General features: G+C 44.6%; 2 protein-coding genes across 5 annotated transcripts; one reads left to right on the forward strand and one right to left on the reverse strand.

The window, feature by feature from the left end:
* The first annotated feature begins 597 nt into the window (after positions 1 to 597).
* Positions 598 to 43,712, forward strand: ZNF395 (zinc finger protein 395). 2 transcript variants are annotated; one of them, XM_045773978.2, is made up of 10 exons: positions 598 to 701; positions 29,796 to 30,042; positions 31,405 to 31,637; positions 33,470 to 33,579; positions 37,028 to 37,263; positions 37,706 to 37,806; positions 38,544 to 38,823; positions 40,164 to 40,256; positions 41,116 to 41,219; positions 41,497 to 43,712. In XM_045773978.2, exons 2-10 carry the CDS (start codon positions 29,809 to 29,811, stop codon positions 41,606 to 41,608), a joined length of 1,503 nt encoding a protein of 500 aa, XP_045629934.2. In that variant the 5' UTR covers positions 598 to 701; positions 29,796 to 29,808; the 3' UTR covers positions 41,609 to 43,712. The 2 variants fall into 2 exon arrangements, with proteins under 2 accessions (XP_045629934.2, XP_045629933.2); XM_045773977.2 differs by lacking the exon at positions 598 to 701 and adding an exon at positions 710 to 864.
* Positions 43,713 to 46,749: 3,037 nt separating this feature from the next.
* Positions 46,750 to 68,275, reverse strand: PNOC (prepronociceptin). 3 transcript variants are annotated; one of them, XM_087866362.1, is made up of 4 exons: positions 68,205 to 68,275; positions 58,732 to 58,889; positions 49,999 to 50,389; positions 46,750 to 47,168 (listed from the first exon to the last, which is right to left on the reverse strand). In XM_087866362.1, the coding sequence occupies exons 2-4, from the start codon at positions 58,855 to 58,857 to the stop codon at positions 47,083 to 47,085; spliced, it is 603 nt and encodes a 200-aa protein (XP_087722488.1). In that variant the 5' UTR covers positions 58,858 to 58,889; positions 68,205 to 68,275; the 3' UTR covers positions 46,750 to 47,082. The 3 variants fall into 3 exon arrangements, with proteins under 3 accessions (XP_087722488.1, XP_045630028.1, XP_087722489.1); XM_045774072.2 differs by lacking the exon at positions 68,205 to 68,275 and adding an exon at positions 66,026 to 66,224; XM_087866363.1 differs by having other exon boundaries at positions 47,080 to 47,168; positions 49,941 to 50,389.
* Between the last annotated feature and the right edge of the window lie 75,357 nt (positions 68,276 to 143,632).

The raw sequence follows: 143,632 nt of genomic DNA on the forward strand, positions 1-143,632 counted from the left end.
GTCATAAAATGGAGAAAAAAACCCTTAACCCAGAAAGAAAATGGGAAAGGTTGATTCCAACGCTCCCTCCTTCTCGCGCTTTCGCTTGCGCTCGGAGCGGGTGCCGGCTGCGCGGCCTGGGTCTCTATCGCCCCCGCCAAATCCCGTCCTTGGCGCCCAGAGCTCTCTGGCTTCCTTTCCCGCCCTGGGGCGAGCTCGGCCTCTTTCGGAGAAGCCCATCCCAGAGCCAGGCCTGGAAAAACAACAGCAAGAAACTTTGGCTCGGTTTGCGGTTCAGTGAAAAAAGGCAAACACTCAAGTTTGGTTTGGGGCTGCAGGCGCCGGTTCCGATTTTGGGGTGGGGGCGGGGGTGTCACAACTCGGTCAGGTTCAAGTGCGCATGTGCGCGAGGAGTCGCTCGGGCACTTATTGAGCGCCCACTGTCTACGGGCGGCCGGGGGTGTGTATCCCCGGCGCGCGGTGGGTGTGTGGGGATGGCGCGGGCGCGCGTGGCGGGCGGGGGCGCGCAGGCCGCGTGCGCGCGCGGCGCCTGTGGCTGGGGAAGGGGGCGGGCGGGGGGGGTGTGTCCCCGAGGCTCGCTCGTTCGCTCGCTGGCTGGCGCGCTCCTCCGCTCCCTTCCCGGGCGGGGAATCCGGGCCGGGTTGTGGCCGCGGCCGCGTACGTGAGCGCACTGTCCCGGAGAGGGAGGGCAGGCCGGCCAGGTGGGCGCGAACGGAGCCTCGGCGGGCGGGCGGCCGGAGCGGAGCGGGGCGGTGGGCCGCGCCGGGTGGGCGGGCAGGGGCCGCGGCAGCTGCAGCCCCGAGCCAAGCCGAGCTGTCCGAGCGGGAGCTGCCCGGCCCGCGCTGCTGCTCGTGGCTGGGCGAGGTGAGCTGCGCGGGGACCTCGCGGCGCTGCAGCCCGGGGACGGGGGCGGCCCGGGAACTTCCCACGCTCCGCACGCCCGCGGGGGCCGGGCCGTTGGCCTGAGGGCCCGGGAGGCGGGCGCCGCCGGGTTAGCGGCCGGTCGGGGCGCGGGGGCGCTGCGGCAGTGCCAGTGCCCGCGCTGGCTGGGTGGGGGGTGGCCGCCCGCTCTCCCGTGCGCCGCCTTGTTTATTTTGCCCGCCGCGGGCGCTCGCAGAGGAACCCCCTCCCCAACTTTGAGCGCTTGTCCGGAGTCGCCTGTCCGACGGAGACTGACCTGCCCCCTCCCTGACCCTTTCCGGCTGGGCCGCCAGCCCAGCCCTCCCGGCGCCCCGCGCGTTCCTGCCCACTCCACCGAACGAGCGAGCGAGCGAGCGAGTGCCGGGCTCCGGGACGCGCGGCGCGACACACCCTCCACCTCGGGGGCTGCCCCCCACCCTTTCTGTCCCCTTTTGTCCACCCGCACTTCCTTCCAGGCGGTTAAACCCTGCCTCTCCTCACCGGTGGCTCCTGGCCCTCCTTGGAAATGGCACTGTGGGCATGTGGGGTGCTCGGGTGGGGGCCTGGACAGGGAGTTTGTCATGTGCAAACAATTTCAAAGGCAGAATTTTCTTCCTTGCCTGGGAGTTAAGGGCTCAGCGCCTTCACTTGAGGATTGACTCCGAAATGTAAAGAATCCCACCTGCCAGGCGGTGGGGGTGGCACTGCCTCCTTGATTTCAGGCAGTCCTGGGCAGTTCTCGGTGGCTTTGGAACATTTCCACCAGGCAGGCGTTCTCCTGATGTCAGGCCTCCAGGCGCAGGGTTGCCTACAGGCCACCGCTATCTTCTTTACACTCCTCTTTCTAGAAAAGTGGCTCTGGTGCAGTTTGCTTGAAAGTGAGTGATCAACAGGTATTGAAGGCTTTTTTGACACCCTCCTGAGGTGTTGTGTAAACAGAGGTTCCGGGTCTCAAGGAACTTGAAACATAGGGAAACAGCAATTAAGTTCAACTCCACAGGTACTTTTGAGGGGCTGCTGTGTTCTCAGCACCCTGCCAGGCTCTCAGGGAGAGATGATAAGAGGCACACAAGAAATCTAAGGCCTCAGAAATCCTACTGACCAGGTGGGAGTTGATTTGAGAGCTCAAGTTCAAATTAATGTGCTGTGGCTGCTGAAATTACTGTAAATGCTAGGGGTGGGTGGTGGGTGGGAGGACTAATATCAAAGGAAAGGTTAGAGTTGGGGAATGGATTTAGGGTACTAAGTTATGAAATAAGTTAGGCACTTGGAGAGTAACTCACTGGCCAAGACCCAAAGGCAAGAGAGGGAGAAGTAACAGGTGCCAGAGGAGAATAGGTTCAAACAGTTTATCTTGGTGAGGGAGGATGCAAAAGATACATGAGATGATTCCTTCCAGGGTTTATAATCTCTTGGAGGAGACAGAAAGGCTTGAGCATGTGAAATAAGACCGCAAGATAAGGCACAATTAACTGTCAAAATGCGAGGAGTAGAAGAGGTGCTATTGGAGCTCAAGAAGAGGGCTATGGGCAGGAACTGTATTAAAATTCTGTATACAACCGCACTGTATTCCAGGAGGATGGGACCCTTGAGATGGGTCATGAGGTGCCATTGAACATGGCTTTCCTGAGAGACAGGAGATGGGCTTGGCCAGACGAGGGAACGTTTCCTGAGCAGGAGATAAAGATGGAGAGCAACAATGGTTAAGATTGTGAAGTCCTAGAAAGCCAGACTGGGGAATTGCACTTTACCCTGTGTGTACTGGGGAGACATGAAAGGTTTTTGAGCCAGAGAGTGACGTAACGAAAGGGTGTTTGGAAAGGTTTGTAGAAGTAATGTTCGGAGACAAATCAGTAGACTGTTATAGTTGTGGAGTGCTCAGAGTTTGGACTGGGATAACTGGAAATGGAAAAGAGGGTGGGTTTTAGAAGCATTACTGTTGAAATAATCTGTTGACGGGCAGGGTGAAGGAAGGAGATGAATGGAAATTAATTCTTTGTGGAAATTGATTACACGCCAGGGCCTTGGAACTGCTGTAGCTGGTAACTCGAGAAATCAGAAATGTGTGTTTTGGAGAGAAGCAATTGACAGGCTGCAGAGGTTTGTCGTATTTGCCAAGACGTCCAAACATAGGTGTCTTGCAAGCAACTGAGGCTCTGAGATTGGTGGGAAACCGGGCTGCCAAAGCTGGGAGAGGGAAGGCACTCTGAGTAGGATGTTGTCTTGGTCATAGGTTGTAGGTCCTAGCAGTAGAAGATGCTAGTGTGTGGGACTGAGGGTCTGAATTGGAAGACTCTGTTCTGTATTGCCATTCAGATGACATTGCCAGGTCCTGAACCTGAAGTTGGCAAAGCAACTTGAGATTGGAGATGGAAGGGAAGAATGGAATTTGCTAAACACAGAAATTGTTGGGCTTTGAAGCAAGTTGAATACTGCTGTCCACTGAGACCTTCAGGCTAGTCCTGGTGTCCCTTCGTAGGTGTGTGTGGGGGAAGCCACAAGATGGGGGAGGAGCAAGGTGACCAGCAAGGAGCAAGGAGGGAATTTGGGGCCTAGGGAGACTGCTTGTCCCAGGGCCAGGTCTGTCCTAACCTGTGCCATTGCCAGTTCCCAGGAACCACGAAGCGACCTGCAGCGGGGAGCTGGTGCCGTTTTTTTCTGAGCTCTGAATTCCGCTTTCTTGTTGCAAGGGTGACTTAGGATGATTTGCTGAGCAAATTCCCCAGGCCTCAACTTGCAACATCTGAGGGCTGGCGAATTTGGAGGATGATTGCAAAAAGTTGCAGAACGCCGGGGAGAATGTACTTACAGTTCTGGAGCCTCCTTGTTTCTCTGAGATGCAGGATCAGTGAACTAGCAGGGAAAGCTGCTTGCGTGGGCGGAGGCGTCCATCAGCTATTTTTCCTTTATAGGTAATAGATGACTGTCAAAAAGGTTGCATGGAGCAGTGGTTGAGCTAATTTACTCTTTAAAAAGTAGTGTTTTTTTGCACTGTTTTTGTCTGTGACATACATTAAGAAGTAAAATTTACATCACGACCAATGTACACTAAATCATGTATGTAAAAATCTAATTTAAGTTCCTGAAGTACTCCTTTCCTTTGCTTGGTGCAATCTCCTTTGGTACTTTTATTTTCCATTCTTTTCTTTTTCATTTAAAAATGCTTACTGCCTCCTGCTAAGTTGACTTAGCCACTCTGTCATGGATATAACCCCCGGTTTGGAAAACACAGTTATAGAGAGTTTTCACATCTAGAAAGTGTTTATTAACTGCTCGTGTGCAGGGCTCCCCTTACTAGTGCTGTAAGTGGAAGGAAGCATGAGGAAAAGACTGAACATTTACAGGCTAGTTGGAGAGAGAAGGTATACCGATGATTAAATGCCAAAGCGAAAAATAAGTCCCTGTAGGGTTCTTGGCGGGTAGGGTGGGGGAGGCAAGCAGCTTGTGCTGGAGTGGCTTGGGAACACTTTTGGGGATAGGGAAGGAAGTCTGGGATGAACTCATTGGGGTGTCACATGGTGCCGCACAGGTGGGGGTGTGTGTGACATGAACAAGGCTTGGAGTTAGGATGTGCACAGTGTGTGTAAGAGTGGATAAAAGATGGTTCTTATTAGAGAATGGGGAGAAGCCAGCCTGGAAAGGTGGGTTAGGATCAAAGTGTAGGGGTTGTAAACTAGTGACCCAAAGAATGTATTCTGCCTACAGAAGTGTTACGATTTGGAATACACAAAGGTTTTAAGAAATTGGGAAAAATCCAGTACACTTCTGGACTGGGGACTCAAAGAATCAGATTAGGCAGTGAATAGTGGTGGCCCCCTGTGGACGGGAGCCAGGCCCGGTGGTCCCCAGTTATCATAGTCCCAGTACTCCTTTTACGTGAGTGTGGTCGCTTTACATTCCCTCTTTAGTCCTGCAGGCCTTTGGGTTTGTGATCTGATCTTTCGAGAGACCTAAATGCCAACCTAGGGAACTTGAGATGGTTGTCCTGGCTTTGGGTGACCACTGGGGGATTTGGGTGGGAGTGTGACATGATGGAATCGGAGATATTTGTGTACAAGTGATTTGTTTTAGGCAAGTCAGCAGCACTTTCTGAGTTGCTGCTGGCTAGAACTTTGGAATATTTTTCTGGTGATTGGAGTGGTACTAGTTAGAGAGGGCTTTGGGCTGTGTTCTGTATTGTGAGGCCAATTTCTAGTGACCCCAAGATCTCTTAAGCCTTCGCTTTTGCTACTTCTGGCTGGCATGGGTAGATGGTGGCTCCTGGCACGTATCTTCTGAGAATGATGTTGGGGTAATAATTTGGTGAGATGTGAGTCACCACTGTCAAATGCCATATGACATTAGATTCTCAGGATCTTTGGTTATGTGAGTCAGTAATAAAGGAACAGCGAAGAGAGGGGCTGTGTCATTTCTTATTTCCCTATTCCTAGGATACTCCTAGGGGGTAGGCCTCTAGGGTCCAGAGATTCGTAATCCAGGATTCAAAATGACCACAGAATTATTGGTTCAAACCTTGGTGTTAGTGCCAATGACCCCTGAAAACTAGGCTTATTTTGGGACCAGCCAAAGTGAGTAAATTCAGGTCTCTGTGGTCTAGAGACAGTTTGGTTTACCCTGCAGGTCCATAACCACCAGTGAGTCCGAGCATTTCCCCAGGTGAGCTACAGGTGAGAGGGACGGAGCAGTTGTTGCCCTGCTCTATGCAGCTTGACAATCTGATGACTTAAACTATTGCTGTTGTGACATTAACAGAAGTCGAAGGTGAAGCGCTCTCTGCTTCAGGCTGACTTCTGGTTATCCTGACATCCTACTGGTATCAAATTGAACCCATTTCCTGTTTTACAGGGTGGTTCAGTTACTAGAACAGAGGAATGAGGGACCAGCTATGATGCGCTCTGGCTTTCGTAAAGTATTTAACAGTTTCTTCAGATATGATGGTCCATATTAAATAAGCGGTAGAATGTGGGCTGGATGGTGTTATTAATTTGACAGTCATATGCAAAAACTGTTAATTAGTGGCACTGAGTCAGCCTGGAAGGGGGTCTGAAGATGAGTGGCACAGGGTTCTATTCTTGGCCTTGAGTGTTCAGCATTTTCCCAGTGTGGTGGATGGCCGCACAGAGGTGGGTTTGTCAGCGTTGGTGATGGCTCCGAGGTGGGAGGGATTGCTGATTGAGTAGATAGATGAAGGCTCACACTCATCCAGGATGAAGGCCCAAATTAAAAAAGAAATTCGGTAAGGGATAAATACAAAGTCTGATTTAGTTTGTAAAACTTGAATTGTTCACACGTTCTGGTAAGTTAATTCCACTTCTAGAAGTACAGCAAAGACCATATCCAAAATGTAGATGGTGTTTATGCACAGAGATTATTTGAAGGTTTTTTTTTTTTTTTTAAACTCTAGTGAAAAATTAGAAACAGCCTAAATATCCCATAGTGTGACTGGACTGAAAGTCACCTACAAGTGATTCTGATGGATATGTCTTTAAGATAGAATATAATGAAGCCATTAAAACAACGTTTAGGGGGCAGCTGGGTGATGGGTGGCTCAGTTGGTTAAGTGCCCAATTCTTGGTTTTGGCTTCAGGTCGGGATCTCAGGGTTGTGAGATCGAGCCCCACGTTCAGTGCAAAGTCTTCTTGAGATTCCCTCTCCTTCTGCCCCTCCCACTGACACACTGTCTCTGTCACTGTCTGCCCAAGATAAATAAATCTTTAAAAAAATCATGTTTAGGAGTAGCTTTAAAATAACACGGACAAATGTTTCTGCTAAAACTTAAGGTGCCTCTACAATATGATTTCAAATCTTAAAGAAACAAAGTGCATAGAAAGTGGCTGGAAGTAAATATACTAGTAATTCTAATACTAAGTTACAGATACTGGAAGGGTGGATGGAGTTGAGTGACTTTTTTTTACATTTTAAATTTATTTGTATTTTCTATAATGTGTATTTTATAACATAATGGGAAAAGCACTGCTATATATTTTTTAATGTATTTTTTTAGAGCAGTTTTGAGTTTAAGGCAAAATTGAAAAGGTATAGAGATTTCCTGTTTACTCCCTGCCCCCTGCCCCATGCACAGCCTCCCGCCCTATCGACATCCCACCGGAGTAGTACATTTGTTGCAATTGGTGAACCCATATTGACATGTCTAATCACCCAAAGACCATAGTTCACATTAGGGTTTACTGTTGGTGTTGTACATTCTATGAGTTTGGACAAATGTATAATGACACGTATCCATCATTAAGTATCATACAGAGTACTTTTATGCCCTAAAGTCCTCTGTGCTTTGCCTATATATATGTATCTCCCCCAACCCTCAGCAACCACATTTACTTCTTACTGTGGACAGTTTCACTTTTTCCAGGTTGTCATATAGTTGAAATCATACAGCATATAGTCTTTTCAGATTGGCTACTTTTGCTTAGTAATATGCAATTAAACTTCCTCCATGTCTTTTAATGGTTTGAGAGCTCATTTCTTTATAGCACTGAAGAATACTCCATTGTCTGGATGTGCCGCGGTTTATGTATCCATTCACCTCCTGAAGGGCATCTTGGTTGCTTCCAAGTTTCAGGACTTTTTATGAATAAAGCTGTTGTGAACATCGACAGCTGCTGTAGGTTTTCGTGTGGACATAAGTTTTGAACTCCTTTGGATAAATACCAAGGAGTGTGATTGCCAGATCATAATGATAAGGGAATGTTTAGTTTTGTAAGGCACTTCCAAACTGTCTTCCAAAGTGGCAGTACCATTTTGCAATCCCACCAGCAATGAAGGAGAGTTCCTGTTGCTCCACATCCTCACCAGCATTTGGTGGTGTCATGGCTCTGGATTTTGGCCATTCTCATAGGTGTGCAGTGGTATCTTGTTTTAATTTGCATTTACCTAGTGATATGTGATGACATCTTTTCATGTGCTTTTTTTGCCATCTGTGTATCTTCTTTTGTAAGGTATCTGTTAAGATCTTTGGCCCATTTCTTAATCGAATTATTGGTTTTCTTATTGTTGAGTTTTACGAGTTCTTTGTATATTATGGATAACAGTCCTTTATCAGATGTGTCTTTTGCAAATATTTTTTTTTCCTAGTCTGTGGTTTGTCTTTTCATTCTCTTGATCACTGCTATTAAAAAAAAAAAACATTTTATGGTTCAAGGACAGGATAGGGTAAAGGTAGATGGTTTATTCCGACTGATCTTGAGTTCCTCCCTACTATATGTCAAGCCCTGGTTTAGGCACTGGAGTCACAAAATAAGACTCAACCCCGGACCTGGAATTGGTGATCTAATTGAAAGAGGGAGCTTGACAGGTGAATAGACAAGCACACTATAGCCTTCTTGTACTCAGGCATGTGGAGGAGGGGCAAATCATGTGGGGAAAAAAGTTTTGAGATTGTTCTGTTGTTCATGGTTTAATGTGAGCCCTGAGTGGGGTGAAGCTTTTAGAAAATTGAATCTAGTTCATAACTGAATCAGAAATTCATCGATCCAATCACGGGATCTATTTTTAATGACTTCTTCTGGTCATTTGACCTTTGGGCTATGAGGGGGTCGGGGAGGCAGGATTTAAGGGAAACACAAGCAAGCAAGACTTTATCCTTGGGAGGGACACTAGGATGATGTAGGATCAGAAATGACTGGAGTGAGTACACTCATGGGGTGGGTGCACGATAGTGCTTTCATGTATTTTCATGGTTATCAGGCATAGGAAAGAGTACATTTACTCATTTTTACTCCTGGTGTTTGGAATATGATCAGTGGATAGAACAATTGCTCTATCCTCTCTAGTTTCCCATCTCTCATCTGTAGAATGATTATACATTACAGGATTCCTTCCCTGTACAATGATTGCACTGAAGTTGATAACTTTAAATTTCCTTAAGTTTCCTTAAGTCTCCCCTAAATACGTGGAGAACAGACTTCGGTTCACCATGAAAACGGGGTTTGTATCTGGCAGAGCTGTCCAGCAACAGAGATGTCTGCCCATGGAGTAGTGAGCTTCCCACTGTCAGAGGTACTCTGTTTGGGCCGAAAGCTATTGATTAGGGCTGCTGTAGAAGAGGACAGGAATTAGATTGACCTCCAGAGTCCTTTCCAGGTCCTAGGGTTATTATGTGACTTGTCAACGCTGAAAGATAATGTGCAATAGGGGACATAGCTCTAGTTGCGTGGTATTTGAGTCAGCGTCATCACGGAAGCTCTTTTAAAAAATGTTTAATATGTGAGTCCCCACATTTTGAGAGACCCTTCTGGGGTCATTTTAGAGGCTATTTCATGGTTGGTAGGGCTGTGGCCCCAGGGCTGCTGAAAACTGAATTTGGTCTTTCAGAAAAGCAAGAAAGTGGGGGCGGGGTGGAAGTGGCAATAATAAAATTAATGAACACGTCGAAGTGTGTTTATTGGCCAGTTTTATTCAGTATAATGAGTGAATGAAGGTGGGGTCCTTTAATTGAATGATGGATCGTCCTCTGGGCTGTGGAGGACCTGGGAGTACCCTTGCTCATCTCCTTCCTCCTTCATCTCCCACACCATAGATTTATATCCCCAGCTATAGCACATTTAAAACTATCTTGACACCAGGGATAAGACTGAGCCTCGTGATGGCTCTCTAGGTCCAGGGACAAAGAGAACAAGGCACAAATTTAAAGAAACTTTGGAGTGGGGTTTCCCAGGCATGCACATATTTGGTTTATATCAGACAATACGTTTGTGGTTTGAGTTAAAAATGTTTACTTTTTAAATTTATTAATAGCTTACACATAGAAAATAAAATTTCTATTTCTATAAAATTTGATTTAGTTTAGTTTTGCCTAAATTTTACTTAAATATAGGGCCTATTTAGAATCTACTGAGATTATTTAAAATTTTTAGATTTTCTTCCTGATATTTTTGGATTACTTTTTGTTGTTTGACAGGGTGGGGGGGGGTTGTGCAATGCTAGGGTTAAATCCTATAGCCAAAGTTTCTTAGAGAGCTCTGCAGAGAGGGCAGAGGCTTATCTCATCTTTGGAGAATATCACAAGATGATTTCTGTGTCCCCGTGATCTCGCCTCACATTTTGGCACTTGAAAAATCAGTCTTTGGCAAGAAAGTGCTCTCTTTACGTGGAGTAAAGCAATTTGGGGGTGCAGGAAGTAGGGAAGGACAGTTTAGATGTATGGAAAAAACAGAGGCAGAACTTAGTTATTTAGAACTAAAGTTGGCAATGTTTGTGCCCTCAATGATCAAGGGCCCGAGTGTCCTTTAGCTCAGTATCATCTGGGGCCTTGCAGAGTATGGCCCATCAGCTAGCTGGGTTTCTTGAATTGCTCTGAACTGGTTCCTTGGGCCCCATACCAGAGGTATGGGAAACACTTAGACTATCATACGCTTTTTTGTTTCTTAATTTTTATAAAGCAGAGTATGATAAGAAATAACCGTTCACAGCCTTTTTTGTCGTTTGAGTATAGGGAAGCCATAAAACTCTTTTAGTAAAAACAACCACTTTCAGGGGCTGTTTTTTTCAGTGCTGGCAGAATGAAAAACTCCCTCTCCTCTTTCTATTTTTCTTCTGCTGGAAATGAATTGCTCTTGGTGTGCCGTTCTTAAATTCATGTGTCCTCTATCCATTTTAATCTTGTTATCTATTTTTATGGTGACTGTCGCCATGGTACTCGAGCTCTTTACATAGCACAACAGAATTTCAGATGTCTGATAGGACAGCTCAAAGTTCTGCTGCAGCCAGCAGAGAAACAGTGTTTGAGAAGCTTTTTTTTTTTTAATTGAGGTATAATTTGCATACAGTGGAATGCTTAGATCTTAAGTATGCTGTTTAATCAGTTTTGACAAATGTGTTTTGAGACAGAACATTTGTATCACCCCAGACATGTTCCTTGTGACCATTTCCAGATTATCCTCCCCCCACCCCCAACCAGAAGTACTATAGCTCTGATTTCTACCACCCCAGGTTAGTTTTGCCTCCTAGGTTCTTAATATGAAAATGCTGTGTTTCTGAGTAGTACTTTGAAGAGCCGGAAGAGTGTGTGTTTAAAAGTCAGTATTCTATATGGTTAGGTGGCCCTGGTAAGTAAATCATTTTTGGTGCTTGTCTGCTCGTACCTACAGAGTCTTCCTTCTCATTAGTCCATGGGATCCAGATTAATGTTAGGAATTCTGAAAAGAAGAGTCTGAGGCACAGACACGAGGCCTAAGATGGAGTATGTGTGGTTGGGCAAAACTGCCATTATTGGCAAGTGTGTGTTAGCTGGTTGTGTTGGAGAGCTAGAATGCTCAACTAGGAGAACTGCAGTTGCTCCTAGCACGTCCCGGTGGATTTCCCAGAAAGCCCCCTGACATACTTTCTCTCTTTTCCTGCCTCTTCCTTGAACTAGCATATAAATTTAATGATCCAGAGAGTTACCCTGTTGGGCTTGTAATATTGTAACAAGATCTGTGTTGCAAAGCCTGCTCGCTGGCTGCTGAGCTCTCAGCCTCCTGGAAAGCATGTGTCAGATGCAGATAGAAATTGCCCCCAACACATTATTGAAATGTATTAAACTGTGTCAGTTTCTTTTTTCTTTTTTTTCCCTTTCTTTCTTTTTAAAAAACTTCAAACGTTAAATGAAATTTTCATTACTAAAGTAGTGCATGAATACATTCTCTGTAGGAAAAAAAAAAAAACCCCAAAACCCACCCAAACGCAAACTTCCCAGAGGAAACAAAATCTTCCTTGACAACCACTCCTAATCCCAGTCCTTCTCCAGAGGTTAACCTCTGTTAGGAGTTTGTGGGTATTCAGATGCCTTACATACTTGTGTTTATACCTGTAGATCTTTTTTTTTTTTTAAAGATTTTATTTATTTATTCGACAGAGAGAGAGACAGCCAGCGAGAGAGGGAACACAAGCAGGGGGAGTGGGAGAGGAAGAAGCAGGCTCACAGCAGAAGAGCCTGATGTGGGGCTCGATCCCATAACGCCGGGATCACGCCCTGAGCCGAAGGCAGACGCTTAACCGCTGTGCCACCCAGGTGCCCCTATACCTGTAGATCTTAAAAGGAGTTCAGTGCGTTGCGCTGAAAGCACTGTGCTGTTGCTCGCCTGTCCCCCACAACGGGACAACTTGGTGGTTGCTTCCTGTCCGGCTATCTAGGACTTCTTGATTTTGTCTAACTCCTGCTTGGCCTTCCTGAGAACCTTCCCCTAATTGATGGACATTTACGTTGGTTGTAAATCCTCTACTGTTACAAAAGCTGTTACAGTGAACTTGGCTGCACATGCCTCTTTGCAATGCGTGTGTTTCTCTAGGGTAGATACTGAGAAGAAGCAATTGCTGGGTAATAGGCTTCTCTGATTTGAAATCTTAAGAAAGATTCATTACAAGGTCAGTTCCTAGTTTAGACCTGATGTTGGCCAGGGCATACTTGAAGTGTGCTCAGACATGAAGCAGTTGTTCGTTTGTTCCCTCCCTCCCTCCCTCCCTCTCTCCCTCCCTCCCTCTCTCCCTCTCTCTCTCCCTCCCTCCCTCCCTCCCTCCCTCCCTCCCTCCCTCCCTTCCTTCCTTCCTCCCTTGCTCCTCCTCTCCTTCTCTTCCCTTCTTGTTGACACACAATGCTGTATTAGTTTGAGGTATACAACATTGTGATTCAACAACTCTATACGACAAGGGTGGCTACCGTGTCACCATACTATGCCATTACAATAACATCAACTATATTCCCTTTGCCGTACCTTTCATCCCCATGACTTATTCATTCCATAGCTGAAAGCCTGTATCTCTCACTCCCCTTCACTCATTTTGCCTGCCCCCCCATCCCCTCTGGAAACCATCAGTTCTATGTTTTTATGAGTCTGATTCTGCTTTTTGTTTATTTGCTTTGTTTCTTAGATTCCACAGAGGAGTGAAATCAATATGGTATTTGTCTTTCTCTGACTTGTTTCACATAGCATAATACCCTCTAGGTCTGTCCATGTTGTCGCAAATGGCAAGATCTCATTTTTTTTATGGCTGAGTAATATTCCATTGTATGTGTACCCTGTGTCGTCTTGACCTGTCTGTGGACACTTGGGTTGCTTCCATATGTTAACTACTGTAAATATTGCTGCAGTAAACATAGGGATGCATATATCTTTTCAAAGTAGTGTTTTCATTTTCTTTGGGTAAATACCCAGTAGTGGAATCAGATGGTATTTCTATTTTTAATTTCTTGAGGAAACTCCATACTGTTTTCACAGTGGCAGCACCAGTTCGCATTCCTGCCAACAGTGCATGAGAGTTCCTTTTTCTCCACATCCTCACCAACACTTGTGATTCGTATTTTAATTTTTTTTAATTTCTAAAATTTCTTTTTGATTTTAGCCATTCTGACAGGTGTGAGGTGATATCTCATTGTGTTTTGATTTGCATTTCCCTGATGATGAGTGATGTTGAGCATCTTTCATGTGTCTGTTGGCCAGTTGTATGTCTTCTTGGAGAAATATCTATGCAGTTTCTCTACCCAGTTTTAATCAGATTATTTATTTTGGGGGTGTTGAGTTGTATAGATTCTCCATATATTTTGGATACTGGCACCTTATTGGCTATGTCATTTGCAAATATCTTCTCCCATTCAGTAGAGTTGCCTTTTTATTTTGTCCTTGGTTTCCTTTATTGTGCAAAAACATTTATTTTGATGCAGTCCCAATAGTTTTGCTTTTGTTTCCCTTGCCTTAGGAGACAAATCTAGAAAAATGTTGCTAAGGCCAGTGTCAAAGAAATTACTAGCCATGTTCTCTTCTAGGATTTTTATGGCTTCAGGTCTCACATTTAGGTCTTTAATGCATTTTGAATTTCTTTTTGTGTTTGGTGTAAGCAAATGGTCATTCTTTCACATGTAGCTGTCCCTTCTTCCCAGCACCATTAATTGAGAGACTGTCTTTTCCCTATTGTGTATTCTTGCCTCTTTTGTCGTAGGTTAATTGACCATATAAGCGTGGGTTTATTTCTGGACTCTCTTCTGTTCTATTGATCTATGTGTCTGTTTTTGTGTCAGTATCATACTGTTTTGTTTACTGCAGCTTTGTAGCATATCTTTTTTTTTTTTTTTTTAAAGATTTTATTTATTTATTCGACAGAGATAGAGACAGCCAGCGAGAGAGGGAACACAAGCAGGGGGAGTGGGAGAGGAAGAAGCAGGCTCATAGCAGAAGAGCCTGATGTGGGGCTCGATCCCAGATCGCCGGGATCACGCCCTGAGCTGAAGGCAGACGCTTAACCGCTGTGCCACCCAGGCGCCCCCCTGTAGCATATCTTGAAATTTGGGATTATAATAGATCCAACTTTGTTCTTTCTCAGGATTGCTTTGGTGTTCACGGCCTTTTATGGTTCCATACAAATTTTAGTATTGTTTGTTTTAGTTCTGTGAAAAATGCTGTTGGTATTTTGATAGGGTTTGCATCAAATCTGCAGATTGCTTTGGGTGGGTAGTATGGGCGTTTTAACAATATTAATTCTTCCAGTCCATCAGCATGGAATATCTTTCCATTTGTTTGTGTCATCTTCAGTTTCTTTCATTGAGGTTTAATAGTTTTCAGTGTACAGGTCTTTCACGTCCTTGGTTAAGTTTATACTTAGGTTTTTTACTCTTTTTGATGTGGATGTAAATGGAATCATTTTCTTAATTTTTCTCTCTGCTACTTCATTATTAGTGTGTAGAAATACACCTGATTTCTGGGTATTAATTTTGTATCCTGCAGCTATACTGAATTCATTTATAACTTCTAATAGTTTTTTGGTGGAGTTCTAAGGGTTTTCTATGTAGAGTATTATGTCATCTGCAAATAGTGACAGTGTAATCTCTTCCTTACCAATATGGGTGCCTTTTCCCCCTCTCATGTCTGATTGCTGTGGCTCGGATGAAGCAATTGTTTTTTAAGACTAGGGCAGGGTTTACGTTTTGCTAGGTGTGTGCCCCCCCCCATGAGTCAGGGCTCATGGGCTACACGGTTGGTGTTGGGAAGAGCCCCTCTGAGCCCCATTGTTCATTCTGTCTGGTCTCCCCAAGGACTTTGGTCTGCATGTTGGTCACGGTTGTGTGGAGAGGAATGCCAGGATGGTTGAGTAGCACGTTGAGGACTCTGGATGGTGAGTTTTAAATCCAGTTCATTTCCAAACTGGAGACCTTCAGTGCATCTGTAATTCTTCTCTGTGACATCTTTAGAATTCCAAGTGTGGCTTAAATGCTCAAGCCAAGGGTGAGGCACATTTGGAAGCATTTTAGTGTTCTTAAAAAAAAAAAATCTAGAGCTCTGTCATGTTACTTTTATTAACAGTTTCATTTTATTTGGAGAAGGGTGATGTGTGTCTCTCTGTATTTACACTTCTTGCCATCATCTCTGGATTTCCGAGAACTCCTGGAAATCATGAAAATTCGTCGTGTCAGGCCAGATCCATGCTTTTAGGAGCCAGTGTGGTGAGGGAGGACTTGGCTGTGTCTTTCTTGAAGGCACATGCTGGTGCTGCTGTTCACCTCACTGGCGAGAGGCAGGGCACTTTGCAGCCATAATTATTACACATGTATTTGCCTTCAGATCCCTTACGCAGACGTTAAGCAAACGGTTCTGGTTCTGAGCCCAGGGGGGTCCCCCCTGTTGCATTAAATCTCTTGTCCAAACTCAGTGATGCATTTACATAGCCTTCTTTTGGGGGTGTTGAGGCATCTCCTCCTCTGGTCTCCCTTGAGTGTCAACAGAAGGTACCTCTTCTGTCATTTCAGGATTCGGTGACAAAGTTGGCACCCTACCTTATCTCAGGGCCTTGCTGGCCTTGGTCTTTCTGGCCTTCTTAGCATGCCTGCTCCATCGCACAGCCCATTTAGGTAACTGCCCTCTGGTTTTACAAATTGTCTCTCTTGGTGGGTGGCAGCCAGTGCTCTCAGTGTGGACGAATCTCTAGTTTTATTCAGGGGGGTTGTAGGTGGTCAGTGTGTTTGTTTTTAGTACTCTCGCAGTGCTGCTGGACAAGACAGTTTGTCCGTCTGTCTTTTGCCCTTGGTGACCACAGTAGTATGACAGTCTGATCTACAGTGACATCGAAGTCCTTTTATGGGGTTCTGACTGTTGCCCCAGAGCTTTCACATGGTCTTGATTGTTTTTTCCTTAAATGTGTTATATTGCCCTTGTCATTGTTGGAATTTACTGGCTGCTTTTCCTCCTATTTGTTCAAAGTTTCCCTTGTAATCGTCCCATAAGTTTGGCTTATCACTACTCAGTTTAGTGCCTTTTTTCTTTTCTTTTTTTTTTTTTTTTTTTAGGGAGTTTTATTTATTTGAGAGAGAGCGAGCATGAGCAGGGGGAGGGGCAGAGGGAGAGGGAGAAGCAGACTCCCTGCTGAGCAGAGAGCCCAGCTGGACATGGGGCTTGATCCCAGGATCTGGGATCAGGACCTGAGCCGAAGGCAGACGCTTAACCGACTGAGCCACCCAGGTGCCCCTAATGCCTTTTTTCTGTTCTGTTTTTCCTGGCTGTCGTGTATCAGTTACTCTGCAAGGAAGGGATGGTGCTTATTAGTACCTGAGGTGCATTTTTTTCATTTTTTCCCTAGGCTTCTCTGTCAGACCCAGCAAATAAGAATCTCCAGGAAGAGGAGCTTGGGGATCCTTTAAAACCAAGAGACTATTGAAAACAAAGCTGCATTGCTTCCTTAAAGCCCCAGTTTGTCCTTTGAGTAGGAGCCAGTTTTCCTCGTAGGTGAGGAAGCTGAGGCACAGAATGGCGAGGCGATTTGCCCAAGGTCACACATTGGGAGGTTAAGAGTTCGTTTGCAGCCCTGACTCTTTCATTCTGCATTCTCTTGGGGGTATTTATAAAAGTGTTAAATAAGGATAATTTTAGTCCTAACCCTGGGTGAGCCCCACACTTGATACTTTGCTCTCACAATGCCCATTTCATTTCCTCTTCCGTGCCCAAACCACCACCACCACATTAACCTCTCAGTGACTCGAGTTTACTAACAAGGAGCCTCTGTAAGAGGTCACTGAGTCTAGCCTCTTCCTCCTCTTCCTCGATGCATAGGTTTCCTGCATAATACAGTAGAAAGAGCATAGCTTCTGGAATCAGACATAGCTGAGCTCATATCTCCGTTCCCTCGCTTCCTGGCTCTGTGGCCTCGGGCATATGACTGCTCCTCTGTGAGCCTCAGTGTCTTCATCTGTAAAATGGAGAAGATGATGGTCCTTCTCCCGTGGGATTATTGTGAGGGATGAAATGTGATACAGTACATGAAATGCTTAGCAAGTGACTGGCACCTAAGGCTTTGGCAAATAACAGCTATTGGAACCTTCCTGAAGCAACATCAGTCTTTGAAAGGCTGTTTATTACAGAGAAGATCCCCTCTTTTTCTCTTGCTGGTTTATTCTGTAACAGTTCAAATGAAGTAGATGCAGTTTTGTTTCTGGTGCACACGGCAGTGCCTTTTCCCTCAAAAGGTTCTAGTCCTCTGTTGGCCCCGAACTAAGTATAGTCTACCTGCCAGCCTGATAGGGGGTGGCCTCCTTGATTGTCCTTGAGGCAGGCAGGAGCTCCCCGGCCCCGTGTAACCACGGCCTGTGTGTCTTGGCCCACTGAGCTCTGATTTCATCCTTCACTTCTCTCAAAACTCAGGAGCGTGAGCCATCTGGTCTCTGTGATTGTTCCACATTTATTTGTCACTTTGGCTTAGAACCTCCTCACCAGTGAGCACACTCTGCCCAATGCCGTTAGCCTGTCCATTTCAGAGAGCGCATTCAAGAGTGGACACCCCAAGATCCCGGGCCAAGACTGGGGTGACCACTCATTCAGCCAGTTTCTCTGCCTCTGTTTTGTCTTTGAACTCAGCCTCAGCCCTGTAGTTGTTGGGGCGTGAAGATTCCTGAAACGGCCCTCTCCAGGGAATGGTACCCCCTTAGTGGTTGTGCTTTGGGTCAGCCCCTCCCCCATGGTGTTCATTTTTCACTGTGTATTTAAACAGTCTTCCTTTATGGTGTCTCTCGTCCCTTCACTTAGGCTGACTTTCTGTTTTCTGGGGAAATGCGTCTGTCTCTCTCACCCTCCAGTCACCCAGCAGATGATTTTTTTTTTTTTAGATTTATAACATACTTTATCTCGGCTTAATTAACTTATGTCAAACACTTAAAATTTTAACATGCACATTCATTGAACTTTATGAGCTTCATCCTGAAAACCGTCTTTTCATCACGCTTCAGTGTCAGAGTGCTGGATGGTTTTTGCCTTTTCCTGAAAGAAGCAAATTCTGATTCATTCATCTAATTATACAGCATAGATATATGAATGTAGCCCTGGAGGATCTTAAGTGCTTTTAGAAACAAGTGCTGGATGCGTGATCCAGGTGGGCGCTCCATGCGGCCTAATGGTCTTTAAAGGCGGGGGCTGAAGCTTAGGCTTCTTCATTATTCTGCTCCATTTGTCGGTAGGAGCCGGGGCCCCTGTGTTGAACATCAGCAGGTTTTGTTCTGGGTCCCCCTCTCCCTGGGTCTCCGGTGAGTCCCGTGCGGGGCTGCATGGTGTGGGCCTGGTCCAGATCTGGGACAGCTGGAACCCGAGACTGAAGTGTCTGTGGGCGGGGTACAGATTTGGGAGGCCGCCACTGGAGGTTGCTCAGAGAGGCTGGTCGGGTTCCGCCTCAGGGAGCTTTGGCAGCAGGCCTCGAACCACCCTGGGCAGGGCACCAAAAGAGAGTTGGCTTGGGGGAGCAGAGCAGGGGCCAGGTCACGTGGGAGATGGGCAGTGGCCCGGGTCCTGACTTTGAACTGCAGGGGCGAAGCTGTCTGGCTGGGTGTTGAACTCAAAGCACTGATCGCTGGGGTTGATTCATTGTGGCCAATAGGCCTCCAAATGGAATATGGGGGACTTCTCGGTTCCCCCAATCCTGCTGAAATCAGTTTTGTTGTGATTTCCATTAATTAGTGGCTCACCCGTGGTTTACTTTGGAGTCAGTAGTTGTATTACTGGTTCTTGTTGACTGTCCTTTGCTAACTGCGATTCCCAGCTGCCAGCGTGACGGTGGCAGCTGAGCATTCAGTGTGGCCTGTTGACATTACGTAGCTACCTAGCACCCGTCTAGAGTAAGGGACTAGGGCAAGGGAACACATCTGTCGAGTGCCTTCCAGATGCTGGGTATGTTTCTCATTTTTCCCAGGTGAGGCAGGAAATTGAGCCTCCAAGATGGTGGCTGAGTGTCCCAAGTCACACAGGTGGAGGTGACCGGCTCACCTCCCTGTCTACGGTCCGTTCTTTCCCTAGAGAAGTGCCCCTGCAGTGTGTGCCTTGGCTTGGCTTCTCCTGCACAGGCTGGCTGTCCATTTTGATGAGCCAGGTTCAGCCCCGTCGGCATCGTCCAGCCTTTCCCCCTCTCAGCCATGGCATTCTCGGGGGATTGGAAGCACTCCCACTGGTATTGGAGGAATGCTCCCCTCTCGGAGCAGAGTCTCCCAGGAGAAGACGATAGAGGGACAGGGCGAGGGGCTGCCCCCCATCCGGAAACAGAAAACATGAATTGGGGAGGGGGAATAAAGGGAAAAGTTGGATTAAAAGTTGGCCTGTAGAGGTCTGGCTCCCCCCTTCTGGCCAGTCAGCCACTCTGGTCTTAGAGCAAATTCTGGTGTCCAGCTCCTATTTAAAGATTTAAATGCTTTCAGCCACGACAGTATTCTGGCATGCCAGCATCACATGGTTCTTGTGATTTATTATTTCCAAGGTCACAGCTTACTTCCCATTAACGTACATATTAGACGGGTGCCTCCCAGATGAACTATGGATTCCTGAGGGGTATTTGGGTAGCACCCTGGTCCCTGTCCTCACTTGTTTGATTTCTGGGTTAGGTGTCTCTAAGTTGACCAATCTTGTCTGCATGTGCATGGTTTCTTATCTTTAATTTGGGGTCTCACACTGCTGGCCCACCCCCAGACCAGGTGGCACCTTTCTTGGGCACCTGAAGCCCTGTGTGCTCTGATGATCCATGGCAGGAAAGGGCTCCTGCCCTTTATTAACCTGTGCATTCCAGCCAGGCAAGTCAGCAGGGCTCTCAACCTCCTTATGAGCCCCACTGTCTGTTTATTTAGCATTGCCAAGAACTGTGATTATGATTTTTTCCAGTTTTATTGAGAAACAACGGATATATATCACTGTGTAAGTTTAAAGCATACAGCACGATGGGTTGATTTACGTATTTTGTGAAATGATTATCACAACAGGTTCAGCTAACATCTACTCATTCCAATTCAATAAAAAGAAAAGAAAGAAGAAAGGGAGAAAAGTGTTCTTGGGATGAGTGCTCTCAGGATTTTTCTCCTGACACCTTTGCTATAGATCACACAGCAGTGGTAGCTCCAGTCATAGTGTTGGACACCATATCCCGTGTACTTTGTGTCTTATCACTGGAACTTTGTGTCTCTTGACTACCTTCCTCAGATTCCCCGCCCCACCGTCCCCCTGCCTCTGGTAACCACAGGTCTGATCTCTTTTTCTATGAGTTTTTGTTCGCTTGTTTGTTTGTTTTGCTTTGGTTTTTTTAGATTCCACATGTAAGTGAGATCATACAGTATTTGTCTTTCTCTCTCTGACTTATTTCACTTACCAAAATGCCTTCAGGGTCTGTCCGTGTTGTTGTAAATGGTGGGATTTCCTCATTTTTCATGGCCGAATAATATTCCGTGGTATATACATACATCTTTTTTATTCATCCGTCGATGGACACTTAGGTTGTTTCTTAGCTATTATAATGCCGCCGTGACCGTGCGGGTGCAGATATCTGTTTGAGTTAATGTTTTCTTTACCTTTGGATGAATTGCTAGAAGTGGAATTCCTGGATCATAGGGTAGTTCTGTTTCTAATTGGTGAGGAACCTCCACCCTGTCTTCCGCAGCGGCTGCACCAGTTTGCGTTCCCACCAGCAGTGCACGAGGGCTCCCCTTCCTTCCCATCCTTGCCGGCATTTGTTACCTCTTGTCTTTTTGAGGATGGCTCTTCTGACAGGTGTGAGGTGATACCTCACCGTGGTTTTACTTTGCGTTTCCCTGATGAGGAGCGATGCTGACCATCTTTTCATGTGCCCATTGGCCTTCTGTGTATCTTCTTTGGAGAAATGTCTATTTGGGTCCATTGCCCATTTTTAATTGGGTAGTTTGAGGATTTTGTCTGTTTGCTCGCTCTTGAGTTGTATGAGTTCTTTATATGTTTTGGTTACTAACCCCTTATCAGATATATGGTTTGCAAATACTTTTTTTCCTTGTTCTGTAGATTGTCTTTAGGGAATGTGATTATTCATTCAACTGACTGTTGAATTCCAAATAGTTTCTACTTTAACCACTTAAATGGAAAAAAAATATAGAGGGAGTGTATTTCTCTGCCTTCCTAAGCAAGAACATCAGAAAGCCTTTTTTTTTTTTGTCTCGGGATTGGCACCTTGGGCATCATTAGTGCACAAACTTCCCTTTCTGGCAGGTGTGCTACTCAGGGCCTTATGCTAATGGATTGTTAGGCTTTTTAAATTCTCACCTCCATGTTTTATATTTTTGGGGGTGGTGGTTTTCTTGCAGCTCATGCTTTTCATTACCATAAGTGCTTCTAATAGATCCCTTCTTCCCAGTGAAACTCACACTTTCTTCCTCACAGTCCTAGGAGGACCAGACAAGGTTGTGGGAAGGTATGGGGGCCTGTGAACTCCAGAGCCCTCCGCCCTGAGCCCCTGTCCTGCTGCTGGGTCTCCACTTGTGGAGAAGACAGAACTACATCAGGGAAGATCCGGGAAAGCTGCAGACACCACAGCTTGTTAGCTTGGGCAAATAAACGACCTTGAGGAACCTCAGTTTTCTGAGGTGTAAAATGGGGATTGTCCCTCCATATTTTCTTGAGTTGTCGGGAGTGTGCCAAATGTGTGTGTTAAAGTGAGTGGAAACCCAAGAGCCATTCAAACAGTCCTTGGTGGTTTGAGTCAATGAGCAGGTCTGTTGTATGCTTCCTTTAAAAACTGCTGGGGAGAACTCTTAGTTCTCTGGGCTCATTCTCCAGGAGATACTCAGCTCCTGATTTCCTCCCTCCTGCTGGGCTCTGGGTAAAATGCCAAGTCAGCAATCGCTCATCTCCCCGCCTCCTTCTGGAACGCTCACATAGTTTTAGCACAGTTCAGATCAGGTTTAACCACAGTGCATGCACACACGTACACATGTGTGTGTGCGTGCTCTCCCTTCCTCCCATGCATGCACAAACCCGGTGCTACAGCAACTCTCTACCTCACACGGCACATTTGTAAGCATGTTTTACCTCTGCCTGCTTCCTTATATAGAATTCTCTGCCTGTTTTCAAGAAAACACTGCAGTCTCAGAACTGAGTTTGAACACTAAAACTCTACCTTTGCTTTTGATAACCTATCTTCATTTTAGGGCAAGCAGCACGTATTATTCCTTAAAACACATTTTTTTTTTGGGATCTGGGGCTCTCCTCACCCATAGGTATATCATCCATTTAAAATCCTAAGTCTGAAATCAATCAGTCAATCAATCAGTCAGTCTTCAATCTGATGGGATAAGCAAGATTTGGTCTGTATCCTCAAGGTGCTTACCGCCTAAGGGAGATGCAGTCCTACTGGAACAAGTAGAAACAGATTACTGAGCCTACCCATGTGCCAAGCACTGGCCTAAGAATTGTCTTGTTTAATGCAGAGCAGTGTATGCAGGGAAGGGCAATGCACCGAGGGCACCGCGGTGGTTTTGAAAGCGAATGGGGAGCTGGGTGTGAAGGAAGGGGAAGTGCGCTTGTTCCTGGGTAGAACTGTGAAAACAGCTTTCCTTCCCTGCTGGCAGTGCAGACAGAATGGTCTCTTTTACTTGACTGACTGTTGGTTGTGCAGTCAGACCGACAAAAGTGTTGACTGATCAGGGTCATTTAGTATTTGCTGGAGAAAATTCAGTGTAACCAGATCAGATGACCTATTTCTATGGCCCATCTGCTGGAATATGAAAATAGCACTGCTATTTGGGACCTTTATTTTTTCCTTCCATTATCCTATTACATCTATTACTCACAATAATGGGAAGGCTGGGTACTCACTTATAGGGGATGCTGTGGCGAGGATTCCAGCCCTGGATGGGGGTGGGCAACCTTTAAGGTCCCTGTCAATCTTGATAGTCTGTAATTTTAGTTTTACTGATAGTCTGAACCATTATACACGGATGCAGTGTGATCCAGCTTTTAAAAACCTACAGAAAAAGATGATAATTAGAATGCCCTGAGAATCCAAATAGTCATTTTTCGAACAGCTGATTTAGAAATGTTGATATCGAGTCAATCACTAACATGCTCGGTGCTGTATATCTTAAGCTTGTATTGTGAAAATCTAAAATGCACACACCACATTTTGGAATGGTGTCATAGGGCCTGATAAATAACTTGAGGGGTCTAAAAGTTTTAGCTTAGGCCCTTGGCCACTCTTGGAGGGGGTTCTGTCAAAAGCCAGGCTGGGCAGAGGCTTCTGGGAAGAAAGGTCAATGTATGCCCAGTGAAGTGAGTATTTCTTTACTTTTTCTGGGGCAGACATCCCAGAAAAAAAAATAAATAAATAAATAAATAAAGAAAGAAAGAAAGAAAGAAAGAAAGAAAAGAAAGAAAGAAAGCTTGAAAGAAAGCTTGAAAACCGCCAGGCGGTGTTTGGGTGGTGACATGGGTATGGCCACTTGCTTCTGCCAGGGTTCAAATGGTGACCTGCAAACTAAGAGGACCACGGACATATTCGCACACGATCATAAGTATGCTGTAAATGCACAAGGCATCTCCCCACAGAGGTCACCCTGGCATTGCAGAAGAATGAACTGTCTGGGAAGCCTGTACCCCGACGAGATCTGTTATAGAATAGTAGCTGTGGTTCGCTACAACATTTTGACCTTTGGATGAGCTTAGACAATCACACTGAAAAAAATTTTTACGTTTAAACTTTATAGCTTTTAAAGGAAAAAAATTAGCTTTCTGATAAGAGGCTAAGAATCATATGCAAAATATTAGCCAAAGAACTAAAAACTCCAGCTGTTGTTCTGTGTAGTAGTTACCTAGTGGAGATCACAAAATAGAAAGCTGAGGTTCAGTAGGGGACCCGAAACTCGTGGCAGAGGGTTGGTGTCCCTCCCCATGTCCATAAATTGTTCATTAGAGGGGCAGCAAGTACCAAGATTTAACAAATGGGAGTCTTATTCCAAACTTCACTCTCTTTCAACAACACCACCATCCCCCAAGACACCCCATTAGGTGTATGTCGAATCATGTTGACTTATGACCTGCCTCCTGGAGGTGCCACTAGGTGAGGCCCTGGCTTGCTGCAGTGTCCTTGGGTGGGAGGGGAGAGCGGCCATTGTGCATGAGCACGTGAACACACACGCACGCACGTGTGCTGAGACAGGTGTTTGTCCAGCCACAGTCACATGTCCCATAGCAATTTGCAACTCAGAACCACAGAAAGGGGTTGTTTTCCTATTTTGTCTGTTCCAGTTATCTAACTGATGGCAGATGTCCTCATTACGGGCTATTAGTACATCAGAAGATGTTTGCTGAGGTTAACCCCTTTTGGACACTGACCAAAATACAAGGGTGGCCACTCTAACCTTTTAGTGACAACAGCATGGGTGAGAAGCACAAGAAGGTTCAGGATCCCCTTAAAACTGTCAGCTGGGAAGGCTTTTTAAGCATATGTTTATGCCTCGGTCAAGGAATTCCATAAGTAACTTCGTAAAGGGGGGGTTGGGCTACATGTTGAAACACTGTTATTGTTACTTTGAAAGAGAGGTTTCTTGATTTCTCTTTGCTACACTAGAACCCTATAGCAAATTAGGGGATAGCTGTTTATAGGGACCACTGATAGCTCCCAAGAAAGAAACCAAATGGAGAATAAATAGAAGTAGAGATGAGGAAAGAGGGGTTTGAAGGAGGCTATTGTTAGACTGATAGAAGCGTGCTAGGAGGGAGGGTGGACGCTCCACCGGAGATGTAAAGTAACAGGTGATCCTGGCAAGTCACTCTAGGTCTGGAGTTACTCTGGGCCCTTCAGCCACCTGCGTGACAGACCTCTGTAGGTGCTAGGTTCATTTCTGAGTCACTGAAGGACTCTCTTGGTCCTGTTGTGCATAAAGCCATGTCCATAAAATAATGAGTATACTGGCAAACACACGAAAGGCATCGACTCACCCCTGGCAATGCTACCCAGTCTGTATTTAGTCTAGATTGGTATTCTTCGCTTCCATGCTATCAATCCCCAGTATGAACTTAGCTAAAATTTTCCTTAACTTTTGGGATCGTCACATTATCTCTTTGTGCCCTCTGAGAGGCAGGATATGTGTAAAGGTCTTCCTGAACCACTAAATGATTAACAGTGGCTTGGACTGTTAACAGGGTCACACTAAACCTTGACCTTTATTTTGTAGGTAGCAGGCTAAGTGGAGAAGATATTTTCAAGGAAGGAAAGTGCACAAGGAAATGGAAGAGACTTGTAGGATTGGGAGCTAGTTTTTTCTCTTGAGGTTCATTACATAGGAAAAAAAATACCATGTAGATAAAAAGCCTCTTAATTGTTGTATTTTGAGACACCCCACACCTACTAGAGTGCTCGTTCCTATTTATGTAGCCTCCACAAGCTAACCTCCCTGGGGCTCAGTTTCCTCATCAGAAATAGAAGACTGTCGTCACTCTCAAGTCATTTCTGAGGATTTAATTAAGTACAATCTGTGAAAGCTAGTGCCTACTCGGTACTTAATAAAGGCAGTTTCCCTTCCTTTTTTCTCTTCTGCTTTTAAAAATTAAGATGTGGGCATCCTATAAATAAATCAAATACTAAAATGCATTTCAGTGGAATTGAGCCAGTTAAAGGAGAAAGGCCAGAGAATGAAAGCAAATGCACATGGGGGCAAGCTGGGAGTGCACAGGTTCACCAGCTTTGGACGAGTGCAGTAGGCTTTGGAAAGCATGGGGTTCACAAACCAGGGGGAAAGTGTTCTTTACATTTAAAAAGAAAAAAGGCTTATGAAAACATCGTCAGAGGCTGTTAGCCAAATATTTCAGGCCCCATCTGAAGACTGGAAGCCCAGGAATTTTGGAAATACTGTCCTTTCTTCATTTTCAGTGGTAGAAACCTCAAACTTCCTGCTGTGGAAAGTGGGGGTGGCCACTGTGTTTTTTTGGTCAGGAAAAGCGTTGGTTTTTTTCTTTTTTTCTTCTATGGATGGGTGCTGCCATCTGATGTCTCCAAGTGGCATTGCGGCTTTACCTTTAGCTCTTTGGAGCCCCTGAAATTAACCTGAAAGTCACAGGCTCTTGTTTCTGCCCAGAGGCTTCAAGGATGAAGGTGGGGGTGACTGAGTTTCTAAAAGGGAATTAGCTTGAATATACTTTTTTTTTTTTTTAGTGGTAAAGAATTTACTCCTTACATGTTTCTTCCTTTTTAGTGTTACAGCTTCCCAATGGTGTTACTGAATGTAAAGTCACCAGACAGCTAAACAGGAACTCTATAGGCTGCTGTGCAACTCCCACCTTTTCTTATCTGCTCTTTGCTTTCTAAGGAAATTGTGGTGAGGATACCATGCTATCTGATTCCATCTGATTCTGATACTGTGCTGTCTGAAGCTTGGAGTAAAAAATATTTATAAATACTAGCCAAACACTCTCTCTCAATATTTGCAACTTTGAAGATTTTATTTATTTATTTATTTATTTATTTATTTATTTATTTATTTATTTATTTAGAGCACAGTGCGGGGAGGGGCAGAGGGAGAAAGAATCCGAAGCTGACTCTGCTGAGCTGGGTCTCTATCCCACGACCCTGAGATCACAAACTGAGCCAAAATTAAGAATCGGATGTTCAACCGATTGAGCCACCCAGGCGCCCCTCAATATTTGCAGCTTTATTATTATCTTTTAAACTTATTTTCCCTGTTCGTATTTTGTTACTGTAGAGATGTTTGCTTAGCATAATTTGCTGGAATGGTTGGAAAGAGGCCAGGACTGAGAGATGTGGAGATAGCATGGGACTCAAACAAAGCCCTGAGGCACTTTGGGACAAGGGTGAAAAGCAGAGAAGGTTTGTGGAACTGTTCAAAACAGGTCTGAATTCATAGCTGTGGTGATGGTTTTCCTCTGGTGTGAGGGTGGCCTGGGGAAAAGAGGTGGGAGGCAGGAGAAATGAAACTGGAACAGTCTCTTGAAATGCCAAACTTTGTAGACGGGTGGAGTTAGCCTGGGGGGGGGGGCATTCCAGGTAGAGAAATAACATTGGTGTAGAGGTCCATGAAAATCCTTGTATTTTATACTTACCACAGCAGTGGGGAATGTGCTTTTGCACATTTCAATCCCTCAACTAGACATTAACTGAATAAATGAGTAGGAAGGAAGAGAGGACCTGGAACAGGGGAGATTAGGGACGTGCTAGGGCTCCCAAGGAAATGAACCACAGGATGGCTGAAGAGTCATGAGTGCTGTAGACAAGGAGGGCACCTGAGTTTGCGAAGTGCTGGGTCTGAGTCCTCCTCTTCTGCCAAGAGACAGAGGCCTGAGAGTTGCCAGGCCCCCTGGTAGGCACCTGCCCCTCGAGCCCTGCGCAGGAGCAAAGGATTCATATTTGTGGAGATGAAGGGACTGCAGAGGTCTGCCATGTCGTTAGGTCGCCAATGGCAGTTAGTTCTCAGGAGTTGGTGAGAAGGGCAGCTAGTAGGCTGGGGGAACCAAGAAGGAGGGAGTAGTTGGGGGTTGTGAGCACAAAGCTTGCCCCTTTGGAATTGGGCAGTACCTTATGAAGCCAGTTCATGACGTAGGTGGTGGAGATGGAGGTCAGTGGAGTCAAAGGAGATGAGGAATAGGGAGGTAGAAGCTGTAGGTCATGGGTTCTACGCAAAGCGTATTTGGAAACAGGAGTGGGCGAGCATGGTGTACGCCTAAGAAACACAGACTTTGAAGTCAGATTCCGGGGTCCCTGACGTGGCCTTTCACCAGCTTTGACCTTGGTCAAGTCTCAATCTCTCTGAGCCTTTGGGGTTTTTTGAGAGGAGAACAAGGATGACGCAAACGGTACCTGCAGGAAAGAGAACGGCGGCACAGCCTCTGGAATAGGGTCCGGCATGTAGGAAGTGCTCCTAAGCATTAGGTACGAGCATAACGTCTATGTATATACTGGAGGTGTTCAGAGCTGAGCTGTCCAGATCACCCGGGTGTTAGGGCTTGTTACCCAATGGGGAAAAAAGGGAGCACTCGTCATCTTTTTAAGAATAAGAAAGTTCAGTCTGTTACAGAATTATGTAGAAGTCTGTGTCCACAATGTTCATTTCCCTGAATCTGGAACTGGAGTGGACTTCATCCGAACAGTGCCGTTTGTACTTCTGTCACGCTTCGCAGGCCGTGAAGAGCTTCTATGGACATGTTCTCCTGTGCTCCTCCAAGATGCTGGAGAGGGGGTATTAGCGGTGTGATTTGTAGATGAGGAAACAGGCTCTGAGTGGGTACTGCCCATGTGGCCTGAGGCCAGCGCTGTGTTTTCCCTGCATCTCACTTGGCAGGGAGGCTGCAGGTCAGGGGAAGGATTTCCCGTCAGTTTGTTGACTGATTCAGATCGCTGAGGGGTCTGGAAGAGAGAGTTGTTGTTTTCTGGAATGGTCAAGGAGGGGCCCAAAGAACTCCTGAGGGTCCCACCCAGCCCTGGGGCTCGCTGAGTGCCAGGGTGTTTAGAACCCTTCCTCTCACACAGGATTTTGACTTGTGAAACATCAGTTTCAATCTCCTTCCTGCTTTTCCCTCTCTAAAGTGTGGAAGGCCAGTGCTACCCAGTTCCCTGCTTTGTGCAGTATGATAAATGGGGGTACAGGGATGCCTTAGAGTATTCTGAAATAACACACACCATTTCTCACAACAGCTCCTATTTATCGTGGGATGAACCCGCCTAGGCCTGGAATAGTCTTCATCGGTCCTGTCAGGGCTGTGGTCCTGTGGTTCCGTCACCCCTTAGTGCATGAGTAGCCTGACACCAGGTACTGTTGGAGAGAGTGTGCAGGCCACTCTGATTCAGTGAGGAGAACCAGATCTGGAGTCGAGAAACCAGATCTCCTTCAGGCTCTGGCACTGACCACTTTTCTTGCTGCGAACAAGTCACTTAAGCTCTCAGCGTTAGTTTCTTCGAGTGTAAAATGAAGAGAGAAGAGTTAGCTCACTTCTGTGGCTCTTTGCACCTTTGAAGCTGGCTCAGCTGGAGAATCTGCAAGTCTCTGACAAATGTCCTCATGCTCTGACTTAGTGATGTCACGTATAGGAACCTGACCCCAGGAAGCATCCTTGGTATGTGTGTGCAGGGGTTGAGCTCAGAGGATGCTCCCTGCAGGCAGAGCAGATTAAACAGCACCACGAGGGACATAGCTCTCAGGTACAATAATAAAGGATTTGTTAAGTTAGCAGTGATGCATCTGCCTAAGAAAATACTGTGTGGTTTCTAAAAGTGTTTTTATTGTTTTTATTGAATAACGTTTAGTGATAGAGTAAAACCTATGCAAGCTATTAAGCGAGAATTCAGTTTACCTAACTATAATCCCATTTTTGCAGCTATAGAAGGTATATGTGTGTGTGTGTGTGTGTACACACACACACACTGAAGAAAGCATGAAATGTTCTGTAGGAAGATTGGGTATCTCTGGGGGGCAGCATCTTGAGTGATTTGTTTTTCTTAGTGCTTATCAGTATTTTCTAAATGTCCTACTAGGAGTGGCTGTTACTTGTGTAAAAAGAAAAGGAGTTGTAGAAGTTACTTTAAAACGGTTTCATCTACTTTAATGGATACTTACAGACTCCTGCTGCACGCAGGGCGTTGTTCTAAAAGCTTCCTGATTCCTCCAGATAATGAATAAAGGACTCTCTGTCCCTTTGCCTCCCCAGGAAAGGCAGAAGCATGGCCAGCGTACTGTCTCGGCGCCTTGGGAAGCGGTCTCTCCTGGGAGCCCGGGTGTTGGGGCCCCCTGGGGCTGCCCCACCCTCAGAGCCTCAGACTGAGCTGCTGGAAGGGGTGGCTCCCCAGCCCTTCCTCGCCTCCAAGGACACTTCCTGCCAGGAGCAGCCCAAGGAAATCCTCAAGGCTCCTGGCACCTCTGGCCTCCAGCAAGTGGCCTTTCAGCCTGGGCAGAAGGTAGGTTGATCCCCGTGTGGACAGGTATCTGATCTCCCCAGGCTTGGGGCTGGCCGGCCAGCAGTGCCCTGAGTGGCAGACCAGAAACTCTCTGGGCACCAGTTTGTGCACAGACCTTTTACTTGTAGCTGTGTGGGCCCTTGGGCAGCAGGCTTCCCTAGAGAATGGGCCATCATTAGCAGACCCAGGGCTCCTCCATGACAGTGCTGTCTGGCATCTGTTATTTCAGACGCAGGCCTACTTAGCCTCAGTTCAAAGAGTGGCAGGGGCTCAGTTTCTCAATCTGCCTCCATTTCCAACTTGACCAAACAAGAATCTTAGGCTTGTAAGAGACAGAAAATATTGCATCTTTGAATTACCTGTAGACATTTTCAAGAGGCAAAGGTGTTTAGTCAGAATGACATTTGGATTTCCTTTTCCAGTGTTCCCTCCCCTGGTGGGGAGGGCCCAGTCATCCCCTGTACCTGATACAATCACTAGGTCCAAGTGTATTGCCTTCTCAAGGGCCCATAAATAGAGACTCTGCCTTCTGTTTCCTGCTGAGGCTTGTGTTGTCCAGGCCTCTTCCCATGATATAAGGTGACCTGCCAACTGCTAGGCACCCCTTGAGAGTGGTCAGCCTACTTCTCCATGCCTACCATCTGTCCCAAGGTAGACTTAGAATTCTCTGAAGGGAGAAATGCAGGGTTGATCAATTCAAGGTCATAGTTGAAGATATATACAGGCAGCAGATATATAGGACTTCAAAGGCAAGACAGAGCAAGACATTGGGAGGATGGATACAGATTCCAAATTCATTTGGTTAGAGAATTTAATCCATTTACATTTAAAGTAATTATTGATAAGTAAGACTTCCTGTTTTGTTAATTGTTTTCTCACTGTTTTATAGTTCCTTTCTTCCTCTCTTCCTCTCTTGCTGTCTTCCCTTGTGAGTTGTTGATTTTTTTTTTTTTTTTAGTCAAATGCTTTGATTCTTTTCTCTTTATCTTTTGTGTATCTACTAGAGGTTTTCTCTCTCTAGTTACCATGAAGCTTACAGAAAACATCTTATGCTTATAACAGTCTATTTCAAGATATTACCAACTTAAATTGTACACGGATTTCAAGATCAGAAAAAAGTTCCAGAAACTGGCACTTTTGCTCTATCTAGAGAGTTTATAAGGATCTGTTTGGGGAAGAACTGATCCACTGTGGCTAATTTGGGTGCTCAGGAGGAAAGTGGGCACCTGGGAACATCTGCTTGAATGAAAAATGAGTTAGGGACGCTGTCTGTGGCTGGTGGATCCCGGCTCTCAGAACTGGGGGCATATGGTGTAAGAGCTACCACGTCTGACCACTCGTTGCTCTTTTTCTCCCCCTCAGGTTTTTGTGTGGTATGGGGGCCAAGAGTGCACAGGACTGGTGGAGCAGCATAGCTGGGCAGAGGATAAGGTGACTGTCTGGCTTTTGGATCAGAAGTTACAAATCTGCTGTAAAGCAGAGGAAGTGTGGCTGGCTGAGCTGCAGGGCCCCGTGCCCCAGGCACCACCTCTGGAGCAGGGAACTCAGGCACCAGGCTATAGGCCTGTCTCCAGGAACATTGATGTCCCAAAGAGGTTTGTATGGGAGCACCTGGGCTCTGGGCTCTGAAAGTCATGTGGGTGGTGAGGTGTGGGGTTGTGGGATGGCTTGTGATGGAGAAGGAATGTGAAAGTCCTCGGTGTCTAGTTGTCAAGATATTGGACAAATAGAATACAGAGAGGGGGCATCCTCTGAAAAAAACCAAAACCCCAGAATGGCATTTTTCTTCCCTGTAACTCTGTTATGGTGGTGTATCTTTGGTGTGGCTAAGGACTATTTCCCTCCTTCATTCTTAAATTAAAATTAGTAGTTTTTCATGATGACAGGAAAAAATGGCTTAGATCTGGAATGCGCAAACTTGTTCTGAGTGGGCCAGGTAGTAAATCTCGTCGTTTTGTGAGCTAAACAGTTTTCATCCCGGCAACTCAGCTTCGCTGTGGTGGTGTCAGAGAAGCCACAGGCAATACATAAACACGGGGCACGGTCGTGCCCCAATAAAACGTTACTATGGACACTCAGATTGTAATTTTTTATAATTTTTATGTGTCACATATCAAGAGATAATACTTTTGATTTTCAAAACCATATGAAAATTGTGCTGTTCTTTGCTTACAAGCCATATAAAAACAGGCAGCAGAACATGTTAGCCCACAGCCCACAGGTTGCTGACCCCTGGCTCAGATATTCAAAACCATCGGTGAGTGAAGAATGTACATATTGCTTTAGAATTTTATAATACAGTTTTTCCCTGAGAATATATCTGTATCTATATATCTCTCCTAATTTCTATATTATGTATGCTGGTGTACATTGATCTTTTAAGATCTAGAAGGAAAATCTGCTAGTGGAGATTTGGCTTCTATAGCAAGCAGTTAGGTCCCACTCCCCCTCTTCTTCTGTGTGTGCAGTGGGTACTACTGTTACGTTCTATCCAGAGTCTTCAGACCAGACCAGAGCAATAATATTTGATTGTGAATTCAGTGGAATGCTGGCAAAGAAATTGTTTAGCTCTTCTGTAGAAATAAATACTCAAAGATCACACAAAAAAGGGGATGCTAATTTGTTTGATATATTCCCAGTCTTGGTTTAATTGCCCAGCCGCATATTTCAGTGGATCTGAATAGTGAAGAATGAATTAATACAATTCTTTGAAATAAATGAGCCACCTAGAATTTGATTTCAGAATAACTTCATACTTTCACAGTAACTTATAGACAGCTCTAAGTTTACTTCCATATAATGTAACTTTATATGGATTTTTAAAAAATTACATGTAAAATTTTATAGAACTCTGCTGTGGAAAGCATTGAGATTTGCACCAGGAGATTTATTTTAGTGTTTCTGGTTTACTTGCTCATTGGCTTGTGTACTAGGTTCAGAAGCTATCAGAATACCTCATCATTTTTCTCAGGGGAGGGGAAAGAACTGGTTAGTGTAATGGCTCCCTCTTCAATTTAAATAGAAGGCGGGGAAAGGAAGGTAATTTTAGTGCTTTCCGATTCCAGCAGGCATCTTTTATGCCAATGGTTGATTTTATGGCTTCCACCCTTCCTTTCCCCCAAATAAAGTTCTCCACTTTAACCCCCAGTTAGAGGTCTGATGTGAATTTGGGGGAGAATGGCGCTGCCTCCAGGTGTCGGCAGTGGCATGGGGACCGACCTGCTTGCACTCGGGCTGACTGACAGGAGAAACGCAGTTCCGCATGGGTATTTTTCAGGAAGAGTGAGGAGAGACCTTCATGCCTTATTTAGCACGCACACTGGCTGATTGGAGTGGGGGCATGGAGGGGACAGTCCAGAAGTGTGAGCCGATCACGCGCCCCGCTGTGTCAGGAAGTAACCTTTGGCACTCACCCACTTGAATCCAGGAAGTCGGACGCAGTGGAAATGGATGAGATGATGGCGGCCATGGTGCTGACGTCCCTGTCCTGCAGCCCCGTCGTGCAGAGCCCTCCTGGGGCCGAGGCCAACTTCTCCGGTGAGGAAGGGGGCCCCCTGGCGGCTACTGGGTGTGGCGCAGGCCCGCCGCTCACTGCCTCTGCTTTGACTGGCCCATTGCCTGGCAGTAGGATTTCCCGAGTCTCTTCTCACTGGCTCCTTCCTCAGACTCCCTGAGTGACATTGAGTTAGATGCTTCCATTCTTTTTCTTCAGCTTCCTCAGCTGGGGAGGAGTTTCCTGGTGCATTGTGAAGATGAGTGAGCACGAGGCTGAGCCACACTGGCCGCTCGAGTAAGTTCTTCTATGGGAGTAAGTGAGCGAGGCACTTTGGTGGGGGCCTGAACAAGGCCAGTTGAGGACTCTTTAGCTCACGAAGGGGAAGCTTACCAACTGGTCCCCTAGTGGCCTCAGAAGATTCATGCCCCTGTTCCAAGTGCCTACTTCAGCCTCGTAAATCAGTGCGGGCCTACAGGCCAAGGGCCTGGAATGCACGAGCTGAAGTCTAACAAATCGAATTGCTTAATGCAAAGTGATAGTGTGACTTCACAGCAAATTTCTCAATTAAAAGAAAATCCTTCTGGTGCGATGCCCAAAATACATTGTTGGTAGTAACACGGGAGGAAGAAGGGTTGCTGGATGCTAGTAGTTTGACAAGACCGGTAGTGAACCTGAAGTTCTTTTCGAAATTCTTTATCGGACTGGCCTAACTTACTCCCAGGGAATAACTTTGTCTCCATTGGTGACGTCTAACTGAATTGCGAGCTACTTAAAAGCTTAGGGGGAAATATGGCAGGAGGAGGGTGGCCTTTGCAGGTATCCCTCATAAGAAATTGCCCTGGATGGAAGGTAAATTTCAAGGAGCGACGAGGCAGGCTTACTTTCTTCACCCAGACCCTGTGGTCGGTGCCGAGGCTGCTAGAGGGAGTCATGGCAGTCAGGCGGCACGGAGCTCAGCATCACACGCCTGCGGTCCGGGAGCTGCACAAGCAAAACGGGAAGGGAAGGAGTCAGTTTTACGTTTTCAGGAAGTTCTACAAATTGAGGAGATCCAGGAGGTTTGTCAACAGCAGGAAGGTCAGGAAAGTATCATAAAGGGAAAGAAAGTCATTAACTCCAGTTCCCATCAGGCTGCGTGCACGAGTGTGTATGTATCGTACATAAACGTGTGTTCACACACAGCCCGACACCAACATATACACACCTGACTGCTAATACGCCTGATCCTGATATCTTAGGTCCCTGTTTGACAAGCATTGTTAATCATCTATTAAAGATTTTTTTTCCATGACAGTATATTTCCGATCGTATGGTCAAAGTCTGTGGAGAAATAAGGCTTTCTTGGCAGCTTATGATATTGAAGTATTCTGCAAGGTGAGGTCTATACCTTGCTGTAATCATATGCCTTGCTTTGCACAGAAACCACCTATTTTCTTTGTTCTTTGTGTTAGGCTGGCTGTGTGTGTATGTGTGTGTGTACAACAGAGGAAATTATGAATATTTCTTAGAAATTCACTGTCAACTCTTGTAGCTGTGCATTTGCAGTGGGGCACTTTGTTTTCATGGTATAGAATATCTATTAACTTTGCCCTAGAAGATCTTATTGATCAATGGTAGAGTCATTTATGTTTATCTTACAACTTATAGATTAATTTATGTTATTAAATGTTTTGTTTTCTATTTTTCTTCCTTTGTAAGTCAGTTTGCCGGTTTCAGCATTTGAGCCTTTTGACCGGTTCCCCCGGGAAGGCTGCTGTGTTGTAGGGCGGGCCTGCTGTTTGCCCTGCCCTTTTTCTCTAGAGTCCTGGTCGCGCTAGATGTAGCATTCTGCTCCCTGACGCTTCTTTCCCTGATAGGTTTCCTGAGTAGACAAGTGTGGGCCCTGGACCCCTTGGGCTGTTGGTGGCTCCTGAGTTCTTCCCTGAAGGGCTACCCTGGTTTTTTTCTTTCCCTTAAGACTTATTTATTTTAGAGAGCGAGGAAGAGAGCGAGCTTGGGGGTGGGGATGGGGAGAGGGAGAGGGAGAAAGAGAATCTCCAGCAGACTCCCTGTCAAGCTTGGAGCCTGACTTGGGGCTCAATCCCAGGACCCTGAGCTCATGACCTGAGCCAAAATCAAGAGTTCGACGCTTAGCCAACTGAGCCACCCAGGCGCCCCAAAGGGCTACCCTGTTTTAAGCTCTCTGTGTACATGTTGAAACTCTGGGTTAAGAAGTTCTAGCTTTGAGACTTGACAGTGATAATTAGGGAAGGAAGAGTTCCTCCATCCCATTCTGTTTGGTTGGGCTTCTCACATGGAGGAGAAGGAAACATGTAATGCGTTGGAAACGTGTAATGCTGAGAGTCTATTTCAGATGCCTAGATAAGCCCAGAAGCAGTTGGAAATCTGGAGCAGGATGAGAGAACACTGGTAGGATTGTAATCCTTGCCCCAGGGGATGTGGTAGTCATTCTCAGAATCCAGGGTAGGGCAGCTCCACGGAACACCTGCCCGTGTTGGCAGTTGGGGCTTCCAGGGATGTGGCCACCATACCTCCACGTGTCACAGGCTCCCCCCCCTTCTCCTGCTGTTTCCGTGTATAGAATTTCAGATTCTCCTGTACTATCAATCCGGATTTATGGCCTGCGCAGGGAGAGTCTGGGTGGGGCCTAAAGCAGCCTGAAGACAGGCAGTGTGGAAGCTGAGAATTTCACCCGTGTCCCTTTCCAGACGCACTGCTGGGAACAGGGCAGGGGGTTCAGGGCCGTGTCAGGTACGCTCAGAGTTCGTCTTTCCTTCCGCAGCCGTGTGACTTGTGCCTGAGAGTGGGAGTCACCGGGCTGTCGCTAGCTCTGGTGAATGGTCCGCCTCCTGCCGCTGTAAGAGCGGGCAGAAATGTCTTCCACATTCAGATGTTGATGTCCTTGCCCGGGTTTTAATTACCGAAAGGCATTTTTCAAGAAAGCCTGGCCCAGGAGCTCTCAAGTCGGCCTTTCCACCCGACTCCGCTGTTGGGAAAGGGTCCCGAGTGAGACTGTGAACGCTTATCTGTGCGGCGCTCACCTACCCTTCTGGGTGCAGGTGCAGGAGTAGGGGCTTTCCCCTCCCCACTCCCCACACCCTACTCTCCCCCTGCTTTTCCTTTTTTTTTAACATACAAAGTGAGAAATACATTTTCATTAGGTTGTCTTTCTATGAATAATCTATAAAACGAAGTTGCAGTGTGTGTCTCTTGGTTAATGATGATGAGCGTGGCTGTGAAGTGCAGAGCAGGGCTACTTCATGGAAGCTCAGAAAGGAGAGGTTTTGGGGAGGTCCCCCTACCCCCCCTCCCAGAGTGGCCAAGCCAGGCAGAGCCAGAGCCAGGAGTTGGATTTGGGGACCCAGACTCCAGACTCGGATTTCATGGTCTCCGAGGGGGGCTGTTGGTCTGAATCTGGCTTAGCCAGAGCTGGGCCAGAAGCCCTGCCTGGGGATGGCATTGAGCGCCCTCTGTCTTCTCTCCGGTCAGCTTCTCGAGCCACCTGTGACCCGTGGAAGGAGAGCGGTGATGTGTCCGACAGCGGCAGCAGCACCACCAGTGGGCACTGGAGCGCCAGCAGTGGCATTTCCACTCCCTCGCCTCCCCACCCCCAGGCCAGCCCCAAGTATTTGGGGGATGCCTTTGGTTCTCCCCAGACGGATAATGGATTTGAGACAGACCCGGATGCTTTCCTGTTGGATGAACCAGCTCCACGCAAAAGAAAGGTATGTGGTAGGGTGTGGGGCCGACATCAGTTTGGGGCTGGCAGGGGCGGGGCGGAGGCCCCCCAGGCCCTCCGTGTTCTCAGGCTCCACCCCATCTCCGTTTCCCTTTGTTCCTGTGTTCCCTCATGACGTCCGCAGGGGCCCACTCCTCCTCTGCCATGCCCATTCCTTGTCACCCCTGCCGCAATCCCTACCTTCCTTGTGGTGCTCCTATAGGGCCTGTGGGCGAGGGCCTCCCGCGGGGTCTTCCCCACAGCACCAACGCTGCTGCTGACATGAGGACCATCTCCTGGGTCCTGGCTCTCTGCCGCTGCCTGTCCGTTTCTCTGGTCCCAGAGAATCCCTGCCCTAGAGGCTTTTGTTGGGTTTTGTTTGAGGGCCGCTGAAGTCCCTGTGGGGTGAGGATGAGCCTAGCCAACGATCCCATCTCCCTTTCTCCTAGAACTCCGTGAAGGTGATGTACAAGTGCCTGTGGCCAAACTGTGGCAAAGTTCTGCGCTCGATTGTGGGCATCAAACGACACGTCAAAGCCCTCCACCTGGGGTAGGTCAAGGGCCCAGGGCCTGTTTGCCTGGGGACCCACTCGGTGTTCCTCCGCCCTGCCGATTGCCCATGACCCACACCGAGAACGGGTCCAAGAAAATGACTTGCTGAGAACACCACCTGCCACCTACCGCGGCCCCTGTGCCGGCAAAGAGAGCTGTGCTGGGAAAGAGGGGCCCTCCTCTCATGGTGAATGGTGATGCTGTTCCTGGGAAGGGAGCTCCGTCCATCTTGTGCATGTGTCCTCCTGCCTCACCTTAGGAAGCAGAAGGTGTTAGCTCTGGGTAGAAATTGGGTAATTTGGTGAGACCTCACTGTGGGCTCCGTGCCTGCGTCCCCTCAGGGAGCCGGGGCTCCGTTAGCTCTTGACTTGCTGGAGCTGGGCTGCTCGTGGCGGGGACACTGACTCACAGCGCTTTCCCCTGAGGAGAGAGTGTGACCGCAAGCAGGGGGGCCCAGGGAGGGCCTGTGGCAGAGCCAGATGACTGTTGCAGCAGGAGAGGTGTGCACACGTCCTGTGAGAGGAGGAGCCCTAGGTGCGGGGAAGAGCGGTGCCCATTAGCGTGCAAGCACCCACTGCTCCGTGACACCGCATCAGCCGTGGGACTCCTGGGGGAACGTGCTCGTGGGCTCCTTCTGGGACTTGGCTGGGTTGGCCTGAGCAAGTGCTCTTCCCTCCTGGGCCACGGTGTCCCCTGTGTTTGAACTGACCATCACTGCACCTCCCTCCCTCACAGAGACACTGTGGACTCTGACCAGTTCAAGCGGGAGGAGGATTTCTACTACACAGAGGTGCAGATGAAGGAGGAAGCAGCTGCTGCTGGCGCCCCCACAGCTGACCCAGCTCCCGCCCCCAGCATGACCAGCCCGCCCCTTGCTCTCCTTCCACCACCTCCTCCCAAAACCCAGTCCTCAGGCCCAGAACACCGTGGCCTGGACTCTTACCTGCCCTCTGGTGCTCTCAGCAAGTCAGCTCCTGGCTCCTTCTGGCACATTCAGGCCGACCATGCATACCAGGTATGGGGCTGGGGCACCCTGGGAGCTCAGCCATGTGGCCGTGTCTGACCTGTCCCTGGGCAGCCTGATCATAGGCCACTGACCGCCCTTATGGAAGGCTGAAGCCTTTGGCTAAATTGCTAATTCCTAACTTCTACAAAGAAGAAAAGGAAAATGACTTCACATTCAATAAATGTGGGAATTCCAGAGTTCGACGTCAGTGGCTGTCATGAGTAGTTACTGGAAATCTGGCTGAATCCCTGAGCAGCTGGGTCAGTGGATTTGGACTGGGGAATTGTTACATCACTGGTTAGGCAAGGGGATGGAGTCATGTAGTTGGGCTTCCCACAGTAAATCCCTAGCTCTTAAAATTGAGTGACATTAACAAACAGTCCGGCACCCATTTTTTTGAATACCTACTGTGTCAAGCATTGGGCTTAGCTTTTCAAATAGAGTAAGATGTAGTCCCCGACCTTGTGAAATGCATAGTTTAGCTGGAGAGAGAAATGAATATATAAGTCTGATTAGTTATAATAAATAGTCAAAGTATCTTACAAGAGGCGGGAGAAATTGTTGTGGGTACAGGAAGAACCAAGCTATTACTCCTGTATGGCTGGGCACGTTGTCACGGAGGGGGTGATATGTAGGGTGACCTCTACCACACATAGGTGGTAGGGAATGCACAGCTGGCTTTGTGCCATTAAAAAAAAAAAATCCTTTTCTGCCTCCAGCTTGGTTTTATCAGACTCTAGGCTGACTTACAAGTTAGTAGTTAAAAAGCAGTGCTTTCAGTCGGAAAGCCTTTACACAATGAGCCCGCGCTCCTTCTCGTTAGAACGAGTGGCTGCTGGGCTAGTTCACGTGTGGCCAACTTCAGGGGGCCCTTCAGCAGCTGGCTGACCCTCGAGCTGGGACCTAGAGAGGGCGGCTGGTGCTTTTACGAACAGACCTAAAGCCGGACATCCGGGAGGGTGTTGCTGCTTCCCAGTGGCTGCCTGGGGACACCGTAAACTTCGTGCGGCAATACCGCCCGTGCTCAGAAGGCGTGCCGACTTCTTTTGGGCACTGCCTACGCATGTTGGTAGGTGAGCCAGCGGAGACGCTAGCCCACGCTGACGCTTCAGTCTTGAGGCTGGCACAAACACCCGCTCTGAGAGAAGGCATCCAAAGACAGATTGGAGCCTGGGACCAAGAATAGTTCGAACACTTGGGCTTGCTGGTGTCTCTCTCTTTGGCAGAGCGTTCGGGTGCGTCCCGTATCGTCAGCTCGGAGGCCCGTGCTCTGCTGTGGCCTGTGAAGTTACAGGGAGCATGGCGCTGCCCGAGTGGGCCCGAGGCTGACCTGCTCTTGTCTCCAATAGGCCCTGCCGTCCTTCCAGATCCCCGTGTCGCCACACATCTACACCAGTATTAGCTGGGCTGCCGCCCCCTCCACGGCCTCCTCCCTCTCTCCGGTGAGTGTGCCTGTCTCTGAGCCCATGGGCACCCCAACCCCCCCCCACCCCCAGCAAGCCCGAGGCTCTTCCACACATTACCAGTGCTAGAGGCCACCCCCCTCCCCACTTGCCTCCAGGGCCCAAACTTCTTGAAGGCCTCCATGCACCCTCCCTCTTGCCTCACGCTCCCCAGCGGCTCACAGCCCATCTTAGGAGGTGCAAGGCAGGTGTGTGTAGAGGAGAACCCAGATCAAGCAGGTTTAGTGCCAGGGAACGTGACCGGCGAGTCTGGAGTCAGTGCCCCACTGAGCCCTGGATATCTGTGGGTGCTTAAGGTTTCAGTGTGCAGAGGGGAAGAAGGGAGAGAACGTGGGGAAGCTGGAGGATGAGGGTAGGCAAGACAAGATGGGCGCTTCTGGGGGCCCTGCCTGGGGTGGACCGTGGCCTTAGGTTGCTTGCCTCTGAACTAAAATCAATCCCAAGTCCTTCTGAGCCACCCCTCATGGGTCGTAGTCTTCAGTGTTTCCTACAGGAAACTGTCACACATTGTCAAACCCGGGCGCCTGAAGGTGCTACTGACGCAGCGCGGTCCCGCCTTTGTTCTCCATGTAAAGCTGCAGGGAGCAGCCCGTTGGGTGGCCAGGTCAAGAGGCTCCTCTGCCCAAGGCGGTCTGCCCCCCACTCTGTGTCCTCTCCTCCCTCCCTGGCTCCTGCCCACCCCAACCTGGAATAGCTTACCAGAGAAGGCATCCCTCGGGACACCACACCGAGAAGGGCTCGGCAGGTGTGGCTGACTGCCCTGTGGGATGGGTCTCTCCCCTTTCACTCCTGCCCTCCTGTCCGGGCCTGTGCTTATGGCCCCTTTCTCTGGGCCCAGGTCCGGAGCCGGTCGCTGAGCTTCAGCGAGCCCCAGCAGCCACCACCTGCGGTGAAGTCTCACCTGATTGTTACTTCTCCACCCCGGGCCCAGAGCAGTGCCAGGTGAGTGAGGCCATTTGCTCCGGAGGCCTCCCTCCTGGCTTTTGTCCCCGCCCTGCCTGCTGCAAGTGTAGACCCAGAGCCCACGGACCCTAGTCTCCAGGGTTCGTTCCCTGCGGTGGGAGAGGTGACGGAGGGGGGGAGGGGGGACACACTGGATGTGGGGGGAGGCTTTTGCTCCTGTGGCCCCTCGGCTCCCATGTCTCCAGCCTCACGCCCGGCCACGCCCTAGGTCTTAGCCACCAGGGCGTGTCTGTACCTCAAGACTCTCTTGTGACAGGAAAGCCCGCGGGGAAGCTAAGAAGTGCCGAAAAGTGTATGGCATCGAGCACCGGGACCAGTGGTGCACGGCCTGCCGCTGGAAGAAGGCCTGCCAGCGCTTCCTGGACTGAACCTGTCCCACCGGCTCATCCTGTTCGCGCCCCAACCCAACCGACCGGCAGCCAGATGACAAGACAGCCGCGTCACAAGCCCTCTGCAGAAACCTAAAAGATAAAGAGTGGACATTGGGAGTTTGGGCTCTATTGGCTAAGGTTCAATAGTTAAAACATTTTCCCCTCCCTTTTGGGAACATTTTAGTTTTTAAAAGAAGAAAGGAAAATATTTTTTTCCCCCTCTAATAGGAGAGAGCCAATCCTGACCAAGGGTATTCTGCAGTGAACCAGAGACCAAAGAATTAATTACCCTCCCTTTCCCACGTCTCTCTCTAGGGGATTAGTTTGCATGTATCAAAAGATGGCACAGCTCATTCTGTTTCCTGCTGAGTTGGTGAATTCTTTGCTTTCTCAACTCTTCCAGAAGGGACTGTGAGCAAGACGAATTTACTTTCCTGAAAAAAAAAAAAAAAAAAAAAAAAAAGAAAGTTTCTGGCTGATGAGTCCGAGAGCAGGACTTGCCGCGGGTACGGGGGAAGTTGGGGGATCTGTGCACTTTTTAAGGTGCAGCCGGCGCCTCTTCTCCACCCGAAACCAGGAGGAGGGAGAGCCTGTTCTCACCGAGCAGCTTCCATGGAAGTAAAAGGAAAACCCTTTCTTGAGGACAACGATTTGAACCTGGGGTCCCTCAGCTGTTGGGTTGCTTCCCAACAAATACTGTATGGCTTCTTCTCAAAGCCCAGACTAGTAGGTTTTTAAAGACTGTCCCCCAATAGCTGAGCCAAAAGGCTGTATGAATTCACTTTTTGAAAATGTGGCAGTTCAACACTACCTTGCTCGTTTCCCCCTCTTCCCTTGAGGAACAGCTGGAGGGTTTTAGTATCCGTGAAAGCCCTCTGCTGTTACCTGAGTAAAGAAACTCCCTCTTGATGTTCCTCCCTCCAGTTATGGACATGATGTCTCTGAAACACTTTGTGCTCTTTTCCCGTGTATTCAGAAGCCTTTTATCTAATTAAAGTTCCCTTCCACTTGGGTGAGAGCACCCCCCCCCCCCGGGTTGCCCTGCTCAGGTTTCTCTGTCTCTGGCCTTACCAGGGATTGTCCCATTCTCTCCTAGACTGCAGTTAGGGCTGGCGTGGGAGGAGGGAGAGAGGCAAGAAGAGATAGAAAGGTAAGTGGCAGCTTGTCCCTGAGACAGAGAGGGAGTTGGCAGGTTCCGGATTGTTCTTTTGGCCCAGGGGGTCCTGGAGAACCCCATCTTCTTCCTGAGGGGACAGGTAGGACAGGACTCTTCCATCCAGGTCGGCAGCCTCTGGATTTTTGTCTATGTTGGTCCAGTCCCTGTGATGGGAAAGTCAGTTCGATGCCGAATAACCTTCTCAGGTATCTGCTGAGCACCGTTTCTTGCCTGCAGGTGGGAGGGGGAAGGGTGAAGAGCCCGAGGCGCTCCTGTGAGAAGGGGTCCGGATTAGCAGCTGCTGGCGCTTTAGCCCTCCTTGTTTCTGAAGCCTTGGGGGATTGAGGGGAGCCGGGATTGGGGATTGCGTTGCTTGGGAAGTAAATGAGCAAAGCTCTTCTGGTTGCAGAAAAGGGAGATGTGGGGGGGGGGGGGGAGTTTAGTGCCCTGCCCATCTGTGCTTAATTGAGACCAGACAGGCTGAGCCCTCAGGGGAGGGCACGTCTTGTTTTGGAGCTCCCCTTTAAGACTTGCTTTCGACCTCCTCAGGCCTGCAGCAGCGTGGCCAGCTGGTGCCCTCCTGCCCCGGGCGCCAGCGCTGCGCCTATATCCCAGAGGTCAGGGGCTCAGGAATCCCGCCAAGCCCCCATCCTGGGGCTGGGGGCAGCGTCCATCCCCTGGCTGTCACCGAGGCCGTCCTCTTACTCCCAGGTGGAAATCCTGGCTCTCGAGTCTCCTTTGGCCACGTCGCGTGGGAATCGTGCAGGTGCTTGCCATCTGTGACAGCCTGAGTGTTAGAAAACCCGCCCACCTTAGAGGCAGGATGGTGTGACGGGTCGTAGTGCCCCGGGTTTGGTGACGGAGAGAAAGACACCCATGCGTGCGTGTCTTTGGTGGTGATGGGCTATATTTTTATAACTCAGTAAAAAAAAAAAAAAAAAAAAAGTATGTGGAATCTGCCCGTAAAGCTGGAGACCAGGCCAGCAAGAGGTGGCCCAGGGTTCTCCTTCCTGTCCGTGAGTGCGAATGAAAAGCTGAGGGCAGGTTGTTGCTCTTCCAGCTACTCCTTGTCCGTCTTCAGATCTTACCGGTGAGGGGAGGGAGCTTTGGAGATGCGAGGACTCTTCCACTTGCTTCCTCATCGCAGCTCTTGCTGAGTCTCCTCTTTAGAAAAGCTGTTTTCAATTTCCCCTCTCAGTTTGGACCTCGTAGCTATAACTGGCTATAAAGATTTCCTCTAAGTGAGGTAGGCTTCTCATGTCATGGGTACCCAGGGCAGCAAAGGAAGAGAGAAAGAAGAAATGGATGAAACAGTTTAAAAACTGAAGTGGTTGGGGTTTTTTTTTTTTTTTTTTTTTTTGGTTAATGTTTTATTTTGGTGCAGATTTCCCTGTCTGTATCCGCTCCTCTCTCCTTTCCGGTGGTGGTGGCCTCCTCTGGCCGCCATCCTCCCTCTCCTCCTCCTTGTGGCTGTTGTGTTGGTTCTTGACATGTGGTCTGTCCTTGGGGTTGCCCCAGTTGTTTCTTCTTGGAGGGTGGGGGTGGCTTGTGAACTGATCAGCGATTATGCCTCTTTTCTTCATCTCTGTGTCTCTCCCTACTTCCCAGCCCACCTGGGCAGCAGAATCTGACAGGAGGGAAGGTGCCACAGGTGGGCATTGGAAATTAACAGGACTGATTTTGAAAAGAAGTGATTTGGGGAAACCATTTATTCCAGGGGTGTTACCCCTATTTAAAGTATTTCTTGGAATCACCTTTGGAGTCTGCGGTGCCTGCTTTGGACACCCTTAATGATACTAAGTCTGCACCCCTGGTTGTTCTGTGCAGAGTCTGGTGAATGATGTCTGTGGTCAAGTGAGATCACGGGGGCAAAGCTCATGGACTGACTAGCGAGGAAAATAGCTTGGATTTAATTATGTGGCTTTTAAGCTGGCTGTGAAAGCAATTTTGTAATTTCAGAGTGTGTCTTGTGCGATATCCGCATTGTGGTAGTAAGCCTATAGCTTGACTCCTTGGAGGACATTATTAATTTGGATGTGGAAAACTTTCATTTGTTGAAAGAAATCTGTCCTGTTACTTTCTGGTCCTCCCAGGTTCTGATCTTACCAGGGGCCAAAAAAAAAAAAAAAAAAAAAAAGAGAGAGGGAGATAAATCCCATCTGTGATTTTGTCTTATTGGCTCCTTTCCCCCCAGCTGTCTTCCAAGTATTATTTTTACTGTTAAAAAATTTTTTTAAAATGTGAAATGTAATGTTTTTACAGCAACAATATGAAATATATTTTATAAGGAATAAAATGGTACATTGTCTGATTTAATGTGTGCCTGTCCCTCTACCCCTTCCCCCATAAAGGATAAGATTACTGTTGTTGGTGGTGTTAAATGATGGCATTTGGGCAAAGCATACACATTCATTAGCTTATAATGATAGGGACCATTACCAGGGACCAGGCCAAGTGCTTACATGAATAACCAAGTGCTTACGTAAATAACCCAATGAAAGAGTTACTACTATTACTCCCATTTTACAGATGAGAAGAGGGAGGCACGGAGATTAAAGAACTTACCCAAGATCATAGACTGGAAAATAAGGGCACTAAGATTTGTAACCCAGGCAGTAAGCATTTTTCTGCACTGCTTATTTGGACAGTGGGGAGCATGTTCTTGGCTATATTCCTGAGTTTGAGGAGTCAGCAGATGACTTAGGAAAAAGTAAGTCATATTCTGCTTATGGAGAGCAACACGGGGCACTCCCTGAGTTCATTGATTCCATGTCCTGTGATTGCCCAAAGGGCTAGATAAAGCTGGTCCAGGTCGGAAGCAGAAAGCAACATCCCACCCTTGCTGCACTGGGACTGCTGTATGCAACTTTAGCTTCTGGGACCACAGGCATCTCTGGGAGAGGGATCTAGGGAGCCCTAATGGGGCCTGACGGTGAGAGTCATGTGCCCCCAGATTCCAGGGCTGGATTACATCACTCAAGCCCAACAGCTGGTATGGGGATACTCTTGTGGCCTTTTCCCTTACCTTGTGGTAGAGCAGAGGGCTTCTTTGTGCCCCCTTTTCCTTGCCCCCGCCCCCAAGAAAAGTTCCAGTAGAATCCACCGCTAAGCTGCAGTTTCCCCAAGCCCCTCTATGTTGGTTCTGACTTTTGAGTTGCACATTCTCCATTTGCACCTCCCAGGCTCACCTTGGTGGCTGCATGCACGCACTCTTAACTTCCCAGCTTCCAGTTGGCTTTGACGAGCGGGTGAGACCAGACTGGAGTTTGAAGGGCCAGAGGAGAGAGAAATTTGGGATAGTGCATCTCCTGGCCCTTCCTGCACCACATAGTGTCTGAATGGCTATGTTTCCCTCCTGGGGGGTGGGGGCAGAGAGCTACAGTTCTCCCTGGGTTCCAGTAGTAACCCCCTCACCAGGACTCCCAGCTTGCCGGAAGTGTTCCTTACCCTCTCTTACTGATTTCCCATCGCCCGGTCTACACTGTAGATGTTTAACTGTCCTCACGTACCCTGTCTGGGTGCGCCCTCTGTTTCTTCGCCTGACAGTTACATCTTAACATGTTTCATGTTAAATTGGGGATAAAAATGACACCAACAAGTTTGGCTAGGCTCTTGCCCTTTTCGTCGTGTCTCCATCCAGTGGTCCCAAACAAGCAAGATCTGCACCACCTGGAACTTGTTAAAAATGCAAATTCCTTCTGAATCAGAAACTGGGGGTGGAGCCTGGCGAGCTGCCCCAACAGTGACACTGGGAGGTTCTGAGCACCCTGCCCCCCACCCATTCCATTCACGCACTTGGATGGGGAGACGCAGTGCAATCTGGGTGTTTATGCTCATGTATTCTTGCCCCTCAAGCTTTATATCAAGCAGAGCCATGTGTTTTTTGCTTCTGCTTCCCAAGAGAGGCTGCTCTGATGGCGTGTCTGGAGTCTGGGCTCTCAGTTACCTCACTTAAGAACAGCCAACCAGTTTATTAACCATTTGCTCAGTAGAAGTTTAATGGAGAAATATCTGTTTAAAACAATCAGTCCAAAAGAACAGCTCTTTTACAAACAAGTTATGGCAGTGACAAGTCAAAACCCCAGGCTTGATTTCCTGTTCCTTTGACCCACCCCTGGTAGAGGAAGGGGGAGTGAGAAGGAAAGATGGGGCCGTTTTTATGTGAGCTGGAGGAATTACAAAAATACACTCTGATGTAGCAACAAGGTTGTCATGAAACATGCCATGGGGGGGGGTTGCGGGAGTGGGGAGGGAGAGACAATCAGACAGGGAGGGTCTCTGCCCTGGGGGCGGAGACCTGGAGGCAAAGCTTGCCTCAGTGCCTTGGGGAAGAAGGAGTCCCGATTCCCAGCCGGCAGGTCTGGGGCTGGAGACATGCTGTTTTGGGGATCACCCGGACACCTGGGGAGACAGAAATGATTAAAATGGCAAACCCAATAGTTTTTCTGACCTTTTAATCCTATTTGCCTGAGCAATAGTAGGGAGGCATTGAAAACTTATCAACAGAATAAAGAGCTCCCAAAGCAGCAAGTAGGGTTCCCTAAGTTTCTAGACTGTTGAACTTCCTCTATACACCTGCTTTTTCTGGCCTCAAGTCTACTGGGAGGACTCACAAAATAAAGAGGAGGTCTGTCGGCTGGGATTTGAAAGGCATAGCGTAGGCCCCGTGCCCAGAAACAGCTCTCTAATCCTTGGTATTTGGAATCCATGTGCAGTAATTCATTTCTTGAGGCTAAATTGTGTCCTCATTTATGGCTCTTTTATATTGCCAGTGCTCTTTAAACCCGATTTCACCAATTCCTCACCATGAATGAATCCGGTCACTTTCCACTGTCAGGAAGGGTCAAGGCATGGGGCAGAAGACAGAGTAGAGTAGGGACAGGGAAAGGGACCGGAGGAAGACACCCCTTTGCACAGTTCTGTCTAGGACTGGATCTGCACCTCAATGTCCCTCCTTCCTAACACATCATTACACCTTCTAATAGGGTTCTTTATCCCATTTCCATGTTAGGAGGCCCCACTTCCAAGTATAGGTGGGTATTGGGCATCTCAGAACAGCCCCGGAACGAGATCCCCCACGATGGAGACATCTCAGGCATGTAGGGCTGGTTGGGGTGTGTGCAGGCGAGCGAAGACAGGGTTTAAGCTGCCTGGGGTGGATTCGTAAGTACATGTCCCCACTGGAACTCAGCCACCATGAATGGGTGCCACAAAGGACACAGAGAGACGGTTGCAGAAAGAGGAAGGAGAAAAATCAATAATATACCCAAATGAGCTAGTTAACGTTTTCAATGGTTCCGTCCAGAACTTTACATCTTGAGCAAAGCAGCAGACAGAAGCTAGTTACCAGTTACGTTTCAGTGCCTCTCAGCTGGAAGTTTAATAGAAAAGTAGCAAAATCAATTGTCTGAATAGGGGCTCAAATCGTTTTTTTTTTTTTTTAAATAAATTGATTCCTGCTATTGTGACTGATTTTAATCTGTCTATAGGTACAGAAAATAGTTGTGGTTCAGAACTAGACAAGGGCCTCCGTGTCCCTTAAGAGCCACTTTAAGAAGAATAAATGCCTAAGAATTCAATCCAGGCTGCTTCTGAAAGATATACCGTGTTAGGTGCTGTGCAAATATGGCTTAGGAAGAAATAGGATGCTTGTTAAGGATCCGAGAGTATGGCTTCAAAAAACGGTGCGGGTTAATTCAGGGCCTTTGGGGATGAGTCATTCTGCTAAAATACGCATGGCAGCCTTCTCCTCACAACTTAATCCCTATGTCTGTATTTGGCAATGGGCCTTTTGCAAACCAGCTTACCTGCGAAGAGCCACATGGGCTGCCCCATGCTGAAGTGTGGGTGCCAAAGATTAACATTTGTATTAGTACACTTTGCATGAAGATTATTAATGATCGGGCTACCTTTGGCATACGGAAAGTATAATAAAACAGCACATGTAGACTTTTTTTTTTTTTTTTTAAATGCCCCTGAGTCAGGCAAAAGTCCCTCTTAGGGAATGTTTGGGGAATGTTTTTGGCCAACTGATTCATTCTTTCCATTAGGGTAAGTTTCTAGACTGTTGAAGAAAAGGTATGAGGCTCTGGAGATCATCAGACTCCCATATATGAATTCAGGCACATTTGCTTGATGAGAGGGATTTTCTTAGAGTTTCAGAAAATTCCACTGTGTGAGTTTCCTGTGCCACTCGAAGTTCTGTACAGGTGTTGGGCTGAGGAAAGTGGAGTTTTTAACCACTGGGCCGTAAATTAGGGGTTTTGATGTTTATTATCTGATTTGTAATACAGTATGTGCATAAGCATTCCCATGGGAGTAAGGACTGGAGGGAGAGAGGAGTAAAAGCAAGCAAGCAAACAAACAAAAATAAAAATGGCCCCGGCAAGAAGTGGAAGTGAGGAAAGATGACGATCTCTCAGTCACTATTCTAAAACTACTTCGTCAGGTAGGCCAAATTCTCCAAGCCTTGCTCAGTGATGATGCCACTGACCTCAGGGAATCAGTCCATTTCTGGCAAGGCGACAGGATGGACAAACGAGGAGTGGAGGAAAGAAAAGCTGAAAGTGTAACTCCTGGTCCTAACAAGAACTCCTTGACAGGGGGAAAGTGGGAAAGGGCCATGGTTTCCGTGGAATCCAGTCCGCTTGAGATACAGGGGGTAGGGGAGGAGAGCGCTAAGCTGTCTTCGAAGGTGAAATAGCAACATCACAGCCACAGAAATCAGACTGCAAATGGCTAGAGGTAGGTCCAGCTATGGGTTCTTGGAGATAGTCTCTGAGGGAAGGTGAACTGAATGGTTGCTATGACAACTGGATAGGCAGATTGGTCCACTTAACTGTCCCCATAGTAACTGAGCTCCTGGAGAGCTATAGAGGAATTAGTTATCTTAACATGCTACTATTATCCCCATGGTAACCAATCTCTAAATGGCAGTGGTCAGCCTTAAGGAACAATCCTAGGAAAATCTTTGCTCCCTAGACAAAGGGCGGGTAGGAGGTGGGGGAGGTGAACATATATCTCCCCCGCCTCCCAGGAGCTGAACACCTTGAGGTGGTATGGGGTGTGTGTATGTATTTGGGGGCTAACGTGCTTCCAGGTCCCGGAGGGAGGCTAAGACAGTTGGGTATGTAAGGCTTCTTTTTACCCCCAGCTCGTTCGTGCCCAACTCACTCATGGGTTGAAGTGGACGGTGCAGCTGGGAGAGGCTCCCCTTCCGGCTACACATTACCATTCTGATGCAGGGTGCGCCGGCGCTGGCTGGACTGCAAGCTCAGGACCAGGTACTGCCTCATAAACTCACTGAACCGCTTCTGGTTGGCCAACTTCCGGGCCGACTTCCGGGCCCCGGTGAAGCCCCCGAACCTCTTCTGCAGCTGCTTCTGCTCCATCTCTCCAGCCTCATCCACGCCGGGCTCTGTCCCTTTCTGGGCTTGGATTAGGCTCCGGATGCGAGGCATGCGCTTCAGTTGCACCTCGGAGGCGCTCGGCTGGTAAAGGGCGGCTGCCACATGCTCTGGGTCAGCAGGGCTGAGCTGCCAGGAGCCCCTGGCCAAGACCTTGGTGCATGGAGTCCAGAGAGGGCTGCTGAAGACCTTCCCTTCACACTCAAGGATGCACACCTGCAAAGACAGAGGCGGGAGAAAGGAGAAGGATTGGGAATGTCTATTAGTCCAAGGCAAGGAGATAAAGTCCTTCTGGTGGCTACAAAATCCACATGAGTACCAATGCACGTGCTTCCAAAGCATCTCTTTATTAAGGACCATGTAGCAGTTTTACATGTAGTTACTTAGGTTCATAGAATTTCAGAGTTGCGGAGACACAGAAAACTGTCCTTCCCAGCTCCATCATTTCACAAATGAAGAAACTCCGGGCTCAGAGAGGTGAGATTAATTTACCCCAGGTGACACAGAAAGTCAATGCAAAAAGAGTGCTCCAAACTACACCCAGTTAGAGCCCTAGCTGAGTTTTCAGAGCCAAACACAACTCACGAGGGTCACTCAGAAAGAAGAATTTTATTTTGTTCTCTTATCAGGCTTGAGAGAGGTCAGTTGGTTTAAGATGTCAAAGCATGTGCTTAAATCTGCCTGGCTATTTTAAGGTCGCCATGTTAAGACGAACCCTGGCGTTGTTCATTTTTCATCCCACATGTACTAGTTATCACTACCTGTGCGTCAGTTATAGAAAACAAGAGTCAAGGCCCTTCGGATTGTAGGCAGGTTGGCAGTCAGGTTCAGGTGGGGAAGAGGGACCATCAGATGCTATCCAGTGGACCTGCCGGGCCCCAGGGAACTTCTGATGCTGCTCTGTCTCTCCAGGTGTCTCCTACTCCTAATCTAGACCAACAGCCTGGCCACGACGTTTCCACACCCCTCCTGAATGGTCCTTGCATTGGCCCCACCTCCCATATTCCTATCTCTGACTGGGTCTTTTGGAAGCGTCTAACTTCCAACTTTACCTACTATTTGCTGTTTTGGCTTCACCCGGAACCCTTCTTTGTGTTTCTGTCCTCAGCCATATGAAAATCCCACTTCAACTTGACCTTGCCATCATGGTCAGTGGGCAGCTGCGGAGCCCTTCATCAGACCTTGGAGTCTTGCCTGGCTTACAGGGCATCAAGAGTTACTGCTCTGTCTGGACAGCTGCAGGACATCAGAAGACTGGTGTGTGTGCCTGGTACCCCCTATCTGGGGAGCAAAACCCTGTCCCCAGTGTTCAGAGTGGCACAGATGCCAATATGCGCAAAGTCTCCATCCTGACCCCTAGCCAAGGAGTGCAATGTGCCTGCAGCTAAATCACACACCTTGCAGCTGTCCCACCGAACCCCCAAAAATGGCTCCTCCAGTACTACTTCTCCTGCAACCCGTTGCCACTCCTTCCCCTGACCCCCTTTTGTCCCTGCCAAGCTTCTCCAAGATGTGGTCTGCACTCATGCCTCCATCTCAGCATCTTCCATTTTTGCCTCATCTCCTTGAAATCTGCTTCCCACCCTCATCTTCCACTAACTGCCTTCTAGAGGGCCACCAGTGAATTCCCAGTCACCGGATCCAATTAGCCCTCATTCTCACAGACGGTGCTGCATTTGGCAACGCAGACCACACCCTTCTGAAAATTCTCCGACATTGCACTCACCTCTCAGACTGTTGTGCTCCTTCCTCCTGTGTTCCTAAGAGTCTATCTTTAAGATTCTTCTCATCTCTCTTTACAATCTGCCCCCCAGTGACTGTTCATTTCTGTGATTTTGGTCATTTCTTTCAGGGCATCCCAGATCTGGATGTCCAGCACCTGACATCTGTTGAACTCCCGACACTTCTCTGATCCCTGTCTGGTCTCTCTATCAAAATGTCTGACTAGCACTTTAAATGCAATTTGTTAAGAATTCCCTTCTGGGGCAGACACTGCCAGTTGTCCATTCCATCCCCACCTCTCCTCCTCCTTCCTAACAGAACACTTGTTTTCTTCCTGAAGGTCACACGTACGTTTTTCAAACTCCTGTGCAGCCAGAGGTGGCCAATGACATATACACAGAAGTGATCAGGTGTGGCTTCCGGGAAAACAGGAGGCTGACTTATCTGGGGAGAGCATCCTTTTATTCTTCTTCCTTCCTCCAGACTCCTGTTTAGAATGCGGGCATTTTGGCTGGTGCTCAATTGGCTATCTTGAAACCATGAATGACTCAGGGGATGGAAGCCATGTGAGAGTGGCACCCATCTACAGATAAAGTAGAAGGAGAAGGAGCCTGGGACAATGGGGAGGTGGCGGAGCCGCCATACCGGCCCTGTACTATCTACCTCCCAACCTCCTTATGAGGAATCAAACCTCTGTCTTGTTTAAGCCACTGTTACTTTAGGTCTTTCTTACTAGCAGGTGAATTTAATTATCTGATACACTTTCTCCACCTCAAGTCTGTTCTCCTTGGTCTGGGTATGGCTCCAGATCATCTCAGAACTTATTTATTTATTTGAGAGTGAGAGCGAGAGCATGGGGGTTGGGGGGCAGAGGGAGAGGGAGAGAAGCAGAGTCCCTGCTGAGCGAGGAGCCCAAGGTGGGGCTTGATCCCATGGCCCTGAGATCATGACCTGAGACGAAATCAAGAGTCGGACGCTTCATCAACTGAGACACCCAGGCGCCCCTTAGAGCCTTTAAAAAGACAGAATTCAAAAGCCAATTAAATTCCTGTGGAATAGAACCAGGGTTTAAAACTTACTTTTACAAAGCTCGGGTAATTGGGTATCTGCGTTAGGTTTGGAAACTACTGACATAGTCCATGTTCCCATGTTATGATGAGGTTCAGTCATGTGTCCAAAACTACACCATTAGACAAGATATTACCTGAACAAGAACCCAAATGTCTCGAGCTCCAACCCAGGACATCTATTCAATGAGCTCTGTGTGCTTGCAATGCAAATTGGTGCGAATGAGTACAAGACTAAGGATCTTGCGAGACTAAAAGGTAAATTCTGATGGGAAAATTGCTCGTTTTCCTCTGGGCCAGAGAGGAGAAAGAGCCAGTAGCCAATGGGAGTGCCGCTCTTCTTCACCGATAAGGCTTCCAAGGTGCAGCTTTTGCGAGCCCCCCCGGCTAGCCAGAGGTAGTGATGATGGGCCCTGCTCATACATAACTCACGAGCATGTCTTTTCCATTTAGATTTTCCTCAGAGGTGCTGATAGAACTAATATCATCAGTGCCAACTCAGCAGAGATACATAAAGAAATCACTTTTTCACAGCCACAGTGTCACTGGGTATGGAAGCAACTTCCATAGGTGGGGAGGGCAGATTTTAACATGATGGTAGCTGCCAACCTGAGTGCTCTTTAAGAATCACTGCTGGTTTGTTAGAATGCAGATCCTCAGCCTATACTCCCGGAGATGCTGACCTAGTAAGTCCAGGGTGGGGCCCCGGAATCTGCATTTTTAGCAAACCCCCAGGTGATTCTAAGCTGGACTTACTTGGAGAGACCCTGCTTTGGAACTTGCCCTGAGGAGGAAGGTGTCACCACGGAATACAGTGGCGGAGTCTCCCTCAGAGAAAGGGTTACTTGGGTCTATATTTAGCTTGCTCCTGAAATACTTTGAAGAAAACCAACTTGCAGTACATTCGTTCAGATCATAATCCTATTGGGTGATTACTCTATAGCAGTGGGTGTCTAAAGGGGGCAGTTTTGTTCCCAGGGACATATGGCAATGTCTGGAGACATTTTTGGTTGTCACACAGTGGGTAGGGGGGGAGAGACGCTCTTGCTATCCGATGAGTAGAGGCCAAAGATGCTGGTAAATGACGTACAATGCACCAGACAGCCCCCCATGACAAATAATTATCCAGCCTAAAATGTCCACAGTGCTGAGTGTGAGGAATCCGACTCTACGGAGTAAAGGGAAAGGCAGGAGAGTGTAGGTAGTATTGGGAAAGCCAGCAGAAGAGTTAGAGTTTGGAGCTAACATGGCCTTGGAGCAGACTTGGTCCACTCCTCACAGAATAGGAGCCCCAAATGCTTGTTGAACGATTCGGCTCCTTCCATTTACAAGAACAGGTGGAGGTTGTTAAACCTAGAGGCTATTAGATCTTCTGTGAGCCTCTGGGTTCCTAAGCCCAGATGGTAATTAGATGAGGTGTCAATCAGAGAAAATACAATTCTATGATCAAGCCAGATGCATAGGCTGTACAGAGACTCAACATACTGTTAGATGAATTAGATACTAACAAAATCATCTCAACTCTTGATTTAGGAGAAGGTTTTGGGCAAATGTGAGGAATCCAAATTCACAACAGCATTTGCAGCACCAGATGGACAGATGAGCCTAACGCCTAACACTCTGGTCTAAGGGACCCACCGGCCTCTTTCCAGAGATTGGTTAATGGTCTATTAAGTGAGCTGGACACATTTTCACAGCCCACACTGATGACATTGCTCTGTTAAGCTAGAGTGTGGGTGAGTATCTGGAAAGTCTCAGACTGGTGCCAAATTGATCTGTAAAGCTGGGTTTGTGGGGAAACTGAGCAAAGGGCCCTTTGGATATCTGGGATCAAACATCAGGGAAATAGGCACATGAGCCCATTGGGAGGAAAAGAAGAGGCTCATTGAGACTGTTAGGTCTCTGCCACTAAAACATCAAAGCATCTCTGACCAAGAGGCATTGGGAGCTATTTGCTTTAGGAGGTTTTGCTAGAATATCTGAGGGCTAACACTAGTAGGCAAACAGATGAACAGTGCAAGAGAAAACTTGCACTATTAGGAACTCTTACTGCAAATCAGCGAGTAAGAGTTTTCATGTATTGAAGGTAGAAAGCACTAGAACTTAGTTTCCTTTGTTATTAATCAAATTTCAAGAAGTTGTAAATAAATTTCCCCAGACCTTGAGGGTTACCTTCTCGTTTTCCTCTAAAACGACGCGGTGAATCTAGTTTTTTCTACGTAAGCTGATGGAGGAAGTACCATTCATAATTAGGTGGAAGCCCAAGACATTGCAATGGGTTTGGGTGTATGAGTCATTTCCCGACCAGAATGATAGTCTAACAAAAGCCAGCCATACTTGGACCATGGATCTGGAGTGAGAAATACAGAACTTCTTGATAAAGCCAAGGATTTAGGAGGGCCTGGGAATAGTTCAGTATTACATAATTTCGTGGAGGGATTGGGAAGGTGACCCGTGCTGAAATCTCTAAGTTCCCCCAGCCCCCATAATTCACAGAGTTGGAAAAGTGTTGCAAGATTTGGAAATGAGATGTGGTTGTCAACATTCTAGGCATTTCACCAAACTTTTAAAAATAGGTTAAATATGGGGCACCTGGGTGGCTCAGTCGTTGAGCGTCTGCCTTCAGCTCAGGTCATGATCCCAGCGTTCTGGGATCGAGCCCCTCATTGGGCTCCCCGCTCAGCGGGAAGCCTGCTTCTCCCTCTCCCACTCCCCCTGCTTGTGTTCCCTCTCTCACTACCCCTCTCTCTGTCAAATAAACAAAAATTTAAAAAATTTTTTAAAAATAGGTTTAAGTATGAATACAAACTAGAAACAAATCAACCAGGCAATCAGGTCCTCTGAGGGTCAGCAGGCGCTTTGAAGAATTTATCCCTCCCTGTGAAGCTCCAACTGGCCATAACCTAACTTGTTTCAAAGAAGTATCTACTTCTTTGTATCTACTAACAGTGTTGTCTAGACCCCAGAGATGTAAGATGCTAGGGGGGGATGGAAACAGGCTCCAAATTCTTTACTGGCTTGGGAAGACACCACTGTAAAAAGTCTGCAGCATCTGCAGGGGTTGGGCCCGTTAGTGGACTAAGGGTCTTGCACTCTTACAATTTCCATGGAACATGTTCACTGAGCGCTGCTTCGTGCCACGCTCTGTGCTCTGCGCTGGGGATCCCCAGCACAATCAGAAAAGGAGGCTCACACCTTATGCTGAGAGACTAGCAGACACAAGTAACTGTCAGGACACAAAGGAGAGAGGGGCTGGCTCTATTTGGGGCAGGTGGAGAATCAGCAGTGTTCTCATAGGTGAAGTTGAATCTGAGTTTTGAAGGAGGAGTATTGGATGAAGGAGGAGGGAAAGGCATGCACAGAATGGTGGGACGAGTCCCTGAACCCTAGGCAAGGCCAGGAAGGGAAAGCGGGATTTCTTAGGAACTGTGAAAAGTGATTGAGGTGAGGAGAGGACGTTGGGGCACCTGCAGCCTGGGGAGAGCTGAAGGCCTGGGATCCAGGCATGGCATCTCAGAAGGAGAGGGTGTGGCGAGATAATCCCGAATCTTGGTGGTCACTTGTGTTTACGGAGTGGGGAGAGGAACGGGAGTCCAACAGGAAGTAGAAAAAGAGGAGTCGGAATGGGGAAGAGAACCAGGCAAGGTCACCAGGAGAGGACAAGGAGAAGGAAGCCTGCAAACTGGCCCCGGACCTCCGAGAGAGCAGCTAAGGAGTGATGCAGCCTCAAAGCCGCAAGTGTAGATTTCTCCCTGGGTGTACAAATATCGGTTCAGGTCCTAATGCTGTTTTTGAGTGGGAAATAAAGGGTTGCCGTGAAGGCCAGAGATTCCAGAATTGTGCATAACTTCCCGTCTTGTCTAGACTGCAAATGGAGAATTGAGCAGGGTGGCGATTATCAGGCTAACAACTCGTCACTGGTTTACATGTACACTAAGTCGTCTGCCCTGTTTACTAAGGTCAGAGGAAAGTGTTTTGTCGATGAACTTTTAAACCTCTCTGGGCTGCACAGCAAAGGCCTGTGGGCCTTCTGCGTTCCAGCCAAACTCAGTTTTCTCAGTTCCTTAAATGCCACTTCCCTCTGGGCGCCAGGCATTTGCTCCGGTGCTCCCCGTCTCCCTCCACCTCCCCCCCAGCACCCTCCCTGCCTCTTTGCTCCCACTCTTTAGGTCTCCTTAGATACATCTGTTCCTCCCAAAGCCCCAAAAGTCTAGTTTGGGGGCCACTGTTCTGTGCTTCCCCAGCACCCAATAATTAATCCCTCTTGGAGGGATTGTGGGATCTTCTCTCCCACTAGTTGCAAGCTCCGTCCACCTGCTTACCTTCAGATCCCTTGGCCTGACCCTGGGCTCAGCATACAGTAAATGCTCAGAAAAACCGTAACGGATGAATGAGAAGGATGGCTCAACTTTGGATGGGTCATCTGGGGATGCTCTTCACGACGCATTAGTTTTTGTTGTTCAGAAAACAGGCTCAAAAACCACTGAGCAGGTGTGGGAAGAGCTTGGTGTTTGGGTACGTAGGGGCTGCCTCTGCTCATCGTTAGCGAGCTAGCTCAATGTGAATATAGGTTCTGTATTTGCACACTTGCCTTAAGGAGCAGTGGGTACTTTTGGTTGTTTTTAAAGTTTGGGGAGTTTGAGGGGTGCCTGGGTGGCTCAGTTGGTTAAGGGGCTGACTCTTGATTTCAGCTCAGGTCATGATCTCAGGGTCCTGGGATCAAGCCCCGTGTCAGGCTTCACACTAAGGGGGGACTGTTCCAGGATTCTATCTCCCTCTGCCCCTCCCCCCATTCTCTCTCTCTCTCTCTCTCTCTCTCTCTCTCTCTCAAATAAATAAATAAGGTGTGCCTGGGTGGCTCCGTTGGTCAAGTGTCTGCCTTGGGCTCGGGTTGTGATCCCGGCATCCTGAGACTGAACCCTGCATTGGGCTCCCCACTCAGGGGGAGTCTGCTTCTCTTTCTCCTTCTGACCCTCCCCCTGCTCGTGCTCATGCTCTCTCTCTCTCTCAAATGAATAAATAAAAACTGTTAAAAGTAAAAGTAAATAGTAAAATAAATAAATAAATCTTAAAAAAATAAAGGTTGAGGGGTTTGAAATATGACATCTTTTGAAAGAAGTCTGACTACAAAGAAAAAATAATTGAGTCATATTAGATTTAATAGAGGAATAACTATTTAGATTGACATGAATGCAGTGGAGAAAGCAGTTTATTTAACGAAAAGAAATTTACTGCCAGATTTGCACCTCAAGTTCAAAATTTAAAGTATAAGGGTGCATTTAGGTATTCATCGTAGAATTACCTATAATACCCAAAACGGAGGGCAACAGACATGTTCAACAGGAGGGTGATAGTTAAACAAATTATATTGTATTCATAGAAAGAAAGAACTTAAAATAATGTTTAATAACGTGGGGAAATTACGCTGGTATAATATAGCAAGTGAAAAAACTAGGATTCTTTCTCTGACAGGTGGGATTAAAGCTAATTTTCTTTTTTTTAGACTTCTCCAAATTTGCCAAATTCTCCAAAACGAGTATGCATTATTTTAATAATGGGAACAAAATGACAGCCCAGGCAGGCATTTATCTGAATGTGGAAAAGTGGAAAGATGACAGGGTTTGCCCTTAGAAGATGCGAATGCCCTCATCCGTTTCCTGCTGACCACGGGACACCAGGCGAGTCCCTGACCTCCGGGCAAGGCTGTAATTTCTCATTCTGGGTCTGGAGGCAGGAAGGAGGAGAAGACAGGGATGCTCTGGGGCCTACCTCAAGGTTGAAGCTGTCAAGAACTGGGCGGAGCTCCTCTCGGCAGGTCAGACAGTCCTTTTGGCAGCTGCCGGACACGCTGGAGAAGAGGCTGAGCAGCAGGAGGTCACAAAGCAGGATTTTCATGGTGCGGGAGCAGGAAGCAGGGCTCTAAAATGCTAAAACACAAGGGAGGGTGGGCGGCAATTAGAACAGCCATTCTGCGGTGGGCCTCACATGGGGTGGGGGGGGATGCACCAGAGGGAACAGCACCAGAGCTCAGGATTCCCCTCCCAGGAGGGAATGGGTCATCAAGGGTACAAGAGGCCTGCTCCAGTCAGCCAGGCCCACCGTTGGGGCAGGGGCTAGTGTCTGGGCTCCTAGGGGAGCCACCTAGCTGGCCTCAAACTGCATAGGCGCTTCCAGGGAGCTGAAGGCCTCACTTTGCAACTTACCGTGTGACCATAAGGTGATCTCTCCAAGCTTTAGTTCTCATAGCTATAAAAGGGGAACGGCGGTACCTGTCTTGGCACAGGGCCGATGCGAAGAGAGGAGATCCGCAAGGGAAGTTTTGCAAAGTGCCGTGCGAGAGTGAGATTTATGAATGACTTGTGTACCTTGTCTCCTCCCCAGCCTTCCCTGTCTCAGACAGGGATGCCCCGACGAGCCAGAATTTGCTCTTTCCGGAAGCCTCCCCCAGGCTCCTTGTCTGTTTGCCCTGCTGGCGTGAGCTAGCTTCCTGAGCACACAAACTCTAGGTTCACCACGCTAGGCCATGCAAACCCAGGACCAGGTATGTGCAATTCTTTACTGAAAAATGAACAAAGACACGAAGATAATAGCTTCAACTATTATTAGTTAGATTAGTCATTGATATTCTTTACATAGGATTGCCTGAACGATGTGCAGTTTTTCCTGCTCCTCTTTAAATTCATCCTGCGATCAAGCCTCCTGAATCAGAAAGCTATTTCCTTGGACTGCATCAGTTTGCGTCCCTGTAGAAAGATCTTTACTTGGAGGATGAAATGGAAAGGGGAACAAGGGAACTTTCTGGCAACGTTGTGAATGTTCTCGACTGAGGTATAGGTCACAGGGGTGTATACATTTCCTGGAACCCATGGAGTTGTACACTTAAATCCTGTGCATTTCAGTGTATGTAAACTTTATCTCCACAAAGAGTCCGGGATCAAAAATAAAAAATTGTTGCTTTTATTGCTTTTTCATCAGACTCTACTGAGAAAATGTATAAGCCCTGCTCTTCAAAGGCAGCCTACAGACCAGCATCAGCGTCACCTGGGATTTTGTTAGAAATGCAGAACGTCAGGTCCTAACCCAGAACCCCTGAAGCTGGGTCTGCTTTTTTTTCAGCAAGATTGTCAGATGATGCAGACACGTGCTAAAGTCTGAGAAGCCCTGGTAGAAGATGGGTGTGGAGTGGAGCAAGTAGGTAAGAGAAAGAAGGGGATCCTGCCGTTGAATTCACCAGTGGCTGTTTTGGGAGACTCTCCCAGCCCTGCCTGGGTGTCACCCAAGCATCTCATACCAAGAGGATATCCGAGAAAAGACGCTCAGTCAGTGTTTTTTAAGTCAATGAGGGGACGTTTGAGATGGGCTTGGAATGAGTAGCAGTTTGTCAAGAGGACAAAGAAGAGGGCATCTGAAAGTCCCAGGAAACAGCCTTTGGAAAGGCAGAGAGGACTTAGGACCACAGCCTGTGAGAGAGTGGTGAGCCGCCTGGCATCCCAGGGCCACCTGCCCACACGCCCTAAGGGAAGCTCCCTGCGAAAGAGAAGGTCTGCTCTGATGGAACCGGCTCTTGTTTGCCCTCCAAAAGGTTTGGGCTTTACCCTACAGATGATGGGGTGTCCATCCCTATACAAAGAAACTTATCCTATGCATTTTTTATTCTCTATCCCAAGGGCCAGGGCCTTAGTTGAGACTTATGGCCTTGGTTATTGTGATGGGCTCCTAATTCGTCCACCTCATGACCTGGCCTCCCAGCACGGCATCTCCAAGTCTGCTGACGTCACTTCATGCTTAAATCTGTAACCCCAGTGGGACTGCGTACTGCTCCTGCCCGCCTTCTCTAGCTTTCTCTCCCGTCGTGCACCCTGGTGTCCCTTCTGGTCCTAGTGAATCACCTGTCGTTCCCATTTCTATCCTGTACTTAAGGCCTTTGACTCTTTGCACACGCTCTTCCTTCTGCCCAGTATACCCGTCTCCGGGTCACACTTCCTACGCACCTCAAGAATTATCCCCTCCGGGAAGCCAGCTGCAACCCCTGGTCTGAGCTAGATGAATCTCGTCTGCTTCCATGGCATCGTGAAGCAGCACATCACAGTGGGAAGGGCGAGAGCCTCGGGGCCTGTGTGTCAAACAGGCACAGCAGACCTTTGTCACCGAGCTCTGATTCGCGTTTTCTCACCCGCTCATCCCTACAGACCCCATATCGCTAACGCAGCCTCTCAGCTTCTCATCTGTAAAACTTGGACAATCGGAGTACCCGTCTCACAGGGTGATGAATGTATTGATGCTTGTAAGCAGTTAAAATAGCACCTGGCACATACCCAGTACTCCACAAAGGCTTATAAAAGGAAGAGCCCAGCACGTAGCCATCACTTTGTAATACCATCATTCTGCCTCGCGTGGCCCTTACGACATCGGACCGTACGCTTGGACTTCTGTGTCTCTTTGCCCCACTGGACGGTGGCTTCCGAAGGGCAGAGACCATGTTCTGTGGTTCTCTGTATTCCCAGCACCCAGCACGGAGTCAGGAGGCACTGAAGAGGTGCCGAGGGTGTGTGATACGTGGCAGCGCTCTTCCTTCTCCTTAGCTCACGTAGAGCTGGGGACTGTCCAGGAACCTCTGCCTCACTGGGGCCCAAGACGCTGACGGCACAGGAGCCACTTCAGGACTGTGCGACCGACAGCAGGTGTGCTCAGTGCGAGGGGGGAGGGGCGGGAACAGGGTCGTTCCAGAGCGAGGCAAGATGCTCTCCTCAGCTGGAGCCCCATGCGCGCTGCGGTGGAAGGCTGGCTGCAAAGGGCTCTGAGGCACGGGTGGAACAGTGTCATTTAACAGCAGCTCAAGTAGGTGCTAGGACACAAGCCGTAGAAGTTCATCACAGGTTCTTTTGAAGAGAAAACGCGTCTTGAATTCCAAACAGCCGCATATACCTACATGTCTTAAACTGAGGACTGCCCGAATATGTCTTTTGTTTAATTTCAGACTTGCCTTTCCATTTCTTATTCTACTAGATTTTAGTCCTTCCAGTTGGGAGACATTTTTGTAGAATTTGTCCAGAACGGCATGGCTGTGCCCTCCCTGGCCACACGATGGCAGTGCCTGTATGTCACAGAGGAAAGGGAAGGCTGGGAGCCCGGGACGGGTTCCTTCCTAACACACAATTGCAATACAGAATGTTGGCGTAGGCTGAGCTGATAAGTTGTGACAGCTGTTAATGAAACGCTCTCCGGCTGAGGTTTTTCATGAACCTCATTAACCGCGGCTACTTGCACATTCAGGAAATGCCCCGGGGATTGACTGATGTTTGTTATCTCAAATTCTGGGTAAATGGGTTTTTAGGGTGAGGTGAAGAAAGAAGATGAGCTCCTGGGACATTTAGCATGTAAAATGTGTCTGATACCCTTTCCGCATATAAAATGTGAGCTGTCCTTGGTTTGGCACTCGGCAAACCTTCCCGAACCTACTTGGCGTTCGCTTGGCCCTCCTGGTGGGTCCATGGGACACCTCTCTTCCAGGTCCCCACCTCCCTACCCTCTATGTCCCCCCACCTCTAGCTCTGAATGAGTGACTCCACCTATTATTTAAAACCCATCCATACACAAAGCTATTTAGTCTCTGCAATTCCAAGAATCCCTAAAATGGGAGCAACATAGGCCTGTCTCCAAGGTTGTGATATTTCAATGAGACCAATATAAGTGAAAGCTCAGAATAAATGTAATTATCCTTACAAAGGGGACCGCATTTTGTACTTTTTGGTACTCCTCACAGCACCCGGTACCATTGTGTTCGGGGTTAACTTAGATTTTGAACTGTATTGGAAACTCAATAGAGGTTTTTCATTTTTAAGAAATCTCAGCAACATCGATGTAGCTTTTTCTTGTAGCTCTGTGTGTAAGTTAATGCCAAGCAAGGTGAAGGCGGGTAATTAATTAATTCATGGGGTATATTTATATTTAATCCTTACCCTTTGCGTGACTCTGGGCGAGTGATTTTACCCGAGAATGTTTGTCTTCTCAATGGCAAAATGGGGATCATGACAGGTGGTGGTGGTTGTTTATTGAAGGAATCCTGACCCTCAGTAAATAAGACTGCCCAGGGTACGCCTGAATTTTACCTGGCTTGTATTTCACCTGGTGAACCTAGCTCGGTCAGCACTTCCATGTGGTGCTGCTATAATCTGGACATCTCTTATTGAATAAAGAAATGTTTAATTACCTCGTATTTCGGTAATGACACCTTGTAAATTTAATTGTGCCTCGTTGCTTATGAAGATAAAATACCACTGTGTTTTAGCCTTAATCTATTTGCATGTAATCTTCCTTCCCAGGGCAATATAATTAGTTGCTTATCTGTTTGGAGGATTACGTACGAAGCTAAGAAGTTAATTGAGTTTTGTCTTATGGCCTCTGAGAAAGCCTGTAATTTTGGAGCTTTTAGCAGAGAAGGCGGCGGGGGGGGGGGCAGACTTCCTGCTAGAGGCACGTACGTCTCTGTTCCTTCCATCAGCCACACAAGTAGATATTGTTCTTTACAAGTTACAACAAATTTTTATATTCATATCCGACCCTCTATCCGAGGGTTAACCAGATACCTCTTTTTGAGAGGAACAGAAGTTCATAGAGGTTAAGCAACTGGCCTAAGATTATCCAGCTTATCAACAGCAGAGCCAGGACTTCAAGTCCCATGTGTTGACATCAAACTGCGTGTTCTGGGAAAACATAAACTTATATGCTGCTTCTGCTTCGGACGGGTTGGCCAGCTCTGGTGGAATCGCACCGGGCCAGTCTCTGTCTGTGTCCGACAGTCATCACATTACTATTACATTTAGAATACGAGGTGCCAGGCGCTGTGTTAATTGCTTTGCAAGCATGCATCCTATGCCCCCATTTTATAGCTGAGAAGACAGAGACTTGAGGAGAAATGACTTGGAGTGGCAGAGGTGACCCTCACGCCCATCTGATTTCCCCACTCCTGCTCTCGCTGGCCACTCAGCGAACTCTGCAGCCATCTGTCTCTGTGTAGGCGAGCTCATGCTAAGGACTCCCTTTTATCTGGAACTCTGGGCCCCCCCTCTCTGATTGCAACGTCTTATTGTCCCCTCTCCTCCGTAGAGGAATTTTTCATTGCCCACAGGCACAAGGGTTTGTCTTCTACACGCCTCATTTCTTTGGCCCATTGTCCACAGGACTCCTACACCGGATTTTGCTCGTTCACCAGCTATGACCAAGGGAGGCCTCTTTACTGGCTTTTCCTCCTCTCACGAATATGCTTACATTCAAAAAGGTCCTTCTTCTGCCCTAGATTTTCGCCTGGAAGGAGGGAGTGAGCATAGAGGAGGTGGAGGGCAAAGCAAGTCCCCCGCCCTACACAGATCAAGTGTGGCGGGTGCTGGTGAGCAAGGAGTGGGCCAGAGGCCTGTGCTGGAAACGAGAGAGGCCGGGGCTCCAGCCTCGGCTCTGTCATTACCTGTGGGATCTGCAGCAAGCCCCTTTCTTTCTCTGGGCCTCAGTTTCCCCTTCTCCAGAAAGAGGCCGTTGGGTTAGATGGTTAGTAGTTTTTATTTTATAAGTGGCCAGATATTTGTGCTCCCCTGGGGAGGGAAGCAAGGAGGGAGGAGGGAAGGGGGGTGGGGGGCAGAAGAGGGTTTAATGAGGAAGTGGCTTCAGGGCAGCACAGGCCAGGGGCTGAAGGCCCAGCAGGGCTCAGGAGAGGGCCTGGAGAGGGGCAACAGACACATTTCCTGTCAGGGCTGCCTCAAGCTGGAAAGGTATCGCTCTGAACTTTGAACCTCCTGATTCTGGCCCGCAGTTCTGCATAGGCTGTCAAAATAATTTAAATGGATTTTTAAAAGCTTTCATTTGCTTTTATATTAAAATCACTGCATGGTCTTTCAAAAAGGCTAGAAAATACCTAATAGTCAAAGAGCAACGAATCTAGACCAACAAACTTCAAACTGCTTTAGCCTCCAGCCATCAAACAGCTCTGAGCACACATTCCCAATTGACTTATAAGTTACGTACGTTCCCAAACCTGCTAAAGTGCAAATTAAGAAAGATTACAAAAAAAAAAAAAAAACAAAAGACTTCAGTTTCCCAAAGCCCAGTGGGTTGTGGGGGCCCACGCCCCTCTGGGAGACCGCTGGCCTAGCTCGTTAGCATTCAGCTACACGGACGCGCTCCTACGAAGCTGAGGGCTTCTGACAGTCTTGCCCGATACGTTGCCCTGCGAGGCTCCTATCACGAATGTCCCACACGCTCTTGGCTGAACGAATGAAATGATGAATGGGGATGGGGGTGGGAGGGAGCACAGGACGAGTGCGGGACCAGGGGAGCTTGGCTCTGCGCCTTGGCTGTATGGCGATTCACTGACATTCTCACCGAGACTTCGACCCCTCGGGAGCAAGCTTTACGCTTCATCTGCCAAGCCAGGCCCTTCAGAGCCGGCCGCATGTGTTTCTGCAATGCTGACGTAGCAGCGCAAGATCGCAGAACGTCAAGACTGAACGTGACTGGAGCCGATCTAGGGAGATGCCCAGAAAATTGGCTCAGCCCCCAAAATAGATGTGCCCCAAATCTCAAGGTTTGCAGTTAGTAGGAAACCCTCGTGTTAGAGAGTGGGAACACCTATAGGCATTGAAATAAAAGCGTTGAGAAAATCCCCTTTGCTTAATGAGCTCTCAGCCATTGAAGCCACCACAAGATGCTGTTGGGAGGACTCCCGTTTTCTGAGAAGGGCCCACCCCCACCCTACGATGTTTGATGAGTGGCTCCCCCCAGACGCAGTTGCAAAGTTTCTGTCCTGGGCTTCTGGAGCTGTGGGACTACGGGCTGGGGCTCACTGAACCCCGTTGATAAGACCATAGAACACGCACATCCCTAAACCCCACATCCGTACCGCGTGTGTGTGTTGGGGGGTGGGTGTTAGCATGAAATAAGCATGTAGATAAGTTTAGTTCACTTCCTGGCACATAGTAGGTTTCAGTCAAGGTTAATTCCCTTGCCCTCATTTTGTGGCTTTGTCCTGGCTGCCACCTCCCTCCCCCAAAGCCCCCAGCCCAGCCAAATCTACCTCCTTGCCTGCCCAGTTCGAATCTCTGGAATCCCTGGAGCAGGTGCCTCTTCTTCCAAATTCCTCCAGCACTCGCTGTCTGGACCACGCCGTTTAGGACTTCATTACACCCAGCCTTGCATTGTCCTCTAATCGTTTCACTGTGTTTGTGGGGTCCCACCCTTGCCGCCATTAATTGGTGAGCACCCTTGGGCTCAGGGGGTTGGTGTGCAGAAGTCAGGAAGGCTGGACTCTGTCCTGCCAGGGCTCGGTCCAGCTCAGTCCCGGACACGGTATTTAGCTGAGCTCTCAGCTTCAGTTTCACCAACTGCGACGCGGAGACAATGACACCGGCTCACAGGGCCGTTGCCGGGGATAATGGGTGCGAAAGCATGAAGATGTAAATCATTGTATGAAAGTAAAGGGCTGTTATCATCACCTCTGTTGAATCCACCAGAGCCCCCCCCCCACCATCTCCCCTGCCTGCTGGAGTGTAGATGATAAATACCTGATTGATTGAATACAGAATGGCTTTGTGACGGCTCCTGTCATCGGCTCCAGAGAGCATGGGTTTCAGCCTAATCCTGCAATTACTCCCCTCATTGACAAAGCAAAATCTGCATTCTCTGAAACTCCGAGTACCCTCAGCCTTCAGCTGGTAAACCAGGGGCTGCCGCCTTGTGGAGAACGGGACTGCACCCCCAAACTCCAGGCTGCACCACAGTGCCCTCGACGGGGCGGCACCCATGGACCAGTGGAAGCTGCTCCTTTTACTGAGGTGGTGCTCGAGGGCAGTCTTTCCAGGCACCCCTGCCTGCAGGGGTCTCAGCCAGCGCAAAGGAACCCGAATCCTTTCTGTTCAAGGTATCGCAGCATCAGTGGAAGTGCGTTGAATATTTCCCTGCCTCACTTTATAAATGCGAGAAAGGAGTGAGCGCAGCAGCCACCCACAGGCAGCGAAAAGAGCAGCAATTTCTTTGGGAGGTTTTTGATAAGAAGCCAGGCAGTTACTTTCCCCCCATCTATGTTGAAAACTCTGGTTTAGGCTTGCTGGCAAATGCCATGCAAAGCTCATCTTTTGTTAGTCTGCCGAACAATGTTATTGGTTATAATTGGGGCTATTATGGGCTGCTCGAGGAAGCGAAACACAGATGTTTAAGCCCAGGATCAGGGTATTCAAGTCCAAGGCAGCTCGCTTTAAATAGTCCATTTCCCGAAGCATCCTGCTTTACTTGAAATTCCCCCAGAACTTACCCATGTTCCGAGTGAGATGGGGGGAGGAAGGGATGGGTAATGAAGGGAGGGGAAGCGAGACATGCAGAGAGGGAGAGAGAGAGAGTGTGTGTGTGTTTGTGTGTGTGTATGTGAGAGAAATAGAGGGAGAGAGGGAGAGAGACGCACAAAGGAGACAGAAAAGGAGGCTGAGAAAGAGCGAGAGTTTGGATGACTTCTGAACGTCATATTCAGCAGGACTCAGCAGAGACCTTTCAGTGGGAGAGATGGGCAGGAGGAGAAACATGCAAAGAAAGAGAAGAAACCACCACATAATACAGGGTCTGGGAGTCCAAGGTCATCCTTGCAGAAATCTACGTGGGTCTCACACACAGTGGCCGCGTTCAGCACTGCACTGGTCAAGCCCAACGCCCTGGGTCTCACTTTTCCCCATATCATTACCAGCAATTTCTATTCAGTGCATAAGGGAGGAGGGTTCCCTCAGGACGGAAAAACCCAAATCCAAATCAAGTTCAGTGGCATGTTGAAAACCAGCCTGCAAGCACTCCGAGGGAAGGAAAGAAAGGAAGTCAGCCCCAGGGAGAAATCGCTCACAAGGGTGCCCTGAAAGGCAAGCCCCCTGCCCCAGGGTCTGCTCCTCCCCTAATCTCACTCCCGCATCCACCTTTTCTCAACAGATAATGACATAGTAGGGGCCACATCTGGGAAATCAAAACTTTTTCTCATTTCCAAGTTCAGCTCTTTCTTCTTCTGCATCTCTCTTCAGGATAAAAATCTCAGCCCTCCCCTCCCACCCCCTCTCTGAGCCCTGAAAGTAAGACGCAGGGGGAAATAATTTTGCAGGTGGCCAGCAGCATCCACCCCAGACAAAGGAGAGAGGGTGAGGAGAGAGCCCCAGGCAGCTGCGCTCCTTCCTAGGGCTCCCGGCTGTCTGTCTTGGGGCTGGGGTTCGCATGCAGTTGCCTACCTGAGAGCTGTCAGTAGCCTGGCTCCTTCGGATGTGAGGCTTGGTTCCGCTGTTATCAGCCACACCAGCATATATATATCCTCCCCCCCACACACAGCCCTCCCCTTCCCTGCCCACCTCGATGACACATACACACGCTGACCCCCTTAATCAAGCGAGCAGCAGAACCTACAATCCTCCCTGGCTGCTCCCTGCCCCCCCCCCCCCCGGCTCTGTGCTCAGACCTGTGACACCCCAACCCCCCCATGCATCCATTCTCGAGCCTGCTTTACCTGGACTCTGTTCAGCCGGGATCCCACAGCTGCCTTCCCTTTGCTTTCAGAGGCACGGCGAGGACTGATGGGGAGCTCTGGCAAGTCAGTCAGAAAGAAAGGCTCCTGGTGACAGTGACGAGGCAGACCCCAATCCTGGAGTCTCCTTGAACAACCTTTTTGCCTGAGGAGTAAAGAATAGGAAGAGGGCAGAAGGAGGGGAATCTCCTGCCAAGCTCCCACCGGCACAGAGAAGCCCAGAGCTGAGCTGAGCCAAGCCCCCTCTACTGTCACTGGCCCACAGGCAGCAACAACTAGGCCACTCAAGGCAGAGGCTCTTACCTGTCGTGGGTCACGCCACGAGGCATTTTCACAGGTGCCCGTGGCATGACACAATGGGAAACGCTGAGCCTTTACACTCAGAAGAAAGTGTCTGAAATTCTGGCTCTACTGTCAGAGCAAGTCACTCCTCTTGGGGACCCTCAGGTCCTCCTTCTGTAAAATGGGTATGATACTGCCCAGGACCGTTGTGAGTAGAGAAATGAGATTCTGTTTGTATTTGGAACATATAAGATCTTTAATAAATGAGTTCTGCATCCCCTTCACCCTTTTTACATTAAATAATACCCACCGAATCTAAAAATCCCCTGTCAACATCTAGGGTCACCACAGAGTGCTTTCCAAGCTGCTGCTGAACTTTTCGGGTGTCACCCCCCATGTGCCTTGGAGTCTCAGAAGCTGTTGAAGATGCCCCCACCGCTCAGGGTGGACCCTCCTTCCCTTCCCCGTGGGAAGGTAGCTCACGGTCAGCAGAAGCAGGCAATGTTTAGCTCCCCAGCGTCCTTGCGGATCCCTCTTCCTTTGCCCTAGGCAAATTGCAACATGACCTCCTCCTTGGCTCTCCCAAGAAGATGCAAAAATATTCCAGAATCCCAAGATTTGAGCCTACGCTGTGCAAGGAGCTCAAGTGCCCTCTCATGTGGCAAGTCTGGCTCTCTCGTGGACCCGAGAAGGGTGGGGAAGGGTGGAAGAAAGCATCTGCTTTGACTGCTAATGGCATGGTTTTTTTTTTTTTTTCCTTGGAGGGGGAGGTGATGGAAATGTTCTGGAATTAGATAGTGCTGAGGGTTGCACAACGTAGTGGATATACTAAAAAGCACTGAATTATATCCTTTAAAATAGTGAATTTTATGTTATGTAAATTACATCTCAATAAAAAAAAAATAGAAAGCAAGCAAGCAAGCACCTGCCTCAAGGGAAGAGCAACAAGTTCTAAGAATAAAACTTCCCTCCCATCTGTACTCCCAGCAGAAGGGTCCAGGCGACCAATGCACCCACGACTTTCCACTTAGACCTTGATTGCCCAAAGTTACACTTTGTGATTACAGCTCAAAGCCACCACTATGGGCTCAGAAATTAGCATGACATGTGGTCAGTTTTGCATCCTGATGTGTGTGGGGATCCTAGGCCTGGAGCTTGATTTCACACATGCTGGGGCAGATACTCCTGGTTGCCTTCCTGATACTCATTCCTCTGTTCTTCCTCACTCAATGGTATCCTTGATTTTGTTCTAGGTGGCAATGTGCTTTGCTAAAAGCCTCCATTTCTCAGCCTTCCTCGCAGCTGAAGGTAGCCAATGAGCATCAAGGTGCTAGTCATTGGATGGGGCTTCCAACAAAACTCTTTGAAAGGGGGCCAATTCAACTAGAAGAAGCCTCTTCTTTGCCCTCCTTCCTGTCTGCCTGGAACAGGAATGTGATGGCTGGAGCTGTAGCAGCCATCTTGGGTCATGAGACAACTTTGAGGATGAAAGCCATGGACTCAAGATGATGAAGCATAAAGACAGAATGATTCTGGGTCCCTCATAAGTATGCAGATGCCATACCAATCCTGGATTTCCAACCTCCAACTTTTTTTTTTTAGGAGAAAAACCTCAGGTATTTATTTCAAATATCAGTCAGGGTTCAGTTAGCTGTTGCTACATAACAAGCCGCACCAAAGCCAGAGGCTTGAACAACAAATCCTTTATTTGGCTCATGACACTGCAAACTGGCAATTCAGGCTGGGGTCGGGGGGGCGATTCTTCCTCGTGAATCTGCAGTCAGCTGCATGTTGGCTTTAAGAAGTTGGCTGCCAGGGCGCCTGGGTGGCTCAGTTGTTAAGCGTCTGCCTTTGGCTCAGGGCATGATCCCGGCGTTCTAGGATCGAGCCCCACATCAGGCTCCTCTGCTGGGAGCCTGCTTCTTCCTCTCCCACTCCCCCTGCTTGTGTTCCCTCTCTCGCTGGCTGTCTCCCTCTGTCACATAAATAAATAAAATCTTTAAAAAAAAAAAAAAAGAAAGAAGTTGGCTGCTGTCAGCCGGGAGCACCTTGGTTCTCCTCCATGGGTCTTATCCTTCACCTTCAAGTGTCTCTTGTATCCCTTCAACAGGCTGGTCTGACATGGTCTCATAGCAAGTCCAAGGTGCAAGGCCAAGCAAGTACAATCAAGCAAGGAAACAAGGTAGTATCCCTTGAGATGCAAGCTCAGAGCTGGCGCCCCATTGCTTTTGCCCCATTTACTGGCTCGAGACAGTCACAGGGCAGTCCAGAGCCAAGTTGGGCGGAGACCACGAAGTCACAGGACAGAGGCGTGGCTCTACAGGGGGTGTTCACCGGAGCCATTGATAACTATTACTATTTTTAAAGATTTTATTTATTTGAGAGAGAGGGAGAGAGGGAGCACGAGCCAGAGGGAGAGGCAGAAGAAGAGGGAGAAGCAGACTCCCTGCTGAGCAGGGAACCCAACACGGGGCTCCATCCCGGGACCTCGGGATCATGACCTGAGCTGAAGACAGACGCTTAACGGACTGAGGTACCCAGGCACCCCTGAGCCATTGATAACTTTAATCTACCATGTTTTGTTTAAGCCAACTGATTTGGATTTTTTTTGTTACATCCAGTAAGGAAATCATCTTAAATGATATTTCTGCCTTTGAGCACCTAGTCATTCCCAGAACGTTTGGTAGCCAAGTGCTTTTCTCCCTGTGCAGTTGAGGGAAAGAAAAAGCAAGAGCGAAAAGTCACAACCTCTCTGAACTTTTCTTTCCTCATTTACCAAATGACCTGGGAGTTCCCTTTGGGTTAAACGAAGCTCTGTATTCTGATATGTAGGCTGTCTGCTATAACGTATGGAGGGAAAGGGCAGGGATGAATCTAGGAAGGGACTTTACAACCATCGCTGTGTGGGGGTATAAGAACCTTGCCTCTCGGAAAAGCCAGAGCGAATTAGAAAGGGGCAAATTGTGTGGTCCTCACAATCATGTAAAGGCTTTCTCCTGGGCACTTTGCCCCCGAATCACGCCACCTCCAGGTCCATGGGCTTCCCTCAGGTGTGATAGCTGGTCCTAGAGAAGCAAGCTGCCCCTGTTCTTCTGACAGTATACATTAATTAAAATCGTTGGAGAGGAAAGGTCACGCAGCCTATTTCTAGTGATGAGGAGGTAATGGTTGCTCACTTCTGCTTGTATCAGTTTGCTGTCCTCTTGCAATAGAGACACCTAAGCTAAGGGGGCGGCAAGAATTAGACTCCGTTCCGTTCAGATGGGTAAGTTTCAAGGCAGCTTTAGAAGCTTTTAAAACAGCCACCAGAAGATTTTGGTAGACGGAGTATAAGGGGAAGAAGGCAGTTGTAGCTGGGCTCCCACATTGAACTCCTGGAACCTCCACCCACCCACCAATTTTCCCCGCTCAAAGTAAAGAGCTCTCACCATCAGGTATTTGGCTGCTCAGAATTTACTGATTAATTACAGTACCTACAGCCAATCGGTCTCCTTAGTAACCACGGGAGCAGCGTCCCAGCTGCAAAAGCTGCTTCTTATTTCCCTCTTCACATTTTAAAACACCTCCAATCTGAACACAAACAGACTTTTATTTAATTAATTAATGTTTTTTAGAGAAAAATAGTGTCCCCATTGCTACAGAGAACTTTAGAGTATTAAGTCTACGTTTTTCTTCTTTCTTTTTCTTTTTTTTTTTTTTTTTTTAATTAAAGTACAGTTGACACACAATGTGACATTAGTTTCAGGTGTACGACATAGTGATTGGACAACTCTATAGGTTATGCTGTGCTCACCACAAGTGTAGCTCCCATCTGTCAGCACACAACGCTATTACGACCCCACTGACTATATTCCCTGTGCTGTACCTTTCATCCGTGAGGCTTCTTCATTCTGTAATAGGAAGCCTGCACCACCCACCCCCCTTCATCCATTTTGCCCATCCCCCTCCGCCCTCCCCTCTGGCAACCACCAGTTTGTTCCCTGTATTTATAGGTCTGTTTCTAGTTTTTTTTTTGTTTATTCATTTGTTTTTTAGATTCCACTTATAAGTGAAATCATATAGTATTTGTCTTTCTCTGTCTGCCTTACTTCACTTAGCCTAATACCCTCTAGGTCCACCCGTGTTGTTGCAAATACCGAGTAGTGGAATTACTGGATCATAAGGTAATTCTATTTTTAATTTTCTGAGGAAACTCTGTGCTGTTCTCCACAGTGGCTGCACCAGTTTGCGTTTCCACCAATGTGGGTTCCTTTATCTCCACATCCTCACCAACACTTGTTACTTCTCATCTTTTTGATTCTAGTCATTCTGCTAAGTGTAAAGTATTATCTCATTGTGGTTTTGATTTGCATTTCCCTGATGATTAGTGATGTTGAGCATCTTTTCATGTGTCTGTTGGCCATCTATCTTCTTTGGAAAACTGTCTATTCAGGTTTTCTATTTTTAATTGGATTATTATTATTATTTATTTATTTATTTTTTTGGTGTCGAGTGGTATAAGTTCTTTATATACTTTGGATACTAACCCGTTATTGGATATATCGTTTGCAAATACCTTCCTCCATTCAATAGGGTGCCTTTTCATTTGTTGATGATTTCCTTTGTTGTGCAAAAGCTTTGTATTTTGGTGTATTTTTGGGTTTTTTTGGTTTATTTTTGCTTATGTTTCTTTTCCCTTAGGAGACACATCTAGAAAAATGTTGCTATGGACAAACGGATTTTTAAAATATATTTATTTGAGAGAGGGGTGGGAGGAGCAGAGGGAGAGGGAGAGAGAAATTTAAGCAGACTCTGTGCTGAGCCTGGAGCCGGACACAGGGCTCAATCTCATGATCCTGAGATCACGACCTGAGCCCAAACCAAGAGTTGGATGCTTAACCCACTGAGCCACCCAGGTGCTCCTGGACCAACAGATTTTTAAAATAAAGAGGCACTCATATTTCCCTACAACTTTACTTCCAGTCATGAATGGGCTTTTGAGCTATTGAGGGAAAGTTGAATTTTTGTGATCAGTAAGAGATAAGTTGATGAGTTGGCCAAATATAATTTCAAGGCAAACAACCAATTATACCTTTACAAGCTTAGGTGGGACTACTCAGAGTACCCAGCCTAGTGCTGTGCTAGGTGAGGTGAGAATAAGAGAAGGACCTGGATGCAGGTGTCCTTGCCCTCAAGAGCTGTCCTGGGGGACGAGACATATGCTAATGAATGGTGGCCTGGACAGTGTATACTATCGTGGTCCAGACAACTCTGGAATTAGAAAGCACCCAATAAGGTACTAATTGTAGTGCAGACTGGAGGTTAAAGAGAAGTTCAAGTGAGAAGGGAAAGATGCCATGATGTTTATCTTCTTTTTTGAATGAAATGTTAATTAAGATGCTGAGGATCACTCGCAGGATCTGAGTGGGCAGAAAAGTGACAGCAGGGCTTCAATAAGGCTGAGTGCGAGGACTGGGGGGAGAGCAGTCTGCTGGAGTTGCCATAGCAAAGTGCCTCCGCCTGGGGTGGGGGAGGGGCTTCAGCAACAGATACTTTTTCACAGTTCTGGAAGCTGGAAATCTAAAATCAAGATGTTGGCAGGGTTGGTTCCTCCTGAGGCCTGTCTCCTCTGCTTGCAAGTGGCCATTTCCCTCCTGTGTCCCCCATGGTCATCCCTCTGTGTGTGTTTGTGTCCTAATCTCCTCTTCTTTATAAGGACACCAGGCCTGTTGGATTAGGGCCCGTCCTAGTGATTTTATTTAATCTTAATCCCCTCTGGAAAGACCCGATCTCCAAATACAGTCACATTCTGAAATACTGGGGATTAGGACTTCAACATACGAATTTTTCCTTTTGGTGGGGAGAGCCCAATTCAGCCTGTAACAGTGGGAACATAATACTGTGCCCATCAGATAATGGGGATAAAAACCCAGAAAGGGAACTAAAGATCACTACGGGTTGGTGGGTAACTAGTGAGTACCGTGCATTCCTTCCATCCTCTAGCCCCCAGGCCCAGGCACTGGTATCCCCAGGCACCAAGCTGACAATGTCCACCCTGATTTGCCATGTCACACTGTGCTTGGAACACCCAGGCAGTTTTCATGGCTAAGTCTTAAGAGTCTCAGCAGTGCTGGGAGGATGTGGAGAGCAGAGCAACCTCAGAGAAGCCCCGTTCAGTCACTTCAGACACTTCGGATCGTGGTTCCTGAGAAGTCTGTAGGACAGTTGCAGTTTTTCTCTGTGGGGTCAGTATCCGAATGCCAGGGGGTGGCTCCAATAGCCTTGCGTTCCATAACTCCCCATAAATCAGCATGTGTTCTATGTCATGGACACAAATACCCCTCTCCAGCTTGTTTCTCTGTCGGATTGATTAGGCACGAGCTTCATAAATGAGCTCATGTCCCTCCACAGCTCCACTCCGTGGGGGGACTCTTAGGTCCCCCTCCAACCCAAATCTCCCCTTGAGCTGCGGGTGCCATATTTCTGGTACTTTCAGGAGGTTGGTACTCAGATGTCATCTCAGTGCCCCTAAGGATATTATCATATCTCCATTAACTAGCCCCTGCCCAGATTTCCAGGGTAAGCAATAACATTCTCACAGCCACCCAGTGTTAGGACCTGAGTGGTCTTCCTTCTTGCTCTTTCTCCATCCATTGTATTCAGGGTGTTACCGAGTGTAATCATTTCATCTTTACTGCCATTTGTCAGAGCGCCAGCTCTCCCTCTCTCTTCCATCTATCCTATATACAGCAGTTTGCATAATATTTTCTAAATGGCATTTTCATTTTGCTTCGATCCCTTGTTCTAAAATTCTAATTTGAAGGCAGAGAGTGACAGGGTTGGAAGATAGTGGAGGGGCACTGCAGAGCCCTTTGGACTCTAAAGACCTGGGTTTGAGTCCCAGCTTAGCCCCTTTCCTGCCATTATGACTTTGGCCAAGTCACGCCTGCTTCCAAGACCTTGTACTCTTATTTTTTAAAACGGGCAGAGTAATATACCTAACAACAGTGCTGTGAAATTTATACAGTTAATATAAATGAAGGGGCTTTGAAAACTGTTACCTGACAAATACAAAATATAATGATTATCCTTCAAGGTCATCTCAAGTACAACTACCTCTTTAAAAAAAGTTTTATTTATTTATTTGAGTGAGAAAGCGCATGTGAGGAGTGGGGAGGGGTAGAGAGAATCTTCAGACTCCCCGCTGAGTGCAGAGCCTGACTCCTCCCACTCCGGGCTCAATCCCAGGACCCTGAGATCATGAGCTGAGGCAAAATTAAAAGTTGGCCAGTGGACGCTCAACCGACTGAGCCACCCTGATGCCCCTCAAGTACCACTAGCTCTTATAACTAATGAGAAATTGGCCTTTTTCTTTCCTGAACTTCCACAGCACTTTTCTGGACAGTTGCTTGTATTCAGATTTGCAGTTTATGTTGCATTGTGTATATCCCCCCCCCCTTCCCTGTGGGGGTCGGGGTGGTGGGGTGGTGGTTCACATCTTGCCTGTCCAGGAGGACTGTAAACCACCCGAGGGAAGCAATTTATATTTTCTCCTATTTCTCTCTGTTGAGCACAGTGCCCTCTGTGCACTGTGAGCTCAACCAGTCCCACATGCAGTGGTTGAGCACCAGTTATTCGTTGATACAAGGCACATATCAATAGGCAAAAGACCGAATGAAATATAATAAAAATCCCAGCACCCAAAGAGCTCACAGTCTAGCTTGGAAGATGAGCTGCAAGAACTAAAAAGGATGTACAGTTGACCCTCGAACAACGTGGGGGCTGGGGTGCCAACCGTCCCCTTTCATGGAATTGAAATCCACATGTAACTTTCAACTCTCTCAAAACTACTGATAGCCTCCTGTTGACCAGAGGACTTACTGATAGCATAAACAGCACATATTTTATATGTGATACTGATTACATACAGTATTCTTTTCAGTAGAGTAAGCTATAGAAAAAATTTTAAAGAAAATCATAAAGAAGAGAAAAATATATTTATGGTACTTTACTGTAAAAAATCTGCAGGTAAGTAGACCCACGTATGAGTCATCTGCACAATTCAAATCTGTATTGTTCAAGGGTGAACTGTATAAGGCTGTCACAGTGTCGGCAAAAGATACGTGGACATTTAAGGGGGATGGACTCCCCTCTGGCTGGAATGGCATGAAAGCGTTGGCCAACAGGGAAGATTTGAGCTGGGACTTGAAAGATGGCTGATATCGGGATAGGTGGAGATGGGGAAATGTAGGAGACAGTGGACAGACTGAGGGAACAGGAGCAGAGAAGCTTTTGCAGAAGGGAGTGGTAGGAAAAGGGGCTGGACATGCAGAGTGGGCGAAACAGTAGAAGGCCTTGAATGGTGACCAATAATTGGTACCCTGGCAATCAGAAGAGACTGAAGATTTTTGCACAATGGGTGATATGCTCAGGGCAGTCTTTTGGGAGTGTGAAGCTAGGGCTGACACTGAATACTTATTGATTGGAGAAAGCAGGAGAGTATCTCTCTGTGTAGGTGTTCATCCGTCTCTATGTGGCTGGTTCTCTTTGGGTGACTGCAGCCTCAGAATCCGGCTAGAAATACACAAATAAACAACTGCACTGAAAACTTCCTATTTTTTCTACAAATAATACCACATGAACATCTCCTAATCTCTTGACATTTCCAGTTTCTAGACCAACTCACCTCTCTTCACCACCACCATAGAGCCCTAACAGCCAGGCACCATCTGAGGCTGTGCCCACTGGAGAAGGGCCCTTTCTTCTTCCCTCTCTCCAGTTGCTGGCTTCAGGATCGTAGAATGCCATTTCATGAAATTGTGTTGCTGTTCACACAAGATGACTATCTTGCCAAAGCCATTTCATGGTCGAAGGGGAAAATACGAAACAGATTTTTTTTTTTTGAGAAAGAAAATTGTTTTAGTCCTTTGTAAAATAAAATAAGGGATCTCCAAGTCCAATTTTTCTGCATCAATTAAAAGACGTTTCCTAAGAATCTTGTTGTAACCTTCTCCCTCTTGCATGCCCTCTGCTCACCCTGGGTCTCTGCTGGCCACACACACACACACACACACACACACACACACACACACACACACACAGCTGGTACTTCCAGCTCTGTCTATCATTACAATCAAAGAGCTTTTACCAGCACCCACATGAGCTGGTGTCATTAGAATTGCTTGCAAAATATATCTTGTTGAATCACAAGAGCACAGCGCATAAAAAAAAAAAAATCCAAAGCCACTTGGTCTCTTAGGATAATGAAATTGTTTCTCTGGGGGAAAGGTAGGTGATTAACCTCTTGTGTCACATAATAACAAAACTGAGAGCGGACCGCCAGGAGAGGAATTTTTCAGAAGCTAACTGGTGCTTCCCAAACCTTGGCTCTGCATTTTTTTGTCCCCTTGCCCACCGATGTGAAAGAGTTATCCAGGCCTAGGCCCCAGGAGTTCAAGCTCCTATCCTAATGACAGATAAGACTAAATGAGAATGGGACCCCCCCTGAGGTAGCACATCTGTATGCCAGGCTGCCACACAGCCTCCGTGGGGCTGCATCCAGGACCTGAATGTTTTATTGAAGCATTAATAGTGAATTTTCTGCTTGGATTCCTTGCTGCTTGGAGACAAAAGACACCAGAGGGCTCTGAGTCAGGGCTCAGGGTTGGGGTAGAAACATACTTATTTGCATTGCATAGTTTCGTGTGTGTGCACAGTCTAAACACACACAGACCATTTCCGCCCTGCTGACATAACTGTACATATTCCAGTTCATTCATTCAACAAACACAGACTCAGTGGCAGGCACTGTGCTAGGGGCTGGGCACACAGACGAGAATGAGACAGGATCCTGGCTGCAGTGCATCGTAGCCCTTCAAGCTTGAAAAAGGCATTTAGGATGAACGCAAAGCAGTGTATGTGCCAAATATTCATAGATTGCAGAGGGGTTTAACTTAATGAACAGAAGATTCAGAGGAGAGAAGTCAAAGGAAGGCCAGATGATTACAATTGGGTAAATGATATGGATACAGATCGGTGGGAAACAAGAAAGAAAGAATTCATTGAGATGGTGATTTTTCCTTCTTTTCAAAATTTTGTTTCATGTTGTTACAGTAATATTTACATAGTAAAATAGGAAGAAAACACTTAAGGTTAGGTGAGAAGACCTTCAAGATTTATCCAGAGTCCTTGCAGGCAACACAGTATTCTCTCATACTGAAATGTTTGCTAAATCAATGTTTCACCACACAAACAATTATCTCAATCATTTCTAGAGATGGAAAGACAACTTATGGAATAGAAAATGGTATCTTCCCCCAAAATGAACATGGTCATTTTTCTGACTCTATAAGCAATGTGTGCTCAAAAAATAGACTATATCCAAAAAAAGCATAAAAACGAAAGTAAAAATACATCTGGAAACCCACATAGATATAAGTCAACTGATCTTTGACAAAGAAGCAAAGGCAATACAATGGAACAAAGATAGTCTTTTCAACAAATGGTGCTGGAACAACTTGAGATCCACATGCAAAAAATAAATGTAGACATGGACCTTATACCCTTTACAAAAATTAACTCAAAATCCATTGTAGACCTAAATGTAAAAGACCAAACATTGAAACTCCAAGAAAATAACATAGGAGAAAACTTAGATGACCTTCAGTAGGGAGATGACATTTTAGCTATGGTACCAAAGGAGCAGTCCATGAAAGAAAGACTCGATAAGCTGGACTTCCTTAAAATTAAAAGCTTCTTTTCTGCAAAAGACAATGTCAAGAGAACAAGAAGACAAGCAACAGACTGGAAGAAAATATTTGCAAAAGACACATTTGATAAAGGACTATTACCCATAACATACAAAGAACTCTTAAAACTCAACAGTAAGAAAGCAAACAACCTGATTAAAAAATGAGCCAAAGACTTCAATAGATACCTCGCTGAGAAGTTATATAGATGGCAAACAAGCACATGAAAAGATGCTCCACACCGTATGTCATCAATGAAATGCAGATTAAAACAACAATGAGATGCCACTACATACTTACTAGAATGGTCAAAATCCGGAACCCTGACACCACCAAGTGCTGGTGAGGACGTGGAGCCACAGGAACTCTCATTCACTGCTGGCAGGAACGCATAACGGTGCAGGCACTTTGGAAGATGGGTGATGGGTTCTTACAAAACTAAACATGCTCTTACCATATAATGCAGCAATCGTGCTCTTTGGTATTTACCCAGAGAAATAGAAAACTGAAATCCACACAAAAACACAGATGTTTATAGCAGTTATATTCATGATTGCCCAAACCTGGGCCCAAAGCCGCCGAGATGCCCTTCAGAAGGTGAATGAATAAATAAACTGTGGCACAGCCAGACAATGGAACAGTATTCAGCGCTTAAAAAAAAAGAGCTATCAAGCCAGGAAAAGAGAAGGAGAAAACTTCAATGCCTGATACTAAGGGAAGGAAGCCAATCTGAAAAGGGTATTTCCTTTTTGAGTCTGACTACAAGACATTCGGGAAAAGGCAAAACTGTGGGGACAGTGAAAAGATCGGTGGCTGTTGGGGGTTGGGGAGGAGTAGGAGGGACAACTAGATGGAGTGCAGAGGATTTTTAGGACAGTGAAGATACTATGATCACAGATGCATGACATTTACATGTGACTAAGCCCATAGACTATACAACACCAAGAGTGAGACTTAAGTAAACCGTGGACTTTGGACAATTGTGATGTGTCAGTGTAGTAGGTTCATTGATGGTACCAAAGGTACCACTCTGGTGGGGGATGTTGATAATGGGCGAGGCTATGCATGAGGTCAAATTCATGTTATGTATATTTTACCACAATAAAAATATGTTCGATTAAGATAAAACTCTACCACATCCTTCCTACCACATACACACACATACCTTGGTTGCAAGTGATAGAAGAACTCACTCAAATTGGTTTAAGCAAAGAAGAGGACTTCAGATAAGGAACATCTCCCAGAACCTAATGGCAGGCATGCCGCTAGCTTTCTAGGGGACTGGGACCAAGAACCCAAACTTCAGAAACAAGAAGCCACTCTCTCAGGCTCCCTGTCTTTTCTACATTTGGGGTTGCATGGTGTCTCTCTTTTCTGCATCATTCTGGGCATCTGTTTCTTCCATCTTTCAATCTGGGCTGGTTTTCTCTGCTTTTCCAAGCATGTGGTAGAAGGTGGCTGCCCTCAGCTTCTGGATTAACATGTCCTTTAAAATTTTTTTTCTTAAAAAAACAAAAAAATAAACAAACAAACTCAATTTTTAGGTTTGAGTGACCAATCTAGAATGGCTTAGCATTTCTAAATCCCAATCGCAAATTCCCAAGAAAGACATTATTTGTTCACAAGTTAATTATAAAAAAAATCTTAAACCTGTAGAAAAGTTGAAAGAACAGAATAAATCTTCCATCGAATTAATCAATTCTTAGCACTTTTCCATGTTCACGTGCTTTCTCACTCCCCAGACACATACACACTTTTTTTTGGCTGAAACATTTGTGATCAGGTGCATTCAGGGTGGTATGACTATAGAGGTCTGTGGCTGGCTGAACCATTTGAAGGTAAGTTGTAGATATCATGATACTTCTCCCCTGAATCCTTCAGCATGATCTCCTAAGGTAGAGATGGTCTTTTGAACCACTATACCCTTATTGCACCTAAGGAAATTAACCATGATTCAACAACATCATTTAATGCCCAGTATATATTCAAAATTTCCCAAGAGTCCCACATTTCCTTTATAATTTTAAAAAATATTTATTTATTTATTTTAGAGAGGGGAAGAGAGAGCAAGGGGAGGGGCAGAGGGAGAGAGAGAATCCTGAAGCAGGCTCCCCACTGAGCACAGAGCCTGATACAGGGCTCAATCCTAGGACCCCGAGTTCATGACCTGAGTCAAAATTGAGAGTCAGATGCTTAACCGACTGAACCATCCAGGCACGCCTATAATTTTTTTTTTCTTATCAAGGATCCAATCAAAGTTTTTGTATTGCATATCTTTGGTCATTTAAAAATCTAGAACAGTCATCCTGCCTTCTTTTGTGTGTCTTGCTATTGACTGCTTTGAAACCTTCTGGCCAGTTGTCATATAGAATGTCCTTCATTCTGGATTTGACTGGTGATTCTTCATGATTAGATTCAGACTAAACAGATTTTTTGGTAAAACAGTTATCTAGGTGATGTTGTGCACTCCTTATTTCATCACATCAGCAGGCAACTTTTGGTGATACTAAGTTTGATTACCTGGTTTATATAGTAACCACCAAGCCTTTCTATTGTAATGATACATTTTAACTTTCTAATCAATAAGAAATTTGTTGGGTGATAAATTTGAGACTGTGTCCCTACAAGTTTTAGCCAATATTTTCTGATTGTTGTTTGTCTCCAAAATGATTATTTTGAAGGTTTCAAAATAAGAATGTTCTATCATTCCTTCTTTATTTTCAAATGGCATTCTTGTAAAGAAGAGCTTTCCTCCATTTTCCTTCCCCCCCCCACTCTTCTTTAAGAGGGTTATAGAATATAGATCTTAAAAAAACCCAGCCTCAAAGTATCGTAAAAACTTACCATAATTTTTCTTTTTTGATACTCAGATTGCTCCCAAATTTGGCCAGTGAGAGTCCTTCAAGTTTTCTCCTGTGTCCTGAGCTGACGCTGTTAATCTCTGAACACTGTATTGTCTGGCACAATATGTTCCAGCATTATCTTGAAGTTCCTGGCCCCAGATCTGGAATCAACCAAAAGAGAATCTAAATAGCTTAACATGAATCTGTTACCCCTCACCTTTGGCCCCAGGGGCTACAGAAGGCATGAGATATGAGGAAAGGGCTCCACAGAACAAACCTTCCTGTCTGTATGTGTGTGAGGGTGTTGAGTATGTGTGTGTGAGTGTGTGTGAGTGCGTGTGTTTGTGTGGTAGGAGTGGGGATGCCCTTGGGTGCTGGAAAAATCTGAAGGTTTAATGTTTCAGGACACCAAGATTGAGACCAGCGCCTAGCCCAAGCTTTCCTCATGTTACACTTTTGGGACATCTCCGTCCCATCTTTTCACTTCAGATCTACTTCGGATGTTCATTTGAACCAAGTTTTACCTGTTTGAAAATGCTGTTGGGAGCATAACAGTTTTATTTGGGTGCCTCACCTCCCTAGGGATCTGCATTCAAACAGACTCTCATAAATCCAGCTAATATTTACTGATCTCCCGCTGCCTTCCAGGATAGCTGATTTCATAGACATCATCTCATTTAGACTTGAAAGCAACCACACCAAATACATACTATTATTTTCATTTTACACATGAGGAAAGGAGTGTCAGGTTAAGGTCACATGCTAGTAAGTGGCAGAGTCCAAACTTGAACCCATTCTTCAGACCCCAAATGTGGGTGTCTCCTGTTCCTTATAACCTTGTATGTGAAAACAGCGTGGTGCCCTGATGTAGTCAATCACCAAGTATGTCCTGGTATTTACTATGTGTTCACCACTGTATCAGGTATGTTTAAGGATATATCATTTATTAAGCACCGACTGTGCACAGAATGTTAAATTCATTAATGTAGCAAATGAATAGAAGGTGTGATTCCCATTGTTCAGGACTTTATGCTCTCCCTTGGAGTGAGGGGAGACAAACATGGAAAGACTCATATAGAGAAATAAATGCAGGTTAGCTTGCACCATGTGAAAAAGTGTCATAAGTATACCTAATGAATAGTTTCTGTAACAACCATGATATGTTATTTCAATGTGTTTGAAGATTTTATAAAATTTTTTTTAGTATACTTTTTAGTATTGGCCTACAAACTAAAAGACTTTAATGATAATTAGATACTCCTCCTCTTTTTAATTGAAAGATAAATAACATACAATATAATGCTAGCTTCAGGTGCACAACATATTGGTTCGACAATTCTGTACATTACTCAGTGCTCAGCATGGTAAGTGTAGTCATCATGCAATGTGACAATATTATTGACTCTATTTCCTATGCTGTACCTTTTACCTCTGACATATTTATTTTATAAATGGAAATTTATACCTCTTAACCCTCTTTATCTATTTTGCTCATTCCCCCAGTTGCTTCGCTGGCAACCTCCAGTTTGTTTTCTGTATTTGAGTCTGTTTTTTGTTTGTTCATTTTTGTTTTGTTTTTTTTTTAGAGTCAAATTTGAGTGAAATCATGAGGTATTTGTCTTTCTCTGACTTATTTCACTTAGCTTAATGCCCTGCAGATCCCCTGTGTTGTCACAAATGGCAAGATTTCATATTTTTTTTACAGCTGAGTAATATTCCATTATATATATATATATTTTTACCCATTCATGTATAGATGGATACTTGGGTTGCTTCTATATCTTGTCTATTGTAAAGACCCACCCCCAAGTGTCCATCCATAGATGAATGGGTAATGAAGATGTAGTATATAAATTAGATAGTTTATTTATTTACTTATTTATTTTTAGGCACTTTTACATTATTTTAAAAAAAGATTTACTTATTTATTTGACAGAGAGAGAGAGAGAGGAAGAAAGTACCTGGGGCCTGAGGTTCAGCTTTCATTGGTGTCAAGGGTGGGGACTGAGGTTTTCACAGGCTTACTCTCTACTGGTGATTTTAAAATTTAAGAGTAGGAATTTAAAGCGAGAGAAGAGAGAAAAAGTAAGTGGCCCAAATGGTCAGTTATTGAAAGCAGCCTAGATCTCTAAAACAAAGTAGCCTCAGTTGAGGGAGGTGGCCTGGTTCTTCATCTACTCACGTGGCTGGCAATGTGTTTATTCAAGACAGTCCTCTTCTGAAGATGCTTCCAAATTTAAAGCTTAAGTCAGGCACTTGCATCCCAGAAGAGAAAAGCCAACGGTCAGGGTTTACACTACAGCCAAGTATGTTATATATGGCATATACTCTAATCCTCATGGCATCCTGCTCTGGATGGGTTGTTTCTTTCCAGAGTTCATACGGTGAAGCCTTAACCCATAATGTAACTATATTTGGAGGTAGGGCCTTTAAAGAGATAATTAAAGTTAAATGAGTTTGTAAGGGCAGAGCCCCAATCTAACATGACTGGTGTCCCCATAAGAAGAGGATCAGGGATTCATGCCTATGGCGAAGAGGCCATGGGAGGACACAGGGAGAGGGTGGCTGTCTGCAAGCCAAGGAGAGAGGCCTCAGGAGAAACCAACCCTGCTGCCATCTTGCTCTTGCACTTCCAGCCTCCAGAACGGGAGACAATGAATTTCTGTGTTTCAGGGCATCCAGTCTGTGGTATTTGGTTATGGCAGCCCTAGCGATTGAATACAGACCTGGTCAAGGAAGGCAATAGGACCTCCACTTCTCAGACTAAGAGAACAAGGTTCAGAGAGGCAAAAAACTTCCCTAAGTTCCTGCAAATAGGAAGTAGTGATAGCAGAATTCAAAGCAGGTCTGTCTCACCCTGAAGCTATGACTTTTTTCACCGCAGTCTCCTTCGATTGTGTTTGGGCACTGCCACAGCTGAAGGATGTGCCATGAAGAGCAAGGATGATGCCACGTTTGCTACTGTTGCATCCTATGGCCTGCTACAGTGTCAGCCACTGCACTCAAGTGTTTGTGGACCAAATATCCTTGCCCTAAAGAGCTTTATGATTTGGTTTAGATAAGAAATGAAGTAAATACATAACTCATATCAAACTGCTGTTACAGAGGAGCTTCTTGGAACAGTAATTCTGGGGAAGGAAAGTTCAGGGGGGTTTGGAACAGAGGGGAGGTAGATGGCGCTCCAGCTGGACCTGAACTCTCAGGACACAAGGAAACATAGTCATCATCAAGAAAGCTCAATGGCTTATTTATGTTTTATATTTTAAGATATTCTATGAATACGGAAGTGAAAATAAAGGGATAGTGAGAAACAACTTTATTAGATTTTTAATAAGAATCCAAACATAATAAACCTCTTTGTAGCAAGTAAATTTTGAGGCACAAACATCATCGAAAATGAAACAATGCTATCACATGTCCTTTTAGCAAAATGGGATAGGCCAGATTCTTGTCACAAATTATTATGAGGAAGTCCTTCCTTTGACTAACTGGATTAAAAATACTGTATTCCCTACTTGTCCTTAAAAATACTTTGTTCAGCAGTGCCTGGGTGGCTCAGTCGGTTAAGCATTGGACTCTTGATTTTGGCTCAGGTCATGATCTCGGGGTCCTGGGATGAAGCCCCACAGCGGGCTCTGCACTCAGCAGGGAGTCTGCTGGAGATTCTTTCTCTCCCTCTGCCCCTCCCTCTGCTCTCCCTCTCTCAAATAAATAGATCTTAAAAAAATACATTGTTCATATGTTGATTCTTAAATTTGAGAAAGATCATTAGAATACTGTCATCTGAGGACTCACTCTCTGAGATTTCAATAATAGGATAAATTTTACCATCATTATTAGAGTCTAGAGTGCTGCTGTCTGTCTCTTTTCATTTCATCTTCTGGTTGTCTAAAAATTTGAAGTGTCTTCCCCTGTGCATTTTCTTTTCTTTGCCTTTAAGAGTAGAAAATGAAAAATTCTGAATTGTCATTTGTTTCCAGTGAAGGCTAAATGCAGACTACAAAGATCGAATGTTTTGCCTTCTTTTATGCCCCTTGAAAGATAATATATTTCTTTTAGCAGTAAGAAAAACTGAAGGATGGTGATTTCTTCACTACTGGTTCATCTTTCTAGACAATTCCATCATTCTTCCACTTACAAATTATGATTATTTATTTTTAGTATAGTTGGGAACAATTGATGAGTAATGATCAAGGATGATGAGTAACAATAATTCCAGGTAATGGAATAGTAACGTGTTCGAAGATAGAGGAAAAAATAAGATCACTAAGATCCCACATTGGATCTTAGACACATTGCCCTTAGATAAAATGGTTCATGTGGTTATTGCAAGCTAGAACAAGTTTTGTGTAATTAAAAAATGTGTAAATTCCATTCTTATTCTTTGGAAGACCTCTAGGAAAGATGGAAGTCATAAAGTATCAATCCTTATAAATAGTTAGAATTCAGAAAAGAAACACAAAGGAGGACTTCCAGCTGTGTGGGTCAGGGCTAGGAAGCACAACAGGGAGAGACAACACAGCACTGTGTAATGGGAGTCAGTGAGTAGATTGGATTTATCACAGCTGACGTTTTTTTGGAAAGTAGGGGGCTGATGATGGCTACTATCCACTCGAGTAACATGAGCCCTATTCTGTAAGGCATGGCACAGTAATTCTAAAAGTTTTGAGCAGGGGTGGCATGATGCATGCAAGCATTCTCTGGCTGTTTTCTACTTTAATTGGGAAGCTATATTCCCAAGGATAAAAATTAGCTTTTGGCATGTAATAAAAATCATACGTAAGATAAGAATCTTAGTATTCAGTTCAGAGCATTATGTATTTATTTTCTATTCCTTCAATATGTATTTCACTCTTTTAAACAAAGTAAAAACCCACATGCTGTCTTCAAAGCCAATTAAAACCATACACATATTAACAAATAAATTTCTAAATTATACCACATTTCTTTGGGAGTTTGCCTTGACTCCACAGGCCTTGAATGTTTCAGGTGCCAAACTGGTTTGCCAGTAAGAGTTGTGATGAGAGGTTCTAGACTCTTCAGCCTGCAAAGGTGAAGTTTAAGAGTGAATGTGATTTTACGTTCTAAAATGGTAAGAGCAGTAGATAAATTGAACAAGCATTTGTTTTTCCAGGTCTGGAAGAGTTTCCTAGGGAAGAAGCTTATGGAACCATTATCCCAAGAGGTGGTAGTTCCCAACAAAGTAATTTCAAAGATTAAGATAAATGTGGAGATGAGAGTCATAATTGGATATTAAAGAAACCCAAGTGTCTTGAGTGGCACTCCCGTGGAAGCTATTGTCAAGGCCATAATTTCCAGCTGCTTAGGCAGTCACTCCTGCTATGGCCCTTCTTACATTCTTGGGAGGCAGTCTGCACCAAGAGGAGCAACTCAGAACACATGCCCCTTTCTTTCTTCCTTCCTTCTCTCTCTCTCCCTCCCTGCTCCCTACCTCTTTCTTTCTTTCTTCCATCCTCCCTCTACTCCCCTCCATTCCCCCCTTCCTCCTTTCCTTCCTTCTTTCCTTCCTTCCTTCCTTCCTTCCTTCCTTCCTTCCTTCCTTCCTTCCTTCCTTCCTTCCTTCCTTCCTTCCTCCCTCCCTCCCTCCCTCTCTCTTTCTTTCTTTCTTTCTTTCTTTCTTTCTTTCTTTCTTTCTTTCTTTCTTTCTTTCTTTCTTTCTTTCCTTCCTTCCTTCCTTCCTTCCTTCCTTCCTTCCTTCCTTCCTTCCTTCCTTTCCTCTTTCCAAAACAACAATTTATTGTTAACTGGGCTTAGGAGGTGGTTCTCACTTGGGGTACTTCCTGAGGTTGCAATCAGATAGTGACTGGAGCTGGAGTTATCTCAAAAGATGTTAATGCTCTCTGTTAGGATGTAGATTGGGGCTGAGGACTTGACCTCTTCATTTTTGCTTGTGCTTTCTCACATTACAGTGGCTGGGATAGAAGAGCATCCCATGAGAGGAAGAGCCAGGCTAAAGCACCTTTTATGACCTAGCCTTTGAAGTTATACAGTGCCACCTCTGCCCATCTCTTCCTTGGAAGTGAGTCCCTAAGTTCAGCCCAATTCAAGGATAGGGGAAGTAGACTCTACCTCTTTTTTTTTTTTTAAAGATTTTATTCATTTCTTTGACAGAGAGACAGCCAGCGAGAGAGGGAACACAGCAGGGGGAGTGGGAGAGGAAGAAGCAGGCTCCCAGCACAGGAGCCCAATGTGGGGCTCGATCTCCGGTCACGTCCTGAGCCGAAGGCAAACGTTTAACGACTGACCCACCCAGGCACCCCTAGACTCTACCTCTTGACAGAAGGCTCATTGACTTAAAAAATGCTGGTTATCATTACCACATATTGATAATAAGTATACCTAACATCTCTCTCTTGCCATTCAATCAATCATTCATTCAGCAAATATTTATTGTGTTGGTGTTTTGTCCATTCTTGTCATCTCAATGGGGCCTTATTATTTCAAAGCATTATCCATTTTTTTTACTTGATATTCTCAACAGCCATGTGAACATATTTTATTACTTCAGTTTTTTCAGATAAAGCAAGAGACTAAGGAACTCATCCACACTCCCTAGCTGGTACCTGGTCCAGAGGTCATTCAAACCCAAGTCTGTCCTGGGACCGTGTTCCTTCCACTTACCACCCACAGCACCATGATATCCCTTTCTCTCAGCATGTCTAAGATTGGGGAGGGGGACAGACTGCCAGACAGACTTGCTCTGAAGTCACATGTCCTATGTATTGGGTGAGTACATGATCACCAAACAGGGACACTTGAGAGTGAAAGGCAATGCTACTAATAATTATACTGTGGTGATAGGCATAGATCAGAAATGTTCCAGGTCATCAGGACATATGGTCACCCTATCCACATAGTCAAACTTCAATGGGACCCAAGCATCCTGTCTTAATTTTTAAACTTCTCATCTCTTAAAGCAAACCCTACAACTTCTAAGAGAACCATCAGCATATGAGGGATCTACAGCCTCCCAGGATAAGGCACAGGGGCACCTACACACTTACGCGCAGCTGCCTGACCAGCTCCCAGGACCTGGCTCATCCCATGTGAGTGGAGGCCCCCGTATGGGTTTGGGTCAGTGGGCAGAGGCCTGTAGGGAGACTGTCCAGTTGTCCTAGGCTTCTCTTATGTTGTGCTGCATTGTTGGCTGGGGAGGCACAAGGACCACAATCTCGAGAGCTGGAGTTGAGGGTGAAGGGGGTGACATGGGGTAAGGACGAGAAGAGAAAGCCTGCCCTGAATGGGTGGCCTATAGCTCAAGCCTAGGATTAGGGCAGGTCAGGGGTGAACAAAAATCGAGGACAAGGTGGTTGCCAGTTGAGTGTGGGTGTGGCATAGCCCGAAGAGGGAGTGTGGCAGGTTGGCTGCTCCAGAAGCAGATGCTGAGGAGGAATCCTGGGTGTGAGATGTTTGTTAGGAACCAGCATCTGTGAAAGAGAAGGAAGGAAACCAGATTGGACAGAGGAAGAAGTCAAAGTGTGATGCAGGTCTGATAAAACCCTGACTAGCCCTCTGGAAAGCTCTGGAATGAATCCTGCCCACTGCATTGCCCCTTTTAGGCAGAAATGTCTGGGTCTTTATACCCTGCCTCATTTAGCCAATGGATACAGGCTGCCCTGGGAAGGGTGTGACCTTGGGTGGCATGGACTTCTACAGTTGAGGCAGACCCTGAAAACACTGAGAGCTGTAGGCTGTGTGCCAACGACGCTTCCCACAACTGGACTGCAGTCCTTCCTGAAAGGGAGTCTGGGTGGCGCATGTCCATGACCACTCTGTTCTAGGAGGAGCAGAAAAAGAGGGAGAAATTTCTATTTTAAATTAGGTGTGATCTCAGGTTTAAGAGACCCAGATCTGGTGCAGATCCCGGTGCAAACTTGCTGCTAATTAGTTGTGTGACTCCGGGCATGTCTTTGCCTCTCCCCAGACTCATCATTCCCACCCGTAAAAGTGAGGGAGTCCAATAAAAGTTGGAGCCAGCCTCCAAGCAAGGGCACTTCCCAGCTCAAAGTTACCTGGGCTAGGCAGAATTTTCTGCCTCCTGCAGTGGGTTGAATTAAGCATTTTTGCTTTTGGTTGGGGATATTTGTCACTGGCTGTTCAAAGTAAACTAGAATACCCCCTGGAGAACAATGTTTTAAATGGAACTACAGACAATTTATTGTGACTGTTAAGTGGCTAAAGAACAGAGAATCCCTAGGGAGTGATCAGATGCCACTTGTCACACTTGGAAAAGATTTAGCCTTTCCATTAATGGGAAAAAGTGTAGAGTTGTGGTTAATAACTGCAGTGTGCCGTCCTTAGCATTTATGGAGAACGTTTTTGTGTCTTTCCTGTCCTTTGGATTTTACTTCCTTCCTGAAAACCTGTCACTGGCCTCTTTTGTGTCTTGTAAGCACCAGCTTTAAATGGCTTATTTGACGTGGAAGGTTTTTTGAAACAAATGGATTATCTGTAGCTTTCCATTATTCTTATCTCCTGTTCCCAAGGTAATTAAAAGACGGCTGTGCCATTGAGTGATTTCAAGCACTTCATCCAGTTATCTACAGTTTTTATCTTTCTCTGCATGGCTGAATATCCTCTTTCCTCTAGCTGAAGAAACGTTGGCATCTTCACTATTTCTGGCAGATTGCTGGTAGGAAGGATGGTAGGTCATTCTGGGACCTGCGAGTTCTCTGGGCAGTCAGGTCGAAATGAGGTTGAGGTGGGAGCCTTGGCTGGCATCCTAGAACATTCTGTCCCCTGACTTCCCTGAGAACAGGTGGAAAATAAAGGGGAACCAGGGACTTTGGGAAATGGAAGTCTCTGCAGCATGCGGAGTTCTGCTGGGGAGAGATTCAGGGAGCTGTGATACCTGCCAGGTTGGGGAGAGTAGAAAGGGTCCCTTTTGGTGGAAGGGCCACCTCTAGTGCTGCTGGTCTTCAGCGATGGGAGGGGAGATAGGGAGCCAAAAGTGGGGGCATGTCCAGTTGATAATGGTCATTTGTATGCTAATCCTAGGTTTCCTGGAGGCGAGTTGAAGGCTGGATTTTGAAGAAGAGGGATATGATGAATAGAGGGTAGACAGGCAAATGACAAAAAGAAACACCAGCAGCAGGACCCTGTTCTCATATATGTCTGAAAATGGTCCTTCACTAGCAGCAATAGGACAACTGTTAGTAATCAGAAGTCTTTCCACTTTCTGCGAGGAATCTGAGGGATTGAAGTGAGAACCACTTTCGGTTCTTGAGCCAGTGGGAACATACATTCGCAGCATGATTCTAGGAGCCTTTGGGAATAGATCGCCGTGGAAAAGACTGATAGGTAGGGGAGTGGCACTCGAGGGAGACTAGTGGAGCCCAGGTAGGAGAAAACGGAGGGGGAGGTGCTGCACAAATGTGTCCTCTCTTGCTTAATGTCATCAATACCTCCAGAAACCAGGACCTCAAACCCTGGTAATATTCCAAAGAGCTCCATAACGAACTATTTCCAATTTCATTGCCCTGCCTCTAATTGAGTCCATTAATAATGTGATTTGGACTCTTCTATGATCTACCTATCTGGGCTTCCTGCCTCAATTCCTTCTGATTATGACTCCTTCACCGTGTCTGGAGCAGTCTTACTAAAATACGGCTGTGATTTCCCCCTCTGGCTGACAACTTTTTCATATTCCCCCAACCCCTTCGAGTGTGACTGATTTCTTTAGCAAGCCCTAAGCCCTCCAGCTTGCTTTTTTATTCTTATGTCCTATATCCCCTCTCCCCCTGATCTTACAGAAAGTTGCAGTTTTAATTTTGCTGCTCCTGCGTCCTTATTTATAGCTTGTCCTCTGGATTAGAACCTCCTTTTTCCTCCCTCCCCTCAGCCTTAGGTATAGAACTGTTACCATCCCTAAGACCAAGTTCTTTTTTTAAAGATTTTATTTATTTATTCGACAGAGAGAGACAGCCAGCGAGAGAGGGAACACAGCAGGGGGAGTGGGAGAGGAAGAAGCAGGCTCATAGCGGAGGAGCCTGATGTGGGGCTCGATCCCAGAACGCCGGGATCACGCCCTGAGCCGGAGGCAGACGCTTAACCGCTGTGCCACCCAGGCGCCCCCTAAGACCAAGTTCTGATGCCACTTTGTTCAAAAAGCTAACCAACTTTCTGGGCGGAATTCGTCTTCTTTTTTCCTCCTCTGCTGCCATAGCGCACTATTACTGCATGTGACCCAGTTTGTTTATTGGTTCTTTTCTGTCTCGTTGGTGAAGTGCTGGTAATTGAGGGCAGGGATGGTATCTGATTGATCTCTATATGCCTCACAGTACCTGGGGACTCAGGGACAAATCGTTGTAACTTACCACTCTCTCCCTTGAACCTCAGCTATCATTTATTTCCGTCCTACATGCTGTTTCTCTTGGGGACCAAGATCCCCAAGAGTCCTGATTTTGATTCTCCATAAGGCCAATGCTACTGTGCTTCCAGTGTTCCCTTGTATGTGTGATAACAGATTATATCTTCAGCCCCACTCCTGTGGCAGAAGCTGTGATCTCACACAAGATTCGTTTGCACTGTCTTTGAAGCCCAACATGGTAACCCACCAAGGTCAGAAGGGCTGAATTATTGGGCAAGGTCCTTATCCCCATTTTGCAGTTGTGAAAAATGGACATCGTTAACAACTTCTCAAGGGGTATGAAGGATAACAATAAAATTGTGGGCAAACAAACACTTACAAATAAAAGTCTAAGCCTCAAGATAAAACATTTATTTATTTTTTTATTTTTTCCGAGTTTAACTAAAAATTTTTTTAAAATATTTTTTTTATTATGTTATGTTAGTCACCATATAGTACATCCCTGGTTTTTGATGTAAAGTTCGATGATTCATTAGTTGCGTATAACACCCAGTGCACCATGCAATACGTGCCCTCCTTACTACCCATCACCGGTCTATCCCATTCCCCCACCCCCCTCCCCTCTGAAGCCCTCAGTTTGTTTCTCAGAGTCCATAGTCTCTCATGCTTCATTCCCCCTTCTGATTACTCCCCCTTTCTTTCATAAGTCAAGCAGAGAAGGACAATTATCATATGGTTTCTCTCATCTATGGAACATAAGAACTAGGAAGATCGGTAGGAGAAGAAAGGGATAAAGAAAGATAAAACATTTAGATGATCTTTTGCTCATCATTTGATTTTTGGATGCTGTTGAAACTATTAGTTCACCTCCATTTAAGAATTGTCTGACCCCCTGGAGAGTGTGAGGGGTGGACAGAAGTTAGCAGACTGGCCCAAGGTCACATAGCTAGTGGGTATTGCATTATACATGTGACACAGCATTAACCCCAAAATAGAAGGAAGTTCTGAATAAAACTAGCAATGCCAAAGGCAAAATTTCCTTCCTGAATAGTTAGACCTGGCATCTTCTCAACAGGTTATTAAGTTGACTGCTGAGGCCATGGCTAGTGATTAAATGGGTCACCTGACTCATCCGTACCTCTTTCCAAACTGACACAACTATATTAGACTCAGCCTTTGGGGTATCATGCTGCAGCTAGCTTACAAATGCTGCCACTGTGGACAAGAGCAGTGTGAAAAGGCATGCCCAGGAAGATGTAAGCTCTCCTGTTGAGCCAGCTTGAAGAGTTGTTGAAAGGTTAAGAGATAGTGGGTGCGTAGTCTCTCATGGTTCATTCCCCCTTCTGTTTATCCCCCGTTCATTCTTCCCTTTCTTCTCCTACCGATCTTCCTATTTCTTATGTTCCATAAATGAGTGAAACCATATGATAATGAACCATGAGAGACTATGGACTCTGGGAAACAAACTGAGGGCTTCAGAGGGGACAGGGGTGGGGTATTGGGATAGGCTGGTGATGGGTATTAAGGAGGGCACGTATTGCATGGTGCACTGGGTGTTACACACAAATAATGAATCATGGGACATTACATCAAAAACTAGGGATGTACTGTATGGTGATTAACATAACATAATAAAAAATTATTATAAAAAAAAAGAGATAGTGGGTGTGAAATGCACTCGAAGCTCCCAATACAGAGTAAGCATTTAATGAATGTCACCCATTGTTATGTTTATTCACTCCACATTCCAGAACTGTGGTGTGAACTACTTTTCTATCATCTCAGAATATGCAGCTGGAAGAAACTTTTGAGATCTAGTTTAACCTCTTCAAAGAGGAATTCCTGACAGATGGTCTAGACTAGAGTCTTGCTATTCATTGAATCAGACCTATTGCATTTTAATAGGATTTCTAAAAATAGGAGATCCTGTTAAAACAATCTAGATACCCTTAAGTAGGGAAAGGGTCCTAACTATACCCCCATTGGTTGGCTTTGTTAGTTCTTCTTTATGCTAAGTCTAAGTCTTCCTCTAGGGATGTGCACCCCTTGGTTAGGGTTTGGCCTTTTGGTGCCACACAAACATGGTCTTCCCTGCTTTTTCAAGGTCAATCTTTTAGTTATTTGAAGACAACTATCATTTCTCCCCTGAGTCATTTTTCTCCCTAAAGGAACCTGATCCCTTCAGTTGTTCATTATGACCCATGACTTCCCAAGCCTTCACAATCTTGCTTCCCTGACTTTGGACAATTTTTAGGTCCATAATTAATGCAGAATAAAAGGATTAGAGGTGGTTTATGAGGACAACAGTAAAGAATGCAACAAGGTTAGGTTTTATTCCTTAGTATAGAGGGAAAACAGAATAAGGGGAAATGAGGAAAACAATGAGAACTCCAAGGATTAATGCAGTTGATGTAATCTAGCATAGAATTTGGCTTTGAGCATCTGAACAGCAAAAGTAAAAACAAAAGGACAATAAGTTGTGGGTACTTATTGTTAAAAAAAGAAGGAAGCATACACAACTCTCTTGGGAGATTGAGATTTTTTTTTTAACGTAAGCTTCTCACCCAAGCCTTTTCTTTCTAAATAAACTTAATTTTGGAATAATTTTAGATTTACAGAAAAGTTGCAGAGATAGTACAGTGTTCCTGCAGACTCCTCACTCGATTTCTCCTAATGTTAACATTTTATATAATCATGGTACATTTGCTCAAAATAAATAATTAACATTGGCACTGTTGACCTTAAAAGTAAATCAGCCAGTTATTTTACCAGGAAAATGAGTTTATTTGGGAATAGCAGAGGAATTGTAATTTGGGACAAGCAATCTATAGCAAAAGCAGGGAGCTGGGAGGGGCTATTATAAACAAAAAGTCCATTGGCATAAACTAGAACTTTGAAGTGTAGTGACTTTTCATTGGCTGAGTTGTGACAGTTTCCCATTGCCTGGGTTGTTGCTGGGGAAGGAGAAAATCTTCTTTCCTTCAACGGGGGTAGTAAAGTAGCCACTGAATATCAGCTGAAGATTTTGCCCATAAAGAGGATAGTAGCTGATCCAATAGGGACAAATGACCAGTACCTCCAAACTCAGCTATAATGCTGTCAGAGAGGGAGCAAATAAAAGATGTCAAGGGTGATTTAACTCACCTGGTTGGCTATTTTGATTATTACTGTCAAATTTTAAAATTGTTACCTCCTTTTGGGAGAAAGAATTCCAGCATAATATTTTTCTAAGAAATCTGGACCCAATAAATGAATAGTGGCAGAGGAGCTAAGCAGAGCAAAATGGGTATCTCTCAAAGGACCTAAACCAAAGGGAAAAGGTTCAGAGACAGGAACCCGCTGAGGTTTATTAGAGACCTCCAGTATTTGGACCATTTTTTTATTAAAGATTTTATTTATTTATTTGATACAGAGAGAGAACAAGCAGGGGGAGCAGCAGGCAGAGGGAAAGGGAGAAGCAGACTCTCTGCTGAGCAGGGAGCCCGATGTGGGACTTGATCCCAGAACCCTGGGATTATGATCTGAGCGAAGGCTGACGCTTAACCATCTGAGCCACCCAGCCACCCTTTGGACCATTTTAGTACTCCAAGGCAGGGGCTGTTTTGTAGAAGTTGGGTTGAGCACCGAGAGCATAGCCCCAGTGTCAATAAGACACTAAGAGATAAAACAGATTAATTCCCAATCTAGAGAGTTGTTTCTCCACATTGATTAAGAGGGAAGATTGGGAAATCTCCTGTTGGTCCTCAAACCCCATTACTGGGAATTAGGAGGATGTTGGAAAGGCTGGTTAGAGGGCAGAAGGCTCCCGGAGCACTTAAGTTTGTAAAAATCTTTTCCCCGATGTCCTGGCTTTTTGCAATAATGGTGGAGATTATGAGGTTTTTGGTTTTATTTGGGGGCTCCATTTTCCAGAGTTGAAAATTAAGAATTTTGGGGGTCTCCCTTTTACTTGAATCATCTAGGGTATGGGTGTGCTGATTTGCCAAATTAAGTCTGGAGTGGATATAGTTTCCCATTCTATCCTAGTCCTTTTAACTAAAAGACCAAGATCCTGGCTTAGCCTCTTAATAAGCTTAGAGTTAAATTCTACTAGAAGAGATTCAACATTGAAAGGAAGATCAGATTTGTAATAGTCATGAAAGTTTCATCAGGCTTTTGTGTGCAAGTCTGAATTTTGTTTCCTTAGTGGAGATTTCCAGCAAGCGTTCTAGCATCTTGCCAAAAGTTAGGGGTCCTTTTCTCTTAATCCCTTTGAGGATGTTCCCACTGGGGCTAGTTTCATCCAATGTTTGGCATGACCCTTACAAAGAAGCATGTGGAGTAATTAATATACTCTAAGAAACCATGTTGGTAAGTTTGAATGACTATGTTGAATTCTTCAGCAAACCTGTGGGGATCCTCAGTTGCTTTAAGACACTCTTTATGACTTATAGTTCAGCTTTAGTCCAGGGAGCATAAGAAGTTTGGGATTTATTTGGATTCTCAGAAGACTTTAAAGGGACAGGTTTTAGTAGGTTCAGGAAAGAAGGGAGCAGGGAGAGTTTTGGAAGAAAAGGGAAGTTGGGTGAAAGGATTAGAATGAGGGAGTGAGGTTGCAAAAGAAGTGGGACAGAGGGAACAGAGAAAAAGGCACCAGAGGTGGGGCCTGAGTGCAGGATGACTGCTGCAAGGGAAGTGGGGAGGCCTCAAAAGCTATTTTGACTTCTTCTTCTTCTTCTTTTTTTTTAAGGTTTATTTATTTACTTTGGAGAGAGAGGCGAGAGAGCACGCACACGCAGGAGTAGAGGCAGAGAGAGAGGAAGAGAGAGTCTCAAGCAGACTACCCACTGAATATGGAGCCCAACTCAGGGCTTAACGTCAGGCCCCTGAGATCATGACTGGAGCCGAAATCAAGAGTCAGATGCTTAACCAACTGAGCCACCCAGGTCGCCTTGACTTCTTTTGATTGTTTATTTGTCTCAGTTAATTTAGAAATAGTATTTTTGCAAAGAGGCAATTTTAGCATCCTGAAAATATTTGGAAGCCTCAGTGTACCAATTAAAATAGGCATCCCATTCAGTGTGTGTGTGTGTGTGTGTGTGTGTGTGTGTGTGTGTTTTAATTTCGGAGCTAATTTAATTTTGAGAAAAACAAGTTTGGGGAGATCAAAATTTCCCCACAATGGCCATTTAAGTTCTAAATCATCTTTAGCCAAGTTGGTCCATTTAGTTAAGAATGAACATGAGGAGGGACCATAGTTTTCAAACATAAAGCCGACTAATGCCCCTGAAGGGGGATGCCCTCAGAGCATTTAGATGACTGGGATTTTCTCTAGAGTTTCCCAGGGTTTTTCTCTAGAGCAGAAGAAAAACTAAACAGCCTGGTTCCAGGGGAGTGAAGCCAAATATCAGTAAACAGTTCCAGTAGGAACAGCCTGATTCCAAAGCAGTTGGGCCAAATGCTAGCACAGTTTCAGTGGGAACAGTCTGATTCCAAAGGAGTCAGGCCAATGCCAAATGAGTACTCACGAAAAGGACAAAGCCTTTAATCCCCCACCCTCCCCTACCCCCAAAATAGGTCCCAAAATAAAGCCTGGAGAACTCAAGATGCAAAGAAAGCAGGGCTTGAGTCCAGGAGGAAAATTATCCTCAAATTCAAGAGACTGTAAGAAAGAAGTGAGCTCAATGGGCTCAGTGGGTACTGACATCTGTTTGTTCACCAGCCTCAGAATTGTTGGGGGCTCTTCTCTGGAGTCTCTGATACCAAATAATGTTGACCTTAAAAGCAAAACATTCAGTTATTTTACCAGCAAAATGGGTTTATTTGGGAATAGCAGAGGAATTTCAATTCAGGACAAGCAAGCGATAGCAAAATCCATAGGCAAGCCCAGAGAGCAAAAGAGGAATGCCCTTCTATAGAAGAAAGGAGGATGTTGGGAGGGACTGTTATACACAAAAAGTCCATTGGCATAAACTAGGAGCTTGAAATATAGTGGCTTCTCATTGGCTAAGTTGTGAGAGTTCCTCATTGGTGGGGCTGTTGCCATGCAAGGAAAAAATCTTCCTTCCTCCTGCTGGGGTAGTAAAGCACAGACTTCTTCCTGTTGGGTCTGCAAATGGCTGCAACATGTGGAAAGATGCAAAATCTTCCCTTCCTGGCCTCTTGACTCCATTTTATTTTATTTAAAGATTTTATTTATTTATTTGACAGAGATAGAGACAGCCAGCTAGAGAGGGAACACAAGCAGGGCGAGTGGGAGAGGAAGAAGCAGGCTTATAGCAGAGGAGCCTGATGTGGGGCTCGATCCCATAACGCCGGGATCACGCCCTGAGCCAAGGCAGACTCTTAACCGCTGTGCCACCCAGGCGCCCCTTGACTCCATTTTAAATGAGGTTTCCTATATTTATTTTTACAGTACATAACTATTAATTAAACTCCAGAGTTTATTTGGATTTCACCAGTTTTCCCTCTAATATCTTTTTTCTTGTTCTAAGGTTCAATCCTGGATACCGCATTGATTTTGGACATCTGGTTTCTCTAATCTCCTCTGGTTTGTGAATTTCTCAGGCTTTACACAGGGTTTTTATTGTTGTCCTTGTTATAGGAAATATTAAATAATTTCCTTAATAACAAGATTTTAACAAAAGCAGAATCACATTTCTTATGACACCTCTTGTAATGACGCTCAATAAGAGGTGAGGTTAAAACACTTAAGTGCACTTCAGTGAAGATGATTCTGTAGCTCAGGCTAGCGGGTGCCAAGTATAAAGCCTTTTGGTGGTTTGACCTGAACAATAGGTAGATTAAAATTAGCAGTGGATGACTCTAAGCCTTCTTTAAATATCACATTTCTTAACAAGGCTTTCTAAAAGAGCCAGAGTATGTGATTCAAGGTTATATTCTCTGACAGTGGCCTGCAGTGGTGGTGTCTATATTGCTGAATAAGGTGGTGTCTATATTGCTGAATCCTCCCCTTTTAAAAAACCAGGAATAATGTGGTGGCTCTTTGTCATGCTGATATAAAATCTATCCTCTTGGTTAAGTTTTAACATTTACTCTGTGCTGCTTTTCTCTTTCTTTCTCTCCTTCAAACTTAGGAAACGAATATTCTCTTCCAAAGTGCTTTTTTTCTCCAAGTTGCTTTCACCTCAGCATGAGTGAACAATGAGAATTAATGCCAAATCTAATTCTCTATAGGAGATAGGTCATGAAAATTATACGGTGGTGATGTGGCAGTTGTTAATCAGGCTGGGAAAAAAAAAGGGTTTCAAAAATAATGTATTGTAATGAACTGGAAAATTTGGAATATTCAGAGAAACGGTAGTCTGCTTGAAGGAATTCTCTGGCAAAGCAACCAAGTCTTTTGCTAGAGTAAGAATCATTCACTGCTGGTAGCACATATTGGTCTACTTCACATGGTTTGTTACAGAATTTTGTGACATCGACAATGTGAACGAGTTCTTCTGGTCTAGATGAACAAAATGTCAGGTATTGGATATGCACTGTGGTATCATTTTGGCCAAAATATTCATGTGCAGAAACCAGAGTAATATTCCAATCTCAAATGGCTCTTGAAATCCAATATTGCATGTAAAATAATAGAAAATTCTTTATTATCATGTGAGTTGCACATTAAATACTTTAATTCATTAATTAATTGTTTTAGTCCTGTAGGGCTGCTATAACAGAATATCATAGACTAGATGGCTTATAAACAACAGAAATTCATTTTTCACAGTCCTGGAAGCTAGAAGTCCAAGATCAAGGCTCCAGCAGATTCAGTGTCTTGTGAGAACCAGTTTCCTGGTTAATAGGTGACCATCTTCTTGCTGTGTCCTCATATGGCAGAAGGGGCAAGGAAACTCACTGGGATCTCTCTAACAATGGTGCTAATCCCATTCATGAGTACTCCACCTTCTTGACCTAATCCCTTCCCAAAGGCTCCACCTTCTAATGCTATTATTTTGGGGATTGGGGTTCAAATACATGAATTTTTGGGGACACAAACATTCAATCTATAGCAGTACTTATGGGACATTTGTGGAAGGATTGTAAAAAAAAAAAAAAGTAGAGGGGCGCCTGGGTGGCTCAGTTCTTTAAGCATCTGCCTTCGGCTCAGGTCATGATCTCAGGGTCCTGGGATTGAGCCCCACATTGGACTCCCTGCTCAGCAAGGAGTCTGCTTCTCCTTCTCCCTCAGCCTGTCTCCCCCAACTTGTGCTCTCACTCTCTCTCTGAAATAAATAAATAAAATCTTTAAAAAAAAGGCAGAAATTTCAGTTCAGTTGGAAATTGTTTAACTCAATAAATAATATTTTGTGGACACGCCAGGTGGCCAGCATTATGCTAGGCACTGGAAATACATAAATGAATAAGACAAAGTCCTCCACCTTGAGGAGTTAATGGCTTAGAAGGAGACAATGCAACAGAAGTTCAATACAGTGTGTGGGAAACATTATGAGAGAAGCATTCACAAAGTGCTATGAGAGTACTGATGAAGAGTATTCAACCCAACCTGGAGGTTTAGGGACAGCTTCTTAGAGGTGACACCTGAGCTAATCTTGAGATAAAGGAAAACTTGGAAGTGAGATGTAGCAGCATCAGCAACAATACATTGGTGTTGGAACTATAAGCAGTTCCATCCTATTCAGGTGAAATAAGACTGGATGCAGAGGACTCTGGAAAGATGCTGGCTGGCGTGCACTTTTATGACCCCCTGTCCCCTTCTCTCTGCTGGGATCATCAACTAATAAGAAAATCGTGTTTCACTGCTGGAGCCTGGAAGGGAATCCCAAACACATCTGGAGCTCTGAGTATGGGAAAAAGTGTGGGTATAGGCACTGTTATTTGTAATATTGGGGAAAAGCTGAAGGGCTTGGGAGAAAGCCAGACTTTCCAGCCAAGGCTAAGCCTGAGCCCACTGATCCAAAGGGCATGGACTGCTGGTTCTATCAATCCTGTCTTCCTCAAAGGGAACTTCTTTCCTGGTTGAACTGCTTTCTTTCCATGTAGTTGTGAGAGGACTCTTCCTCCTGTAGTTTCCGAGGAATTGGGTCCCTCCTCAGGTGCTTCAATCAAGAGGTGCCTGGGTGGCTCAGTGGGTTAAGCATCTGATTCTTGATTTTGGCTCAGGTCATAATTTCAGGGTGGTGAGATGGAGCCCTGAGTCAGGCTCCATGCTCCACAGGGAGTCTGCTTGAGATTCCCTCCCTGTCCCTCTGCCCCACCCCCATACGCAGGCATACGCACTCTCTTTCTCCCCCACCCATAAAAAAAATCTTTTTTTTTTAAGAGGTCCCAGAATGCCAGGCCATTTGGCTCAGACACACAGAAGGATTGGTTCCTTCCTAAGCAGCCAGCTCCCCACTGCCTGCAAGAGCCCAATATCCTAACCTGCATTAAATGGTGCAAGTAGGTAAAGAAAGCCCCTAAATTACTTAAGGGCCTTGGTAGCTTGAAGACAAATCTAACCAAAACCTGATTTGGTTCTGATTAAAACTCAGGAAGAAACAAGAGATTTAAAAAAAGTATATAAATCTTATGGAGATATTAGACTATATCGCAAAGGAATGATCAAAGAGCCAATATAAAATTTTTCTAAACCAAAAAAAGTGAACCAAATACCTGAAAAAAATGGAAGAAACATGATTGATTTAGTAATCTGGAAGATCAAAAGGGGAACCAGGTCTATAGATTATTGTGATCCCTGCTCAGCTATCATGTGATTAATAGGGATTTTCAAAGGGAAAAACAGTGGGCCATATTATTCATACACCTTTTACAAATTTATAAGCCCAATTATGATTTAAACTGAAATCTTACTGCGTTATTTTTCACCTTCACAAAGATTGTGTATGGGTTGCATTTTGTGATGTCATCTCCTGTAACATTTCAGTGAATAGATTTCAGTTCTTCTAGGTCTATGTATTCACACGTCATTTGTATGTTATTGTATACATTTGTTGAATTTTGCATTCATCATTGTTAATTTGTATTGTAATGTCTGGAAAACCAGTGCAATGAGAACAGGAGAACATTATATATCAAAACCAGTTGGAAATAGTGAAATCAACATTCAAAGGAATATTTGTATTTTAAACTATGTTGTATCTTCCTAGCTTACAAAGAAGGATGGATGGCTTGGAAGAGGTTCAATGAAGCATAAAAATAGAGGTGAAAGCAATAATGTAAACACTACAATTCAAATGTAGAATGTGCTGGAACAAGTGAAATTGCACAATTTGTAAGAAGAGAGGTGCAAATAAGAAGTAAGACAATAAATTAGAAATTGGATTTTGTTGGACAGGTAATCCATTTCCCCCCTGGTCTCTAATACGTTGTCTGCTTTGAAACTTTGTCAAGTAGTGGCACAGAGCCACCAAAGTTCTTGCACATGAAAATCAGAAACCTCTTTAGTAAACCTCCAACTGATTGATTTTGATGCAAAAGGCAGAAGAGAGACCAAATCTAGAGGCATCTTTCAGAATTTCAATCATCATAGCAAAAAAAGGGTATTAGTTACATTATTGATGGGACACTTGTAAAAGCAGCCAAAAGCTGATGATAAATATGTTTGGAAAGAAAACATAACAAGTTATTGAAAAATTCATTGAAAAAATGCTGCTGTTGAAAAAACTGATGCTGTTGGACATCACAGGCAATGTGAAAAAGCAATTACCATCATGTATGGTTGGACGAAACTACTGATGTATAGAGTATGAAATAGCTCTTGCTATAGGTGTGATATACACATAAGGGAGAAGTGCTTTGAGACTTTCTGTCTTTTGAAAAGCACATGCTGCAGAAGAGATTTTTCATTTCATTGCTAATTAGCTCATGAGTGATGGTTCAGATTGGAAATGAAATGTTGAGATCTTCTCTGAACATACTTAACTAGGTATAAAGCAAGAAGGGGCATTCATTGCTTTGCAAAGAAAAGAGTTTCCTTGGTGATGTCAGCCATACATTGCCCTATTGTCTGAGAACAGTTGGTGGCCAGCTGCATCCCGTGTTAAGCATGTCTTTTATTTTCTGTTTGCTGATGCTTTGATATCTGAGGCCTTGCTAACACAGGAGGGACTGCCCCTCCCAGGGCTAGCCAATTTCTGGAGCTAGAAAATGACTCCCCCTTGAGCATGACTTTCATATGCAAAGCAACCAATCCAAAACCCTTACTCCCAACTACCTCCCTTACCAGGCTCTCATACCCTGGGGCCACTATTGACCTGCTAATCTCTCCAGGACGAGATACCACACAACTAGGGACATCCCCTATGCCCCGGAGCCCAATGAAATTATACAAACTAGCCAATCTTTGTCTGGTCCACCCTGCCTCATCTCTTCCTTCCCATGTAAGCCACAATAAAGGCTCTTGCGCACATTTTCCCCCTTCGCCTTTGCCTCATGACCAACTTTGGTGCTTCTGCCCCCGCCAACTTTATAACAGTCTGTCTCTCCAATGGTAATTTTCTCCTGATCTGTTGGCTTCACCATACCTGAATAATCATAAAGCCTACATTTTCAAACACAGTCTGACCTTGATTCAAGGTTAATAGAAATAGTGAAAATGGTAAATCCATCCAAATTATGCCCACTGGCAGCATATCTTTTTAATGTGCTATGTCAAGAAATGGGCTTCTAGTACAAGACTTTTTCCATAGTGAAGTACCCTAGCTGTCAGAGAAAGCAGCTCTCAAGAGGTTTTGAAATCAGGAATAAAATAAAAACATTTCTTTGGGACACGGATAATGTCATAAACTCCATTTCTAAGACTTCAAGTGTTTTGCTCAACTGTGTTTCTCAGCAATGTATTTATTGTCTTTAAAGCCTGCGCCTATTGCCTAAGGGCTGAATGATAATGAATTTTAATATTGAGGATAAGATATCAGAATTTGTCCATGGTACAAATAGCTCAGTTGCAGAAAGTTTGTCTTTTTTCCAGCACTTGCTGATTTTCTTCTCAGGGAGAGAGAAATCAATGATGTATTATTGGGCATATTTTAAAATTACCTCCAAGGGCTGCAATGGAGCATGAAAAGCTACTTTCCAAAGAGTAGATTAGGAATCCATTCAGCACCAATTCCCAAGCTGAGAGTCATCCCTCCAGCTTTTGAGTGTGATGTGCTTATTGACTTAGCATCTGATGGAGGGCTGAAAGACTTCAGTGAGTCATCTCTTCATGATTTCTGTGTCCCTATTCAACCCAAATATCGAGCACTATCTGACAGAGCCAAACTCTTGCTGCCATGCTCAATAACAGCATTGAAACTTAGAATTTTATAATTAGGTGGGAATAGAGAGAAGAAACCAATTAGATGTAGAATCTGGTGGCACCAACTATGTCATCAAACCAAAAAGCGAAAAATTTCAAGTTGTTATCCTTTTCAATTGATATGAATAAACAGTATTGATTTTAAAGGTTTAATTTTTATTACTAAAATTATGATGACTCTCTTTAGAAATGACCTAAAATTTGGCCCATTAAGTGGTGTGTGGATTCCCAAAGTCAGAGAAATCCTGATTTAGTGTAATAGCTCCTGAAGCATTGCCCTTCCATTCCTTACCGGGTTAAGTACATTTCCTTATTCCCCTAGGATCATTTCTCTTTCAAGCAGGTCTGTATTAGGGTTCTCCAGAAAAACAGAACAAATAGAATATTTATTTATTTATTTATTTATTTATTATTTATTTATTTAGGAATTGGCTCACATGATTATGGAGGCCCAGAAGTCCCTAGATGTACAGTCCAAAGGCCTGAGAACCAGAAGAGTCAGCGGTGTAAATTCCAATCTGAGTCCAAAGGTAGGAGAAGGTTGATGTCCCAACATGAAGACCATCAGATATAGAGAAAGCAAATTCTATCCTACTCAGGCTTTTGTTCCATTTAGGCCCTCAGTGGATTAGATGAGACCCACCACATTGCAGAGGGCAATCTGCTTTATTCAGTCTGCTGATTCAGATGCTAATTTTATCCCCATACACCCTGACAGACAAATTTAGAATAATATTTAACCAAATATCAGGGTACCCCATGACTCAGTGAGGTTGACACATAAAATTAAGCATCACAAGGTCCTCAGCACTCCTAACAGAGGATAGAGCTTAAATTTTTTTTCCAAGAGGCACCACAGCCCACATAACTCCGTTACTAATGGGCTTCTGGCATGACTGTGCCATCAACTTCCTAGGTGTGCCTAGAACCTACGTGTTTCTGGATCTCTCCTCCTCAGGAAAGGACTCATACACCAAGGTGCTTAGTTGCAATCAATAGAAATCGATTCTGATTGATATTAATGGCAAAGTCACCTATTAAAATGAAATTGGGAAGGGAATTCTTGTGTACTGTTAATGGGAATGTAAATTGGTGCAGTCACTATGGAAAGCAGTATGGAGTTTTCTCAAAAAATTAAAAATAGATCTACCATATGATTCAGCAATTCTACTTCTGGGTAATTATCCAAAGAAAACAGTCACCAACTCAAAAAGATACCTGCACTTCCATGTTCATCACAGCGTTATTTACAATAGCCAAGACATGGAAACAACCTAAATGTCCATCAATGGATGACTGGATAAAGGAGATGTGATATATATATAGAATGGAATATTATTCAGCCATAAAAAGGAGGTCCTGCCATTTGTGAAACCATGGATGGAACTTGAGGGCATTGTGCTAAGTGAAATAATTCAGACAGAGCCAGACAGTACTATTTGATCTCACTTGTATGTGGAATCTCATAAACAAACCAACCAGAACTTACAGATAGAGAACAGGTGGTAGTTGCCAGAGGCAAAGGGTGGGGTGGGGGTGGGGGAGATGGGTAAAGGTTGTTGAAAGGTAGAAACTTCCAGTTATAAGATAAATAAGTCCTGGGGATGTAATCTACTGCATAGTGACTATAGTTAATAATACTGTATTGTGTATTTGAATATACTGCTAAGATAGTAGATCTTAAAAGTTCTCATCACAAGAAAAAAATTATAATTATGTGTGGTGATGGCTGTTAGCTAAACTTAGTATGGTGATCATTTCGTGGTATGTACACATATCAAATCATTACGTTGTATACCTAAAATTAATATAATGTAATATGCAATTATATCTCAATAAAGAAAGTAAAGAAAATATAAATAATAAGATAATAATTCTAAAAGAAAAAAAAAGATATTGGGTAGCCCACAGAAGCCCTGGGCAAGGAGGGGCTTGGAAAACTAGGCTTGTAGGCTACACAACCAGGAGTCATGATCAAAATTACAGCTTAGATCTATTTGTGACTATCACTGCTGACTCCACCATCAAGCACTCATGAGTAGGTGGCACTATTAACACTTCTGACGTTGGACAGAGCAATAGCGCTGCTGCCATGTGGCTCAGGAACTCAACTGATGCAATGCCGCTGCCTCCAGCCAGAATTCCCCTTGGTTTTTACTTCTTCGCAAAGTGCTCCTGGCTCAAAGTCTGGGGCAGGTGCTTCAGATTGGTAGAGTCTAGATTCTGTGCCCATGAGTACAGGGTGGGAGGGGGGTCCTGGGAAGTAAATTTCTGGAATTTTCAAAATACTCCTAAAATGGCAGTTGGGTTCTGCCTTCCACCAGAAACCACAAGATGGCAAATGTTCTGAATATAGTTAATATAATGAGGACAATATAGAGTAGTTAAGAGTGTGGACTGTGGGGTCAAACCCTCTAGGTACAAATTCAGGGTCTGCCACTTACTAACTGTATGACTTTGGTTAAATTATGTAACATCCCTATGACTGAGTTTCCTTCATCTGTAAAAGGTAGTGAGTAATAGAACCTATCTCATAGGGTTGCCATGAAGATTTTATTAGTTAATATAAGTAAAACATTTGAAACAGTGTCTGACATATGATAAGCACTTAATAAATGTTAGTTGAGTGCAAATGTTGTGTGGACAAAAAGTTGGATGTCCATCAGGGTCCATCAGTTTGGTTGTCCAGTATCACATACACATACCCTTCTTCCTAGATTTATATTTCTAAGTTTAAGAGCTCCAGGCTCACATAATACAGCATTAGTACAATAGAAAATGCATCCATTAAGGAGGATTGACTCAAATACTCATCAGTGATCACATCTGGTTCCATTATAGGATCTTGGGATAAGAGCCATTCTTATAGTCTGCCTACTATTAATCCTATATAGTTGGTGAGGGAAAGGGAGAGGGACACCAGGATAAATTAGTTAAAACACAGTAATGTTTATTTGACATGTCAGAAAAGAAGATATGGAGAGATGTTGTAGTTCTTGTTTCTGAATTGCTCATGAAGCTGTGGGTGATAGTTATGACTATCCTTCTATTGCACCATCCATTCCTTCTCTTTGTTGTCAGCCAGCACCTCAGTTGATTGGGATTTGTCAATCAGCAGACTGACCCAAGCCTTCATTCCTGAGAGCCTAAAGTTCTGGTAGTTCTGTTTAGGGTAGCTCTGGCCCTCCATTAACTTAAAGCACTGTACATGTGTATTAGGATGCTTTTGTCTGCAACTAATAGAAAACCCACTTAAGTGGCTTAAAAGAAAACGACATTCATTCATTCAGTCATTTGAAAAATGTTGATTGGCTGCAAACTGTATACTAGGTACCCATCCAGGTACTGAGGATTTAGCAGTGAACAAAATTTCCTGCCTTCATGAAAAATTCTGGTTGGAGGAGGTGGGAAGGAAGAAAATAAATCAATAAACTATATATAGGTTATTAAGTAGTGGTAAGTGTCAAGGAGAAAAACAAAGCAGTTTAGAGTAACTAAATGAGGTAGGTATTTTTAATGGTTATTTTTATTTGCTATTTTTAATAGTATGGTCAAGGAAAGATTCCTCGATTAGGTGACGTGAGCAGAGACCTGAAGGCAATGAGGGAATGAGTTATGTGAATATGTGGGGGAAGGGTGAGTTAGATTACTCTGACAAACTCTGTTTCTGAAAATAACTAAAAATGTTGAGTTAATTTTTTAAAATAAACTTTTCATTTTAAAATAGTTTTAGGCTTACAGAAAAATTGCCAAGCTAGTCCAGACAGTTCCTGTTTACCCCTCATCCAGTTTCCGTTATTGTTAATATCTTACATAAGAATGGTGCATTTGCCCAAACTAGGAATCCAGCATTGGCACATTACTGTTAAATAAACTCCAGATATTATTCAGATCTCATTAGTCTTAAACTAATATCCCCTTTCTGTTCCAGGATCCAATCCAGGATACCACATTGCATTTTAGTTCTTATGTCTCCTTCTGATCTTGTCTCAGTCTCTTTGGGCTGCTTTGACAGATTAGTATAGACTTGGTAACATATGTAAATAACAGAAATTAATTTTCACAGCTCTGGAGGCTGGAATTTCCAAGGTCAAGGCACTGGCAGATTTGATGTCTGGTTAGGACCCAGTTCCTTGTCCATAGACGGCTGTCTTTTTGCTGTGTCCTCACATGGTGGAAAGACAAGGGAGCTCTGTGGGGTCTCTTTTGTAAGGGTGCTAATCCCATTCATGAGGGCTCCGCTCATGATCTAGTCACCTCCCAAAAACCCCATCCTCTAGGACTGTCTCTATGGGGGTTGAGATTTTAACATATGAATTATGTTGAATTATTAAGGGGGGACATAAACATTTCAGTCTATAGCAGATCTGTAAAGGTCTTTCTTTATTTTTCATCACCTTGAGAGTTTTGAGGAATACTGGTTAGGTATTTTGCACAATGCTGCTCAATTTGATTTTGTCTGATGCTTTTGTTATGATTAGGCTGGGCTATTGGTTTTGTGGAAGAATACCAAAGAAGTAAAACATTCTTGTCACGTCATATCACAGGGTACACAATATCAACACGACTTATCCCTGGTGGTGTTAACCTTGATCAAGGTAATATCTGCAGGTTTCTTCAGTATTGATTTGCCTTTCCCATCCCCCTTTCCATACTCTGATCCTTGGACTCAAGTTTAAATCCAGTCCACAGTGGGGTCCGGGAAGTGGGGGCAAAGATGAAAGTGGCTGATTAAACTTCACCTCCTGAAGGGGATATCATCTAAATAAATTATGTGGAATTCTTCTGTAAGGAAGATTTGCTTCTTCTTCCCCATTTATTTATTTATGAAGTGTCTTTCTTTTCTTTCTTTCTTTCTTTCTTTCTTTCTTTCTTTCTTTCTTTCTTTTGTTTTAAAAAGATTTTATTTATTTATTTGAGACAGAGAGAGACAGAGCTAGTGAGAGCGCACAAGCTGGGAGGAGAGGGAGAAGCAGACTCCCCGCTGAGCAGGGAGCCCAACATGGGGATCAATCCCAGGACCCCTGGATCATGACCTGAGCCGAAAGCAGATGCTTAACTGACTGAGCCACCCAGGTGCCCCTGAAATGATTTATTTTATTTTATTATTTTATTTTATTTATTTATTTTTAAAGATTTTATTTATTTATTTGACAGAGATAGAGACAGCCAGTGAGAGAGGGAACATAAGCAGGGGGAGTGGGAGAGGAAGAAGCAGGCTCATAGAGGAGGAGCCTGATGTGGGGCTCGATCCCAGAACGCTGGGATCACGCCCTGAGCCGAAGGCAGATGCTTAACAACTGTGCCACCCAGGTGACCCCGAAATGATTTATTTTAGATTGTAATCCAGTACTGCGATTGCTCCAGCTTTGGCCATTGAGAGCTCCTTCAGCTTGGCTCCTGTGTCCCTTTGACATGTCCTCTTCTCTTATTTTTTGAACATTTTCTTACTTTTTGGCACTGCAAGATACTCCAGATTCATCTTGTGTTTTCCATGCTTCCTTAGAATAAGCCATTTTACAAGGAATTCTGGTTCCTTTTACTGGAGAATGGTATTTAGGAAACAAGATTTGGGTGCTGGGTGATCTTGTTGCTAGTTGGGTTTACTGCTTTTGGGCTCTTCCACAGACAGAGCCAGGAAATATATGTATATATACTAGCTCATGTGTGCACATATAATTGTTTCTGTATCTGTAATATATATCTGTGTTTGCAATAGGGTTGATGTCAGTTCATACTGATGTCTTCAGCTTTAATCCAGTATCTTTATTCTAGTCTTCCTTTCTTATCTGTAACTTCCTTATGTAACATCCAGAAACCCAGTTCCCAGTGACATGGTCCAGTCCTGCATTTACCGCTTTCCTCTGATGGAGCTGGGCCACCGACGGTCACCACAAGGTGGTTCAGAGAATGTCATAGGCACTTCCTCCGTCGTGGCCTCCTGGGGCCCCGTGTCAGGTGTTCTATTACTCAAAAAGAAGTGTTATGTACTAAAGAGGGGAATATGGCTTTGCCCCGTGACTTTGGGGCTGTTGCTACAATTCTCCGTGTTGGGAGAATAAACATATGGAACACCACTGGATGCCCTGAGTCATGAGTAGGCCAAGTGACATTGCTGCTTCCATGAAGTATGGGGAGCTCTTCCTCTAAATACTGGGGCTCTAGTATTGGGGCAAATATCAGGAGAAAGTCAAGATACTATATCATGTTAGTTTGCATATAGATTTCGGCAAAGTCCTACAAGAGAGGGAATAATATGGAGGAGAGATTGAGAGAAAGAAAATAATGACTCTTTAAAGAGAGATACTCATTTCCAGCAACCTACAGTCTATCTTAACTGAAACTTCCACAATTTGGAGCCTTGAGGGATTGGGAAAGCCAACTTCTCCAGGCCAAGATGAAGCCAGTAGCAGCAGCAGTTAGTGATTAGACTAAAAGTTATTTATCCCCAAATCCATTTTGCCCCTCTCCTTTAGTATTGTGTTGCAGAGCAACTTTTTGGAATAAAAGACTACATTTCTCAGCCCTCTTTATAGTTATGAAGCTAGGATTTAGGTTTTGTCAATGAGATATGAGAATTTCTGCAAAGGCTATTTTAAAGGGAGATGATTCAGTTTTGTAGGTTCTTTTTTGTCTTTCTTCCTCCTTCTTCTGTCTGCACTTAGATGTGATGACTGGCACTGGAGTACCCATTTTGAACTATGAAGTAACTTTGGATTAAGAATCAGGTGTGGTAGAGCAGAATGGTAGGAATTCAGATCCCCAGTGAACATAGTAGAGCTACCATACCATACCTTTGGACTTGTTTTATGTGGTAGAGATATAAACTATCTGGTTTAAGCCATTGTTAATTCTTGGTTTCAGTTATTAGCACCTGCCCTCATTTCTTCATTAATACAAGGCCCCATATTTCAACGGTTATTAGTTAGAGCCTGTGCTATGGCAGTGCTTCTCAAACTTCAGCTTCACTGGAGGGTTTGTCAAAACCCAAATTACTGGGTCTCTCACCCAGAGTTTCAGGTTCAGTAGATCTGGATGGGGCCCGAGAATGTGTATTTCTAAAGTCCCCAGGTGAGGCTGATATTGCTGGTTCGAGGATTAGAGTTTGAGAAGACTTGGGCTAGCGGAATGGGTAGAACATAGAGAGTATTATGTAAAAGGCATGAATTTTCACTCTTATAGGTTCTGTGAAAAACAACATCTCATTAAACCTCCATCCAGTCCCTGGTAACCTCCATTCTACCTTTCTGCCTTTACGAATTTAACTACCCTAGGCACCTTGTGTAAATGGAATCATACAGTAGCTTATTTCACTTAGCATTATGTTCCAAAGATTCACTCATGTTGTAGCTGTGTTAGAATTCCCTTCCTTTTTAACGACGAATAATACCCCATTGTTTGTATATTTCATATATTGTTTATTCATTCATTTGGAAATTTGGGTAATTTCCATTTTTTGGCAACTTGGATAATGCTGCTATAAACATTGGCCTATCAAGTGCTTAATTTAAAATTTTAAATAGCTAATATATTCATATGGCTCAAATACAAAAGAATGGGTATACAGAGAAAAGTCTTGCTCCCCCCCTATGCTTGTAGCTATCCAGTTCCCTTCTCCATTGCAATCTTTGTTATCGGCTTCTTGTGTGTCTTTCCAGAGATAGATAACTTTCTTTCTGACACAAATGACACTTACTACCCTATATGCACTGTTCTGCACCTGTTTTTGAAATTTTGCATTTCTTGGAGTCCTAAATTAAGAGCTTTTTCATTCTTTTTTAATAGTCGCATAAGATATCATTGTATGGGTATATCATACATACTTTATTTAACTAATTTTTATTGATTGTCATTTAGGTCGTTTCCAATCTTGTGCTTTTGAAACACAGCTGCAATGAATAATCTTGTACAAATGACATTTTGTGTATATGAATACATTTGTATGATAAATTCCTAGAAGTGGAATTAGTCAACAGATATTGCATGAGTAATGTATATGTATATAACTGAATGGATATAGATAGATATCTATATATATCTCAAAATTACTCATATCTATATATGAGTAATATATTTAGTCAAATTGCCCTCCAGGGAAGTAGTTCGAGTTTATGCTCCCATCAGCATATATATGAGAGTGCCTGACTGCACAGCCTTGCCACACATTGTGTTATCAAAGTTTTTGATCTCTTCCAATCTGTTGGGTGAAAAATGGTTTCTGATAACCACCGAAAGACTTGTATAAGAATGTACATAGTAGTCTTGCTAATAATAGTAAAAACCACACGTATCAGTTTAAAAAGGCCATTAAAGCCATGCAACTCCCAGAAGGCCATCTTCCTCATTGTCCACCTCAGAGAGGGCTGTGGAGGAGAATGGACAGGAAAGTTTCTCTCAGAGGCCAGGGCAAGGGGTCACAGAGGCCAATGGACAAAGAGGACAATTCTAAGAGCAGAACCAGGGATTTCCAGGTTAGCTGACCAAGGAAGTCACTCTTCTGCCAACGGGTGTCTATTCTACTCATCTTCAGGGGAATACAGCACGTGTGATGGACCTGTGACTGCTTTATGTTTTCCATTCTCCTCTTTTCAGGAAAATGTTATTCACTTATCTTATTCCTTCCTTATCACTCTTTATTGGGTGAATTCAATAATGTGGTTTTTAACTTACAGGTCATTAGACCTTGAGAAGGCACATTTGGGTCTAAGATCCTGGACTTGGAGCCAGTAACTGGATCAGATATTGGGAAGTTGGCTGGTCTCATGTGTAGATTGTGGCAGACATTGTTGGATCCTTGATAAATATTTACCCCACTTTCCTTTGGCCTTTTCTTTCTTGCTTACAGAACTCTAAGTTTGTCGAAGGGGTTGGGAGGATAGGATAGGGATTGCCCAACTATAAATGAGTCATGATGGATTCACCCCAATCCAGAGAGCCTCAGGGAAATGTTTCACTCTTTTAATAAATAGAACAGATGCACTGGTGCTGTCTTTTCCCTCTTTCTCCTACCTTCATGCAGACAAGATGCCTAGAGCTACAATAGCTACCTTGTGACAATGAGGTGGTAAATAAGGACGATGGGGCAGAACATGATAAAGGAGGTTGGGTCTTTGGCCTCACTGGACTTCTACATCAGCCCTGTAATTCTTATTTTCAGATTTTTTATATGATATATTTAAAGCCTTTATTGTTTAACTACTATTGACATGAGCATTCTACAACTTCCAGCTGAAAGCATTCCTAATGGATACATATGGACTTTCAAAGTCCCATTCATTAACAATTGTGGGATTTTGTTTTACTGTCTTAGGTTCTGACCATTTCAGATAACCAACCCTTCAGATCCTTTTCCTGGTTTCCCTGATGGCTTATTGCCCAAACCACCCTACTTCTTGTGTCAATTGTCAAGAACTGTGAAAGGTATGAGATTTTGCCTAATTATAAGCTAGTAAGTCAGCTTGCCCAGTTTAATGGATGCTGGCAGAAGACATGAAATCCCTGGGTCAGAGACAAAGGACTCCTACTCACTGCAATGGCAATATCCAGAATGTCAACATTTACACTCATTCTCTGAGCCTCAATTCTCATAGGGTAATGTAAAGATGTCCAGATGATATCTGCAAGCACAGTGGGGTACACTTCAAGAAAGGAATCCCAACTTTAAGTAAACTAAATCTTTTATAATGGGTGTGAGACTGCCTGACTTTTGCTCTGGAAGGAGGCATTGTCTTTATCTTACCAGACAATAACAAATCTGCCCTGCCCTTTGCTCCTGAGGAAGACACTATGTTTTCCAAGGCTGTCGACTATACAAACGTCCTTGAACAAATAGTCTGAAATAAAGAGTCAGAATCTCTGCTCTAAGACATGCAAAAATATGGGAGACCCATGGATAATTATTTCTTATTATCATTCTACATTCTTGGTTACAAGTTGACTCTGGCTGGTGTCAGCTGCAGAATAAACTTGTTAAAATTATATGAGATGCAGCCACTTTAGAGGACTAGATATATGACAGTATCTAGTAGACTTGGAAATGGTCATATGGTATGACCCAGCAATTTTACTCCTAGAACTATACCCTCTGGGAACCCTTGTACACACACACTAGGAGACATATACAAGAGGGTCTGTAGCAGTATTATTTATATTAGCATAAAATTAGAATAACTTAAATGTCTGCCTATAGGGGAATATATAAATTATGGTATATTCATTCAGTGAAATTCTATAGAGTCACAGCAGTAAAAATGAATGAACTGATAGCCACATATATCATCCTGGTAGAATTCCATAACTGTAACATTGAGTGAAAAAAAAGCCAGTTGCAGAAAGATACATATAGTAAGACACCATTTATATGAAGTTAATATATAAGATGGTCACTATCTAGTGCTTAGGGTTACATACATATGTAGTCAAGTATTAAAGATGCATGAGATTGCTAATACCAACTGAGAGCAGTGTCTTTGCTTCCTTGGGGAAAGCCAAGTGGGATTTAACTGATTTGTTAAAGTTTTACTTTTAAGGTTTATTATCTTTATACCATGTATGCCTTACATTTTGCTCTCTGAATTAAAATTTTATAAGAACTATATTGATTTGTTCACTGGAGTGGTAGAGGGACGCAGGTGGGCTCAGAGGCTGCCAAGGGATAAAACCCCAGTACATCCCAATACAGAGCTCGCCTGAAGAGGGCACCACTGCTGACCTGCTGAGCACAGGACTGTCTGTTGCAACACCAGAACCACTGACGGGACTGGAGGAGATCATGCTAAGTGAAATAAGTCAAGCAGAGAAAGGCAATTATCATATGGTTTCACTCATTTATGGAACATAAGAAATAGGAAGATCGGTAGGAGAAGGAAGGGAAGAATGAAGGGGGACGGTAAACAGAAGGGGGAATGAACCATGAGAGACTGTGGACTCTAGGAAACAAACTGAGGGCTTCAGAGGGAAGGGGAGTGGGGATTGGGATAGGCCAGTGATGGGTATTAAGGAGGGCATATATTGCATGGTGCACTGGGTGTTATATGCAAATAATGAATCATGGAAGATTACATCAAAAACTAAGGATATACTGTATGGTGACTTACATAACGTAATAAAAAATTATTATTAAAAAAAAAAAAGAACCACTGACTCTGGACACAGGCAGCCACCACTAGCCCTGTACCACTTTTACTCTAGAACTTCCGTCTTGTTTAACTTCCAGACAGAATTATCTGTGGTCCTTGAGTCTTTACCTCACTTACCCATGTTTCAAGTCTAGATAGAGTGCGTATACCTGATTGACAGAGCTTGGGCTGTATGGCCATGTTCTAGTTGTATGGGAGGCTAAAAAGCTTACCAGTTGGCACTTTCTGCCTCTATAGTGGGAGGTGGGCTCTGCTTCTCACTAAAATTTCTAAATTTGGGAATTCCCCAAATGTTGGATGAAGGTTCTTTTTTTTTTTTTTTTAAAGATTTTATTTATTTAACACAGATAGAGACAGCCAGCGAGAGAGGGAACACAAGCAGGGGGAGTGGGAGAGGAAGAAGCAGACTCATAGCGGAGGAGCCTGATGTGAGGCTCGATCCCATAATGCCGGGATCACGCCCTGAGCAGAAGGCAGACGCTTAACCGCTGTGCCACCCAGGCGCCCCTGGATGAAGGTTCTGATTCTGGGTGATCCAAAAGTCAAAATGTCCATGAGAAACTTTCAAAACATGTGGTCAGGTAGAGTTAGTAAAAAAAAAAAAAAAAAAAAAAAAAGCATCCTAGAGAGAGGAAATAGAGGAAATGAAAACATTTAAGTGGTGTTTTTCTAGAATGTAGAAAAAATAGGAGGAGGAAAAATTAATAGTCTAAACTTTACCTGGTTATAAGGAGTACTGAAATTTCAACCTCTCTGTGTTTCTTTTCTGTTTAATCATCATCATCATATTTTTTATTAAACCAAAATGATCTCCCCATTAGACCACGATCTTCTCAAAGTCAAGGACCATTCCTTACCTTGGAGAGACACCATGTTTGCTATGGGAACTCCATTGGCATTAAGGTCAGCTGGAACTGAGTTTGAATCCTGGGTCTACTGATTAGCTAATGATAGCAGTTGTGTAAGGCAGCCTCTCTGAGATGTGGCATTCTTGCGAGTAAAAGGGAGATTACACCACTTTTTCTGTTTGGTAAATATTATATCCAATATAAGTAGGATTAGAGAGTAGGCATTCAGGAAGTATTTATTTCCTTCATTACCTTATGTTTAGGCCCTTTCTATTCCTCCTCAGGTCCCGCACTGGGCTTAGAAAGCACTTGACTGATGTTTGAGAAATGAATGAACTTAGCTTCATCACATCTACAGATGTGCTTCTAGCCTTTCCTGCCATATTTGAGCTGATTTCTGTAGCAATTTTGGTAGCTTGGTGTAGTACCCTTTTTTCATGACAGCCTTGAGGAGATTTTTACATGCCCAAAGGACTTCACTTGTGCTACTTTTTCTTCATTCACTTAACAGTTCGTTTGACAAATGGAACACCAGATATGTGCCAGGCTCTAAGGATGAATTACACGAATCTCACCATCGTGGAATGTGCAGTTGTAACAGGAGAGTTGGGCTTGTGAATTGCTATTGTATAACAGGAAGTGCTGCAGTAGAGGTAAGCACAGACATGAGCAGCTCTCATGGCCATCTATCCTAGGAGGTCAACGGATGCCATTTTATTCCATTATTGTGCCTTATAATTCTTACGGTTTTTCCAAAAATATGGGTGATCAGATAATGATGTTTAGTTTAATTGTTTAATCAGAATATTTTTAGAAGATGACATCTCTACACATGCTTTATCAACATGCTCAAGCCACAACTTTCACTTTACTTCTATTTATCTGTCTCCTGGTCTTCTTGAGCAGGAATTAGTCAGGTCCCATCTTAAATTTCCTGCTTCACGTAGTTTCAAAAAGCTCTATTCCCAGAGTTTCATCTCAGCTTCTTCCTACTGAGAAGGATCATGACTGTAACAATTTCCACTGAGAACTAATTATGAAGATGGCAGTGAAATTACTATATCAACAGTCTCATTAATGCAATCACTCGAGATAAACCGGATGGAAATTAGTGAAGGCTGTAATGTAGCAGGGGATTGGCCCACCGGAAGCACAGGAGGGATTGCTGAGCCCATCTGGCTCCAAAATCTGACACTCAGTCCTGAGGAGGAGGGTGGAAAGAAGAAAGAGATTGGACTTTCGGCGAGTCTTTAGCTGTTGAAAAAATGTGAAGCCATGAAATACTAAACAGTTTAAAAGAATGAATTAGAGCTAATACATGGACAAAGCTCAAAACCATTGTGGAAAGGAAAAAAGAAGTTGTGGAATAATGTAAAACATTTTCAAATCTGCAAAACAATGCATTATGATACTTATCTGTGTACCCAAGTAGGGAAACTGTCAAATACCCATGGAAATGACACATTCTGAGTTCAGGACAGTAGTTAATTCTGGGAGGAAGGAAGGATGATGAGATCTAGGTAGGGACTCAAGTATTATCATGCTTTAATTAAAAATAACAAAGATTTGAAGCAAATGGAAGAAAAATGTGTGAGGGTAGAAGCTCTGCCACCCCGTGGATACAGCCAAGGTGACATAGTGAAGAGTGAATGGAACTGGATGGAGTGGACAGTGGTGGGGGGTGGGGAGAGGACGACACAAATCCAAGTTTTGTCTCTGCTGTGGTGAGATTGTGAGACCTCTGGTGAATTTCTTCAATGAATTTCTTCTGGGATTCTTTTTTAGAATAGAGTTCATATTTAGCCATAACGTTTTAAAAGTGTTTCTGTGAACATTCTTTACTCAGTGTATATATGAATACATTATGAAGGCTGTTGAGAGTTCTCCAAATGAAGGATTTTTAGCAACACATTAGAGCTTTACAGTATATTATGGTTAAGCTAGGAAAAGGTGGAGGTTGGCAACCAGGGTATAGAATACAACCTCTGTGTTTATCAGCAATACAGGGTTTAGACACAGGAAACAGAGTGTTTCAAAAAAAAAAAATATGGGGAAAACCTGACAATCACTGAGGAAAAATATCCCTAAACTCCCACCTATATTCCACATTACCACCCACTCACCACCTTTAGGGTTGTCACATCTCTGCCTGCAATAGTGCTCACTGGAACCTTCCAGAGGGTGTTGCGTATACGCTCACTGTGTATATGCTTGCTGTTGTGTATACGTGCACATACACATACATATATATGCTTGGGCATACTCTTGGCTCAAAGGGCAGAGGGTGGGTGGGAAAGAACACCTGAGATTACCTTGGAGTGAAATCATCTGATATTCCCTGTAGCTAATTATCTGCTCTTGCTTAAGAGTATGAATACTTGTGCAAGATTCACTTGGATGCATGAGGCCAAGGGCTCTGAATCCAGGCTTTTCCACTAGGGTAGCTTACTGGAGACACAGAATGGATACAATTATACTTTAGAGACTTTCACCTGCAGTCTTTCCTTGAAAGATGGTCACTTCAATGATATACTTGTCACCAAGGGTTTTGACTAATGATTTTGGGCCAAGACAGAGAACTTCTTTTTTTTTTTTTTAAAGATTTTATTTATTTATTCAACAGAGATAGAGACAGCCAGCGAGAGAGGGAACACAAGCAGGGGAGTGGGAGAGGAAGAAGCAGGCTCATAGCGGAGGAGCCTGATGTGGGGCTCGATCCCACAACGCTGGGATCACGCCCTGAGCTGAAGGCAGACGCTTAACCCCTGTGCCACCCAGGCGCCCCAAGACAGAGAACTTCTGACAGTGGTTTTTGCCTATTAGTTTTTGTGTAGTTTTTGCATGTGTCTCCACATGTGTGTCTCTGTTGGCTGTCTCTGGCTGACCTCTGTTCTTTTTATTTCCTTCCAAGTCTTCCTGTCTACCCCTTATTTCTCCTCTAAGCCATTTGCTGCTGCTGGGCATACTATCTCTTACTTCCTTGGATGCCTGTTCTCTTTTCTCTGTCTTTTTTTCTTGCGTCTGTGGCTCTTTCTCCCTTTTGTCTCCTTATTTTGTGTTTTTTTTTCTAAATGTTATCTGATGCCAATTGGTTGGGGGCCCCAGACTACTCTTTAGACCTGATGGCTTGGAAATCTTTCTCTGCTGAAATGGTTACTCATACTCAAACCAATTCATTCTTTTCCCCTATTGTTCTGCAGGAACACATTTTGTCTTGAGTAGAGTGTGCCAGGAGAAAGCAAACATGAGTCTCCATTCATTTTCTTCTGTACGCACCGTGGTTCTCCTAAGTTTTACAAGACACCGAGCGTGAGAGAAGGCTGTTGCTATACTGAGTATCTTTTCCCTTGAGATTATGCTGAGCCATGGTTGAGAGAGTTGCTTTCAGGGAAGCAGATCCCAAGAAGGAGTTACTGGGTGAGCAATATGACCTTGCTGTTCAGATATGATTATGTTTGTGGGAACTCAGAGAGCAGTTCAGCAAAGAGAAGTATCCTCATTTCAGGCAGTCATAACTTTTCACTGTAGCCTGTCCCTGCAGATGGTATCAGAAAGGAAAAGAAACAACAACAGAAAAAAAAAAAGGTTTCATTTTTCCCGAGGTCCTGTGTGGTCACTTGTTCAGCCCATACTTACTACATTGGAATTGTGAAATGACGATTGCATTTTCTTGGGCTTGTGAACTAATTAATCCTCTAAACTGACAAAATCATGGACAAAGGCACTGGGAGAATGAAACAGAGGCATCTTAAGGCAGCTTTCAATGAGCAGAGTGCGGAATTCAAGGTAACAAGGAAGAACTTCTGCCTCTCAGCTGGGTCTCAAATTTTTTTTGGTTAGTGTTGACAAAGACTTGGCTCAAGGCATAGTAGCTTCAGCAGCCAATTCACACACAGATGTTTTCTAGGTTCTAACATTAGAGTTGTGTCCAAGGCAGTGGCAAAATTTATTCTGATCAGTTCACACCCACACATGTACACACAGTATGGGTCATTTAGCCATGAGCACAGATGCAGCCTTACACGCATACCCTGCGCAGTGTGAAGACAGATTTACCCTCTCTTTGGAAGTGGCCTTGCCCTCCTGCCATGTCCTACGGGCTTTGATTTGGTGCTTGCTGCCTCTTGCCAACATGCCTAACGAGGCCAAGTGTGTACATTGTACCTCCAGATCCATTTACCACCCCTCTTCCCTCCAGCCCCAGTTCTATAGCTTCCAACCCATTCTCCTAGTTCCTTCATTGCTCTTTTGGCTGCTCTTGTCCCACTTAAAAAAAAAAAATTAACTCGCCTCTTCCCACTCAATCAAAGAGCAACTTTATTGTTTCAAACATAGAGATATGAATACAGAATAATATAATGAAAACCCAAATATAATGAAAACCCACATTATCCAGCTTCATCAAATCTTTATATTAAGCTATATTTGCAGGAGAATTCTTTAAAAGGAATTACATGTTATAGATATAATGGAGGCCTCCTGTGTACTCTTCTCAGATCTTTTCCTCTCCCTCCCTCTCTCCCCGGAGGGGATCATACTCATGAACTCAGCCTTTATCATTTCCATCTATGTTTTTATATTTTTGCCACATATGCTATGTACCCATAAAAATTAAAAGCATTGTTTTGCCTGTTGTAAAAGTTTATGTAAATGATATCTTGTTGGAAATGTCGCACTGTATCTTGGTTCTTTTGCTCAAAATTGTTTCTGGGATTTATTCAATGTTGATAGATGTAGCTTTAGTACTTTCATTTTTAAATGCCAGATGGTGTGGCAATATCTGAATATAACATAATTTACCCATTCATTCTCCTGTGGGTGGCCATTAGGTTATTTTCATTTTTTTTGGACTTGTTTTGTTTCTGTTACATACAATCAACATTCTTATATGTGTCCTTTTGTGCACATATGTTAGAGTTTCTTTAGGGCAATTATAGATTTTAAACTTGCAGATCAAAGAGCACGCACATTTTCAGCTGGGCGAGATAATGCCAGATAGCTCCCCAAAGTCATAATAATTTGTACTGCCCTGTGCAGTATATGGTGTTTCCTGGCTTTCTTTGTCTTTACTAACCACTTCATCACCAGATTTTACATGCTTTGCCAATCTGATGGGTGGAGGGCATTTCACTGTTGTTTTATTTTGTGTTTTCCTCACTGCTAGAGATGTTATGCATCTTTTCGTGTGTCTCTTGGCTATTTGGATTTTCTCTCCTGGGAACTGCCCATCGTACTCTGTTCATTTTTCCTGTTGGATGTGATTAGCACCTTCCCTCTGAGAAAGAGAAAAGAAACCTCGGACATCCAGGCGCTGGCCTAGTACTATTAGCAAGACCTGGGTTTTCTCCTATTGAATATACTAATTTCATACAATATCAATTTCAGACAAAGCCACTCTGGGATCACGTTGGATCAAGATGAAAACAAGAGCACTCTGTACTCATGTCTGAACACAGATAGCACGTGAACATCATCCAAGCCACAAAATACAAAGCCCATCACCCCAGATGGTAGGCAGAAATCTAAGTTCCCTCACTTAAGTGCAATATTCCCAGCCCCTGGTGTGCACACACTTCCCTGCAGTATTTAGCAAACACTAACCTAGGTACTGTTGTAAAGGGATTTTACAGTTGTGATTAATGTCCCAAATCAGTTGACCTTAAAATGGAGATTATCTGTAGTCCTGAACTAATCCTATGAAACTTTTATTTATTTAAAATTTTTAAAAAAGATTTTTTTAATTTATTTATTTGACAGAGAGTGAGGGAGAAAAAGAGCGAGCACAAGCAGGGGGAGTGGCAGGCAGCAGGAGAAGCAGACTCCCTGCTGAGCAGAGTCCAAACCCCCCACCCTCCCCCAACGTGGGGCTCGATCTCAGGATCCTGGGATCATGATCTGAGCTGAAGCAGACACTTAACTAACTGAGCCATCCAGGCACCTGCCTATGAAACTTTTAAAAGCAGAGAGTTTTCTCTGGTTGACTATAGAAGAGAAAGTCAGGGACACACTGGCCTGGAAGAAAGCAAACGTCCACTTTGGGAACTGCCTGTGAAAACTCCACGTGGCAGGAACTGCAGGGAGCCTCAGGACCTGGGAGCCATCCCCACCAACAGCTAGAAGGAAAATGGAGGCCTGAGTTCTCTAGCTGCAAGGCAATGGATTCTGCCAACAGCCGGTGAGCCTCAAGGAAGAGCGTGAGGCTTTGAAGAGAATGGCAGCCCTCACATGGTGAGACCCTGCACCATCCAACAGAAGACCAATGTCCCCATCTCCCAGCTACTGTGAGTGCCTGCTGCGTCCTTACCACTGAGGCTTCAGCCTCAGTCTGTCTTCCTTTTCTTAGATAAGATTTATTAAAATACCCAGTCATAGAACCACCCCTGCTTCCTGACAGCATTCAGTCCAGAGCAAAGCTTTGCTTACTTACACCTACTCCAAATTGCCTAACACAACCCCCATCCTCTTATTAGCCCTTGCTTACACCCTGTCACTGGGATGCCCCACAGTTCCCCAGGAGGTCTGTTTCCGGTCGCTGTGAGGTGTGATCAATCCAACTTGTTTGATGACAGGTGTGTTCCTGCTGTCGTTGGCTGGAGGACACTGACACCCTGAATAGGATAGGTACTGGTGCTTCTCAACCAGATCGGGTACTCGCTAGCTATGTGACCTTCCTGACTCACCTCTTCTGGGGGATCTTAGTGTTTTCTTCTGTAGAACGAGAAGGTGGGACTAGTTGATCTGGAAGGAAGCTGTGTGGTGGAGTGGAAAGACCTTGGGATTTTGATGGTCCTAGGTTTAATCTCTATTCTGCTTTTATTAGCTATGTGGCTTGGGCTACACGTTCATCTTCCCAAGTCTCAGTTGCTTCATCTCTAAATTGGGATCAACAAACCAAACAGGTTTAGTGTGAGGATTAAATTAAATGTAAATTTCCTGGATTACACAGATGATCCCTCTGATAGCTATCCTCAATTTTAAATGTACACAAACTTTATAGCAATAAAAAGCACTTTGACTGTAGAGTATCCTGATGTTAACTTAATGCTTGTTTTGATTACCTTAAGGTTTCAACTGTTCAAAATGCGTCACACTAGCAGGATGTTAACAAAGGTGTGGGACGGGCAGTGATACATGTGTTTCTTGCCACCTAAAAGAGGACTACATATCTTTCCATTAGGACACTGTAGAACATCCCCAGTGAATTTCCTCTCCCCTTCTCTCTTCCAAAAGACTCCAGCTCTTATGTTTTATGATTATATGCTATCACCTTTGTGGGGATGTATTAAAGCAGCGGTTCAATTTTATATCACCAATGCCACTCACACACATGTATAGAATCTTACCAGGCTTTGACTCTCCAGGGGGGTCTCATTAGCATTAATACCTATTCCTCATTAATCCTACCTGTGCAGTGCTCCTTCAGGAGTTCCTTTCCCTTTCTCTTTCTGGGAACCCCCAAAGAGCATCTTGGGGCTCTCACTTCCCATTCTTTCTGGATTGTGGCTCTCTGTCCTGCAGCTTCGGGCTGGGCCCCTGCTCCCTGCTGCCTGGAGCTCTGCCTGATCTCTCTGCTCCCTCCACCATTCTCAGATCAAGGCCATGCTCCTCGTTGACCTCAGTTTTGCAAGTGCCTTGCATTTGTCTGCGAGGTAAGACTAACAGATGGGTCTCACAGCAATGTTGCTGGGGTCCTAAGTGGTGACAAGTAACGTGACCACTCTTTTGGTTCACCCAGAGTCCTTTCTCTCAGGAGTTACACTTGCCATCAAGATGTCTTTGTTCAGATGGATTTGAGGAAAAGCCATCCCTGCTCCTGTCCACCCCTCAGGTCTGTACCTGTATCAAGTGCAACTCATCCTGTCAAGCCTTGTTTCGAGTTCTCCAGAGAAACAGGACCAATAGGATAATATCTTGTTATGATAAGAAAATGGCTCATGTGATTGTGGAAACTCAGAAGCCCCATGATCTGCAGTCAGCAAGCTGGAGACCCAGGAGAGCTGATGAGAGTATCAGTATGAAGGACCAGGAAGTCTGAGGGTGTAAGTCTTAGTCTGAGGGCAGAATGCTGATGTCCCAGCTCAGCAGTTGGGCTAAGGTTGCAAATTGTCCCTTCTTCTGCTTTTTGTTCTGTTCAGGCTTCCAACAGATGGGGTGAGGCCGGCCCATGCTGGGGAGGGCAATCTGTTGTACTCAGTCTACTGATTCGAATGGTAATCTCATCCAGAAACACCCACACAGACACACCTAGAAATGCTGTTTAACCAAATATCTGGCCACCCTGTGACCCAGCCAAGGTGACACATAAAATGAACCCTCACAAACCTCCTCCTTAGAGATGACATCCGTGTACCCTTGAAATCTCTATTTTCCTGAACATTGTCTTCTGCTGAGCTGTCCTAGTTCTCCAGACATATTTGTATATCTCCAAATCTACATAATCAACAATTCATTATTTTATTTTGACACATGTCTAGGGAGAACCCCTATGTATCCGACATTACTCTATGTGCTGGGGATACAAGAGGGACAAGAGAGGTAACATGGCTGCTGTCAGGTAGCCTGCATAGTGACAAAGAGAGCCAATGAGCAAGTACAAGAATAAATCAACAAGATAATTACCGAGTTTGATCAATGCCAAGAAGGAAATAGAGAGGGTAGGGTATAGAGGGTGAGACACTTACTTAGACTGGCCAGGTGTCCTCATTTGCTCATGTTCCTGTAACAAAAACTGTATACTGGGTGACTTAACAAAAAACATTTATTTTTCACAGTTCTGGAGGCTGGAGGTTTGAGATCAGGGTGCCAGTGTGGTTGGGTTCTGGTGAGGTCCCTCTTCCTGACTTGCAGAGAGATGTCTTCTTGCTGTGTTCTCACATGGGGGAGAGAGCGAACTCTGGTTTCTTCATTGTCTTATAAATACACTAATCCCATCGTAGGGGCTTCACCCCCACGACCTCATCCAAATCCAAATCCACAGGCCCTACCTCCAAACACAGCCATACTAGGAATTAGGGCCACAACATATGAATTTTGGGGGGACACAAACATTCAGTCCACAGCAGCAGGTATGACCTTCATGGGGAGGAGTCGGAGCGAGGCAGATGCAGAACAAACATGGGATCACATTTGCAGAGTCAGGGAGGAGCTGCCGATCATGCCAAGTCCTAAAGGCCTTGGGCAAAGCATTTGGATTTCATTCTAGTAATTAATCTGAGGCAAATGAGTTATGTGAACTTTGTCATAGTTAGAATAAAGGCTAGGCTGATGTAACAAAGCAACCCAAAAACATTTAGTGGCTTCAAAAACACAGAAATTTATTCTTCTCTCAAAGTCCAAGGTGGGTAGGTGGCCTCTGCACCGTGACCTCATCCAGGAGCCCAGGCTAGCAGGTGCCATTCTCAACAAGTGACATGGAAGTTGCACACATCACTTTCAACTACCAGAACAAGTCCCATGGGCATACCTGGCTCTAAAGGAAACTGGGAGATCATGTCTCTAGCTGTCCAACCATGTGTCCTGGAAAGAGGGGAGAAAATAACGGTGGGGACAACTGGCCCTAGTGGAATCTGTCACATCTTGTTAAGCAACGCTAGAGAAGAGTATATCTCTATTAAGTTTTACATGATTTCTCTGTTAATTGATTAAATTTTTTGTTTGCTCCAGGAATCATCTGTGAAAGGAAGATGGATTCCATTCTTGGAGTGAAGCCTTGGGGTAAGATTGAAGGCTGTTGATGGGGAGGGGGCTTGTCAGGAGACCGAAGCTCAGAACATTACCCGGGGCTGTTAAGTTAATTGAGTGGAAACAATGATTTAGTCAATTGTTATTCGAGTCAGACCATATGTCTGACACACTGTATCATCGGAGCCAAAGCATTTTGAGAGAGAATGATTATTCCCATTCATTACATACGAAGATTTTAGACGTTTCAAAACCGCCAGATTTCAAAGTTGCTGGGGCAGAACCTGCAAAAGATAAAGTTATAATTGAAAGCTACTTATGTGATATATTTAAAATGAGTTCACCCTTCTACTTTTAAGCATGTTAAGAAATCTCAAATAATTGTTTTTGGCCAGAACTAAATTTAGAGCCCTTAAGATAGATGGTTCTGTCATGCTCTCCCTCAGGTAATGTTAATGGTTTCTATTGTTTAATAAGTGCTACCACCAAGTGCCTACTGCAGGCATGAGACTGACAGGCTCTTGTAATCATTTTACTGAAACCTCACAATACCCCTGGATAAGGCTCCCAGATTTAGTAAATAAAATACAGGATGCCTGGTTAGATTTGAATTTCAGATAAATAATAAAGAATTTTTCACAGTAAAAGTATGTCTCCAATATTGCACAGAGCTTGCTACTAAAAAAAATGTTATTTATCTGAAATTCAAATTTAACAAGGCATCCTACATTTTATCTTGGCAACCTCACCTGAAAAGATTCCATCCTCATTTTTCACGTGAGGAAATGGGAGATTCAGGGAGGCTTGGGTCATAAAGCTAGTAAGGATGAGTATGGAATTTAAACAGTCTTTTGGATTTTTAAGTTCATGATCTTGCCAGCGCATTGTGTTTATATCCCTTAGACTGCTCCTTGAACCCTCCTGACCTGGCCCTAACTTGTCTCCAGTCTTATCTTACCTCTCCTGTACTCAGCTCCAGCAAGACTCTGCTGGATGCCAGGGCATCCCTGTTCTCAAGAAGCTCCCATCCAGGGGAGGCCAGACAAGCATCCAGCTTCTTCTAGTACAAAGTGATAAGTGAGGGGGACCAGTCAAAGAAGTAATTTATTCTGCCCAATAAAATACCATAGATTGGGTGGCGTTTAAGCCATTTAAAATGGAAATTTGTTTTCTCTCTGTTTTGGAGGTTGGGAAGTTCAAGATCAAGTTGCCCGCAAGGTAAAGTTCATTCTGGAGGTCTCCTCTCTTGGGGCGCAGGTGGCCACCACCGCACTATGTGCTCATATGACCAATTCCTTGTGCACATGCAGAGAGAGAGAAAGATCTCTGGTGTCTCTTCCCATAAGGACACAAATAATTTCAGATTAGGGCTTCATCCTTATGACCTCATTTAACCTTCACTACTTCCCTAGAGGCCCCCTCTCTAAATATGGCCACACTGGTGATTAGGGCTTTAACATATGAATTTTGGGTGGGCATAAACATTCAGTCCATATCAGAGGGGTAGTGAAGACTTTATGGAGCAGGTGACATTTAAGTTAGGTTTAGAAAAATAAGCAGGCATCAGCAAAGGAGGAAGAGAGAGTGTTCTTGGAGAGCACAAAACTATGTGCTGTGTTGGGAGAACAGTGAGCAGTCTCTGGTTCTGGAGCAGTGACTCTGAAGCTTTTGTGGACCAGAACATCATCTGGGAAACTTGTTTTCAATTCTGCATCAGTAGATGGGCTCAGGAGTCTGTATCTTGACCAGCACCCAGGTGATCCTGATACAGATGGTCTACCAGACATACTGAGAAACTTGGTTCCAGAAAGTACCTGGAGATGAAACTGAAAGGGCAAATTGCATCAGGTGGTGAAGAACTTTTATGCTAGATCGAGAAGTTAAGGTCTTATTTTAATGACAACTTTAGACTCTCCTAAGGACAGAGGTCAAGATGAAGTCTCCCCAAATAATAAGGGTGTTTCTTGAAGTTTAACTTTGAAAAGACTTCAAATAATGAAACTAGAGCCATTTTGATAATTCATCTGGTTGGGATGTGATGGGAGAATTTCACCCATAAATCTGGGACTGAACTTAATCCCAAGGATCAGCTGGAGACAGGGAAGCTGGCCAGCTGGGCATGTGGGTTGACTGACTTTTAGATGCTTAACTTCTGTCTGTCAGAGAGCTAGACCAAACATATTTTTCTCTCTTGTAGAATTTTCAGCTGATTGAGCCAGAAAACTGGTGAACAATTCTTTCAGGCTGAAGAAACAATATATCTGCCTTAATATCATTTTGAGAAAGAGCATCCAGTGGATTAAACATAAATGATAATATAATTTCTCTTTTCTGATTTACTCATTTAAAAGTTAATTTTTGTTATGAGTAAGCACACACCTCTTTAAGTAAATTAGAACAAAAACATCACTCCTATTATTACTTCCCAAATAAAATCCATTACTTTTTGGTTTTAAAATTGAAAATATTTATGTTTTAAATAATTTATTATTTGATGTTGCTTCCTGTTTGGACTGGCTCAGTATGCAAATGTCCCCAGCTTATCTCAGCAAACACGACTTTTTTAAAATTGGACCTGAATTGTTGACCTATTTTAAATTATATTCAATTTGAATGCCTGCCATGTGCATGGTATTGAGTTAGAGCCTACGGTGGTTGCAAAGATTAATGAGACACAGCGCTTGACTTACGCAGATTATAAACTAGTAAGACAGCCAGACCTGTGTAGAACATGATAGAAGGATAATATGGGGGTAAACAAAGAAATAAGCTAATTCCACTTGATACGTTTATGTGCCGGATGGGAGTGAAGTACAGGAACAGTTTTTTTTTTTTTTTAAAGTAGGCTCCACGTCCAGCATGGAGACCAATGTGGAGCTTGAACTCATGACCCCAAGATCAAGACCCGAGCTGAGATCAAGAGTTGGATGCTCAACTGACTGAGCCAGCCAGGTAGGTGCCCTAGAAAAGCAGTTTTTGAGAAGTGGCATTGAGCTGAAACTGAAAGGGTGGCTTGGCATTCAACTGTAATCTGAAGAAAGGAAAGTAAATATGTGAAAATACTTAGTCCTGGTCTTGGCAAGGGTGGCTGTCGTACTTGAGTGAGCAACAAAGAAGAGAATGGATCCATCTGAATCCAAGTGGCTCCTCCCCATAAAAAAAGAAGAGACAGTGAAGAAGAGGTTATGTTTCCCATGGGGCTTTTGGAAAGCAGTGAGTGTCTCTGGACACAGAGATGGTGGTCAGTGATGGGGGAGAATGTTCAGGGAGAGTGATGTGGCAGGCAGGTAGGCAGTGGTATGTGTGTGTGCATGTATACATGTGTGTGCATGTGTGTATGTGTGTGAGCAAAAAGAGGAAGGGAGAGAGATTGATTTTTGGCAGTTGCTGTTGTGAAAAACATTTGATAGAGATTCTAAAGGGGGTTCTAGGAAGCTTTCTGTATGATATACCTTATAAAATCCAAAAGCCACTTTTTCTCACCTTTAAGATGATGCTTCAAGGATTTGGTGTCAGATAATTGCTGTTTTTGGATGAGTTGACATGCAGAGTCAGGTCACAAGTACACAAATGAAACAGATTATCTTAGTGCTCTGAAGGTGATAAACAGGTTGTGGAGATAGAGGCAAGCACAGGGAATAGTGTGCTTAGGTGGCATCAGCAGGCAGTCTTCTCTCAGGAGAAGCAAAGCATACCAGCTGGAGGAAGCACATTGCAGCCAGATGGAACAGCTTCCAAGGGGGCTCAGAGGCAGAAAGGAGTTTGGTGTGGCATAGAGCTGAGGGGCCAGTGTGCCTGGTGGACAGTGAGCTGGGGAAAAAGAGGCAGAAGACTTTGAAACTATGGAGGGAAGTTTGGATTTTAAGTGCGCAAGGAAGGGTTTCGAGCAGAGGCGTGAGGGGATCTGATCTGATTTGCATTTTTACCAGGCTCACTTGGCTACTGTCACAGAAGGGCTTAGGAGGGACTTCTTTGAACATTGACAAGTCCTTACAATTTCTGATTGAATTTTTAACTTATTAGCCCCAATCTGACATCAAATGGGCTTTGACTTCCATATTCCCAGAATTAAAACTGACTTTTAAATTTAATCACTGACGTTTTCTGCTGCTTCTGATATAAGCACATCACTTTGATTTATTTCTCTTTTACACTCAGACACTTGTGTGTACTCATTCTGGTTATTCCAGCAAGACTCAAGAATCCCAGTGTAAAGTCCTTTAGGAAGGAAGAAAAAGGAAATGCCAGATGAGCAATTTAGACTTCGCGCAGCATGCAGGCCTTCAATCATAAGGAACGCTACATGACATTCAACTTGCAAGCTCTATCAAGCAGGTACCTGTGGGGAAAATGGCCAATGATTTGTTTTTTTGCAATAAAGCATTTTCAAGTTGATATACTTGAATCCTATATATTTGCTTTGAGGGCTTGGTTTTGGTTTGGTCTACAGGGTTTGTGACCCCCAACAGTGTGGACGAGGGTGAACAAGTAGTCACCAGGGGCCCGTTCCAAACTGAGGATTTCTTTGAGGTCTCACAGTGCATTCAAAATATGAACAGATTTTCACACTTTGTGTTATAACATAGCCCCCCCCTTTTTTTTTTGAGGGAGAGAGAGAGTGCACATGCACTTGGGGTGGGGAGGGGCAGAGGGAGAGGAAGATGAGAATCCTAAGCAGGCTCCATGCCTAGCACAGAGCCTGATATAGGGTTCAATTTCACAACCCTGAGATCATGACCAGAGCTGAAATCAAGAGTGGGACACTCAACTGACTTAGCCATCCAGGTGCCTGTTTTGTTTTAATACAAACATGCTTTGAATTGGGTCTCTAGAGTAAGACTGGCCCTGTTAGCCTTTGGCTGTGTGTACCTGGCTGGCCACATGGGTGCTGTGAGGTGTTCATTCCTCAGTGTGAACTTCTTCCTGCTCTTTGTAGGTGACACCCTTTCTTACCTCACGGCCATCCTTGGTATGCTTCTTGTAGCCTGGAATACAAACCCACCCCTCACTCACCTTAACCTTGTCCATACAACCCGTATTCATCTGTCAGCTCTCAGCTTTAGCTCACTTCTTTCCAGAAGCCTTTGCTGTGCCCCATCCCTGCCTACTATGTGGGCCCAAACATTAGGGGTAGAATCACTTGTGCCTATGTGTAGGTCCCAGGTCACCTCTTACAATCTTAACTTGCCAAGGCTCACCATCTAGGAGCCTTAGTTTCTTTATCTATAAAAGAAAAAATTAAGATGGTCTAATTACGCTTCAGAGGATCGCTGTGAGAATCAAATGAGGTAATAATTGTAAAGTGGCTTGTTGTTATCTTGGAGCCTGCTGAGTTCCCCTTACCACCCCCTTTTAAAGATTGTGGTGTTCTTAGTGGGGAAGGTGCTATGGCCCTGCTGAGATGCTTCACCTGCCAGAATCCAATTTCCTCTTCCTTAAAGACTACTGTGGGTCACTATCTCTTGGCCAATTTTTCCCCCCTAAAGGGTCTGCTCTCTAGGATGTGAAAATTAGCTCCTACTCACAGTTCTGGGGACCCCAACATTGGACCCTGGTAGTCACAACCAAAGCATATTTTTTTCCCCATGTGAAGGGTCCTATGAGTTGTCTTGCAAACAGCACTAAATTATGGCGAGTGGCTGGCGTCAGTTTCATTTGTATAGCGTTGCACTCACCCTGCAAGCCTGGTAATATCTTCATTTCAAAAACGAGAACACAGATTTTTTTCCTTGTGCTTTCTCAAAGCCAGCAAGTGGTGGTGCCAGGTTCTCTGGCTCTGGAGCCCTTGAGCTCACCCTAAACTAGAGGGTTGATGATAAAGCACTTACCTGATGGTCCCTGATGCTTGACCCTAGGAAGGAGTATGGAAGTATCTCTGAGAGGATCTTACAATGACAGGTTATCAAGGTGAATTGGCCTCATTTCCAAATTCATCTGATCAATTCACAATAAATGTCCATGGTTTTGTTCTGGATTTTTGATGCCCTGTGTGATTTTGATGACTGACTCCTAAGGCTGTGATTCTGAATTGTTGGCTCCTACTTCTAAAAAGCATGGTGCCCAGGGCCACCCAAAACTTCTGAAGACTCTTTTTATTTTTGGAAAAGTGATCTATGGATGGAGTAAACTGGAGTTCTTGGCCATAGTTTTCCTCATTTGTTATAGCTTCTCTGCTGTCCAGGTCCCTCTTTGCACAACTGGTTCCTATCTTGGGCTCACTGGTGCTAGAAGAATGTGTTAGTCAAGGTTCTCCAGAGAAATAGAAACAGAACATCTCTCTCATCTGTTTACCATATTATCTATCTATCTATCTATCTATCTATCTATCTATCTATCTATCTATCATCATCTATCTATCTATCTATCTATCATCTATCTATCTATCTATTATCTATCTATCTATCTATCTATCTATCTATCTATCTATCTATCATCTATCTATCTATCTATCTATCTATCATCTATCTATCATCAATTATCTATCTATCTATCATCTATCTATCTATCTATCTATCTATCTATCTATCTATCTATCTCACCTATCTACCTATCTATCCAACCATCCATCTGTCCAGATTTATTCTAAGGAATTGGCTGATGTGATTGTGTTGGTTGACAAGTCTGAAACCTGTGGGGTAGGCTGGCAGGCTGGAGATTCAGTACGAGTTGATGTTGCAGTCTTGAATCTGAATTCCACAGGGTAGCAGGCTGGAAACTCAGGCAAAATTTCTATGCTGCAATATTGAGAAGAATTGGTCTGGAAAACCTGCCTTTGCTCTTAAGACCTTTGACCTTTGACTGGATGAGGCCCACCCACATAATGGAGGATAATCTGTTTTACTCAAAGTCTACTGACTTAAATGCAATCACATCTAATAACTAGACAGAGGTGGGGAAGATGGCAGAAGAGTAGGGACCCTAGTTTTGGCTGGTCCCTGGAATTTAGCTAGATAGCTATCAAATCATTCTGAACCCCTGTGAACTCAACAGGAGATCTAAGAAAAGAATTGCTGCAACTCAACAAATAGAAAAGCCACCATTTTTTGCAAGGTAGGAGGTGCAGAGAAGTGAATCCGAGGTGATATATCAGAAGATAAACTGTGGGGGAAGGGAGCCTCCTTAAGCTGGTTACCGGCAGCCATATAACAGCAGAGCACGCAAAATTGGAACTTTTAAAAGTCTGCTCCGGTGGGGGATGTCCCTGCCTGAAAGGTGCTCAGGTGGTGAAGTAGGGTGGAATCTGAGGTGGGACAGTGTGGTCTCTGATGAGGGAACAGAAAGCAAGCTGAGGACAAAGCAGAAACTGACGCCCTGCCCCCCCTGCCCCCATGGGATGTACGTGACATTCCTCAGGCACCCCTGGCTGCCCAAAAGCTAAGGAAAAGAAAAGCACATGGTTAACTGACAGAGATCACAGTCCTGCAAGACCTGAGTCTCCCTCAGTTTACACATGTCCTAGTGATTTACAAGGAAGAAGCTTTCTTATCAATAGCCTAACTTCCAGAGACCCATAATTCAGTTTCCTGGAGCCCTAACGTTACCATCCCCTCCATAAAATTGAGGGAGGCTGAGACAGAAGGAAACGTAAATAAAATGGAATTTCTTTTAAACCTGAAGCCCATTGACAAGGACTTGTGATCATTCCTCTGGGAGACTCCCAACTGTCTTCATGTTAGTGCCTCATTAGAGGGAGCAACAGTCTTGGCTTGACAATAGCAAGGCCTCCGGTATCCTGTGAGTCTTCTTTAACATATGAAAGTGCTTTCTCAACCTCCCTTTTTCCTCACCTCCCCCAACCCCATGGTATATAATCAGCCACCTCTCACAACCCGGGGCAGCAGCTCTTTCTGCCCACGGGTCCTGTCCCTGTGCTTTAATAAAACACCAATTTTGCACCAAAGACACCTCAAGAATTCTTTCTTGGTTGTCGGCTCTGGACTCCACCCCACTGAACCTCACCTATATTCTACAACCTCATCAGTCTCTGGATCCCCCTGGGTCACAAAAAGAATGGAGGTGCCTGAGTGCGGCAGAGTTCCAGAGTATCGGAGCAGGGAAGCCAGCTGCAAACAGCAAGCCCAGGTGAGGGCTTTCAGCTTGGGATTGCCATAAACTGTGAACCACTGCATGATCCCGTGACTGCTCTCCAGGCAGGGGCCCAGCAAGTGGCACAACCCTGGTGAGACCTCCTTCCCTCCCTCCCCCAGGAGGAGTGGCACGGGTGTGCACCACAAGAGTTTGTAAAGTTTGGAGACTTGAAATGGGTTGTGGGCCTGAGATAAAAGTGCTTGGTCACAGACTGGGTGAACACAGAGAGGGGATGGAAACCACGGAGACAAGAGTGATTGACTACTTTTCCCTGAGGGCACACTGCGGGGTGGGGGTTGTGAACTTTCAGCTTGGGGGCTAGAGATGGGATACAGCCATTTTCAACCCCCATATTGGTTCTGGAGCTACTTACACTGAGCCCAGCCCCTTGGCAATGGTGGTGCAGTTCCACCCAGGGCAAAGACACCTGAGAATCAATGCAACAGGCCCCTCCCCCAGGAGACCAGCAGGAACTTCTGGCTAATACCAAGTTTACCAAACACACAGAACTGCAAACTTCAGTGCTGTGGGAAAATAGTATATAGAATTTGTGGAGTTTTTGTCATGATTCTTTAGTCTTTCGATTAAAATTTTTTTCCTTTTCAACTAATTTCTTATTTTATCAATTCCTTTTTTTAAGTCTTTTTAAATTTTCATTTTTACGTTTATATTTTACACCTATATATTTTACATTTTTGGCTTCCTCTCATTTTATTCAATTTTATTTTTGTATATTTATAAGTTTTTCTTTCTTTACAATTATGGGATCCAGGTTCTTCTAACAAACAGACCAAAATACACCTAGGATCTAGTGTATTGCTCTGTTCTGTTCACCTGTTTGATTATATTCTCTCTCTCTCTCTTTTGTTTTGGTGTCTGGTCTCTTCTGATTTGTTTAGTGTATATTCTTCTGGTGTTGTTGTTGCTATTTTTGTATTTAGCTCTCTGGTTCATCTATTCTTCTCTGGACAGAATGACAAGATGAAAGAACTCACCCCCAAAAAAGAGAAAAAGAGAAGGGACTTAATCAGTATGGAAAAAAGTAAGATGCCAGAACTACAATTCAGAATATTGGGCTTGAAAAAGGCATAGAAGACACTAGAGAATCCCTTTCTGGAGAAATAAAAGAACTAAAATCTAATCAGTTCAAAACAAAAAAGGCTATTAATGCAATGCAATAAAAAATGGAGGCTCTAACTGCTAGGATAAATGATGCAGAAGAGAGAACCAGTGATACAGAAGACAAAATGATGAAAAATAAAGAAATTGAAGAAAGAGAGATAAACAACTACTGGATCACAAGGGGAGAATTTGAGAGATAAGTGATACCATAAAGTGAAACAATATTAGAATAATTGGGGTCTGCCCCCCCTAAGAGGGGGCAGAAGGTATATTGGAGTAAGTTATAGCTAAGAACTTCCCTAGTCTGGGGAAGGAAATAGCCATTCATGTCCAGGAGGCATAGAGAAGCCCCTCTCAAAATCAATAAAAATAGGTCAACACCTTGACGTATAATAGTGAAGCTTTCAAATTTCAGAGACAAGGAGAAAATCCTGAAAGCAGCTCAGGACAAAAAGTCCTTAACCTACAAGGTAGAAGCATAAGACTGGTGGTAGACCTATCCATTTAGAGATGGCAGGCCTGCCAGAAGGGACTGGCAAGATATATTCAGGGTGCTAAATGAGAAAAATATGCAGCCAAGAATACTTTATCCAGCAAGGCTGTCATTCAGAATAGAAGGAGAGATAAAGAGGTTCCAAGACAAACAGAAACTAAAAGATTTGTGATCACTAAACCAGCCCTGCAAGAAATATTAAAAGGGATCATTTAAGTGAAGAGAGGGCCCAAAAGTAACATAGACCAGAAAGGAACAGAGACAACAGTCAGAAAGAGTGACTTTACAGGTAATATAATGGCACTACATTTATGTCTTTCACTAGTTACTTTGAATGTAAATGGGCTAAATGCTCCAATCAAAAGACACAGGATATCAGATTGGTAAAAACAAGACCCATAAATATGCTATCTATAAGAGACTCATTTTAGACCCAAAGACACCTCCAGACTGAAAGTGAGGGGATCGAGAACAATCTTTCATGCTAATGGACATCAAAAGAAAGCTGGTATAGCAATCTTTATATCAGACAAATTAGTCTTTGGTTTACAAAGACTATAATAAGAGATGAAGAAGGACACTATATAATAATTAAAGGGTCTATCCAACAAGAAGATCTAACAATTGTAAATATTTATGCCCCTAACATGGGAGCAGCCAATTACATAAACCAATTAATAACAAAATTAAAGAAACACATTGATAGTAATACAATAATAGTAGGGGATTTAAACACCCCACTCACAACAATGGACAAATCATCTAAGTAGAAGATCAACAAGAAAACAGGGCTTTGAATGACACCCTGGACCAGATGGACTTCACAGATATATTCAGAGCATTCTATCCTAAAGTAACAGAATATACATTCTTCTCAAGCACGCTTAGAAAATTCTCCAGAATAGATCACATAGTGGATCACAAATCAGGTCTCAACCAATACCAAAAGACTGAGATTATTCCCTGCATATTTTCAGACCACAATGCTTTGAAGCTTGAACTCAATTGCAAGAGGAAATTTGGAAGGAACACAAATAATAGAGGTTAAAGAGCATCCTACTAAAGAATGAATGGGTCAACCAGGAAATTAAAGAAGAATTTAAAAAATTCATGGAGAAAAATGAAAATGAATACACAACAGTTCAAAACCTTTGGGATGCAGCAAAGGTAGCCCTAAGAGGGAAGTATATAGCAATACAAGCCTTTCTCAAGAAACAAGAAAAATCTCAAATACATGACCTAACCTTACACCTAAAGGAGCTGGAGAAAGAACAGCAAATAAAGCCTAAACCCCGCTGGAGAAGAGAAATAATAAAGATCAGAGCAGAAGTCAATGAAATAGAAACCAAAAGAACAGTAGAACTGACCAACAAAACTAGGAGCTGGTTCTTTGATAGAACTAATAAGATCAATAAACCCCTAACCAGACTTATCAAAAAGAAAAGAGAAAGGACCAAATAAATAAAATCATGAATAAAAGAGGAGAGATCACAACCAACACTGAAGAAATACAAACAATTATAAGAACATATAATAAGCAACTATATGTCAACAAATTAGGCAATCTGGATGAAATGGATGCATTCCCAGAGACATAAACTACCAAAACTGAAACAGGAAGAAATAGAAAACCTGAACAGACCCATAACCACCAAGGAAACTGAATCTCCCAAAAAAAACAAGAGTCCAGGGCCAGATGGCTTCCCAGGGGAATTCTACCAAAAATTTTAAAAGAACTAATACCTATTCTTCCAAAGCTGTTTTGAAAAATAGAAATGGAAGGAAAACTTCCAAACCCTTTCTATGAGGCCAACATTACCTTAATCCCCAAAATGAGAAAAAGACCCCACCAAATAGGAGAGTAACAGACCAATATCCCTGATGAACATGGATGTAAAAATTCTCACCAAGCTACTAGCCAATAAGATCCAATAGTACATTAAAAGGATTATTCACCATGACCAAGTGGGATTTATTCCTGGGCTGCCAGGGTGGTTCAACATCCACAAATTAATCAATGTGATACACTACATTAATAAAAGAAAGGACAAGAGCCATATGATCCTCTCAATAGATGCAGAAAAAGCATTTGACAGAGTACAGCATCCTTTCTTGATTAAAACTCTTCACAGTGTATGGATAGAGGGAACATACCTCAACATCATAAAAGCCATACATGAAAAGCCCACAGCAAATATCATTCTCAATGGGGAAAAACCGAGAGCTTTTCCCCTAAGGTCAGGAACATGACAGGGATGTCCACTATCACCACTGTTGCTCAACATAGTACTAGAAGTCCTAACCTCAGCAATCAGACAACAAAAAGAAATTAAAGGCATGCTAATCAGCAAAGAAGAAGTCAAAGTCTCACTCTTTGCAGATGACATGATACTCTATGTGGAAAACCCAAAAGAATCCACCCCCAAATTGCTAAAACTCATACAGGAATTCAGCATATTCACAGAATATAAAATCAATGCACAGAAATCAGTTGCATTTCTATACACTAACAATGTGACTGAAGAAAGAGAAATTAAGGAACCAATCCCATTTACAATTGCACCCAAAACCATAAGACACCTAGGAATAAAGCTAACCAAAGAGACACAGGATCTGTACTCTGAAAAGTATAGAACACTCATGAAAGAAATTGAGGAAGACAAAAAGAAATGGGAAAACATTCCATGTTCATGGATTGGAAGAACAAATATTGTTAAAAAGTCTATGTTATCTAGAGCAATCTATACATTCAATACAATCCCTATCAAAATACCATCAACATTTTTCACAGAGCTGGAACAAATAATCCTAAAATTTGTATGGATCCAGAAAGACCCTGAATAGCCAAAAGAATGTTGAAAAAGAAAGCCAAAGCTGGTGGTATCACAATTCCAGACTTCAAGCTCTATTACAAAGCTATAATCATCAAGACAGTATGGTACTGGCACAAAAACAGACACATAGATCAATGGAACAGAATAGAGAACTCAGAAATGGATCCTCAACTCTATCATCAACTAATCTTAGACAAAGCAGGAATATCCAAAGGAAGAAAGACAGTCTCTTCAACAAATGGTGTTGGTAAAACTGGACAGCCATGTGCAGAAGAATGAAACTGGACCATTTCCTTACACCATACACAAAAATAGACTCAAAATGGATGAAAGACTTAATGTAAGACAGGAATCCATCAAAATCCTAGAGGAGAACACAGGCATCAACCTCTTTGACCTTGGTTGTAGTAACTTCTTGCTAAACATGTCTCCAAAGGTGAGGGAAACAAAGGCAAAAATGAGCTATTGGGGTTTCATCAAGATAAAAAGCATTTGCACAGCAAAGGAAGCAGTCAACAAAACCAAAAGACAACCTACAGAATGGGAGAAGATATTTGCAAGTGACATAACAGAGAAAGGGCTATTATCCAAAATCTCTAAAGAACTTTTCAAACTCAACACCCAGAGAAAAAACAATCCAGTCAAGAAATGGGTAGAAGACATGAACAGACATTTCTCCAAAGAAGACATAAAAATAGCCAACAGACACATGAAAAAGTGCTCAACATCACTCGGCATCAGAGAAATACAAATCAAAACCACAATGAGATACTACTTCACACTAGTCAGAATGGTTAAAATTAACAAGTCAGGAAACAATGTTTATTGTTTCTTCCACATTGAAGATGCGGAGAAAGGTGAACCCTCTTACACTGTTGGTGGGAATGCAAGCTGGTACAGCCACTCTGGAAAACAGTATGGAGGTTCCTTAAGAAGTTAAAAATAGAGCTACCTATGACCCAGCGATCACACTACTAGGTATTTACCCCAAAGGTATAAATGTAGTGATCTGAAGGGGCACTTGCACCCCAGTGTTTATAGAAGCAATGTCCACAATAGCCAAACTATGGAAAGAGCCCAGATATCCATCAACAGATGAATGGATAAAGAAGATGTGGTATATATACACAATGGAATATTACTCAACCGTCAAAAAATTGAAACCTTGCCATTCATTTGCAATGATGTGGATGGAACTAGAGGGTATTATGCTAAGCAAAATAAATCAATCAGAGAGAGACAATTATCATATGATTTAACTTATGTATGGAATTTAAGAAACAAAACAGAGGAGCATAGGGAAAGGGAGGGAAAAATAAAACGAGATAAAATCAGAGAGGGAGACAAACCATAAGAGAAACTAAGGGTTAATCATAGGAAACTGAGGGTTCCTGGAGGGGAAGGTGGTAGGGGATGGGGTAACTGGGTATTGGGCATAAAGGAGGGCATGTGATGAAATGAACACTGGGTGTTATATAACACTGATGAATCACTGAACTCTATCTCTGAAACTAATAATACACTATAGTTAATTGATGGAATTTAAATAAAAAAAAGAAAAAAGAGAAATAACTACACAGAAATATCTAGACTAGTGTTTGACCAAATAATTGGGCACCAGAGCCTACCAGATTGACACATGAAGTTAACCACCACAAAGAGAATGTGGCACACTCTTACTGCAGTGTCCGTTTCTGCTATCCATATGGGTCCTCCTGTCCCCCACCTACTACCAACAATTTTGCTTAAGTTTGGGTGACTCCTTACTTTATTTTCTCCTTCCAAAATAATTATGGGCATTCTCTTTGGCTCTCACACTTTGCCTGCCACCCCATGTCCTCAGCTTACTGCCTACAAAGCTTTGAGGTTGCTCTAAGGTTAATCAGATCATTTTGAGTACTTCTATTTGCTACGTCTGTTCAAACTTCTCCAGTTAACTCTTTAGGAAACCTGGACTGTCCAAATCATCTCAAAGTTTGTCCAGATACCAAAAACAGCAAAGAATGTTAGTATTCATTCAGTGTTTGCAGTTATTATGATTAATATGTTGGTTGAGGATAAAAATTATGACACAGTAGAATCATACATTTATGTGTTTATGAGTGTTCTATGGAACCTCTCTTTTAATCAGTATATGTAGTTTATTTATAATATATTTATGCCAATACTTGCACATGTTTTTCTTGTAAATAGAGAACTATTTTATAGATGGTATGTCTGCTTTCATGATATATTATGTATTCAATTAACTTCCACTTATAATATGTTTTCTACATGGAAAATATAATCTTATTTATGATGATGTTTATGAAAGTTTTTCAGAACTCATGTTAGCTATCATGTGGGTGTCTAGCACACTTTCACCTCTCACCTTTTACCTCCCTTCTTTATTCTATGTGGGACTTAGCCATCCTCCAGCATCGCTGAAGTGCAGTACCCACTTACCTCTGGTATTAGCTTAAGAGAAAGTAATACATACATCTTTTACTAAATATCTATCCTGAGGATCAGATTTAATCCATAAAAATGGAATGTTTGTGTTCTAAGAAGAAATTTTGTATTTTTCTTGCTTCCAGAAGGAAGTCTCAAGATAACATCCCTGTATATTTTTAATAAATGAACTCACTGGGGCACTGGGATAGGCCGGTGATGGGTATTAGGAGGAAACATATTGCATGGTGCACTGGGTGTTATATGCAAATAATGAATCATGGAACATCATATCAAAAACTGAGGATATGCTGTATGGTGACTAACATAACATAATAAAAAATTATTATAAAAAAAAGAAAAAAAAAGAGTCTTCAAACAAATCCTCTAATTCACCTTTTAGGAAAAGCCCCTGGGTCCTTGATTACTAATTTATTTTGAAAGGAGCTTTCCATCAAGATCAAGCAGTGTTTGTGAACATTCTGAGTCCTGGGGATGGTAGGGTAGTACAGGGTGATCCCTGAGCAAAGGGAATAATCATTCGATGAAATGGGGGTTCAGGAGGTTTTCAGGCATATGGAGTTTGGAAAGAGAGGTGTTGCAGTAGTCCACTAAGCCTTCAGAGAGAAATTAAACTGACCTTGAACAGGTACACTTGGTGTGCATGGAGAGAAGGAGAGGGGAAGAAAAGCAAGAGCAAAGGCTTGAGTGTGGCTGGAGAGAGAGAACTGGGATATGGGCCCCACAATCTAGAGTGGGCTTTCGGAGAAGGTTGAACAAGGGCCATAGAGCTGGATGAAGAACACGATTTCTTTTACAAATCAGGGAAAAGGAGTTGGGAAAGGTTCTTGCAAGACTAAATGAAAAGTGTGTTTGGAAGAATGGGTCTGGATGAATTTGAGGGGTTGAGATACGCTTGAGTTGTGCTTTTGTGGAAATGAAGGCTTAGCTTCTTTGGCAATGTGCCCAAGGACTTCACCCACGCCAGAACTAGGACTTGAACTCATGTCCTGGGACTCCTGGTCTGGGTTCTCCTGGGTGGGAAGGTTGATAGAAAGAGACCAGTCTCCAGGTACTTGACAGGCACTTTCTCTAAACAAGGTGTATGTGAGAGGGAAAGCACGATCATTTATTTCCTTCCTTATGCTGGAAAAGACTTGTTCTTTGCTCCTTGTTTGAGGATATGGTTTCCTTAATATGGGGTTTTTAAAGAATTAGAGATGTTTCTGGGAGCCCATTCCCAGATAATTTCTCCCATTAATGAATCTAAAATCTCTATGGAATGCAACACCATTGAGGAGCTACTGAAACCTGGATTAGGAACTGTGGAGCACAAGAGGAAAAGGGTCTGTGTGTGGGGGGGCAGCATTTATTGATTGTTCTTCTTCACCGTGCTCAGTCTTTTACACATTTATACTCACATCGCCCCATCAGGTTGATGGTTGATGGTGGCATCCTCATTTTGCATATGGAGAAATTAAGGCTTAAATATCTTTGTCCAGAGCCAACTTGGAATTCTTGGCCCTGAATCAAGCCAGGTAAAGATTCAGAGTCAGTATTCAGGTTCTCAAGATGCCCTTACCTCTACACAAGGAAAAAAGTATCTGGGAAAACTCTTTCTCTTATAGTTAGGTATTGTATTTATGCTTTTTCTTTTCAAAAAAAAATTTTTTTTGGGAGAGGAGAGGGTTCTGTGGAGCAGAAGTAAGGGACAGACTCAGTCCAGAATTTTGGGCTTTGGAGAACAGGGTTATGTTTGCTCAGGACTCCTGAGACAGTGGGCACTGGAACCTTTAGCCAGAAGACCTGTGGAGGAAGGGCAGGATTTCAAAAGCATCAGGAAGGGGGAAAAAAATAGAGCTTTAGGAATGGGGAATTACACCTCCTATACCCTTGCCTGTGTTCTGCTTTTATGAAGATTGGTAAATCTACTACTCAAAAGACGGTGAGGGACTCTACATTACACTATGGCAAAGGAGTAGTTAAAATAGTGGCTGTTGCCCTGTGTGTGTTGGGAGAACTCCTTTGCTTTTACATTTAAAAATTTAAGCAAGTTTAGGGGTTCCTGTGTG

Source organism: Ursus americanus, chromosome 13, assembly GCF_024610735.1.
Source record: "Ursus americanus isolate L20-20 chromosome 13, mUrsAme1.1.p, whole genome shotgun sequence".
NCBI lineage: Eukaryota > Metazoa > Chordata > Mammalia > Carnivora > Ursidae > Ursus > Ursus americanus.

What these genes read in the sequence shown, in the direction of transcription:
- ZNF395 (XM_045773978.2), top strand. Translation starts at nt 29,809, where the DNA reads ATGGCCAGCGTACTGTCTCGGCGCCTTGGGAAGCGGTCTCTCCTGGGA. An exon ending in GGCCGAGGCCAACTTCTCCG is followed by an intron (nt 33,580 to 37,027) that starts GTGAGGAAGGGG and finishes CTCTCCGGTCAG; the next exon opens with CTTCTCGAGCCACCTGTGAC. An exon ending in CGGGCCCAGAGCAGTGCCAG is followed by an intron (nt 41,220 to 41,496) that starts GTGAGTGAGGCC and finishes CTCTTGTGACAG; the next exon opens with GAAAGCCCGCGGGGAAGCTA.
- PNOC (XM_087866362.1), bottom strand. Translation starts at nt 58,857, where the DNA reads ATGAAAATCCTGCTTTGTGACCTCCTGCTGCTCAGCCTCTTCTCCAGC. An exon ending in TTGACAGCTTCAACCTTGAG is followed by an intron (nt 50,390 to 58,731) that starts GTAGGCCCCAGA and finishes CTGTCTTTGCAG; the next exon opens with GTGTGCATCCTTGAGTGTGA. An exon ending in GCGCACCCTGCATCAGAATG is followed by an intron (nt 47,169 to 49,998) that starts GTAATGTGTAGC and finishes CTGTCTCCCCAG; the next exon opens with GTGTCCGGGTGATCCCCAAA.